This window comes from Rhinopithecus bieti, unplaced genomic scaffold (genome assembly GCF_001698545.2).
Source record: "Rhinopithecus bieti isolate Rb0 unplaced genomic scaffold, ASM169854v2 scaffold_39746, whole genome shotgun sequence".
NCBI lineage: Eukaryota > Metazoa > Chordata > Mammalia > Primates > Cercopithecidae > Rhinopithecus > Rhinopithecus bieti.
In genome coordinates this window covers 2617296-2728809 of record NW_016816960.1, presented here as the reverse complement: position 1 = coordinate 2728809, position 111514 = coordinate 2617296, and the positions used below count along the sequence as shown (strand labels likewise).

General features: G+C 42.9%; 2 protein-coding genes and 1 non-coding gene across 8 annotated transcripts in view; 1 reads left to right on the top strand and 2 right to left on the bottom strand.

The window, feature by feature from the left end:
• The first annotated feature begins 4639 nt into the window (after positions 1-4639).
• Positions 4640-60535, top strand: SACM1L (SAC1 like phosphatidylinositide phosphatase). Of its 4 annotated transcripts, XM_017855739.1 has the most exons (21): positions 5862-6118; positions 6950-6989; positions 18466-18563; positions 20236-20310; positions 22184-22311; positions 25149-25298; positions 28799-28858; positions 29700-29733; positions 34997-35098; positions 37500-37585; positions 38373-38459; positions 38967-39035; positions 46362-46441; positions 47123-47221; positions 50305-50443; positions 52735-52804; positions 52920-52992; positions 53716-53809; positions 53927-54019; positions 54730-54787; positions 58652-60535. In XM_017855739.1, exons 3-21 carry the CDS (start codon positions 18470-18472, stop codon positions 58786-58788), a joined length of 1728 nt encoding a protein of 575 aa, XP_017711228.1. In that variant the 5' UTR covers positions 5862-6118; positions 6950-6989; positions 18466-18469; the 3' UTR covers positions 58789-60535. The 4 variants fall into 4 exon arrangements, with proteins under 4 accessions (XP_017711230.1, XP_017711227.1, XP_017711228.1 ...); XM_017855741.1 differs by lacking the exon at positions 22184-22311 and having other exon boundaries at positions 4640-6118; XM_017855738.1 differs by lacking the exon at positions 6950-6989 and having other exon boundaries at positions 4843-6118.
• On the bottom strand, positions 5619-5691 carry TRNAR-ACG (transfer RNA arginine (anticodon ACG)). Its single transcript has one exon. It is a non-coding gene; the product is annotated as a tRNA-Arg (tRNA).
• A 13073-nt stretch (positions 60536-73608) lies between the features above and the next one.
• The window catches only part of SLC6A20 (solute carrier family 6 member 20), a 39822-nt gene continuing 1916 nt past the window's right edge, over positions 73609-111514 (bottom strand). The window contains exons 2-11 of one of the 3 annotated variants that reach the window (XM_017855770.1): positions 98131-98271; positions 96068-96159; positions 91825-92052; positions 88517-88627; positions 87228-87469; positions 86250-86412; positions 81555-81759; positions 78957-79116; positions 75536-75701; positions 73609-74807 (exon numbers count right to left, since the gene is read on the bottom strand). In XM_017855770.1, the coding sequence (XP_017711259.1) occupies positions 74658-74807; positions 75536-75701; positions 78957-79116; positions 81555-81759; positions 86250-86412; positions 87228-87469; positions 88517-88627; positions 91825-92052; positions 96068-96159; positions 98131-98271 (1658 nt within the window). In that variant the 3' untranslated portion in view covers positions 73609-74657. The remainder of the gene's footprint in view (positions 74808-75535; positions 75702-78956; positions 79117-81554; positions 81760-86249; positions 86413-87227; positions 87470-88516; positions 88628-91824; positions 92053-96067; positions 96160-98130; positions 98272-111514) is intronic. The other 2 variants (XM_017855772.1, XM_017855771.1) reach the window with 2 other exon arrangements.

Here is a 111514-nt window from a genome sequence, read left to right as displayed (position 1 = left end):
ACCACCCCCCTCCCCCACCCCTTTTCTGCATGGCAGGTGAAAAATTGAAAGTATCTCTGATTCATCCCCTCCCACAACCAATCAGACTGGTTGCGGGCCAAGTCTTCATTTGCATAGGAGTATAACTTTGTAACTTCAGCCTCTAATTGGTTGCTTTCCACAACCAGATGTTTGTACAGGGTGGTGTAACTTTGTAACTTCGCTTCAGCCTCTGATTGGCCCCCTCCCACAACCAATCAGACTGATCATGGACCTCTACTTCATTTACATAGGGTGTACAGCAAGGAACCAATGGGAAACCTCTAGGGGGTATTTAAACCCCACAAAATTCTGTCAGCGGCCTCTTGGCTGCTTGGCCTGCGCCCACCCTGTGGCGTGTACTTTTGTTTTTCAATAAATCTTTCGTTGCTTCATTCTTTCCTTGCTTTGTGCGTTTTGTCCATTTCTTTGTTCAAGATGCCAAGAACCTGGACACCCTCCACCCGGTAACAGGAGGAGCATTAGTCAGCCTACCACAGACTCCAACAAACATTTTTTGAGAGGAAATGAAAGAATATTCCTAGGTCATTGGGTGCCTTCAAGAATCCCTGAAAGTGGGGTTTGCATTTTTCCCTGGATTGAAAACAGAAATGCTTCCTACACAAACATGATTGAGACTTTGTACTCTAGGTGTTAAAAAACATTAGAGTAGGTCATACCCTGTGGGTTATGGTCAGAGAGATCTGGTTAGAAGTTCCCAGGTAGGCGACAGCCCTAGATATGTGACACTTCTAGGAGAATCCCTGGCTCCGTGGATATGTCTAGGAGACACTTCTAGGAGAATCCCTGGCTCCGTGGCTCCAGGTGTGTAAGGCAGCCTCAGGGACTGCCACCACTTGGTTACATACATGTCCCTCCAACTAATCCTAGCTCTCAAGGACAGGCAGTTCTGGGCCCTGTGTTGCCCATGAGACTTGGTCCACAGCAAGCCTGTGACGGAGTGAAAGTGAGGGGACGCCCAATTTGAAAACTCAGCAGGAAGCCAGACTCCATGACAGACAAAATGGATCAAAGTGAATTGGCTCTGCTGTTTGGGGAAATACCTGAGGGTTGGTTGTTTCGTGCCAAGAAGATTAACGACACGGACACACGTGGGTAGGTTAAGGAGCAGAAAGTTTAACAGGCAGAAAAAAGAGAACAGCTCCCCCATGCAGAGGGAGGAGGACTCCTAATGGATCTCCCCATTCCTGGCGGGAAGCAGTCTGATACATAGAGGAAGGGTTTGAAGAGGTGGTGCTTGAGTTACATAAAGCCCAAGGGATTGGTTTGACCAGCTGTGCCATTTACATAGCCCTTGGAGAAACTGACCATTCCACCTTGATCTTTTATTATGCAGATGGGGTTTTTTACCTGGCCAGAGCCTTGACACCTGCACACATGGCAACAAACAGAAGAGAGGAGAAATCTTCCATATTGGATGTACCTGGCTTCCAGGTGCATTTATCTATGCAAGCTTCTAGCTTGCTTACTTATGCTTGCAGCTTGACTTTTCAGGCTGCTTTCTGCTAGAAGAAAATGGTTTTGGGGCTGCTTTTATTAAAAGAAAAGCCTTACCAAGGACTCCTGTACCCTCACTATCTGCCTGAATAATTTTTTTAACTTCTATATTAAAAGGTCTATAAGTGGGAGCTGGCCCTAAAAGTAGGTTATAGAGATTATTTGGATGTGCCAACAAGCTTCATCTGCAGCTTGGACTGTCTCCATTGGAAGGCCTCTGGCAGATTTTGTAAAAAGTTATATTTATGTAACAACTTTACTATAGGGAAAATTTGCCTAAAGATAAGAATTTATATTACTCATCATTGGCTGGTTCCTTATCCTGAACATTGGTTTCCTTGGAATCTGATTTTGGCTTGTTTGGCCTTAAAAAACCCCAGAAGAATGGATGTTTCTGCCAGATTATTTTCTGGTTTTCAGTCTCACTATATGTCACAAAGGCTTTGGTTTATGGTTCCCAACTGGTGAAGAAACATCAAACTTTGCTTCTCTTAGTTCCTTCTACATGACAATGGGTGGTGGCTGTTTAGATGGAAGCATTTTTTTCCCCCTAAAGCCTATGAGACAGGCTGCAACTTAAACCCCTATTTTATTAAAGGAGAGGAAATGTCCAAGAGCCCAGAGCTAGTGGGTAAAAGCATCATCAGGACTAGAAATGGGGTCTTCTTGTTGCCAATTAGTAGGGGTGAGGGGTAAGTGGCCTATGTGACTGCCATCCATGCCCAGACAGGGAATTGTCCTTGAACCCACTCATGTGGTGTCTTCTGGGGGTACAGTGAGTCCTCAGGGCAGGACAGCCTTGGGGTCAAGAGCCCAGACTCAGGTGCTATCTCAGGTTTTGTAACTCAATTGCTCAATGACCTTAAGCCAGTTTAGTTCCCTCATCTGTGAAAATGGGGATAACAACTGAATTTACCTCAATAAAGTGTGTCAGGTTTTAAGAGTAATTGATCTTTACGTCATGATAAATGGCAACAAAATAAATGACAAATGGATTAAAGTAAATAGTAAAACCAACATAAGAACAAAACATTAAAAAATCATATAATAGGCCAGGCGCAATGGCTCACGTCTGTAGTCCTAGCACTTTGGGAGGCCGAGGTGGGCGGATCACAAGGTCAGGAGATCGAGTCCATCCTGGCTAACATGGTGAAACCCCATGTCTACTAAAAATACAATAAATTAGCTGGGCGTGGTGGCGAGCGCCTGTAATCCCAGCTACTCGGGAGGCTGAGACAGGAGAATGGCGTGAACCCAGGAGGCGGAGCTTGCAGTGAGCTGAGATCGAGCCACCGCACTCAAGTCTGGACGACAGAGCAAGACTCCATCTCAAAAAAAGAAAAAAAAATCATATAATAGAAGAAACCAAATATTAGTAAATTTGAATGAATATATAAAAGTGAAAATTACTACAAGTTAAAAATACTATATATATATATTATATATTTTTTTTTTTTTTGAGGACAGTCTAGCTTGGTCACCCAGGCTGAAGCTGCAGTGACTTGTGATCTCAGCCAACTGCAGGCCTCACCTCCCAGTCTTAAACATTTCTCCTGCCTCACGGCCTCCTGAGTAGCTTGGGCTGGTTAGGCAACAGCTCCACCATGCCTGGGCTAATTTTTTGTATTTTTAGTACTGAGAGAGGTTCGTCACCATGGCTTGGGCCAAGCTTGGTCTCGACTTCCCTATAACACTCAGTGATCCACCTGCTTGGCCTCCCCAAAGCGCTAGGATTACAGGGCCATGAGCTTATGTGCTCTCTCTTCCTTGTCTTCATAGATTAATATTGTTGATATATTAATGGAATAGCTCTGTTGCGCAAGTGGCTCAAGCCTGGTAATTCCCAAGCACGTTGGACGGCCGAGACGGGTGGGATCTCGAACGGTCAGGAGATCCGAGACCATCCTGGCTAACACCGGTGAACCCCCGTCTCTACTAAAAATACAAAAAAACTAGTCCGGCGAGGTGGGCGGGCGCCTGTAGTCCCAGCTACTCCGGAGGCTGAGGCAGACGAGGGAATGGTGTAAATCCGGGGAGGCGGGAGCTTGCAGTGAGCTTGAGATCCGGCCACTGCACTCCAGCCCGGGCGATCAGAGCAAGACTCCGTCTCAAAAAAAAAAAAGAAGAAAGAAAGAAAGAAAAGAAAAGGTAAATCATAAACTGGAAAAAAGATTGCAATGTACTTAAGAGTTAATACCCTTAATATATTAAGAAAATCAAATTTGTAAGAAAAAACTCAATACATCAAGGGAAAATATATACATTAAGAAGTGCATGTAAAAGGAAGTTCCATATTTCAATTATGAAAATTGCAAATCACGATTAAATTTATAATATCCAGTGTTGGTTAGGATGCATGAAAACAGAGAAACAGGTGCTGTTGATGGAAGTGCATTTTGGTTTAATTTTTTGGAGGGCAGTTAGAAAGTAACAAAAGTCTTAAAAATGTCCATAAAATGGACCTTACAGATGTCCACCTGGTCGTTCCACCTCTAGAAATCTGTAAGACAAAGAAATAATTCAGCCGGGGACGGTGGCTCACGTCTGTAATCCCAGCACTTTGGGAGGCCAAGGTGGGTGGATCGCGAGGTCAGGAGATCGAGACCATCTTGGCTAACACGATGAAACCCCGTATCTACTAAAAATACAAAAAATTAGTTGGCTGTGGTGGCACGTGCCTGTAGTCCCAGCTACTTGGGAGGCTGAGGCAGGAGAATCGCTTGAACCCGGGAGGCAGAGGTTGCAGTAAGCCAAGATCACGCCACTGCACTGCAGCCTAGGTGACAGAGCGAGACTCCGTCTCAAATAATAATAATAATAATAATTCAACACAGGGTCTCATTCTGTTGCTCACACTGGAGTACAGTGGCATGGTCACAGCTCACTGCAGCCTCGACCTCCTGGGCTGAGGTGATCCTCCCACCTCAGCCTCCTGAGTAGCTAGGATTACAGGTGCACACCACCAAACCTGGCTAATTAAAATTTATTTATTTATTTATTTATTAGTGATGAGGTCTCGCTATGTTGCCCAGGCTGGTCTCGAAACTCCTAAGCAGCATCATTTTTTCTAAGTGTTAAACTGGCAATAACCCAAATTCCCAGCATAAGGGTTATGCATAAAATATCTAGCTCTCTGATGAAATATCTTCAAAGAATATTTAATGACCTTAAATCTCAGACAAAAAGGTAAGGGGACAAAATGAAGAACCTATTTCCTTCCACACAACCCCAATTTGGAAAAACACATGTGCAAGTATACCCATGTTAAAAGTATAGAAGAAAAAAAGGCTTTAAGGAAAAAAAAAAAAATAGTCATGATCTAGGGTGGGAATCGCGTTATTATTCCCAATAATTTTATATATTTTAAAAATATATAATTTTGTCAGGGGAAAACGTTATGTTGCGGAAATTAATTGATCGAGTGATAAGTCAATCGACAGTGTCCGATGACTCATATAATCCCACGGTTCGAGTCCCCTTTAGGCCGCAGACGTTTCGAGCCTTCTCGGGTGTCCAAGTAGCGCATCTGTACAATGAGGGGTAATATACTAGATTACCTGAGGTCTTCTTACTGTAAAAACACCCATGTATTAAGGTTTCCCAGTGGAATTTGGGGGCCGGGTTGACTTCGGAGCTGGAGCTCGCAAAGGCCAGGGCTTCTGCAGATTCTGACGCTTTGTAGACCCCCACTACCCCGTGCAGCCGCACTGCAGGTTTTCTTCTCCGCTGGTTAGATCACATCACCATGGGGGCTTCTGCTCCACGGCGAGGAAAGGCCAGAACTGCTGCCTTAAATGCGCTTTTGCGTCATCCAGCCACAGCAATGCCCACTCCAAACTGCTACTTTTCCAGGTGTGTTTGTCTAAATATACCCCATTTACAGACTTCTCAGGTGCATCATTACCAACAGGACGCTCTGCAGTTTGCGAACCACCTCAGACAACTCCAGGTTCCTAGCATAGTTTAAAGGATGACATTGTGAGCAAAGTAGCATCAAAATTTGAGATATTTAACTCTCACATTCTAACCATATACCTTTCCAAGGTCTTGTAATACATGCAAGTGTGGCAAAACGAGCACTGCGAGCCAGCCAGGAGTCGAACCTAGAATCTTCTGATCCGTAGTCAGACGCGTTATCCATTGCGCCACTGGCCCCGAGCTAGTAAAACTTTTTCCGCGAGGGCTGATCACCCTTATGCAGTATGAACAGGCTTCCGGGAACCAGCGATCCATTTTGCCCCGGCGCCACAGCTCCCGCTGCTCCGCCTTTCCCCGAAACGCGCTCCACCAATCCTCAGCGGCTTCGTCATGGCGCTCTTCGTCGCACTCCAACCCGCCGTATCGGCGGCATGTCTCGCGTGCTCTAGCTCGCACACTAATTTGTCCTCTACCGCCTCCCGTTAAGGCCGGCTCTCTTGTGGGGCGGGAAAAGGGGTGGGACGAGGCTGGGCGCTGCGGCCGCCGTGCCAGGGTGACCGGTAGCGCTGTAGCCGAGGTGGCGGCGCGGGGCGGGGCCGGCGGAGAGACAAGGAAGGAGGTGGTTGTGCAGGATGGCGACGGCGGCTTACGAGCAGCTGAAGCTGTGAGTCCCACGGGCCGGAGGGGCGGCGGGCGGGGAGGCAGCTGCGGGCCCCGGCCTCGGGGAGGGCTTCTGAGTCCCGGGCGGCAGATAGGGTGTGGGAGCTCCTAGCACTTACCGGTCTTCCTCATCCGGCGCGGCCTCTCCTAGGCCTTGCCCGAATAGCCATGGACCGGGAACCAGCGACTCGCCGGCCTTTCTCCACCGTGCTCGGCCCCAGCGCCCACAGCTGAAGAGAGAAGCTGCAGACTGGCCTCCAGCGAGCGGGGGTCGGCGTTATGATGCGGCCCTTCAGGGCACGCTTGTCCCCACTTTCTATGGAGAGCTAGAGACTGAATTTATCTGTATGACTTAGCAGAGAAAAAGAGTTTTCTCTTCCTTAACGGACCTAAAACAGCGGTTTAGAGTCTACACACAAATCAACAAACCTTTGTTTTGGTTACAGCCTATCTAGGTACTGAAGCCTGCCTGACCACTTTTCAGTGTGCAGAAAAAATTTAAAGTACAGTCAGTACTCTTAAGGTCCTGAAGGAGTTTACTTTGGTTTAAATTTTAAACATCTCCAGCCAAAAGCAGGTTCTTAAGTCTATGTCGACAGCCAGAGGCTAATCTCGAGAATTCTGACACTGCAAAGTGACTTCTCGGTAAATCCAAGTTCTTGAGTCTTTGATAGAGAGGCTCTGGTTGTTAAGAGTTATAAAATAAGTGCTTTTAAGGGCTTTGGTTTGTCTTGGATTAAAAACAACATGTATTTATTTCCCTTAGTGTTACCCATTAGCATCCACACTTTTCTTGTCTGTGAATAATTGTACTCACTTCATGTTCTACTCCTAGGCTGTTTGAAAATCTGGTGGCCACAGCCTGGGAATATCTGGTAGGAGAAACAAATGTAATTTTTAAGTAGCTTATCTATCCCTATATATAAGCTAAAATATCTTGGCACTTAGGCATAGGTGTCACATTTCCTTTGCAGGGAAATGACCTCAATATGTGGTTTGGGCACCTCTTATGCTCCTCAGACCTCAAGCTCGTAATAACTTTCTGAAAGATTCACTGGAAAGTTAGAGGTGCAAAATTCAGAGAGAGGGGTCATCTATTCCACACTGTGTGTGTTGCAGAAAAGATGATTGCTTTTTCTACAGTCCACCTCCGTGCCATTTCTGTTTACTGTAATGTTCTTTGAAAACCCTAGCTGCACGCTTCCCTCCACATTTTCCTCTCCACCTTTCCGTATTTTCTCCCAGTTCCCCTTTGCAAAGTGCTTACTTTGTCGTTGGTGAAAGAGTTCAAGGAAGTGTCTTCCACTGCTTTTCTGGCCAGGCCACTGTCACATGTGCTCTGCTAGCTAATTAGGTTATTGTCTATCTGATAGGCACTGAAGGGTTTAATGTGATCCTACACCAGGTCTCAAATGTGTTTAAGCAATATGGAGCCATGGCTTGATGCAGCTTAGCGTGGCAAAGATTGAATAGGATGGAGAACTTGAGAATTATGATTGTTTTTCAGCTGCCAGAACACTAAATTTAACCAATTCAGACCTTAAAACAAACCAAAATCCTCTGAATACATAAAAGAGAAAAGAAATTTGTCCCTTAAGTGGTAAGAATGATGTTTTGTATTGATTTTGTGAGAAGTGGAAACTCTTAAATTATTTGGGTGATAAAGTCAAACTGGGGTTATGTGAAACTCATTTTCTGATTTGTCAGTCCTAGCTTTTTTTCCCCCTGAAAAAAAAGTTTTGAGTGTTTCTGTAAATGTGAAGGTATAACTTTTTTGCAACTTTTTCTTTACCAAGGGGTTTATGAGTTAGAATTTCCGTTTCTATTCCTTCCTTTTGACTCTTCCTGCTCTGAGGCTGTGTTGAGGGTTTTAAATGTGGCTCCTGCCCTAAGGAGTATTCTTTTTCGGATGCATTTAAAAGTGAAATTGGTTTCTGTATAAGAATTGGTAGGAGATAGTAGCCATTTTAAAAAATGTGTCTAGAGATGTGTTTTAAGAAACATCCATGCAAAAGAGATAGTTCGATTATTTTATTACAAAAGGATTGCTACAGGATTTATTTAAATGTTGAAATGCTTGTTTTTTTCTTTTGTTTCGTTTTGTTTTTAAAGAGATGGGGTCTCATTCTGTTGCCCAGGCTGGAGTATAGTCGTTTGGTCATAGCTCACTGCAGCCTCTAACTCCTAGTCTCAAGTGAGCCTCCCACCTGAATACTGTAGGCAGTTGCAACACAGTGGTAAAGATTTGTGTATGTATACATACATAAACAAGAAAAGGTACGGTAAATATACAGTATTATAAGCTTATAGGACCACCATCATATATGTGGTCTGTTGTTGACCAAAGCATTGTTACATGGCACATGGCTGTATTTTGTTTTTCCAACCAGTTTACACCTTATCATTTTCTTCTCTAGTCCTCCTCAGAACCTAGCATAGAGCCTTGTGCAGAGCAGCTTCTCAGTGAATCAACTGAGTGAATGAAAGGAACTTTCCAGTATAGACCACGTACTAGCACTTCAAAAAGAACACAGTCTAGGGTAATTTGGAATGTATCCATTTGAAGAAACACAGCTTAAAAGTCATTTCATGTATGTTATTGTCTTCACAGTGTCTCTGTGAGGTCATAGGCTGATATGTATCCTGTCATTGTTGAAAACAGTCTAATAATTGCCCTTGGCCACAAAGTCAGATCATACAGTCAAGCCATGCTAGAGCTAGCCTTGGAATACAGCTGGTCCAGAGTCCAGTGATCTTTCCATTCCATTTTGTTATCCATATCACCTTTTTTTCTCTTATCAGATTGCTCTCGCCTTAGTCCTCAGACATGCCAGGTATTGAAATGAGTCACTTACAACCAAATATAGTTGACATGTCCATATGAATTTCCATATATTTAATGTGGAAAACAGAATATTGATTTGCTCAGAATTTAAAATTCATACTTTTTAAACTTCTAGGCAGTTCTAAATATCTTGTTAGGCTCCATTTTTCTTTTTAAGTCATTTGTATAGGCATGGATAATGTCAGACAGTGATAAATTTGAAATTGCAAAATAATTAGACTGAAAATGTAATTTTTAAGCAGCTTATCTATCCCCATATATAAGCTAAAATACCTTGGCACTTAAGCATAGGTATCACATTTCCTTTGCAGAGAAATGACATCAAATGTGGTTTGGGCACTTCTTATGCTCCTCAGACCTCAAGCTCACTAATAACTCTCTGAAAGGTTCAGTGGAAAGTTGGAGGTGCAAAATTATTGGATACATTTAAAGCGTTTTTTCTTTTTTTTTTTTTTTCTTTTAAAAGGTCATTTGAAACTAGATGTAAGGCAGGGAATCCTTTAGATGCTGCATCAGGCTGCACATGCCTCTGAAGAATACTGTTTCCTCAGGAAATTGCCTTTTTTAAAAGAGTCTCATAACTGTGAGGTCATCAGTCAGGGCAGATACGATCCAACCTTGAAAACAGATGGAACCTAAGCTACCTTGTGATGTAGACACATGTAATCTGTTGAATATAATGAACATTTATATTATTCACAGAACTCTTCCGGTGGAGGGAGGGGTATAGGGCAGCCAAGGTTATTCTCATGAGTTTTAGCACAGATAATATGGGGTTTGTATCCAAAGCATTAGTTGGCTGGGAGTTCAGGCTGGTTCAGGCTTACTTAGGCTAACCTGGCCAGCCTAGATTAGTGCTAGGCTACATCAAATGGCTTGGTATGCTTGTTTGAAGTGCATATTCCAGGGCCCCACGTTAGGCCTACTGAGTGAAAATCTCTGGGGATGAGCCGTGGAAATCTGCAAGTTTAGCTATCCTCGTAGTTTTTATGCACTCTGAAATATTTTAGGGCAGGCCATACATAGCTGAGTTAGGACCAGAAGAACATGCTGGTAGAATAGAATTCTTTGGAAGATACGGGGCTCTGGTAGATAGTGCTGTGGATTAGAACTTCAGATTAGGTGGAATTTGGACCTAGTCCTGTGAAGAAGTCTGGTTGAGAGAATGGGTTTTAGGGTATTCAGGGAATAGGATGTAGGTGGGAACACAGAGTTTTGAGAAAGAAGATAGCATATTAGAATGAGTTTCTAGAAACACCAGCTGGTTTGGAATTGGGTCGTGCCCCTGGGGAATCTGTGATGAACTTGAGCTATAGGAGAGGCAACCAGGGAGGGCTCAGTGAGGAGGTACCCAAAGGGAAGATGAATGGGGGAGGTAGGAGCACCTTCCACCTATGAGTGTAGTATGCACAGGGGATCCTTCTTTACTAAATTCTTTTCTTTTTGCTCACCAAACCTAGTAAAATGTTGTGCCTCTGTCTTTGCAACCAGAGATATATTAAATTTGATCATTAAGACCTTGATTTTAATTCTTTTTTTTTTTTTTTTTTTTTTTGAGATGGAGTCTCGCTCTGCTGCCCAGCCTGGAGGGCAGTGGCACAATCTCGGCTCACCGCAACCTCCGCCTCCCAGGTTCAAGTGATTCTTGTGCCTCAGCCTCCCGAGTAGCTGGGACTACAGGCGTGCACCACCAGGCCCGGCTAATTTTTGTATTGTTAGTAGAGACGGGGTTTCACCATGTTGGCCAGGCTGGTCTTGATCTCCTGACCTCAAGTGATCCACCCGCCTCAGCCTCCCAAAGTGTTGGGATTACAGGCATGAGGCACTGCACCCAGCCAGATTCTTTACATAAGATTTTTGAGGGAATATGTTTTTGCTACAGTTTTATGACATATCACTGTGGTTCCTATGCAAAATAGTGGTTTCATTATTTTTAAAAATTGTGGTAAAATAAAACTTAAAATTTACCCTCTTAACTATTTTTAAGTATACAATTCTGGGCAATAAGCACATTCATGTTGTACAACCACTATCACCATCCATCACCAGAACTCTTTTCATCTTGTAAAAATAAACTCTGTGCCCATTAAACAACTCCCCATTTCTGTATCCTCCCAGCCACAGGCAACCACCATTCTACTTTCTGTCTCTATAAATTTGACTTCTCTAGATGCCTCATAAAGTGGCAGTATTTGTCTTTTTATGACTGGTTTATTTCAGTTAGCATAATGTCCTTAAGCTTCATCCATTTTGTAGCATGTGACAGAATTTCCTTTTTTTTTTTTTTTTTTTTTTTTTGAGACGGAGTCTCGCTCTGTCACCCCGGCTGGAGTACAGTAGTGCAATCTCGGCTCACTGCAACCTCCGCCTCCTGGGTTCAAGCGATTCTCCTGCCTCAGCCTCCCAAGTAGCTGGGATTACAGGTGCGTGCCACCACGCCTAGCTGATGTTTTGTATTTTTAGTCGAGACGGGGTTTCACCACATTAGCCAGGATGGTCTCCATCTCCTGACCTCGTGATCTGCCCACCTTGGCCTCCCAGAGTGTTGGGATTCCAGACCTGAGCCACTGTGCCCAGCCCAGAATTTCCTTTTTAAGGCTGAATAATTTTCCATTATATGTATGTACCACATTTCGTTTGTTCATTTGTTGATACACACATAGTTGGTTTCCACCTTTTTGGCTATTATGAGTAATGCCAGTATGAATGTGAGTATACAAATATCTTTTTGAAACCCTACTTTCAGTTATTTTGAGTATAGACCCGGAAGTGGAATTGTTGGGTCATACGGGAATTCTATTTTTAATTTTTAGTGGGTCACCATACTGTTTTCCCGTAGTAACTGCACCGTTTTACATTCCCACCCACAAAGCACCAGGATTCCAGTTTCTCCACATCCTAGCCAATACTTATTATTTTCTATCCTGGGTTTTCGTTTTTCCTTCTGGATAATAGCCATTTTAATGGGTATGAGGTGGGTAAGTAGTAATATTTTTGAAGTGGGCCAGTTTTACTCATTGATTTGACAACATTTTAAAGAGGTCAGTTGTCTGAAATAAGATGTGAATGTTACATGGGAGATAAATGTTTTCAGACACTAGAAAATCACAATGCCAACACTGAAAGAAAATAGAAATATTTGATGTTAATATTGTAATTAAACATACTGCTTTTCTTAAAATTTAACAAGACTAATTTTTTAAAAACACTCTTAAGAGCTGTTGAATCCCAGGTGACTATAAGATTAAGTGCATTTGTATGAAGTGTAATACCCATACTGCCTTTGTTGAATTTAGCTTTTAGTCCCATTTCCACTTCTGGGATACTCAAAATAATTAAAAGTAAGGTCTCAGAGAGATTTGTATACCCCCATTCATAGCAGCATTATTCACAACAGTCAAAAAGGGGGAATCAACTTAAGTGTTGATTCTTTCTTTTTTTTTTTAATTTCAACACTTTTTGTAGAGATGAGATCTCGCTATGTTGACCAGGTTGGTCTCAAACTCCTGACCTCAAGATCCTCCTGCTTTGTTTTGCTTTTCTTTTCTTTTTCTTTTTTTTTTTTTTAGACAGTGTCTTGCTCTGTTGCGCAGGCTGGAGTGCAGTGATGCGATCTTGGCCCTCAGCAGCTTCTGCCTCCCAGGTTCAAGTGATCCTCCCACCTCGGCCTCCTGAGTAGCTGAGGCCACAGGTGCATGCCACTACACCCGGCTAATTTTTGCATTATTTGTAGAGACGGGATTTTGCCATGTTGCCCAGGCTGGTCTCAAACTCCTGGGCTCAAGCAGTCCTCCTGTCTCAGCCTCCTAAAGTGCTGGGATTATAGGCATGAGCACTGTATCCAACCACTTTTTCTTTTTTATCCCGTGCTTGGACAGTAATCCTTAAAAGCAAAATAACCAACTGAATGAAGGTAGTCAAAATAGAAGCAATTATTATACAAGTATTATGCTATTTTGATATATCTTCTATAGTATGTGTGTTATTAATGGGAACCAGAACTCTGGGTAGATATCGAATCCTTTTGTCTTGACAGATACTTGGTAGGATTCTTGTTCAGTTAGAGTTAATAGTGAATTGGAGGCTATTGACCTCACCAGATAGTTTATATAGGACCAGAACCCTTGTTAGTATACAGTATTACTTTGAACCTTAGAGATCTGTTATTAGCAGTATAGATAATGACCAAATAATCTTGGATCGAATCTTGTTTTCTGAAATCCATTTCATAAAATAAGTAATATGATAGCTTGTTTGGTGAAGATTTAAAGACAAAAATAGCAATAAAACAATACACACCAGCAAAAATTACACTACTGAATGTTTACTTAATTGTTTTGACTGTAAGTGCTAGAGAGTTAAAGTTAATTTCACTGGCTTTTGAAATGAAGCCTAGGAAGCATAAAACATGTAGAATAAAATTTATTACATAAAATAATTATGCTTCAGATCAGTATTAAGATCAATACAAAAGTGGTGGGAAATGAAAGGAGAGGAAGAGAACAGTAAGGGCGTATATGTAGGTGCCTGTGAGTTAGGATGATACCTGCTGTTATGATTAACAGAATTGTGAGTCGTTACTTATAATTGCCATCCCTAGAAATGTTAATTCCCTGGCAGTCACTGTTCACGTTTTCATTGCTACAGTTCTTAAGCCTAGAGATACCACTTTCAGTGACATTATCAGAATAGCCTGATGGCAGCATCAGCAACTTAGATTCCAACAGCATCTCTCAGAGAGAGAAGATCAAGCAAAGGCCTCAGGACTTTTGAGCGAGACATCTCTACCTTGATCCATAATTACTCTTATTTGTATACTTGGTTATAATACATTTTTGGTGGGGGGGATGAAGTCTTGCTCTTGTCCCCCAGGCTGGAGTGCAATGGCACGATCTCCGCTCACTGCAACCTCCACCTCCTAGGTTCAAGCTGTTCTCCTGCCTCAGCCTCCTGAGTAGCAGGGATTACAGGCGCCTGCCACCATGCCTGGCTAATTTTTATATTTTCAGTGGAGATGGGGTTTCACCATGTTGGCCAGGCTGGTCTTGAACGCCTAACCTCATGGAGTCTTGCTGTGTCGCCAGGCTGGAGTGCAGTGGCACGATCTTGGCTCACTGCAACCTCTACCTCCTGGGTTCAAGCAAGCGATTCCCCTGCCTCAACCTCCCAGGTAGCTGGAACTACAGGCGTGCGCCACCACACCCAGCTAATTTTTTTGTTTGTATTTTAGTAGAGACGAGGTTTCACCGTGTTGGCCAGGGTGGTCTCGATTTCCTGACCTTGTGATCCACCCGCCTCGGCCTCTGAAAGTGCTGGGATTAGAGGCGTGAGTCTCCGTGCCGGGCCTATAATACATTTTTTAAAACTTATTTTTATTTCAATCTTATGTATGTGGTTTAAAAATAAGTAGTATACAAAGCTTATAATAACAGAGGCATCTGCTTTTTTAAGCAACTTCTGGTATTTTACTCCATATCTATAAAAATGCTCATATTAGGCTGGGCTGTGGTTTATGTGTAGCTGTTGTTCAAATTAAGCCTCATGGTATATCGTAATTATATTTCTTTATAAAATGTTTTGTTTTTCCTAGAATTAAAAAATGCCTTGCTTCTTTTTATTTGCTTGACTTTTTTTTTGAGACGGAGTCTCACTCTGTCGCCCAGGCTGGGGTGCAATGGCATGATCTTGGCTCACTGTCGCCTCTATCTCCCACATTCAAGCAATTCTCCTGCCTTAGCCTTAGTGGGGATTACAGGCGTGCGCCACCACGCCTGACTAATTTTTATATTTTTGGTAGAGACAGGGTTACACCGTGTCGGCCAGGCTGGTCTCAAACCCCTCACCTCAAATGATCTGCCCACCTCCACCTCCTAAAGCGCTGGGATTACAGGCGTGAGCCACCATGCCCGGCTGAGAAAAACTTTTACTTGCTTACAATGGAGATAGTTTTTTTCTGTGTGTGTGTTTGACTTTTGTGCTCTTATAAACAACTGATTTTATAATAAATACTTTATTGCTGACTGAAATGTGCCTATTAAGTTATACCTCCAAACTTGTATGTGGAAACAAGTGTGACTTTTCAGTTCATTGATTTTTGTCCAAATAATTTTCATTTTAAAGGTCTTACAGGTGAGGAGAGTTTAAATGCATTTATGTAAATACAGGTGGTCAGAGTGTAGGAAGGGTGAGCTATTGAGGGCATGCAATATGCATTTCTCTTTTGACTGTTTATTTAGATGCAAGCTTCGTGGTTTATGCCTAATATAAAAAAGTGGAGGAATTGTATTTCTGAGCTTGGTGAATAATAATCTTTTTATGTTAAAAATAGCATTAGTTGTTGAAGAGGTAACACACCCTTTATCTGGAGAAATAAATTATGGCAACTCTTTCCCCCACAATACAGCTGTGAACTTAAAAGACATAGACCTCTGAGTATTATGAAGAAAATGTATGTAATAAAGCCCATGGACTTTACTCTGGTCAAAACTGTGTCACCTTCCTGAGACCTTTTCTGAAACTTGTTAGTTTGTCCTAGATGTAAAAGTAAAGCAGCCAAATAGGAGCAGTGGTGATGGCTTTGTCAAGACACTAAAGACGATGGAAGTGTAAAAAAAACAGTATTAAAACTCAGTGGTGTGAAACCATTTAGTAAAATATGAATAATGCCTATATTTCATGGAGTCCCCTCTTAGTGCTGAGCATATTATATGAGTTCTATCATCCACCCTCACTTACCAGTTCTATCTCTTTTTATTGTATTTTACTTTTTTGAGGCAGAGTCTCACTCTGTTGCCCAGGCTGGAGTGCAGTGGTGCGATCTCGGCTCACTGCAACCTCTGCCTCCTTGGCTTAAGCGATTCTCATGCCTCAGCCTCCCCAGTAGCTGGGACTACAGGCATGCACCACCACGGCCAGCTAATTTTTGTATTTTTACTAGAGATGAGGTTTCACCATGTTGGCCAAGCTGGTCTCGAACTCCTGACCTTAAATGATCCACCTCCCTGGGCCTCCCAGGTGGTGGGATTACAGGTGTGAGCCACTGCGCCCAGCCTCTATCTCTTTTTAACGAAGAGAAGGCTGAGAATGGCAGCAAGGAATGAAATCCTTTCCTCAAATGAAATTTTAGATACCTTAGTGTTTGGGTCTCGAAGTGACAAAACTTTTAAAAAATTATTTTAAATGGAAAGTCTTTAAATTTTATTAAACCAGGGTTTTCAAAACATTTAGGTTTTTGTTTTTTACTAACCAGGGTCAATTTTGAACACAACAGTGTATCTGTGCCAGCCTACCAAAGGCTGATGTCTTCAAATTCTAGTAATACAGTATGGTGGAAAAAAAAAATTACAGCCTTTAGACTTTTACAAAACTAGTTTGAATCCCAATTCTGTGCCTACCATCAGTCAGTCCCCAAACCAACCACTGAAATTCCTGGCTCAGCTTTCCCTGGAATGTATTCATCACCTGCCGCATAGTCCCTAGTGCTTGCGTAATGCTTAGCACGAGGTAGCCTTTTGGTAAATGTTAATGACTTACACTTGGAATGCAACTTGTGCTTCCATAAAACATCTTCTGTAGATATGGACTGAAATAGTGGATTTAAAAAAAATGGCTTAAGACTACATGTCTGGAAGTTCTTTATATTTCTTTGGTTTTAGGACCTCTCACTTTGTTTTCTTTTTATAGCTTTATTGAAGTTTAGTTGACATACAATAAACTACACACATGGAAAAGGGAAGTGTACAGTTTGATAAATTTTGACATTTTTACACCCTTGGAACCATTGCCAGTGTTACAATAGTGAACGTATCCGTTACCCTGAAACGTTTCCTCATGCTTGTAATCCCTTGCTCTTCTCTCTTCCTGCACAAGTTGAACATATATGTGCCATATGATCCAGCTGTTCCACTTCTAGGGAGTTAACCAAGAGAAATGAACATCTGCCTTAAGACTTTTATACAAGAATGTTCCTAGAACCTTTTCTTTATTCATAGTAACCCAAAACCAAAGTTACCAAATAGCCATCAACAAATGAATGGATCAACAAATTACGATGTATCTGTACAATGGAATGCTATTTCAGTAATAAAAAGGAATGAACTGTTGTACTCAGGTTAAATTGAAGATTGCTGTATTTGAAGCAGATTTACTTTCTTCGTTGTACTGATTTTCCTTCACTTAGCATATCCCCCCAAATGAAGGAAACTAACCTAATATTTAGTTAGTTACAGATGAACCATAGAAGGTTGTAAGTTTTATTTGGATAATTAAGGATTGATTATTTTCAGAGAACTTACAGTAAAAAACAGTCAACAAGAGTTTGTTTTGCTGCAGGACATTTTTCTATAATGTCAAATAGCTTATACACAATTGGTAAATAGAAAATGATGTCCATGATGGTTGTGTGGGTTTGAATGAGATTTTTCATAGGCAAGTGGGAGTAGAATTAAAAAGGAAAAGAAAAAGCCCTCAGGTTGGCTGCTGCACAGATAGAACAGATAGAAATTCTTTTAAGTCTGGTTTGTGAAAAATAAAGATTAGTTTCTGGAAAAAGAAATAGTTCTTGGACTCAGCCTGCCTCCCCAGCCTTGCTCAGCTTCTGAAAAGTTGTATCTTCTCCTGTGCCTACCTTAAAACAACAGTCTCAGTCAGTGGCTTGGAGTTCTACTTCAGTCTGCATCGTTTTAGTGCCTGCAAACTAAAACGCAGTTTTACTTTATTCTGTTAATATTTTGTATATCCTGAGTCCGTCCCTCACCATGCTGAGTTGCTTGCCTAAACTATTTGTTTCTTGAGAAACCACCTGTTGTTTTTGTTAGACTCTAATTACAAAGTTGCATAAATTTTAAGTAGTCTCTCTTAACCGTATTTCTACCTCCTTTATTTTTTATTTTGCAGAATGAGAAGTTTTTTTCAGGAACATATATATGGGTTTCTAAAAAAACACCTGACCTGAATGTTAATTTATTTTTTAAAATTTCCTGGAAATATTTTATTTAAAATGCATTTCTTATTATTTTTAGCTAATACCTCTTGCTTACTACGCATCAAATGTTCAAAGTACTTACCAGAGATTAGCTCATTTAATTCACACGTTGCTGCGTGATGAATCTGGTATTACCGATATTTTACAGAAAGGGAATAAGAGGATCAGAGAGAATGAGTAACTTGCCTGAGGTCAGACTACTGGTAGTCTGGTTCTGTAGGCTCTGTTCCTACTGTGCTACATTGCCTTCTGTACCCTGTTGAATGTAATAAACTAGATTTGATTATGATATTTTTTGTATACATTAAATTGATAGTTTCATAGCAAATCAAAACCTTGTCAGCATCAAATATACAAGTGAGAAGAATTGCGGTGAACTCATAAGGATAGCAAACTTAACAGCTTCATCCATTTAGAAGCTGGGAAAATGATGTCAAATTTATACTCTGTAATTGTTATAATAAGTAGTTTTTTAGAAGTCTTCGTTTCATTTGGTTTAGTTATGTTTTACATTTCTTCTTAGGCATATGACACCTGAAAAATTTTATGTGGAAGCTTGTGATGATGGAGCAGATGACGTACTTACCATTGACCGTGTGTCCACAGAGGTTACCCTTGCAGGTATTTTACAGCCAGATTTAGAAGTTTAGGGAGAAAGATTTCATACATAAATTACAATAGTTAAAAAACATCACTCAGAGGTGCGTCAGTGTGTGGATCTCTTAAGTGCATTCTTACTAAAATTTTTATTCTTGCTACCTCATTTGAATGTAATGGTATACCCATTACTATACATGAAAAGTAATGGCAAAACCGCAGTTACTTTTGCACCAGCCTGTAATTTTGTGCATTAGTTTTATGCTGTCTCCTTTTTTGTGAAAAGGAGAAATGATCTTGAAAATTTTAGGTAGCATTTTACTGTCTGTAAGGATTTAAAAACATAATATTTATTTATTTTTTCCCTTAGCTGTATTTTAACAGGATTGGCTTAGATAGCTAAGTTTCTTTCTAGCTGTAAGATTTAAGATATTTGAGAGTGAAAAGTTGTTTCAGCTTTAAGAGTATGGAATTTTAACAGCTGCTTTTGTTTTTGTTTTGAAAACTTTCATGACTATGAGGAAATTTAATAAATGAAAAATAAAATATCCATCACTGACTAAAACTTGTAGGTGTTCTTAGGCAAATTATGTTTCTAAGTGTTATCTACCTATCCAGTTATACTTTGGTTTTGCTTTTCTGGGATGTGAAAAGCAAACTCTTTTTTTCACTTTTGTGGAATACCCTCACTTCTGAGTAGATAAATACGAAATAATTTTGGTGGCAAATTAATGTACCAAGTGATAACACATTTGGAATTTCATATTTCGTTTGTTGAAAGATTCTAATTCACCTCCAGAGTTCTATATTTTTTTCTTAAAGTATAATATTTGAATAACCGTAGAGTAGGCATTCAGTAAATAGCCTTTGAGTGGGTGAAGCGAAATATGAAAATATATTACGTGAGATAATGGGGTGTAAGAAAAGTATGGCTATAAAATTTGTTTTTTTGATTATGTGGTAATTCTGGTAGGTACTATATAAAGTTTGTCTTTGATCAAATGGAATTAGAGCTCTGTTTTAGTTTGATAATTTGATATTTCCTATTTGGCTGTTGCTTGGTGGCTTGGGATCTCTCAAGATAGCTGATTGGTTTTAACCAGTGTTAGTACACTTCTCCTAAAGTTTAAATTATACTAATCTTTATACCGCATTGATACAACCTAGTGTCTTACAAGAGCTTTAATGTGGGTGTATTTTCAGTTATTCTTGATCTTTCAGTAACATTTTATTTGTAGGTAGAGATTGCAGACCCATTTGCATAGACTGAAAAGCTAAAGGTCATGAATAGTTTGAATGTAAAGATGATGATGCCGAACAGTCATCAGTAAGACACATGATAAAATACTTCCACGCAAAGTCAGTGCTGATGAGGGACTGCCTTGCTGACAGTTTCTTAGCCAGTTTCTTTTCACCATTGGGAATGCAGACCATGGCATTCGTAACGGGACTATTTTTTCTTCCATGAAAAATCCTAACATACGTTCTAGGAGTTATCACAGTTTTATTGCTGTTACACTCCAGTTTACATAACTTACAGCTCTATCAGTAGTGCATTTAAGTTAAGAAATGTTACTTTTCTTAGAACAAATCATGCAAATTGATTTAGTCAAAGTAACTATTGAAATCAAACTAAATTTCTGTTTCTGTTGGTGAGCTTTTGTATGTGATTTTCTTTCTTTCGTTTCTTTTAAAGTCAAGAAAGATGTTCCTCCTTCAGCTGTCACAAGACCAATATTTGGTATACTGGGCACAATCCATCTGGTGGCAGGTAAGAGAAAATAAGCTAAGATGGACAAAGAAGGTAATTAAACCAGGTAGTTAAATTGATAATATTAGAGTGAGTGTACGATGAAGTAATACTTTGTGTCATGCTTTAAGCAGTAAATCTCTTGGTTAAGTATTTGTCATTAATTTTTAAAAGAAATACTCCCCAAATGGTAAAATTTATCAGCATGAGGTTCTGTTATTTAAAAAAAAGTTTTGTATTTCGTTGTGTTTCAGTTAGAGTTGAAATCCTTAACTAGATTGTTTTTGCAAATGGAGTATATAAATAAACTTTTTTTTTTTTGAGATGGAGTTTTACTCTTGTCGCCCAGGCTGGAGTGCAGTGGCACAATCTCGGCTCGCTGCAACCTCCACCTCATGGGTTCAAGCAATTCTCCTGCCTCAGCCTCTTGAGTAGCTGGGATTACAGATGCCTGCCACCACACCCAGCTAGTTTTTTGTATTTTTAGTAGAGACGGTGTTCCAGCATGTTGGTCAGGCTGGTCTTGAACTCCTGACCTCAGGTGATCCACCCGCCTCGGCCTCCCAAGTGTTGGGATACAGGCATGGAGTCATCATGCCAGCCTGTAATCAATTTTTGGAGCCGGGGCGCGGTGGCTCAAGCCTGCTAAGTCCCAGCACTTTGGAGGCCGGAGAACGGGCGATCACTTCGGAAGGTCAAGGTATCGAGACCATCCTGGCCTAATAGGTGGACACCCTGTCTCCTACTTAAATATTACAAAAAAACTGGGGCCCGGGCGGACGGAGGCGGGGCGTCTGTTAGTCCCAGCTGTCTCGGGATGGCTGAGGCAGGGAATTGACCGTAACCGCGCGAGGCGGAGGCTTGCCAGGGAGCTGAGATCCGGCCACTGCACTCCAGCCTGGGTGGCAGAGCAAGACTCCGTCTCAAAAAAAAAAAAAAATTTTAATGCATCAGTGGACCAGGGTATTCTACACCTTCAGTCCTGTACTAATAGGACATAGTGTATGTTAGCAAATGTTCTGAATTGTTAAGAAGGTGATTTTTCTTTAGATTTAATTTCATTGAGCTTGTTTGAAGTTCCTGTTGTTTCAGGCAACATGCTAGATGCTGAGTTATAAAGGATGAAAGTCCATTTTGCCCTGCAGTTCACAGTCTAGTGAGAGAGGCGTGTAAGTAGTAAACTACTGCAGTACAGTGTGACAAGTTCCAGGAGAGACATGTACATGGGAAAACTTTCAGAGAGGGCACTTGTGGGTAGAGTGTTGAACACACCTGAAGAATTAATTCAGTAGGAAAGGGTTACTCTGTTTTATATATTTGTGGGGTGAGGAGGTGGCAAGGTCAGGATTGGTATATTGTGCATGATGTTGTGATGACTCCTTGATTCCTGACCACTCATCCTTGTAATATTGCAGCAGCCAGTTAGCTGTACTGCCCCAGCACATTTCTCTACCATTTAGAGTGACATGAAGGACATAGGAGTGGTGTGGAAGGGACATTGCCCTGTAATGTCAGATCTTGTGACCTGATGCTTTGAACTGCCTGCTAGGAAATGATTAGCAGAGGCCTGTATCCCTTGGGGTTGATGAAAGAGAGAAAAAGAAGTATTTTCTGTCTCTACTTTCCATTTACTAAGACAAATCCTTTGTTTATGAAAAGCTTTTGCTTTTATCTTTTTTGAGAAAAACGTGACCTTTCAGTAAGGATTGTTCTAAATAATATGCTGGCCTTTCTATTCATAAATTGTAAGGTTGCTTTAAAAATGGGCCTTTTATCTGAGTGGCACAACACAGTCTCATTCTACTAGCCTTTAAAGTTAAACAATAAGGACTCCTATTTCTACCTTTATAGTTACTGTTTTTATAATTATGTGTATTTGGCTTGCTTTTTGCAGGTAATTATCTTATAGTCATTACTAAAAAGACAAAAGTAGGTGAATTTTTCAATCATGTAATCTGGAAAGCAACAGATTTTGATGTCCTTTCTTATAAGAAGACAATGTTGCACTTAACTGATATTCAGGTAAGAACTGGAAATTGTTACTAATTGCAGAGCCCAAAGAAGTAGCATAGGCTGAGTAGAGGAGGGTGAGGGTGTTGTGGAATAGATGCTGTAATTATTTTAACAACCTATAGAGTAAGGTCACTCTACCTACTTTTCTACCTAGGCATAATAAATATTTTTTAAATCATTTGTTGCTCTTGTTTGTTTGTTTTTTTAAGATTCTTTTTTTTTTTTTTTTTGAGATGGAGTGTAGCCTAGGCTGGAGTGCAGTGGCGCAATCTCGGCTCACTGCAAGCTCTGCCTCCTGGGTTCATGCCATTCTCCTGCCTCAGCCTCCCAAGTAGCTGGGACTACAGGCGCCCACCGCCACACCTGACTAATTTTTGTGTTTTTAGTAGAGACAGGGTTTCACCTTGTTAGCCAGGATGGTCTCGATATCCTGACCTCGTGATCTGCCCGCCTCGGCCTCCCAAAGTACTGGGATTACAGGCGTGAGCCACCACGCTCGGCTGATTCAATTCTTAAATTATGAAATGTCATATGGAGAGAAAAGGGAAAACAGAAATGCACATGTACTCAACACCAGATTTAACTTCATATCGTCTTTGTAAAGAAATAAATTACAAATACCTTTGAAGTTCTACTCCTCTTAACTCATTCTCTTCTTTCCCAGAGAGGTTTTCTCTATTTTTACCACATGTGAATGTAAGTGTGTATGTGTGTTTATGAAATGTGTATATATTCTTTCAGGCAATTTTCCTTTTGCACTATTCCTGTATGCACAGATTTCAGTAACCATGGTTTAGTTAACACCAATCCCCAAGCAACATGGCTTAAATTTCAGTTACTACAGTTTATTAACTGAAGAATTAACCCACCAAAGATGAAGGTGCAAAAGACAAAAAACAACAACTCTGGAAGAGAAATTGAAATTGAACATAAATGGAGCATAGAAGAAGTAGCTGACCATGGGAATGCTGACACTATCACCATTCAAGGGACTGTAGGTATGCAGCCAGAGGTCCTAGTGCAGGCGAACTGACCGGCATTAATGATGGAGTGGCTGTGACGAAAAGGATGACAGTATCTCAGAGGAAGTGACGCCTGCAACAGACTTCTCATTAAAGGAAACCTTGGAGATATTTCCCAACGTTGAAAGTGCAAAGGATAAAATGTCAGAAGTTGGTTTAGACTTAGGAAGGTGTGTGACAGTTCACCAGGGATAGAAGAGATAGTCTGTATCTTAATTTATATGACAAGAAGAAGGCAAGCACTGTTCAAGTCTCTTGATAAGTTTTTTTACAAAGAAATAAAATATTTTTTATTCTCAGTGTTTCTGATGTTTTACAGTGTGCTAAATATTAGTTTTACAATTTACTCATTTCTTTATACTTATAATAATTTGCTGTATATGTAACTTACAAATTAATGTCTACAACTTATAACTATATAAGTAAATATAACTTACAATAGAGTTTTAATGTTTTGACAAAAAAATTTTAAAGGTCATGAAACAATCATAGTTTTACAGTTGATTGTTAAGATAGCTTAAGATTATTAAGATTAAAATCACATGGTAATTTTTACAGTCCCACTTTACAAAGTAAAGACTGCCTGTATTCATGTTTAAACAGGATCTGTTTTTGCTCATGAATGGCATTGCCCTGTTCTGATTCTTTGACTCTTACTTTTTAAAGTCAACATTGTTTAGAAATATACCTATTGAGAGTGATTGTTTTCTTAATGTAATTTTAGTTATGTGTTTGCTATTTAAAAATTTTACGTTATATTTTACACACAATTTATAAGAATGTTTGTTTCTAGAAGAAAATGTATTAAAACATATAACTTAGGATAAATATTTTAAAAAATAAAATTATAGCACTGCCTAACTAAGTAAAACTACAAGATATGCTTTTTATACTTTAGAATTTCTTTTTTATTATATATATATTGAGAAATATATATCAATATATTCATTCTCTACTGGGCATATTTTAAAAAAATAAAAATGGCTGTATTTATTTAATAGACCAGTCATATTTACTTAGTTTCTTCTTGATTGTTATTCTTTGTTGTCAAGCTGTGTAGCTAATTTTAAAAACATGTCTGAGCACAAATAAAAAATTTTGTATATGTAGATTTGTAACATGTAGATTAACAAGTTAATCATTTAGTAATGGTTAAACGTTACTAAACATTAACAATTGCTTTTTAAAACAAGGATAAAACCAAATGTCAATATTGGTATTCATTGGGAAAGCTAGTTAAAATGGTTTTCCAAGAATAAAGATAAATATTGCTTTTACTGGACTTTTAATCTCTGTTTTAAAGAAAAGAATTCCATTTTACTTCTCATCCATCCCAAAGCAGGGAACGTTTCTTGAGAATGAGGATTATGTTAGTATCTTGCTATGTGCGTTATTGGGCCCCTCATAAATGTATGTGTTTTATTTGTCAAATGAAGATAGCTATGCTAACTTAGCAGGGCTGTTGTGAAGATTAAAGAGAGTCTTAGGAAAATAACCGGCACATAGTAGATCATAACCGAAGGTGATGTTTTGTTAAAACCACTCTTCTGCCCTTTAGAATAAAGTTTGTAAAGGATACAAAGGGGAGAAGTCCTACCTAATCAAGTTACCTAATAGTACCCTACAGTGTTTACTGAGTATCTTCTGTGTGTCAGGAACTGTCCTACATCCCAGGGAAATGGCGAGCCTCCCCTTTACTGGCTCAGTCATTGTGCCAGTAGTCTTTAATGAGACTGGACTTAACAGGATTTAATTTGTATTCTTTTCTCATGCTGACAGATTCCTTTTCAATTATGAGCTGTACTGATTTTTCTTTGTTTACAGTTACAAGATAATAAAACCTTCCTAGCGATGCTAAACCATGTCTTGAATGTGGATGGATTTTACTTTTCAACAACATATGATTTGACCCATACTTTGCAGCGGCTATCCAACACTAGTCCAGAATTCCAAGAAATGAGTCTTTTGGAAAGGGTAAGCTTGATCTTCAGTTATTTTATTTTAGTATTTTAAAACGGACATGTCTCTGTTTCATGCATAAAATTTATATTGATTTTCTCAGTCCTGGCTATATGTTAGAAACATGTATGAGGCTTTGAAAATATACCCTATTTTAAATATACATCACAATCCCAGTGTGAGAGTCCTTGAATCTGTGTATGTATACAGCCAGAATTGAGAACCACTGGTGTAGATATTCAGAAATCTTTGTATAAACACACAAGTGAGTTATTAGAGGAAAATCTTTCAGAATTTGTATTTTGCATAACTATTACTAGGCTACCAAGTGCTAACTCTCACATGTAAAATCTTCAAACTAGCATTGCATTCATTTGTAATTTCTTAACTCTCAACTCTCAGTGTTCGGTAGTGCAGCAGTTACATTAGCAGTGTAATTAGGCTTATAAAATTCATATTCTAATAGTTGATACTTCTTCTGTAGTGATGGTTATTTATAATTTTATAACTAAAATGTAACAAAAGTCACTAAGAATTTGGAAAATGTCCTTTTAAAGGTTTTTTTTATTTTGCTTTTTTTTTTTTCTTTGAGACAGAGTCTCGCTCTGTCACCTAGGCTGGAGTGCAGTGGTACGATCTTAGCTCACTACAACCTCTGCCTCCTGGGATCAAGTGATTCTTGTGTCTCAGCCTCATAAGTAGCTGGAATTACAGGCGTGTACTAACACGCTTGGATAATTTTTAGTGTTTTTAATAGAGATGGGGTTTTGCCATGTTGCCCAGGCTGGTCTCAAACTCCTGGCCGCAAGTGATTCACCCACCTCATCCTCTGAAAGTGCTGGGATTACAGGCGTGAGCCACCGTGCCTGCCCAATCTGCTTTTTTTTTTTTTTTTTTTTTAATATAAATATAGAGTGAATGTATCTTTAAAATTAGGTTTCAAATGATCTCAACTTAAAGTTTCTTTTGTTCAGGAACCTGGATAATTGCTGCCTTAATTTTTTTGACACACCTTAGATGTGTTTAATGAGAAGACAGAATTTAAAAGGTCCTTCCATGTTACCTATTAGGTTGGACATGTGAAATTGTCAGTAATTGCCCATTTTTAATCAATAAAAATGGTTATTTCTTATAGTTCAACCTAAATTAATATTTTAGTTGACTGGCTTTTTTGGGTAAGATTTTACACTCTAATTTAGTAAAATTGTATGTAGCCTTAGATGGAAGTTGAGATGCAGGCTAAGCATTCAAGAAACTTGGCTTTTAACTACAAAGAGACTTGCTTTTAAAAGCAGTTGCTACATTCTCCATTTGTTTGTGAAACATCTCTACAACGTCAGCCATGTACCAGGCACTATACTAGCCCCTGGGGACCCAGAATTAAGCTGTGGACCCTGTCTTATGGGAGCCTACAGACCGCCAGGGAAGTGGTAGTCAAAGAATGGTTGCTATAATGAAGGTATGTACCAAAGTGAGGTGGGATCCTGAAGGAATGAGGGTCTTTGCCTGGGGTTGTCAGCGACAACTTTATAAAGAAAGGTATCTACAGAGGACAGTAACTTTACACAGAAAGATAACTTTTGAGCTGAGACTTGATGAAGATTTGTTTGTCAGGTGACAGTGGGCCAGGGAGGGTTCCAGGCAGAGGTGGTGGTAGAGGCTAAGCTGAAGAAAAAGCCATCTCATCTGTTGGATGAGTTGGGAATTTTTTGTCAGCTAATCAGAAAGTCAGCCAAGGTGGTGGTTCATGCCTATAATCCCAACACTTTAGATGGCCGAGGCAGAAGGATAGTTTGAGTCCAGGAGTTCAGGACCAACCTGGGCAACATAGGGAGACCACATCTCTACAAAAATTTTAAAAATTAAACAGGTGTGGCGGCACACACCTGTAATCCCTGCTAGTCAGGAGGCTGAGGTGGGAGGATTGCTTGAGATAGAGGCCGCGGTGAGCTGTCATCACGCCACTGTACTCCAGCCAAGGCAACAGCGAGACTGTCTTAAAAAAAAAAAGTTAATGTTTTTTTAACTTGGGAATCATAAAAGTGATCAATGGAACATATATACCCTAAATATTTTAACTTAAAACAGAAAGTTTTACATTGGTCAATGTTTTTATGTACGGCCGTAGGATTTTCTTTGTTTTTGGTTCCTTGTTTCTGAATTGTCTTCCCTGTGTAAATTACATCCATAAGGCTTTCCCATTTGGGCCACTTTAAAGACTTTGACACTTACAGAGAAATCTGTATGCAGAATCCTGTACATTTTTACTATGTTCTTTTATATATTTTTAGTTGCCACTCCCACTCTAATTCAACAGCAGTTTTGTTTTAGCAACTTGCCTCTTACCAAGTTATATTCCAAATCATTTAACTTTATAGAAACAGCAGTCTGTTTTTAGTCTTATTTTATTGATTTATAAAATATTTAGTTAAACTATATAAAGAAATAATAAGTATGACTGGCACAGACCACTTGGGAACACACATTTGAATCTCAGGAAGTGCGATTCAGCTGGTTGTGGCCAAGTGCAAAAACCATTCCCTGTGACTTTTAGAGTTGGGGTTGTGGGTGGTTCATTTGGTATGCTTCATAAATAGAATTGATTAATCTACTGAGTAGAGTCAATTATTTTGTTTGTTTTTTCTTTTTTGAGACAAAAGTCTTGCTGTGTCGCCTAGCCTGGAGTGCAGTGGTACAATCTTGGCTCATTGCAGCCTCCACCTCCCAGGTTCAAGCGATTCTTGTGCCTTAGCCTCCCCAAGTAACTGGGACTACAGACATGTGCCAACACATCTGACTAATTTTTGTATTTTTAGTAGAGAAAGGGTTTTGCCATGTTGGCTAGGCCGGTCTCGAACTCCTAAGTCTCAAGTGATTCGCCTGCCTTGGCCTCTCAGAGTGCTAGGATTACAGGCATGAGCCACCACGCCTGTCCCTAAGTAGGGTCCATTAAATATAGATTGTTGAGGGAGCTTCTTCTGTATTTATGAAAGTCAGAGTGGCCAGAGATGAGATCAGAGAGTTAATTAGGGACTGCCAGATCCTAGGACTGATTAGGCCATGCAGAGATTTGGTTCTTTAGATGACAGAGTCGTTGAAGAATTTTGAGCAGATAGGAGACAGGACACGTTAGAGAATTCCTACTGGCAGTATTGTGGAAAAATAGGTGGGGAGGGCTAATGCCTAAACTGGAGGCAAGGGAAGCTGTGTTAGTAGTTAGGCTGGAGTCAGATGTTGGTCAAGGATAGTGGAAGTAGAAATGTAAAAAAGATGGATTTTGAAGAAGATTAGTACTTGAAAATTAAATGAAAGGGAAAGAAATACCCTAAGACTCCTCCCAAGTTTCTGTCTGGCCTGAGACAATGAGACAGGAATGTCCACAGGAGGTACAGATTTGAGGGGGAGATGTATTTTGTTTGAGACCGGTCAAAGAAGAGATTGATTGGTGTCGTTTTCTTTCTGCAGAAAGTAAGCTTGGCAGGAGATATTTTATTAAATTTTAAAACTTCTCTCAGGCAGATCAGCGGTTTGTATGGAATGGTCATCTTCTAAGAGAACTTTCTGCACAGCCAGAGGTAATGTACACTAAATAAAATCTGCTTAATCGTTGCAGTCCAAGCTTTAATTCAGTGCATGTTATAAAGTGACTTCCTAATCACCAAGAATTTTGAGAAACAAATCTAATTTAACTTTGTAACTTACAAACTTGGATCAGGTCTACCCTGGCACATCATTCTAGGTTGAAGAAGCCTAATTATTTTACTCTGATCTTCTATAGAAACCTTAAGTAAAAATACATTGCTTTGTCTAAGAGAGATACAGTAGGTCTTGGTACATGGATAATGAAGAAATGAGGGGCCAGAGCCAAGTTCCCTGGCCAAGGGGAGAGCTCTGTTTTTGTCTTCCTTTGGGGATGAGACTCCCTTCAGTCACCCAGGAGAGACATGCACAGGCACCACCTTCTTCTGTCCTTTGTCTGCACATACGAGGTGTAAACAGGGAGGCCCAGCTAGGGAAACATGATATATTACTGAATCTAGGTAAATAGATGTGTCTAATTACTTTATTTCTTGTCATTTGCTATGCTTTTTTTGGAAAAGTAGTTTGAGCTGCAAACAATTAGCATGGGATATCTTTTCCCTGGAGGAGTGAAGTTGTAGGCAAAGACTGAAAAGGAGGTAAACATTCTGTAACTTCATGTAGCTTTATTAGTGTTCCAAAATCTGTGAATATTCAAGCTCAAATGATTGTAATGCATACTTAATGTTACATTAGAGAAATTTTTTAAAAATTATGTTACCCATAAGTTTACTACCTTGTTATGTTTGTATATTACCTCCCTATGTGTACATATTTTTATATAATGCTCATTTATTTTTGAAGTGTATTTGTTCTAAATATGTATCTTCATTTCAGGTTCATCGGTTTGCCCTTCCAGTGTTACATGGCTGTATCCTTACGTGACATTACTCTTTAGTTTCTAGATGCCTTTATTTAAATTTTATTATAAGGCAGATTTAGAGGTAGTCTCAAATACTCCATAAGGAGAGTATTTCAGAATTAATAGAACTTGCTGTTGATAAGAAAATCAAACTCATTGCCATTTTGGTTTTTTTTTTTTTAGAATGAACTTTTCAGACTATACGACTCTTTCTCTGTTCAAGAGTTCTGGGGCTGGTTGTTTAAAGAGAAGGAATACGTATACTGTATTTTGCCTTTATTTGATGTTATCTTTTATCAGTAAATTACACATAAGTAGTTTGGACCTGGCTGTTGAAAACTTTCCTTAGTACAGAATTTGAAAAGTTAGACTTAGGCCGGGCACGGTGGCTTGCACTTCCAGTCCCAGTTACTCAGGAGGCTGAGGTGGGAGGATGACTGGAGTCCAGGAGTTTGAGGCTGCAGTGAGCTATGATGGCACCACTGCACTCCATCCTGGGTGACAGGGTCAAAAAAAGTGTGACTCAGACACTAGTGTGGGTAATAACTTGGAGAGGAGAATTACCATTAAAAATTTTATTTGTCATTTGAAATAGTGACAGATAAATGAAAATAGGTAGAGTACAAAGAATATTGCCTAGGGGAGAAATCAGAGTACAGATACAAAATGAGTATTGATTATCTAATGGTAGGTTCATTTTAAAAACAAATCTGTATCATAGACATCATAATAAAAATAAAGCAGCCAAGTGCGCTGGCTCTTAAAGGATACATAAGCACAGTATATGCCGACGAGTGCCTATCCAGTTACGTGCCACATACTGACATTTCAGTCAGCGACAGACCACGTATATGGTGGTGGTCCTACAAGATTATAATACCATATTTTTACTGTATCTTTTCTATGTTTAGATATGTTGAGATACACAAATAACATTGTGTTAACAATTGCCTACAGTATTTAGTACAGTAACGTGCTATACAGGTTTGTAGCTAAGGAGCCATGGGCTATATACCATGTAGCCTAGGTGTGCAGTAGGCTGTGCCATCTAGATTTGTGTAAGTACCCTCTATAATGTATAGGATTGTCTGACGATACATTTCTCAGAATGTACCCCTATTAAGTGATGCATGACTGTAATCAGGATTGTGCTCTGCAGAAAATTGGTGATGACATCTTTCTATCAAGCACATGTAAGAAGCTTATCAGTACAAGTCTATTATTTATTTATTCATTATGTTAATATAATTTCACTAAACTTACGCTTGTTATACCTAAAACCCAAAAAGTTATGGAGGAAACATGTTCCAGAGTTACAGGGGAATAAAAATTAGAAAATTTTGGGATAAAAGCTCATTTATTTTTGCTTCCCCAAACCCCCACCCCGAGCTTTCCATGTTGTCCTAAGGACAAAATAAGAATAAATGTGTTTATTCGGCTGAACGCAGTGGCTCACGCCTGTAATCCCAGCTATTTGGGAGGCTGAGGCAGGAGTATCACTTGAACCCAGAAGGCAGAGGTTGCAGTGAGCCGAGATCTCACCACTGCACTCCAGCCTGGGCAACAGAGCAAGATTCTGTCTCAAAAAAAAAAAAAAAGTGTTCTTATTTAGTGCCTTAAATGATTTGGACCAACGATGGTGTTTTTTGTTTTTTGTTTTTTCAAAATGAGATTGTGAATGGACAAACAATATTAAGTGAGGTTATAGAACCTTTTTTTCTAGGCAATTTTAGAAACAGCTTACCCATTTACCTTTAAATTGAAAGCTTTAAATGAGCTTTTCTTTAGTGTGGTTTGTTGACTAGAAGTAAACTCGTGTGTTTCACACACATACAGAGACATTAATAAGTAAAATGACCCCAAGACAGGAACATGACTGGAATAGAGAGTGGACAGAGAGAGGTGGGAGCTGTGTTCAGAGAATTAGGTCAGCCCAAATGACTCGGCCTTATAAGCCGTGGGAAGAACTGTGGCTTTTACTTTAAATGTGGTGGGGCCAGGCATAGTGGCTCATGTCTGTAATCTCAGTGTCTTGGGAGGCTGAAGCAGGAGGATCCTTTGAGGCCAGGAATTCAAGACCAGCCTGGAGAACATAGTGAGACCCTGTCTCTACAAAAAATGTTTAAAAATTAGGCATGGTGGCATGTGCCTGTAGTCCCACCTGCTCAGGAGGCTGATTCAGGAGGATCACTTGACCCCATTTTGAAGCTGCAGTGAGCTATGATCACACCAGTGTACTCTAGCCTGGGTGACAGAGCAAGATCTCTACTCAAAAGATTTTTGAGAAGGGGAAAATTAGTGAAGGTGCATGCTAGAGTGATGTCCAAGAATGTGTGAGGTGGATGGGGTCAGTGCACAGGTAGAGGGCCTGGTGTGGACTGCTCACCTCCCACTGTAGAAGGGAAGCAGATTGGATGTGGATGCTGGTGGGTGTGTAAACGTGATCGGGGCCTGTGGAGGGCTTTTATTTTTACAGCGCCATATAAAGTGACATAATGGGCTGTGAGTGGGATGAGAGAGAAATGTTGCAGGTTGAGGGGAGTATGTGAAATGGCCATCCTGGAGAGAAGGCGTGGATGTCCCTGGGAGTAACTCACTGATGAAAGGCTAGAAGTAAATACATTCACATTTTAAAAGTTAATGCTGATGGGGTTCAGTTTTTATTTTACTCTTGTTCCTTTCATGCTTTCTGAATTCTCTAAAGTGTATATGTTTTTGTCTTACAGTCAGAGGAACATGATTCTTAAAGGAGTCAGTCATATTCTCTGCTAGATTTTAAGAGCAGGCTTATCTGCCCTGCTCGTCTTTGTGCCCTGGCTCAAAATAGATAATTTGGGTGAGTAAGGGAGCAAATACTGCCTTGGAGTCTTCTTTAGTGCTGTGGGCTTCAAAGGAAAGTGAATTGGGAGCTCAAAAGGAGCCCTTATCGAGTCTAATGATACTAGGTAATAGAGATGAGTCATTAGCAACTCACCTCATTGCTGATGTCATTAGGTACCATTTTGAAAATCATTTGGTGTTCTTTTGTGAATTTGCCAGCACTTCTCCAGTGCCTACCCAATACATTCATACCAGGAGGTCTTTCCAGAATGTTCACAGTACCATGTTACAGCAATACCATGAACATCACAAGGGCTTGAAGTTTATAAATAGTGTAGTTTCATTTTTACAAAAAAGCAAGCTGTGTGTTTCTAAGTCGTGGTTGCATGTGATGAAACTAAAAAGATAGGAGAATGGTCTCCATAAAACAGAATAGTTACTTCTAGGTGAGAACACAATTGGATAGAATAGGGAAGGAGCAGATAAATAGATTCACGGTTTTGGTACTGTTTTGAAGTTGGATGGTAGGTTCACAAATATTTTATTATGCTGTTATGCTTTATAATGGATGCATCAAATTATATTAAGAAAAAGTATTACATATAGAAAATACCATAACCAAACCTCAACAAATGTGGAAGGAGAAAAAGTAAGGCCATTGAAACAATAAAACCTTTCTGTCATACCCCCTTGCTCCCCCAGCCACAGTGTGGCAAACATTAAAAAGCAGACAATAAATTAGCCAGACATGGTGGCATGTGCCTGTAGTCCCAGCTACCTGGGAGGCCAAGGCGGGAGGATGGTTTGGGCCCAGGAGTTTGAGGCTGCAGTGAGCCTTGATGGTGCCACTGCACTCCAGCCTGGGTAGCCAGCAAGAGCCTCTCTCTCAAGTAAATAAATGCATAAATAATTTTTTTTTAAAAAAGCGGACAATATCAAATGTTGGTAAAGGTGAGAAGCCAAAGTAGTTCTTGAAACAAGATGGAATTTCCTAATAAGATCAGATGAGGAATATACTCTGTAACCGAGCAGTACTGCTCCTTAGAGCCACTTCTGCTTGTCCTCTACAGAGATGTTTATTGCAACACTGTTTATAATAGTAAAACTGGAAACACCTGGCATGTCCATGGACAGTAGAATGGATAAGTAACTGTAATCTAGTCATGTAGTAGAATATTATATAGCCATAGCAGCACCAAATGAACCTCCTGAATATAATGAGCAAATAAGGAGAACTGAAAGAATACATACAGGTTAATTCCTGTTATGTTAAAAAAAAAAAAAGCCAAAAGCTGTGCAGACTAAACAGGAAGTTGTTTAGTGGCAAGACTAGAAAGACAAGGGAATGATGAGCTGAGTGGATAGTAGTTACTTAGCAGTAAGGGAGCCACACAGAAAGGTGCTTCAAAGATGCTAGTGGGTACAAAGGGGTGTGTGTATGTGTAATTTTTAAAATTATGATCAAATATATTTAATAAACAGTTGGCCTTTTGATCATTTTAGATGTGTAATTCAGTGAGTGGCATTAATTTCATTCACAGTGTTGTGCAACCAGCATCCTGTTTCCATCACTCCAGTAAGAAATTCTTACCCATTTAATATCCACTCCCCATACTAAATGGGTATTTAACTGTTGTAAGTAGTTGCATACATTATATTTTACTGTTTATTATATTTCATAATAAAAACATTTAATGTAAGAGGTATGCCACTTCCAAAGGCCTTTCCAACCCTTTACTCTGGGAACGAAGTGGAGAGATCAGCCTTTAGAATTTCTAGGTATATGACTGTTTATATTACTGAATGGTGTAGGAAGTGTCCTATAGCATATACTATTATTAGTAGTTAAGGGAAATAACTTTATATAAAGAAGGGGGAGATACAGTCTTTCATATTGAGGTTCACCTTTTCTATTTTGAGGATAAGGTAGAGTCAGAATTTCCATTTCTAGGTAACTTTTGTTTAATTCACTTTAATCTGTGAATCTTCATATGCTTACCACCTGTTATGGCTAATTTATAATTATGTGTCATGCATTTCATTTTATTTTCCTTAACTACAGTAGCCTAGACTTCCCTCCCCCGCTTTTTCGTTTCTTATTTGAAAGTTAATCTATTTTAAATTTATGTTTTCCATTCAGAGTAGATTTTCAGTGATGTGGTTTATACTTAATTCTTTAAAAGTAATTGAGGATATCAGGAAAAGGGAAGCATATCATTTAAATAAAAACACCATAGTGAACTTCTTAAACATTGCATTCATGTCATAGGGTTATTAACTTGACAGAGCTTCACAGTTGATTATAGTACTAAAGGCTTGTGAATATTCAGGAAGATTTGCATACTCTCATTTTTTCTCTTAAAGACCATTATTAGGGTAGATGCATTCAAACAATCTAGAAACAATGCTTATGATTTCTATTATATGTTGTATTTTTCTTAATGTAGTTAAGTTATTACCATGCATTCATGTTCTATTAATGGAAAATACTTTGATTGGATTCTCATCTCGAGGAGGAGCTGTTTCAGAGCTGGTGTGCGCTATTATGTAAGAGGTGAGATTAATTTTGTCAGCATGGATCATATCTGTAATTAATATTTTGTCTTACAGTAACATGAATGTAACCTTTTGTATTTTATTTGTTTTCATTATCATTTGATAGCCTTGCTAAGTATTTATCTCCTACTTCATTATAATAATTAGGTAGGTCTTCCGTGTTTCAGCTACTGTAATTATATTGCAAATGTTAATGTTATACTTGTAGGCTGCTGCTTACTGCTTGAAGAGGAACTGATCATGTTGTTTGCTGGATATCTGAAAGCACAGCTGAACTCAGTGTAGTTTTCAGTAACCTAACCTAGAAAGTATTTTCTTGTATTGCTTTTAGGTTTTTTTGCATGCATGAAGCTAGTCATTTGCTTTATGCCTTCAACTTTGTGAACATTTACATTTTGAGCATTTATTTTCCAGACTTTGTACTAGCAACATGCTTATTTCGCTGAACTAAACTTTAAAAATCTGTATTAAAGCTTACTGTCATTATGAAAAGGAGTTTCTCCAATCTTTCTATTTTTTTTTAACCAGAATATATCAGCATATTTTATGGCTGTAAGCCATTAAATAAATTGTAGCTTGGGGCCAGAAAGTTGTAGAGATTATTTGCTTAATATCTCTCGTAGCAGAGGAAGAATAACATTGAGTGTGTGACCTGGCCAAGATCACAAACCAAATTAGAGTTAGCAACTCTCTTGTAACTAGATTTTCTTGGATGGAAACATAGTTTTTGATTAAATTTTTTGAACAGGTAGTGCATTTACATATTTCAAATATCAAAAAGTATTTTTTTAATGCGATAAAAAATATCTCCCATTTCTGACCTCATCTGCTCGGTTCTTACCCCCTTACCAGCTAATCAGATGTTAGTTTCTTATTTATCCTTCCGGATAATTTTTTTGCTAATACAGGTATGTGCCCTTCTCTTCCTCCTTTTCTTAGACAGTGATAATATTCTATGCATATTTTTCTGTACCTTGGTTCCTTTTTTTCTTAATATGTCTTGCGAATCTTTTCATAAAGATCTTTCTTTCATACACAGAAACACACATACTATCTCTCACTCTGACTCTCACTTTTAAAAATAACTGGATGTTGTTCCTTAGTGGGAATTATGAAAGGAAGCAAGGATAGCCTGTGCCTCTGACAAGTAATCTCATAAAGTATTGAGGAGTCATGTCATTGCTGATTTGGCTCAATAATTTTGGCCCCTTCTGGTGATATGGTAACAAAAACAGTGATACTTCGCATATACCTCCAAATGTTATATGTGAGAAATATGTGAGATAGAAAGGATGTTAGGAAATATTTGGCACAGTTAAAAATCCATTGATTTCTTTCTGATAATTTGGTAATTTGAGTCGGGACTAGCTTGAAAGTTGCATTTGCTTAGCAAGCTTTTCCTTGTAAAATAGATTATGTAAACAAATTTTAAAGGAATGCTTCAGATATTTGAAAGAACTAAACAGCATCAAGAATCCACTTTGCTTTTTGAACTAGGTTTTGTGAGCATATTTATGGAATTACAGAGGATCACATACAGTTTTTGTGTTTTCATTTTCATAATTAAAATCAGTATAAGCATCTGCTGGAGACCATTTGCACTGTTATAACAAAATATTTTAAAATGGCCTATATTCACCAGGTGTGGTGGCTCATGCCTGTAATTCCAGCACTTAGGGAGGGTGAGGTGGGCGGATCACCTGACGTTGGGAGTTCGAGACCAGCCTGACCAACATGTAGAAACCCCATCTCTACTAAAAATACAAAAATTAGTGGGGCGTGCTGGCGCATGCCTGTAATCCCAGCCACTTGAGAGGCTAAGGCAGAAGAATTGCTTGAACCCGGGAGGCAGAGGTTGTGGTGAGCTGAGATCGCGCCATTGCACTCCAGCCTGGGCAACGAGTGAAACTCCGTCTCAAAAAATAAATAAATAAAAATAAAATGACCTGTATTTACGTTGAGTATTGTGTTGTTACTAAGTATAATCACCTAAATTGATAGTGTTACCTTTCAAACTAGTATTTTTCAAATTAGGATCTATGGACATTTTCTCAGGGATCCTTGAGAATTTTTTTTTTTCTTTAAAAGATGTCTGAAGTTTGAGAAACACTATTTTAGAGGAATTTTGCGTGTAGGAACAATCAGTGTATTTAAGAGCAACCAACTTCATCTGTTTATTAATAGGTTTTTATACTCCTCTTTAAGCCTGTTTAAAGTGAGCGAGCTTCTGTTAGTTTTCTGATCATGTATAATGAGTTTGTTTGAATTGTATTTTCATAATGACTTTTCCACTAATTTGAACTGACTTAGTTCTCTCCAAGTTAACCTGAATTAGTGGGTTTCTGAAGTGTTTCTTTACGTAATCAGTATAGTTAATTCTTATTTTTTTTTCTACTTAGGAATTGATTCTGAAGGCCATGCAGCTAACTTTGTAGAAACAGAACAAATTGTGCACTACAATGGGAGCAAAGCTTCATTTGTACAGGCAAGTTGTTAGTCTGTTAGGCAGTCAGTGAATTGGCCTTTTCTGCTTGGATTATCATTTTCTGTCATGTTGAAATTTCCCTCTTTTCCCTTCTCCTCCGTTCTTATGTAATATTTTTATCTACAGTGCAGAAAAAGTTCACCCCAAGAAAGGAAAGTCCATTAATCTGGCACTAACCTACTGACATTTCCTGCCCTTAAATTAAATCCCTGGAGGAGAGGGTAAGCTAGGAGGTGCAAGGAGAGTTATGGAAATGGAGCCATCTGTCTGTTGAACCATTTACATGTATTCAGGGCAGTGATGATAGGACAAGCTGATGGCTTATGATTGACTTTACCTGCCACTGTGAGATGTCTCTTCTGTTGCCTTATGGAGTTGTGGACCACTTGCTGCTCTAGAGCGTTAGTGTCCAAATGTATTCATATGTTGATAAACATATCCATTTGAAAATGAATAAAGCAATTTTCTAATTTTTTCATAATGCCAAATTATATAACAGATGTAACCTGTTAATTTTTACTCATAGATAAATGTAGAATTTCGGGAAATAAAGAACTATCTACTACACAAATGCCGTGTATATAAAACTAGAAGGAGAAAAAGTTCTAAATGTTTTTTCATAAAATATGAACTTTAGGAGAGATACACATGGATTTTTAAAATAGTTGGTAGGTTGTATTACTTTTTTCCCTTGCATGTTCATTAATTTATATACCGCTGACAATAAGTAAGGTGAGAAAAACAAATATGTTTGTGTTTGTTTTCACATTTCTCTCTTTTCTTTTAGACTCGAGGGTCAATACCTGTTTTCTGGTCCCAAAGACCAAACCTCAAGTACAAACCACTGCCACAAATCAGCAAAGTAGCAAATCACGTGTGTATGCCTTTTTGTTGGCTAAAAATAGAAGCTTAATAGCATTATAATTTGCATGTAAAGAATGTGTTTACTCCCCTAAATCAGCATTCAACATCTTTGAGGCTCTTCTTGGTTCTAGTACATGGTAAACCCCTAAACCAAAAGTTGTGTAGGTGGCATGTTAGAAATATAGAAGAACAAACTATGATTGAATGGCGTGGCAAGTAAGGATTTAAGAGATCTCAGTAAGATTTGTAAATTTATGCTTTTTAGAGTACTTAATATATTCCTCTGAGGTTGTACTCAGAATTAAAGTGGTAGTGTTGCAGCTCAGAGTAAAATAGCTTATGATTACTAGATGACATTTAGAATATCTAGAAGACATAGTTCACACCCTGACATCATTCTTTTGAATATAGAAATAAGACATTTAAGGAGGTCCTTTTAAAATATTATAAATATTTAAATTGTATTTATAAATTACATAATGTACTCCAGTAAAATATGTAACTCTTTTCCCTCTAGATGGATGGTTTCCAAAGGCATTTTGATTCCCAAGTAATTATTTATGGAAAACAAGTTATAATCAATCTGGTATGTTTCTTATGTTTCTTGGGTTGGGGGCGGAGGAAACCTTAACTTTTTCTTGACAGAAAATTTACTATTTTAACCATTTTTAAGTATACAGTTAAGTGGCATTAAGTAGTTCGTAATGTACAACCATCATCACTGTTCATTTCCACAACATTTCATCATACCAGACAGAAACTCTATCCATTAAATAATTAACTTCCTGTTACCTCCCTCCCCGCGGCCCCTGGTAATTCTATTTTACTTTCTGTCTCTCTGAATTTGTCTATTCTGAGTACCCCTATGTAAGTGGAATAATGCAATATTTGTCTTTTTTTAATGTTTTTAAGGTTCATCCATCTTGTAGCATGTATAGAATTTCATTCTTTTTTTAAGACTGAAGAATATTCCATTGTGTGTGTGTGTGTGTGTGTATAAACATTGGTGGTGTACAAGGATCTGTTTGATCGAGTCCCTGTTTTCAGTTCTTTTAGGCTTTTACTTAGAAGTAGAATTGCTGGATCATATGGTGATTCTATGTTTGACTCTTTGAGGAACCACCGTACTGTTTGCCATAGCGGCTGCACCATTTTGTATTCCCACCAGCAATATACCAGTTCCAGTTTCTTCATATCCTTGCTGACAATTGTTGTTTTCTGTTTTGTGTGTGTGTGTGTGTGTGTGTGTGTGTGTATAAGTTTTTAATTATAGCCATCCTGATGGGTGTGGAGTGGTGTCTCGCGGTGTTGAGTTGATTTACGTTTTTCTAATGATTTGTGTGATTTTGAGCATCTTTTCATGTGCTGATTGGCCATTTGTGTATCTTCTTTGGAGAAATGTCTACGTAAATCCTTTGGCTCTTTTTTAATCAGGTCGTTTTTGTTTCAGTTGTAGTCATTCTTAATGAAGTCTGGATATTTATCTCTTAGCAGACAGGTGCTTTACAAATATTTTCTCCCGCTCTTTAGGTTGATTTTTTACTGTCTTGACAATGTCCTTGGGATACAAATTGTTTAAGTCCAGCTTATCTAGTTTTTCTTTTGTTGCCTCTGCTCTTGGTGTCAAATTCAAGAAATTGTCACCAAATCCAGTAACATAAAGTTACTCCTGTATTTTCTTCTTAAGAGTCTTTATAGTTTTAGATCTTACAGGCCTTTGGTCTGTTTTGAGTTAATATTTGTTTTGTCTATGTGTGTCTGTGTATTACTTCTTATCACTGCACATGAGTTAATTTTTGTATATAGTGTAGGGGTAAGGGTCCAACTTCATTCTTTTGCATATGGATATCCAGTTTTCCCAGCACCATTTATAAAAGACTGTTCTTTTCCTTTGAATAGTCTGTCACCCTAATAAAAAAATCAGTTGAACACATATGTAAGGTCTTATCTTGAGGCTCTGTTCTAGTCCATTGGTCTCTGTGTCTGTCCTTAGGATGGGATAACACTATTTTGGTTACTACAGCTTTGTGTAATAAGTTTTAAAATTAGGAAATGTGATAATTCCAACTTCCTTCTCCTTTTTCAAGATAATTTTGGCTACTTGAGATCCCTTGAGATTGCTTATGAATTTTAGGCTTGGTTTTTCTATTTCTGCAAACAATGGCATTGAGATTTTAGTAGCAATTACATTGAATTGACAGATTGATCACTTTGAATAGTACTGTTTTCTTAGTAATATTGTTTGTCAGTCCAGCAATGCAGATGTCTTGTCATTTATTTATGTTTTAAAAAATTTCTTTCAGCAATATTTTGCAGTTTTCAGTGTACATGCATTTCACGTCCTTGTTTAAATTTATTTTTGAGTATTTATGCCTGAATGGTGCTTTTGTTTGTTTGTTTTGCTATTGTAAATGAAATTGTTTTGTAGTTTCCTTTTGGATATTTCATTGTTAGTATATAGAAATGCAACGGATTATTGTGTCTTGATTTTTGTATGCTGCAACTTTGTTGAATTTATAATCTCCAATAGCTATTTTGCAGAATTTTTAGGGTTTTCTGTATATAAAATCCTGTCACCTGTGAACAGAGATAATTTTATGCTTCCTTTCCAATTTGGATGCCTTTTATTTATTTTTTTTCTTGCATAATTGCTGTCACTAGAACTACTAATACTATGTTGAACAGAAATTGTGAAAGCAAGTATCCTTGCCTTATTCCTTTTCTTAGGAGAAAAGCTTTTGGTCTTTCATCGTTAAATATGATATTAGCTGTGGGTTTTTCACATAATGGCCTTTATGTTGAGGAACTTTTCTTCTTTTTCTAAGTTATCCAGTTGAATGTTTTTATCAAGAAGGGGTGTTGAATTTTGTCAGATACTTTTCTGTATCAATCGAGATGCTTGTTTGTTTTTTTCCCTTCATTCTATGAATGTGGTGTATTACACTGATTGATTTTCGTATATTGAACCAGCCTTACGTTGTGGGAATAAATCCCTTTGGTCATGGTATATACTTTTTAAATATGCTGCAGAATTTGGTGTGCTAGTGTTTGGTTGGGGGATTTTTACATTAATATTCATAAAGGATATTGGCCTGTAGTTTTCTTTTCTTGTAATATCTTTGTCTAGTTTTGATATCAGGATAATCTTATCTTTACAGAATAAGTTAGAAAGTGTTCTCTCTTCTTCATCTTTTTGTTAGAGTTTGAGGAAGACTGGTGTTAATTCTTTAAATTTTAGTAGAATTCACTGGTGAGTTCACTAGTAAAGCCATCTAGTCCAGGTTTTTCTTTGTTAGGAGACTTTTTTTTTTCTGTTTGTTTTCATTACTGATTCGATCTCCTTACTATGTATTGGTCTATTTAGGTTTTCTATTTTTTTCATGATTCAGTTTTGGCAGATTATGTGTCTAGGAATTTGCCAATCTGGGTTTTCCTACTTGTTGGCATACAGTTGTTCATAGTATTCTCTTAAATCCTTTTTATTTCTCAGAAATTGGTAGTAATGTTCACTGTCACTCCTGATTTTAGTAATTTGAGTCTTTTGTTTCGTTTTGGTCATTCTAGCTAAGAGTTTGTGAATTTTATTGATCTTTTCAAAGTTCAACTTTTAGTTTTATTGACTTTATTGTTTTTATATTTTCTATTTTATTTATCTCTAATTTTTATTACTTCCTCTGGTAGCTTTGGGTTTAGTTTGCTATTCTTTTTCTTGTTCCTTAAAGTGTAAAATTAGGTTATTGCTTTGAGGTTTTCTTTTTTAATGTATGCATCTACAGCGAGAAATTTTCCTCAGCACTGCTTTTGCTTTATTTCATACATTTGGTGTATTGTATTTTTGTTTTCATTTGTCTCAGGTATTTTCTAATTTCTCTTTCTGGGATTTTGTCTTTGAACCAGTGGTTCAGTATGTTGTTAGTTTTTCACGTTTGTGAAATTTCTAGTTTTCCTTCTATTCTTGATTTTTAGCTTTCTGTTGTGATCAGAATATATACTTAATGTGATTTGGATTTTTAAAAATGTGTTAAAACTTGTTTTGTGGCCTAGAGTATAGTTTGTCTTAGAGAATATTTCATGTGTACTTGTAAAAAATGTGTATTCTGCTGTTATTGGGTAGAGTAATATGTATGTGTCTGTTGGGTCTGATTGGCTTATGATGGTGTTTAAATTCTCTATTTTATTCTGTATTTGCTTATTCGTCTCTGTCTCATTGTTCTATTGTTGAAAGTAGGGTATTGAAGTTTCCTTTTTTTTTGGAGACAGTCTCTGTCTGTTGCCTAGGCTAGAGTACAGTGGCGCGATCTCGGCTCACGGCAAGTTCCACCTCCCGGGTTCATGCCATTCTCCTGCCTCAGCCTCCTGAGTAACTGGGACTACAGGCACCCACCACCACGCCCAGCTAATTTTTTGTATTTTCAGTAGACACAGGGCTTCACTATTTAGCCAGGATGGTCTCAATCTCCTGACCTCGTGATCTACCCGCCTCGGCCTCCCAGAGTGCTGGGATTACAGGCGTGAGCCACCGCGCCCGGCCCCTACTATTGTTATATAATTTTGTGTTTCTCCCTTCAGTTCTGTCAGTGTGCTTAGTTATATCTTCAGGCTGTCATGGTTTGTTGCATATGTGTTTATAATTGTTGTATCTTCTTGGAAAATTGACCATTTAATCAGTAAACAATGTTCTTTTTTTGTCTTTTGTAACAGTATTTCATTTAAAGAGTGTATCTTGTCTGATACTAGTGTAGTTATTCCAGCTCTTTTTTGATTACTATTTGCATAAAATATGTTTTTTCATCCTTTCTCTTTCAACCTGTATATATCTTTAGTTCTAAAATAAATCTCTTAGAGACAGCATGTAGTTAGATCATATTTTTTTTCCATTTTGCTGGTCTACTTATTTTTATTGGAGAGTTAATCCATTTACATTTAAAGTAATTACTGATAAGGATTTACTTCTGCTCTTTTGTTGTTTTCTGTGTGTCTTTTAGCTTTTCGTTCCTCATTTCCTCCATTACTGTCTCTTACTGTGCTTAGTTGATTTTTTTGGTAGTGATATATTTTGATTACTTTCTCATTTTCATTTGTGTATATTCTATAGCTGTTTTCTTTGTGGTTACCGTGAGGATTACATATAATATCCTAATGTTATAAGTATCTGATTTGAATTGATACCAGAAGCATACAAAAGCTGTACTCCTGTAAAGCCTTCTTGCTTCCTTTTTATGTTAACATTTCAAATTGCATCTTTATATATTGTGTTTCAGTAGCATAATTATTTTTATGCAACTGACTCTTATTTGTGTATGTATTTATTTTTTAGAGGAAAGATCTTGCTCTGTTGCCTAGGCTTACATGCAGTGGCACGATCATAGCTCTGTGTAATCTTGAACTCCTGGGCTGAAGGAATCCTCACACTTCAGCTTCCTCAGCAGCTAGGACTACAGGCGCATACCACCATGCTTGACTAATTTTTTTGTGTTTTTATAGAGATGGGGGTCTCACTATATTGCCCAGGCTGGTCTTGAACTTCTGACTTCAAGCCATCCTCTTGCCTCAGCCTACCAAAGCGCTAGGATTACAGATGTGAGCCACCATTCTGGACTGCATTTGACTTTTAAATCCTGTAGAAATAAGAAGTGAAGTTACAGACCAGGATTTCAATAATACTGGCTTTTATATTTGCCCTTGTCTTTACCTTTTTGGATTTTTTTTTTTTTTTTTAGATGAAGTCCCATTCTGTCACCCAGGCACAATCTTGGCCCACTGCAACCTCAGCCTCATGGGTTCAAGCGATTCTCTTGCCTCAGCCTCCCGAGTAGCTGGGATTACAGGTGTGTGCCACCACACCCAGCTAATTTTTTTTATTTTTGGTAGAGACGAGGTTTCACCATGTTGGCCAGGCTGGTCCCAAACTCCTGACCTCAAGTGATTTGCCCTCCTCAGCCTCCAAAGTGCTGAGATTATAGGCATGAGCTACTACGTCCAGCCCGTTGGAAATTTTTATATCTCTCTGTGGCTGCAAGTTACTGTGTAGCATACTTTCATTTCAACCTGAAGGACTCCCTTTAGCATTTCTTATAGATTGGGTTTAATGATAATAAACTACCTCAGGTTTTGTTTATCTATGAATGTCTTGATTTTTCCTTCATTTTTAAAGGATGTTTTGCCAGATACAGAATTCTTGGTTGACAGTTTTTCTTCTTCCAGCATTTAAAATATATGATCCCACTATCTTCCAGCCTCCAAGATTTCTGATGAGAAATTGGCGGATAATCCCGTTGAGAATCTCTCGTGTGTGATGAGTCTCTTCTCTCTTTCTGCTTTTCAGGATTCTGTTTTTGTCTTTCAACTATGTGATTATAATGTTTTTGGTGTGGGTCTCCTTAGAGTTCAGAGCTTTGGTTTGTAGATTCATATGTTTCATCACATTTGGGAAGGTTTTGGCTATTTTTTTTTTCTTTAAATCTCTCTCCTCCTTTCTCTCTCTCTTCCTGGAATTCCCATAGTGCTAAATATTTTATTTCACTTTTTGTGCTCTTTTGCTGCAGAATTATTTTTTGGCTTCTTATAATAATTTTTCTATCTTTGTTGATATCCTCATTTTGTTTGTGTATTGTTTTCCTGATTTATTTTAGTTCTTTGTCTGTGTTTCCCCTTAGCTCTTTGTTTTTAAGACAGTTGCTTTAAAGTATTTGTCTAATAAGTCTAGTCTAATAAGTCTAGTCTAATAAGTCTAGTCTTTGTCTAATAAGCCAAGTCCTGTCTTGGCTTCCACAGGAACAATTTCTGTCAATTTCTTATGTTCCATTGAGTGAGCCATTGTTTTCTGTTTATTTGTGTACCTGTGATTTTTTTTTTAATTGTATGTTTGATTATTATGATATCATAACTCTGGAAGTCAGAGTCTCCTTTTCCCCTAGGGTTTGCTGGGGGCTTTTTGTTTTATTTGATTGTCAAAGACTCTACTAATCCTTTTTTTTTTTTTTTGAGACTTTTCAGAACTATTTTGCCAAAACTGTTTCTTATTATGTATGTTCACTGAGGTCTGTTCCTTTTGCTTATATTCAGCTGTTTTGACAAGTTTCATTGAATTCCAAGAACTGAAATAGACAGACAAAAAAGGAAAGCAAAAATGAGAGAACAACCCTGTCCCCCATTCTTTGTAGACTTGTTGTATGCTGGGACAGTCCTTTACTCACCAGGCTTGCTGTGAGCCTAGGGATCAGTCTGTGGTGAAGGTTTAAGGTCTTCTCAGGACTCTTCTGAGCATGCATCTTGCCTGGTTATGTGGGTGGCCTTCAAAACTCCTTCATGTACATGGCTGCTTTTGAAAGTCCTAATTTCCCAAAGAATATCACCCAGCTTCTTCTCCAGTCTTTAAATGGTCTATTGTATGTTTCTATCCAGGATATTTTGCCTCAGGCATCCATTGATTTATATTCCTCTTGTAGCTTTTACAAGCAGTGGTCACCATTTTTACTGCCGGTGTTCAGAGATATGTGGGACAGAGACGAGTTAGTCCTTCATGTTAGAACAGATGTCCACAATTATTTGCAGATAAGGACTGGTCTGCCTCCCCTAGTTTGATGAGGGGAAGTAAGAACCAGGTTATTCCCATATAAGACTAAGATTGTCACCACTCTGGGGAGGGGCTGGGTCAAGGACAAGTTAAATGCCACAAAACTTTCCCACCATTTTGAAAGTGACTTTTTCTTTATTGGGTGCTTGGGTGGGTTACTATAAAACCTTTGATCTTTTTTTAGAGCTCCTACAAAGTTGGCTCAGACAGCTTCTGGGATTTTTTTATGTTTCTGTGGGAGAATGAGAGCTTAGAGCTTCCTAGTTTGTCCTTTTTCTGATGTCACTGTCTCCTTTGAAATTAACTGAAAACTATGGTGTTTGAAATTTTTTACAGATTAACCAGAAGGGCTCAGAGAAGCCACTTGAGCAGACATTTGCAACAATGGTGTCTTCTTTGGGAAGTGGAATGATGAGGTACCTCACTAGAAATCTGTTGCAGGTCTTTTCAGATCAGATGTGCACTTACATATGTGCATGATTACATAGAGCTCACTAGACATGTATTTCAGCTTGCATTTTTTTCAATAGTAGATCGGAGCATGATATTTTGTTGGCTTGAAATTTCTGTAGCATAATTTATGTTGCAGAATAACTTCTTTTCAGTCGAGTTTTGAGTTTAGTCTCTGATTCAAATTCCCTCATTGAGGCTTTGTGCCCCAGAGAGTTTCCATAGGTCATACTTTACCACTAGAATTGTCTTGAGGAATTTGGACTAGGCCTCTTTGCAGGGCATACCTGATTGCTGTACTTGAGCTTACTTCACTAAGCATTTGTTGTGTTTCTCTACTCCTTGCTGAGGGCCCCCAGAAGAACATGTAAGGATAGACATATGCATGTATTTGTATTTTCATGTATACATATATATATATATCTGCTTATATATATATTTTCCTCTGATAGGTGTGAGCATGAGAAGGGGTATGTGTGTGCATGTAGTGTATGTATAGCGATAAACCCAGAGTGAAGGAGGTTCTAGTGTTCCCAAGAAATATGTATGCACTGATATAAAGGGGAAAATCAGCTTATGAAGGTATTATTAATAGAAGGAAAATGAATGATCTCTGGTCGGTTTCTGAATATCTTTTCTTTTGGTAGATACATTGCCTTTGACTTCCATAAGGAATGTAAAAATATGAGATGGGATCGACTAAGTATTTTATTGGATCAGGTAGCAGAAATGCAAGATGAATTAAGGTAAGCTATATTATTTCCTTAAGGAGGCAGAGAGAAGAGGTATATATATCAGTCATATTTTATTATGCATTATCCAGCAGACTTATAAATATAGTTCACTGGATTGTCATTGCTTATCTATACTGTTTTATTATTTTTAATTTCTTTACTGGAAAGATGAGACTTGGTGACTTCAAAATATTTTAAATTCTTAAAATGACCCAAGGCCAGGTATCTTCATATATTTGTAAATTATCTACCACACATTTACAAATTTTTATATAATTGAACTTGGTTTACTAATATCTTATATTGTTGTTTCCGCTAGACATTCTATCACAAGTATTTTGTTGTTAACCTGTACAGTGTCTGTAATGATAGTGTTTAATGGCTTTTCTGTATTGTTTTGTCATAACGTAGTTCTAAAGAAGTGCTTTTCTTCACCCTGAGCACCTGGTTTATTTCCTTTCCTCTTTCTATCATGAAAGATTGTAGTGCCATGAATCTTTACACGTATTTTACATCTGTTAAATTTTTTTATTTCTTTAAAAAATTCTTCAGAGTAGGATTAACGGATCGAAAGTCCGAATGTCTTTGCAGTACTATATTATCATATTGGTTCAGGTTTACCATACTCGGTGTGCATCAGTCTTTACTGATTTTAAAGCCAGAAGAAGGAATCTGTAAACCATACTGTCATTTTCTTCTGCCTGTGTATGATAGTTGTAAACCTGGCAACCCAAATACACTTTTTAATTTGTTACACAATAATATAGTAAAACCTCTTTGATAGATATTTGCTTAGTTTTCAAAAATGTCTTTTTATATACATTAGGTAATCAACTACAGTTATTTAAATCTGCTTTTTTTGTGAGGTTTTGTCACGAACACAGAAGGGAAATTGACCTACTGTTGTTGGGCCATTAGAGAAAACATTGGCTGGGCCCGGCATGTTGTTGGAGGAGGTAGTTCCTTGGGTTCACCCATTAACTGCTGCCATGCAAGAGTGTAAGAAAGAAGGAGGGTTGACTCCAGAGTTTGTGTTCGTTGCCGTTCACCGTGGTCCACAGGGAGAGCAGAGCTTTCACTGGTGACTTTCAGATGATCTCTTGAGACTTTTTTCTAGGGGTTTTTGGGGTAGTGGAAAGAATCTGGGCTTTGGGGTCCAACACACCTTGATTTGAGTGTAAGTTTTTCTCTTAGTAATAATATGACCCAGGGCCACTTAGTTATCTTCAGGCTTCGGTTTCTTCATTTGTAGAGATGATAACTTATTGTACAGTTTAAGCAATAATATTTATAACATATCTGGGATTTTATAAGTATTAATGGGGTACAAACACACATATACACCCTTGCACACATATGTATGTACACCAACTCTAAACGAAACTTACCAATTCTGCATGATCCATATGTAGATTTTTCATCCTAACACATTCTTCCAGGCTCTTGTTCCTGAGGTCATGATTTGTATTTAGCCCTTGATGAATCTGTTGCATTTTCTTCCTCCTCTTGGATTTTGGAAAATAATTTCAGTAGTTAATATTATCTAGTATTCATTGTATGCTGTGTTCCATACACTGTGCTAAGTACTTTATATACATTATGTGTTATCTCATTCAAACCTTAGAGAAGCCTAATGGTGGTGCTGCTGTTAACCTCCATTTTGTGGATGAATAAGCTTACTGTTTAAAGTTCTACAATTAGTAAGTTGCATATGATGCTAAGGTTAGCAAACAGATTGTTTGCTTCCTGAATCCATATTCTTAACCAGCACACTGTGTGTTGTCAGATTTTTGAATTCATAGAATTATCAAGGAGCTTGTTAAAGAAAACATGGGAACTGGTAACTGTGGTTGGTTGCAGTACAGGGATTTGGGTGTTTAAGGGGAGAAAGGGAAACTGATTTTTCAAATAATACCCAATTATACTTTATAAATCCTGTACTATTTGCATGTATCACCTATTTAAGAATTTTTTTTTTTTTGGCCGGGGGCTATGGCTCTCGCCTGTAATCCCAGCACTTTGGGAACCCGAGGCAGATGGATCACCTGAGGTCAGGAGTTCAAGACCAGCCTGGCCAACATGGTGAAACCCCATCTGTACTAAAAATATAAAAATTAGCCAGGCATGGTGGTGAGTGCCTGTAATCACATCTACTCAGGAGGCCGAGGCAGGAGAATCACTTGAACCGGGAAGGCAGAGGTTGGAGTGAGCTGAGATCATGTTGCGCAGTCCTGGGCAACAGAGGGAGATTGCCATCTCAAAAAAAAAAAAAAAAAAAAAAAAAAGAATTTTGAAAGTGTTAAAAACAATTTTTTTTTTTTTTTTAATTTAGATACAGAATATCACTCTGTCACCCAGGCTGGAGTGCAGTGGTATGATCATAGTTCACTGCAGCCTTTAACCCTTGGGCTCAAGTGATCCTCCCACTTTAGCCTTCTGACTGTATAAAGGTATGCATCACCATGCCTGGCTAAGTTTTTGTTCTTTTAGCGGCAGGGACTCGTTATGTTGGCCAGGCTGGTCTTGAACTCCTAAGCTCAAGTAATCCTTCCACTTCAGCCTCCCAAGTAGCTGGGATTACAGGCGTGCGCCACCATGCCCAGCTAAAAGTATTTTTAATGCAAAATATTCAATCCTTGCCTCAGAGATTCTGATTCAGTTGATCTCAAGGCCAGGAATCTTTTTTCACAAGCAACCCAGAGGATTCTAAAGATAGTATATGAATCATAAAACCCTGATATCCAGGGATATAGTTGGAATAATTATGTTAGAGGAAACCATCATCTGGCTTTGGGAAACATGATCAATTTGCACAACCACCTTTTTAATACTCTTAACTCTACCTTTTCACATCTTTGGGGTGAGATAATCTCTAATCTTCAGCCATTTTTTGGATGGGGGACTGTTTTGCCTCAGCCATTTAGACTTCTTTTTGGTCTAGGATAATCACATATGCCTGACCACACATTCCTATCTGACCTTTTAATTTACAGTTTTCAATAACGTCACTGAAATGAGACCCATGTTGTAAGAGTTAACTCCTTAGTAAATCTGACCTACTTTGGTATGAGAGTGTTTATACAAATATGTTTTAGTTATTTTCTAGTGGACTCTGCTGGCCAGGTGGTGGCAAACCAGGAAGGCGTGTTCCGAAGCAATTGCATGGATTGTCTAGATAGAACCAATGTGATCCAGAGTTTGTTAGCTCGTCGTTCGCTTCAGGCCCAACTTCAGGTGCGAATGCTTTTTTTTTTTTTTTAATTGAAAACAACACAGCAGAAAATTAAACATCTTCTTTAAAACCCAGTAACATAAAATATTCACATTGCCCCACCCTAACTCAGCTCTTTTATTTTGTGTCTTGCCCATGAATGTCACATTTTCCATAACTATGGTCAGTCTATATATGCACAGTTTTCACTTTTGCCATTTTCCCTTAGCATTTATGTAATCACAGTTTCTGATGGTTGTGTTGTTGTGCTGTAATTTACTAAGCCATTCAGATCACTACATTTTTAGTTTATAAATAACACTGTAGAGAATGCGTCTATATACGTTATTATTAACTTGAATTATTTCCTTCATGTTAATTCCTAGAAGTAGAATTACTGGGTTAAAGAGAATATGTATATTATTTTCCAAGAGAGTCGTTCCAGTTTACACTGACACCAACAATGAATAAGTAAATCCATTTCATTGAACTCTTTCCAGCATTTGATATTTTAATTTTAATTTTTTTTGTTTTTCCTTGAGACAGGGTCTGGCTCTGTTGCCCAGGCTAGAGTGCAGTGGCACAATCTCGGCTTGCTGCAACCTCTGCCTCCTGGGCTCAAACCATCCTACCAACTCAGCCTCCCACAAAGCTGGGACTACAGGCGTGTGTCACCACGCTTGGCTAATTTTTGTATTTTTTGTAGAGACAGAGTTTCACCATGTTGCCTAAGTTGGTCTCAAACCCCTGGGCTCAAGCCGTCTACCTGCCTCAGCTCCCAGAGTGCTGGGATTATAGGCTTGAGCCACTGTGTCTAGCCTCTTTTTTTTCTATTTCATTAGTACAAAAGTAGCACCTCAAGATTGTTTCTATTTATCTCTCTCTTATTACTAGCAAGGAATATTGACTCCAAAGTAAAAAGTTTCTGACACAGCTTTGCTTTATCACTAGACTATGCTGATGAGAAAAATAGTTTTTTTCTTCTGTGTATATTTGGAATGAAAAAGACGTAGAGCCCCAATTTCTAAATCACATTGGCATTTGTTGTGAGGAGCAGACAAAATGCATACCACATGGTTTCCTGTTCAGGGAATTAGTAAGCATTCAGCTTTAGTTCTGACAATTGTATGATACCGAGAAAGAAATTATGGAGGTAAAATACCTCCTTCAGAATGAATGGTTCTTGAATCTTGAAGTCGCACCTGCCAGAGCAGTGCTGTCCCTGTTGGAATAGTCTGTAGTTTGTATTGTGCTATGTCCTTTTCTGTTGGAAGGTCTTCTGAGTGTAGTTTTTAGTAGAAACAATATTAGGAATGGTTTGGTTCCATGGCTGATTAACCAAAACTTACTTGACTAGGTTCTGCAATCCATATTTTACAATTTTACATGCTATATATAGTATTATGAAACTTAACCAACCTTCAGAGAGTGGGGGCAGGAGCCTCTCCAGCAGCTTTGCCTGCTAGTGTAGGGGCTGTCTACTTGTGCCTCTCCACGTCCGCCAGTGAAGGCAGAGTTCTTACCCAGCTAAAGGTCACCAAGGTGGCTCCTGTGCTGTGTCTGAGGGTGGGAATAACTCCTTTTGAGGTGGAGATGAGGTGTCATCTGAGGTAAGCAATGAAGATGGTGGTTCTGAGAGGTGATGGTCTGAGACAAGGTAGGGACCCCTCATCTGTGGTTCGTGGTCTCCAAAGGGAGTCCATAGAAGGGATTCAGGGGGCCCAGCAACCCCGGGATATTCTTTGTGAAGATCTGTGTGTGTGTGTGTGTGTGTGTGTGTGTCTGTGTCTGTGTGTGTGTCTGTGTATTTTTGGGGTGGTAGATTAGGTGGCATTCATCAGATTCTCAAAGGTCCCTGGGACAGAGGGTAAGGTTGGGGTGACTCAGGGGTGAAGAAGTTGAAGGATGATGCATATGAGGGGATCTCAAGGGGTAGAGGCAGTGGAAGATTGGGGGTGAGAGGGAGGGAGGAAGTAGCGGCTGGAATCCTACAGCCGCTTTCACTCTCCCTCCTGACACTCTCAATCCTACAGCCGCTCTCACTCTCCCTCCCGACACTCTGTATATGGTCCTGCTGCTGTCCCTCAAGGGAGTGCGGGGGCTGCAAGGCAAAGGTGCCCTCAGGAGAGGCTTTGCAGTCTGCCCTGGGCAGGAGAGGCTGCTGCAAGCTGGGGCTCCCTGTAGACAACAGACACTTCTGGCTTGCATCCAGCAACCAGGAACCATGAGATACAATTTGGGGACTGCTTTTTCTTCCTAAATCATGTCTGCTAAAATCGATTACACATAAATCTGGGTGTGGTTTTTATTCCAGAGACTAGGAGTTTTGCATGTGGGACAAAAGCTTGAAGAACAAGATGAATTTGAGAAGATTTACAAAAATGGTAGGTCATTTCTTTAATATAGACAAAGTTGCTCAAATTTTGAAATAATTTAATATTCTGGATTTAGAACTTTGTCATTTTAATCATTATCAGCTGTTTTCACTTTTTTCTACAGCCTGGGCTGACAACGCAAATGCCTGTGCCAAGCAATATGCGGGAACTGGTGCCTTGAAGACTGACTTTACCAGGCAAGCCGTGCTTTTAAAATAGCATTCCACATCAGTAGTTCACAGTCCTGGTGCTTTTAAAAATCACCCGGGCAGCTCTCAGACAACAGCAGCAACAGCAGCAAATCTCCAGCATCCAGGCTTCACTTGAGACCTGTGGAGTCAGGATTTCTGGGAGATGAGGCCCAGGTTCTGGTGTGTTCTTAGCCACCCCGGGAGATTCTGATGCTTGGGGAGGGGTGAGAGCCACCGCTCCACAGTGCTTCTCAGACCTTACTGTGTACCTGAAGCACCAGTCTTGAGAGGTGCCTCTAAAAAGCACCCAGGTGATGCTGATGCTGCTTTCAAAGACCACACTGAGTAATGAGGAATTAGAACATTTTGGATGTATTATGCATGCAGTGGCTCTTTTTCTGCTGTGTGGATTCTCTGGGAGCAGAATAAGATTTCTAGTCTCTGCTTTGCTGTGTCCTACCACTTAACCTGGGCTATGTATTTCTCTTCATATTTCTTGTCTTTGCAGCTGGAATTAGTGTGTTTCTTTGTGCCTCCTTTGGTAATATTTTAGAAAGAAAATAGGTATTTCTTGGACCTACAAGTGATTTCTTTTGTGAAGTATCTATATCTTCAGCGATAGTTTTTTAAATCTGTCACTCATTTCTATACCTTATGCTTATTGGCCATAAAACAGTGTGAGAATTCAGTGTACAAGCTTGTAACTTAAAATTTAACCTCTTTAACCAGAACTGGAAAGAGAACTCATTTGGGACTTATAATGGATGGCTGGAACTCAATGATACGATACTATAAGAACAACTTTTCCGATGGATTTAGACAAGTAAGTTTGTATTTGATGCTTTCCTGGCATTAGGCGGTTGTATCTTTGCATCGTTCATCACTAATGTTATCTCACACTGAGTTTGGTGAGTTACTAATTTCTTCCTTTCTGTTCTAGGATTCCATAGACTTATTTCTTGGAAACTATTCAGTGGATGAATTAGAATCTCATAGTCCTTTAAGTGTTCCAAGGGATTGGAAATTCCTGGCTGTAAGAAACCATTTTGTATTTTTCAAGTTTTTAAAAGCATTGTGTCTGAAGGTGTAGATGGTTTCAGTCTCCTTAATTTAAAACGTTATATGTTGTTTATATTTCATTACATGAAATATAAATACTTAAGTTTTCCAAAGAGGTCAGGCTGAGGAGTACAGTAACTGTGGAGCATTTGTTTTCTTTTCCTCAGAGTGTCTCACCCATCCTTTTCGTGTGATGTCACAGAAGCAAAGGGAAAGTGGAAGGTTTCTCATTTCAGGAAAACTTCAGTTCTTTTACATTGAGGGAATTGCCAGAGACAAACTTGTTACATGGAGGGCAAAGTTTATTTTTGATGCTTCTCTCCTTTTTGACTTGTCTGTTCACCAGACTCTGCAAGAGCCCCTCTGGATTTTCTTTCCAGTGGGTCAAGTGCCCTGGAATGGAAGGGAGACCTCGTGTTCTAGGTCCTCATCTGGGCATCCTCCTTCCATTTAGCACTCTTTGGCTTGGAGCAAAAGCATGCTTCTTCCGAGCTTACCACTTTCCCCATCTAAAGTCCAGGGCAGTTGTGATTGAACCCATAAATAATAATGTTTTATTGACAAAAGATACTGTGTGTATTAGTTGACAGATGAGTTTTTTCTTTTCCCAAGCAATGCATGCACAACTGATTTTGCAGCCATTGATTAGCATTCTTAAATGATTATCTCTGTTGTCTTTTCCAGTTGCCTATTATCATGGTTGTTGCCTTTTCAATGTGCATTATCTGTTTGCTGATGGCTGGTAAGTCAGCTCCACACATTCTTCCATTTGTTTCTTAGTTAGAATGTTGACCTTTCTTTTACAACATCTTAAGTTTTTGAGTTCACTGAACACTTGATGTTTCCCTATTAAATTTAATGGGTAAAGTGGAGTAGATGAAATTAGTCATTAGATGTGACAGGAAGAAAAATAACATACCTAGTAGTTTGATGGTTTTTTTTAAACCTCAGATTTTAAAACATGTTTTCTTATTACTGTGAACCAGTAAGTGTCTGACACAGGTCTCAGTCAGTTCAGAGGCTTAAATTGCCAAGGTTGAGAACCTGCCCAGGAAAAAGAGACACAAGCTACGGTAGGATCAGTATCAGTATCTTGTGCTTTTTCCAAAGAGGGTTTTGAGGACTTCAGTATTAAATGGTGAAACGGTGTATAGGAGGGGAAGGAGGAATGGAAACAAGGGGAGGGTAGGTAGTGAGATAAGTGGTCACATTCTTGTGAGGCTTTGATTAGCACTCACTGAATCCACATTACATGTGAAAGGAGGGGGTAGAGGAACAGTCAATTATGCATTCATCTCCCGCTCAGTAAATCTGCATTTTATGTAAGAGAAAGTAAACATAGAGTAGAGGGAGAAGTCAAATCTGCATTTGTTTTGGGGTGAGTGGAGGGATGATTTTCTAGTCTTTGTCCCTTACCTGTGAAAATAAACTGTTAATTTACAATGTCAGGGTGAGGGAGATTCGACCAGACTGTCTTTTAGGGTAAAGAGTTTGGGGCCCACATGGAATTTGCTTGTGACAGTTTGTGAGGGTGGCCATCTGGGAGGATATGTGGCCCACTATCTTCGCAGCTGTCTACTTAGGAACAAAAGAAGGGTAGTTTTGTGAGACTCAGTTCCCAAGTTTAACTTTTCTCTTTGGCATAGCAAATTTGGAGTCCTGAGATTTTATTTTCCTTTCACATTACCAAAGTAATACATAGTAATTATAGAAAACACATGTAGGCAGAAAAGGAGAAAATATTATTTATCAACATACCTTTGAGAGAGAAGCTCACCACTCTTAACATTTTGATGTTTTAATATTTATAAGTGTCTGATTTTTTTCAAAAGTGAGATATGTATTTTCATTATCTGCTTTTTTTCACTGAGCAGTATGTTTTCCCATGTTCTTAATTGCTAATGGCTGCAAAGTATTCCATTTATAGAATGTATAGTCTAACCAACTCAAATGTTAATGGATTAAGGTATTACTTATCATTAAATTTTAATAGGTTGAGAGTAAAATTGCCTAAGAACCTGAGTGGAAAAGGTCTTTACTAGTTTTCTTTTTTCTCCTAATATTTTGCTATGTTACTGAGTTAATAAAGCATTTAAGATTAAAGTGAGAAGAATGTATTCTTTATTCTCCTTTGAGTAATATCCTGTATTTTGGAGGTTTAAGTCTGAGACTTGGTGTATTGTACCTTGGAGGTGCAATCCTAGTCACTCTGAAAGAAAAGGCACCTTTCCAGCCTTCATCCTCTATCCTGAATTCATTGAGCCAACGTCTTCTTGCCTGTCTGAATTCCACCATCCTCAGGGCACCATTCATATGCTCCCCTCTCACAGAGTGTCTCTCCCACATGGAAGTCTTCACCTTCTATCTGAATTTCCACAGCACTCCTGGTCCTCTCTCCCAGCACTTTCCTCTTTTAACCTCATTAATACATAGGGAGTTATTTTTCAGAGGTAGTATACCTCTTTGGTGTACCTGACATACCCAGTGTGTATTTGTTTTTGGATGGTAATGATTTGCATACTTGTTTGTCTTTTTCACTGGATCAGCAACTTTTTGAGAGTCTGTGTCTTACTCATTGCGTTATCTCCTTTGTCCAGGATGTAGTAAACCCTCAGTAAATGTTTGCTGAATTAAGGACTCCTACTCCACCACCACCACTAATTCTGTCACCTTTTTGATAGGGAGGCTCAGTTACCTGTTCATCTCGGTATTCCCCTCAGTGCTCAGCCCTGTAGACAGTTGTGATGTAGTTTTGACTAAATGCTGAAATGTTGAGTAGGGGGAAAGAGCCATCTTACTATTATTATAGTTAGCAAAATTTTTCTGTAAAGAGCAGGTAGTCAATATTTTGTCCTTATGGATAGTGTGTGGTCTCTGCTGCACATTCTTTGTTTTGTGTTTATAACCATTTAAAATGTAAAACCATTCTTACCTTACAATACAAAAACAGGTTGAGACACAGGCATTGCCTGGGATGTGACTGCGGGTTTTGGGGCAGGAAGGAAGAGGCAGCATGTGCAAGTTCCTCAGCGGCCATCCCTGCTCTCATTTCCTCTCTAGATCCTCTGCCTTCTTTCCTGAAAACACTGCCCAGTGGATGCCATTTTTGGGGAGCCACTGTACTGTTAAATTAGTTAATTTTGTTGTTCTGACTATACCCACATTTACCTAAAGAACCTCTGGAGAGGCAGGAAAGTCAAGACCAAGGGCTCTGCCTGAATAAAACGGATGATTCCTTTAGGGTGTGTCCAGCAGAGTGGCCAATAAGGAACTGCCCTTCTTTTTTTGTCCAAGAAGAATTTTAAAACTCAGAGCCATGAAAATTAGCAATTATGCAAATTCGAGTATATTTTGCATAACAAGAGATTGGATGCTGTGGATGGTAACATCTCATGTCAGTTAATTGTTATAAGGAACTTTGTGACATTTGGGTGTGGTGATACCTGATTTCTAGCTCCTGCTGTGGTTTTCAAAGAGAATAGAAAACAAATGTAGCATGATCTCTGAGGGCTTGTTAGGAAAGAGTCTGGAGACTGGCTTCTTCCCTGGTGTGCTCTCTCACTGGCCGTTATTCCCTGTATGTGTTTCTCCGTCTGCAGATGAGGCCAGTACTGTTGCAGAGAGAGAAGCTATTCTCTAGGTTCAGCTATTCAAGGAGTAAAACAAAGTAGATCTTTGCCCGTTGGCCTGCTGCTAACCTTTATGAACTTCAGACTTTGGAAAATGCATATCAGCAGAGTTGGGCTAAATATGTCATTCAAATATGTTATTGGCTGGGTGCTGTGATGTGTGCCTGTGGTCCCAGCTACTCAGGAGGCTGAAACAGGAGGATCAGTTGAGCCCAGGAGTTCTGGTCTGTAGTGTGCTATGCTGATCGGATGTCCGCACTAAGTTCAGCATCAGTATGGTGACCTCTTTGAGCAGGAGATCACCAGGTGGCTTAAGGAATGGTGAACCAGTACAGGTCGGAAACAGCAGGACAAAACTTTTGTGCTGATCGGTAGTGGAATCGTGCTTGTGAATAGCCACTGCACTGTAGCCCGGGCAACACAGCAAGACCCCGTCTCTAAAGCAAATGTTACTGACTTTTGTTTTATATATTTATGTATGTGTAACTTCAGAAAAGTTTTGGATAACTTATGTTTGGTATTCATAACTTATGAATATTCTATTAAAATTTTTTGTGCAGGTATTTTGATAATAGCTCATATCTGTTACAGAACTATGAATTAAACAATAGTTTTTTGTATTATTAAAATATGCTAAAAGTGATTATTATTTGTATAATATATGAAATCGTTTAGTCCAGTGGTTCTCAAAGTGTAGCCTCTGGATCGGTAGCATCAGCATCACCTGGGAACTAGGAACTTGCTCGAATGCAGATTCTTGGGGCCCAACAGTTGATGCTTTATCAAGCCCTGCAGAAGATTCTGGTACTAGCCAGGGTTTGAGAACCACCGGTTTAAACCTTAATTAAGAGGTTCTTATATTTTTGCTGTGAATGTGCTAGTAAACTTTAATGTTGCCAAAATGTGCTAAACAGCTGAAAACTGGGTCTGATACCAACAAATGGCTTATTTAGCTTTTTGTTTCTTAATATCAACAGGTGACACTTGGACAGAAACACTGGCCTATGTGCTCTTCTGGGGAGTTGCAAGCATTGGAACATTTTTTATCATTCTTTACAATGGCAAAGATTTTGTTGATGCTCCCAGACTGGTCCAGAAAGAAAAGATAGACTGAATTTGTATTTGTGGAAAGCGGCTTGGCTTGGAAGATTCCATTGTGCAGAACTGGAATCTTTACTGACCCGCTTTCCACATCAGCCCAAGGTCTTTTTAATGCCTTTATCCAAAAGCACATATTGTGCTCTGTGCAGGATGATGACAGAATTGATCTGATGTTACTGCCTTGATGGTCTCTTTGCTATTGGGACAGTTAGATTTGTAATGTGAAGCTGTTCTGTAATTAAAATATAACCTGAAGTCAGCTTGCAGAATGGAAGCTGAATCTGTTCATTGGATTCTATTGATTGTCAGTTTAATCAGCTGTTGCAGAATAAGTAATATATTTTAAAAACCTAGCTCCTTTCATTATTTAAAACAGTAAAATTATTTTTGTAGCTCAGTTTCATTATTGTCCTTGTAGAAGCAGTCACTGTTAGCAAGCATACTTTTCCACACATCTTTGGACTTTGCTTAAAAGTTCAGTAATAAGCTAACTGTGTTTATAAAATGTAAGTCTCTTACAGACATCAAGTAGTTTGATGAGACAGTCTGTGACTTCATGATAGGAAAGAGGAGGGGATGTGGTCTGGGGTTCTGTTAAAGTCTCTGGTGGGCTGCCTCATGACTTTAATCAGCTTGAGCTGCCAGTGCACCAGCAGTTTAGATGTGATGAGAGAATTCAGATATACTTTATCTTTTTAAAAAAGTGTAAATAAAATCAAAGAATGTAAAGTCTATCTCTTATGCTAGAGGTCCAAAGCCGCCTCTGTTTTAAAGATTGCCCCAGTGTGGAAGATGCCCATGACTGGTCAGCTACTTCCTCCTGTACATTTTGGTTTCTTTGAGGGTCAGTCATTGAGACATGCAGGCCTCTGAGAGGGTCTTGTTCTAGATTTCATATTGCACTTGGGGGGCACCAGCTGCTTTTCCACGCATGGTACTCTTGATGCTTTTCACTCTGTCAAGGATTTTGTTGGCTGTCAATAAATGTGTCTAAAACTTAGTGCTTCCAGGTAGTTATAGTTCTCCAAATCAAGGACCAACTTAAACATTAATTTATGTGCAAAAACAAACCTGAAAAATATGCTTCGGAAACTGTGCATAGTTCTAATTGTAAGTCAGATTGTATATTCAAATTGTAATTAAGAGATTTAAATATTAGAACAGTATGTAAGGTAGTATAATTACCACTATTTTAAAACAATTCAATTAAACACTGCTACAATATTTCAGTGTTGTGCTTGAAAATATGTACAGTTTTTTTCCAATATTAATACCTTACGTTGTCCTTAAATATTTCTAAAAGCGCCTTTATTTCAGCATTACCTTTTTTTCATCATTATCTTTTGTAAAACATTGATACAAGTTGTTACTTTTAGAAACTCTAAAGAAAATAATAGCTGGAAAACCCTTTGTAGCTTAAAATCAGTCATTAAACTCACAATAGGGTAAGTAAATATAGCCACCTGTTAACATGTAAATAAGCATAATGTGTTCCAAAGATGGAATATTGAAACTTAGTTCCTGTCTGCTGTAAAATATTATTTAAATGCTGCTGGGCATTTCACTTAAAGAACTTAATGTCAACAACTACAACAAAGACCAAATCTGAGCTGCTAATGTGGCTGCTTTGTAGGGAATGGACTAATATCAGTGTGTTAGATCTTAAGGTATCAGTATTTCAGAATCCTGCGATGATTTTATTTCTAAATTCATGTACTGTATGTCCATAAGTGAAAATAAAATGTCATATTCTTTTCTAACTACTGTTGGTATCATTCATGTACTTTGAAAGTGATGTTTTTCTTTTGATCTTAGAGTATTAAAAATCATGCAGAGTGATACGGTTTGGCTCTGTGTCCCCACCCACCCAAATCTCATCTCAAATTGTACCTGGTGGGAAGTAGCTGGATCATGGGGATGGTTTCCCCCATGCCATTCTCATCAGTTCTCACGAGGTCTGACGGTTTAAAAGTGTTTGGCATTTACCCCCTCGCTCGCTCGCTCGCTCTCCTGCCACCATGTAAGACATGCTTTGCTTCCCCTTCACCTTCTGCCATGATGGTAAGTTTTATGAGGCCTCCCCAGCCATGCAGAACTGTGAGTCAAACCTCTTTTCTTTATATGTTACCGGTCTCAGGTAGTTCTTTTACAGCAGTGTGAAAACAAACTAATACACAAAGCAATGCATGATCATCATAGAAAAATTAGAGTAAGCAAGAAAATCAGTAGCTTCTGCAATCTTGCTTTCCAGTTATGATCACTTAAGAAATTTTGTATCTCCTTATGGTTATTTTTTTTAGTTACAGGGAAACCCAGGGAAATACTTAGTAAAGTGTAATGTCTATAAAAGGTGTCCCCACCTTCAAATTGTAATGTTTTTCAAAATGCTATGAATCCCAGCTGATGTGGGAAAATATTGCTTATTAGAAAATGACACCTCTACAGGAAGCTGTCACCATGAGGGAAATAGTGATGTGAACACATTGGTACCTAGTGATGGCAGCAGTGGGCTGTCTGGAGTGGCTGCTGCCATTGTGCCGGCCTTGGCAGGGAGATATGAGTGGTGACGGCAGGAGTGGCTGCAGGGGCAGCAGTAGTGATGGTGAGACCCCTGTGCCCTGTGTCCCTGCGGCAGCCGACTGCGCCGCCCCCACCCCTGTATGGCTGAGTGGGTCCTGCCTCCAGGCCCGGAGCCACCACTGCTCTGGACCCTGATCCACGTTACCACCACTGTTGCTTGCTGTTGCCGGGATGGTGTGGGGAGGAGGTGGACAGTCCCCGGAGCCTGCCGCAGGGATCCCCCTGGAACCTGTCTGCCTAGGGGCTGCCGCAGTGGGCCAGGCTGAGTTGCCTGCCGATGGGGGAGCAGCGTAATTGTGCATGGAGGAGCAGGCAGAAAGGGGTCACAGGCAGAGCTGGGCCTGGGGTGGTGCCACGCTTGCACATGAGGCACGGGGACCAGGCCTGGGGCACGGAGCTGGGTCTGTCCTTCGGGGGCCTGGAGTGGGAAGTGGGAGCGGTGCTTACTTTGGGGACCCAGCCAGTGGCATGGCCACTGCACCCTCCCTGCTGACTGGTGCTGGATTCCTGCGCCTTGGGAGGAGGCTCTGCGCAGGACTTCCCAGGGCCAGATCCCCAGGGTCTGCCCCACAGCGGGGTGACCTCCGAGCCTGATGCTCCCTAGGACCAGGACCAGGGCCTGCAGGCTGCTGCTGGAGGCACCCCTGCTGGGCAGGGCTGTGAGCCAGGCAAGGGGGAGCACCAGGCCACCTCTGAGCACTGGGACCACGGGAAGAACTTGTGGTGACGTCACTTCTGCTTCAGATGCCAGCATGGGCCCAGCAAGGAACCGGAACCCCCACCCCAGTCTGCAAGGAGGCGTGGCCAGAGCTGCCTGCACATTCCATGGAGCAGGTGGGAGACTCGCCTTCCCAGGCACAGGACCTGGGGGTGTCTGCACTCTGCATCCTCAGGAGCCAGATCTCAGAGTGGGGTTGGGGCTGAAGCCGGGCATTGTCACAGCTCAGCAGAGTGTGTGCACACTTGGGGCAGCACTGAAACACCAGCCCCTGCCACGTCGACCCCTCTGGACTTTGGGCACCAACAAGCACTGGTGGAGGGGAGGAGAAACCGAAGGGGAGGTTAAGGGTGTCTTGGTGCTGACCTGCAGGTGCCCCTTGGTGCAAGCAGTCTGGGCACCATGGATGGCTGCAGGAGGCAGACAGGCTCCTGGGCAGAAGGGAGCGCGTCCCTGGTGAGGCCCCACCTTCAGGCCAATGACAGCCTGGAGGCTGGGGACTGGGCTGCCAGTTCCGTGGACCTGACTGGAATGGGCACTTGTGCCTTTTCTGGTCCCACCTATGGCTGCCCATGGGACAATTGGCATGCAATTTCTCCCTTCTGGGGCCCATAAAGGCCCAGGGCTCAGCCAAAACAGAGCAGAGACAACGGGACAACCAGCTGCAGGGAAGAGCTACCCTCTCTGCTGATAGCTGAACACCTGTTGGGATGACCTGCCTGGAGAGAGGAGCTACCCTCTCTGCTAGGAGCTGAACACTCGTCGGAACACCCTGGCTGCAGAAAGGAGCTACTCCCTGCAGGTCTCCTCTGAGCTGTTCTATCACTTGATAAAGCTCCTCTTTGTCTTGCTCATCCACACTTGTGCACATACTTCATTATTCCTGGCCACAGGACAAGAACTCAGGACCCGCCAAATGGTGAGGCTAAAAGAGCTATAACACGGCCCAGTGCGGTGGCTCATGCCTGTAATCCCAGCACTTTGGGAGGCCAAGGCGGGCAGATCACAAGGTCAGGAGATCTAGACCATCCTGACTAACATGGTGAAACCCCATCTCTACGAAAAATACAAAAAATTAGCCAGGCGTGGTGGCAGGCGCCTGCAGTCCCAGCTACTCGGGAGGCTGAGGCAGGAGAATGGCGTGAACCCGGGAGGCGGAGCTTGCAGTGAGCAGAGACCATGCCACTGCACTCCAGCCTGGGTGACAGACCGAGACTCCGTCGCATTAAAAAAAAAGCTGTAACACAAACAGGGCTAAGACGCCCCTTGCTCACCACATTGCACGCAAAGAGAAGGAGAGATCTGCAGCCCTTCGAGGAATCCAGACCTGGGAGTTCAGTGAGTCAGGGCTGTGACTACCTCTTTGGGGCCCTGCAGTTCCTAGCATCTCCAGACTTCTGGGCACCACTGTCTTGGGCACTGGCAGCCGTGGAAGCTGTTTGCAGTGCATACCTGGTCCAGCTGCAGCCTTGCAGAGAGCCCGCACCCATGCCAGCACTTGGAGCTGCCCGCTCCTCTGCAGCAGCTGGTGTGTCTAACTGGCAGTGGTTGGACCCCACGCTTACACACCCCTTGCTGCTCCATACCTGACTTGCCTTTGGCAGGCATGGGATCCAGGCCAGTAGTGTGAGCCGAGCTCAGCCAGGCAGGCTGAGTGGGTGGAATGAGCCCAGCAGGCTTGAACAAAACTCGGGCAAAGGCACCACTGACCACAGAGGTTTCCAGCCAGAAAACCAACACCCCAAAGATCCTGTAACATTAGGAGGACCCTCATTCATGTGGGAAGTGAGATGAAATTCCTTGGAAATGGCTTGCCCTTATGCCCATGTGCTCGTTCTCGTTCTCTCTCTCTCCAGCTGAAATTTGGAGCACTTTTGGAGTAATGTGGGTTCTCTGTATTAACAGTTGTTTTCTGACAGTGGATCAGAAAATATATATATATGTATATATATCTTGAGGATAAATTATATAAATATATATATATATCTGGATAAATTAAATATTTAAAATATTATCTTCCCATAATTCATTTTTCCAGTTTCCTAGTGAAATAATTTCAAAATGTGATCATTAATTTGAGAATTAATGAGGTGTCCTTGTGCTCCCAACCAGGGACTGCAAGGGATGTGAGATGCGTTCCAGCTCTGAATGACCTCAGTGCATCTATCACTGCATAACAAATTACTCCAAAACTTACTGGCTTAAAGCAACCCATATTTATTCGTATTTATCATCTCACAGTTCCTGTAGGTCAGGAATTTGGGCATGATTTAGCTCTGTGTCCCATTTCAGGGTCTCCCACAGGCGCCAGTCAAGGTTCAGCTGGAGCAGGATCCACTTTAAAGATCACTCTCGTTGTTGGCAGGTATATTAGTTTGTTTTCACGCTGCTGATAAAGACATACACAAGACTGAGGAATTTACAAAAGAAAGAAGTTTAATTGGACTTAACAGTTCCAAGTGGCTGGGGAAGGCTCACAGTCATGGCGGAAGGCAAGGAGGAGCAAGTCACATCTTACGTGGATGGTGGCAGGCAAAAAAATGAGAGAATGAGGAAGACTCAAAAATGGAAACCTCAGATAAAACCATCAGATCTCGGGAGACTTATTCACTACCACTAGAACAGTATGTGGGAAACCACTCCCATGATTAAATTCTCTCCCACTGGGTCCCACCCACAACAGGGAATTCAAGATGAGATTTGGGTGAGGACACAGCCAAATCATATCAGCAAGATTCAGTTCCTTGTGGGCTGCTGGACTGGTCCGCTTGCTGGCTGTTAGCTGAAAACCTCAATTCCTTGCCACGTGGGCCTGTTCAACATGGCAACTTGGTTCATCAAGTCAGCAAGGGAGAGTCTGCTAGCAAGGAGGAAGTCACAGTGTCTTTTTTCTTCTTTCTTTCTTTCTTTTTTTTTTTTTTTTTTGAGACGAAGTCTCGCTCTGTTGCCAAGGCTGGAGTACAATGACGTGATCTCAGCTCACTGCAACCTCCTCCTCCCAGCTTCAAGCGATTCTCCTGCCTCAGCCTCCTGAGTAGCTGGCGCCTGCCACCGTGCCTGGCTAATTTTTGTATTTTTAGGAGAGACGGGGTTTCACCATGTTGGCCAGGCTGGTCTCGAACTCCTGACCTCAGGTGATCTGCCCACCTCGGCCTCCCAAAGTGCTGGCATTACAGGCGTGAGCCACCACACCTGGCCAACAGTGTCTTTTATAACTTAATCTGGAAATTGTTATCCCATTACTTTTACTGTATTCTATGCACTAGAAGTCACTAGGTCCAGCTCATTCAAGAGGAGGAAAATAACACGAGCGCATGAATACCAGGTGGCAATCTTTGGGGGCCATCTTAGAAGTCTGCTGACCATAGTAAGGAGAGAATACAAAGGTGAAGTGCAGAGCTATTGCTGGAGGGAGTCAGGTGGCTTCCTGGAGGAGCTGGGGCTTATGCTAGGACCTAGGTGTTCTGGTTATCTAATGCTGTGTAGCAAATTAGCCCCAGAAAGAAAGAGCAGGAGGGAAGAATGGAGGAGGGAGAGGAGGGATATAGACACAGGAGGTATACCATGAACACCCTATCCAGGGCAGCTAGTTGAGTTCCCCAGAGCCAGGGCACAACTCTGCTATTATCCTTAACTCCTGGCTATGTTTCCTTCTTTGGAAGAAGTGTTGGGAAAGGCACCTAGCTTGTAAGAATTCAATATTCCACCTCAATCTAAAGCTTTGCTGTTTTCCTCTGTATGCTTTTGGGCATCTGGAGCATGGTTGGGGAGAACAGAACTTGCACCTTGGAAACCCGTGCTCTCCTTCCCACTGCCATCCCTATATCTTCCCAGAGATGACCACTAGCCTTGCATTTCTTCCTAGTTTAGCACATAGTATGTATCACTAGATACGTAATATCTATATAATGTATATGTAATATCTGTATTGTTTAGTTTTGCTTGTTTTTGAAGTGTCTAGAAATGGCATCATTCCACATGCATGATACAGCTGGCCTTGGAATTCGGCATTGTTGTAAGATTCATCTACACTGATGGTTATAGCTTGAGTCCAACCTGTTGTTGTCTGCCTTGTTTATTTGTTTATTTGTTTATTTGTTTGAGACAGGATCTCTCTCTGTCACCCAGGCTAGAGTGCAGTGGTGCAATAGCTCACTGTAACTTCTGCCTCCCGGATTCAAGCAATTCTCCTGCCTCAGCCTCCCAAGTAGCTGGGATTATAGGCATGCGACACCATGCCCAGCTAATTTTTGTATTTAAGTGATTCACGTGCCTCAGCCTCCCAAAGTGCTGGGATTACAGGCGTGAGCCACTCTGCCTGGCCAACTGTTGTTTACTTTGAATGACTATATTACAATATATATATTCATTTGGATCTATTTATGATGGTCATAAATCATTTTTTGTCTAGTCTAATATTGATGAATATTCTGGTTGTTTTTGGTTGTTTGTTTTTGTACTAAGTACTGCTGTGAACATTGTATATGTCTCCAGCTCACACCAGAAATTATTTCTCTATGCTCCATGCCCAGTGGTAGAATTATAAGCCTGAAATATATAAGGTAACATGAAATTCTCTTCTAAATTGCTTGGGCCATTCATATTGCTCCCAGTTCCACATTATCATCAATGCTTGGCACTGTCAGACTTCCTAACTTTCTAATCCAGTAGGTATAAAAATCGTATCTCAATTTTGGCATTTCTCAGATCACTAATGAGATTGAGCATCTTTTCATAGTTTTGACATTCTTTATATTTTAGAAAATAATTATTTGTTAGTTATATATACTATAAATATCTTCTCTGTTTTTAACTTATGTTTTCATTTTCTTATGACTTTTGATGAACGAAGTGCAAAAATGGTGTTGAATTGACCAGTGTTTTCCTAGCACATTTTGTGCTTATGTAAGACAATATGATGTCATCTGACAGAGTCCAGCGTTCTTTTTCCTCTAGAGTTAGCCAGTTGCTGAGAATGTTGTTGAATCTCGTCCCTCCTGGTCTGCAGTGCCACCCTATCGTCTCTCAAGTCTGCTCTACTTGTGGGTGTTGGGGCTTTCTATTCTCATCTATTTGCCGGTATGTTTTCACTGCTGAGAACGCATCTTGCAGGATGGTGCTGTCGCTGCCGTGAGCTCTGGGTTCCTCAGTCTGTTAGGCAGAGAGCTTGATGTCATGCATTTTCCTGACCTGCAGTACAGTTTTGGAGTAATGTGGGTTCTCTGTGTTAACACTTGTTTTCTGACAGTGGATCTGTGGTGAGAACTGTTTGCAAACCCTGGATTACACAGAGTTATCTAACCTGCAGGACTTGTCAGAGGTTTGAAAAGTGACTTTCCTGGAGGAGGTATCTACCGTGCAGTAGCACCCAAACTTTGTAGCCTGTGGAATCTTTTGTTCCTAGAGCATCTCATAGGACCAGCCTTAATGGGATTCATTTTGTGAAAGGCCAGCATGGAGGTGACTACTCTGGCCTTGAAGCTGAAAAACATGGGCTATAGTCTATTTGGACCTCACTTGAGTATTGAATCTGATGGCACCTTGATGATAAATTTTAAAATTCTTATCCAGGTGGCAGTTCCCTAAGATCCATGCACACACACATGCACATCTGCAGTCACCTGCTGAGAGATCCGGGTAAGTCTACGAGTGGGGAGTCTTCCTTGATGTCCAGCTCTCATCCTTTCCTGCCTCTGCCCTTGTTCCTCCGGGCTGGACATCCATGTAGAGGCTCCAAGATGTGATCTCACTGGGGGGACCAATTAGTAAGGGGCTGTGACATGTTTAAGTAAATTCCCTGGTCCCAGGTGAAGGAGTTAGATGGTCTGTTTGTTCCTAACACTTGCCTTGATAGATTATTCTGAACATGAATTTGCTTTTTGTTTTTGTTTAGCCAAAAGTCCAGGTGTTCATCTTTCTCCACTCACCATTTTCAGTGATGCATGCCTATTGCCCTTTTTTCTAGTTGTGCAAACCTAAAGTATCATTCACTAAAATATTGTTAACATTTTATGTCCTAAATCAAGCTCCTATTAGAGTTGGGTTCAAATATAGACTGACATTAGGAAAAGTAGAAAGTATAAGTGGTAAGTCATGTTTAGCAGAATTTAGGATGTTCTCTCTGAGCTTCTGGGACCACACTCTCCTGGGTTTTGTTTTTGTTTTTTGTTTTGAGACAGGGTCTTGCTCTGTCACCCAGGCTGGAGTGCAGTGGTACAACCTCTGCTTCCCAGGCTCAAGTGACTCTCTCACCTCAGCCTCCCGAATAGCTGGGACTCCAGGCATGCATCACCAGGCTTGGCTAATTTTTGTATTCTTTGTAGAGACAAGGTTTTGCCATGTTGCCCAGGCTGGTCTCGAATTCCTGGGCTCAAGCAATCCGCTGGCCTGGGCCTCCCAGTGTTGGGATGACAGGCGTGAGCCACCACACCTGGCTGCTCCATTCCCTGTTGATCCCTCCTCTCTACTTTACAATGCTGTGAGTCAGGAATTCAGCCATAGCTTGGCTGGGTGATTCTTCTGTTCCAGATGGCACTGATGGAGGTCACTCAGTGGCATTCATTTGACAGATGGGCTGGTCTGTCTGGCCCAAGCTAGTCTGGTGCCCAGATGTGGCTGGAAGGTGGACTGAGCTGGTCCTGTGAGCTGGAGTACAGCAGCGTAGGGTGGTGGGCCTTCATTCATGGCAACTTGGGGCTACCCAAGTGAATGTTCCGGCAAACCAGGTCGAAGCTGCATGGCCACATGATCTAGCCTTGAATGTCAAATGGTGTCCCTTCTATCATATTCTTTTGGTTGAAGCAGTCACAAGCCCACCTAAATACACGGACCCTATCCCTCCATGGGAGAGGTGGAAAAGCACATGTGGCCATGTCTGAAAACATGTTGGAGTTCCTGTAGGCCTTGGTCGCAGGACCTCTTAATGTGTACTCACCCTGGATGACCTCATTTAGACCTGTGACTTTAAATAACATCTCTCCACTGTGACTCCCGAATTTATATCTCCAGCCCAGACATAACCCAATCTCCAGATTCTTATATTCAACAGGTTACTGGATATTTCCACCTGATTCACAGACATCTCAAACCTCACATGGTCAAACCACTCCTGAGTTTTACTCTGTAGGCCAGCTCTGTTCCCCACTTTCCTCATCTCTGGAAATGGCATCAGTATCCACCCAGCAGGTGAAGCTCTTTAGTCCCCTTTCCCTTAGCTGGGCATCCAACCCAGCAGCAAGACTTGGCAACTTTCCCTCCAAAGTATAGCTCAAGCTTGCCTATTTTTCTCCATATCCATTCCCACGTCCATGCTGCCATCATCTTCCATGGGTTTACTACAGTAGCTTCTGGAGTGATTTTCCAGCCTCCCCTTATGCCCCGCTCCTATCCATCCTCCGTGGCAACAGTGATCTTTCAAATATAAATCAGATCTTGCCAGACCCCACAGTGAACCTTCAGTGGCATTCTATTTCTCTTCAAGGAAAATGAAGCTCCTTGCTGTGGCCTGCAAGGCCTTATGTGATCTGGCCCCTGCTCACTCCTCCAAGCTCACTTCCCATCACTCACTTTCCCATTCCAACCACAGGCCTCCTCTCTGCTCTTTCCCTCCTCAGGGCCTTTGCACCTGCTGTCACCTCTCCTGGACAGACCTTCTAGGAATTTTAATGACTCATTCATTCTTCAAATTTCAGTTCACAAAGCTCCTCAACCGCTTAAAGTACTGTCCTGTTAACGCCACCACATCGGGCCATTTATTTGCTTCTTAGACATGACCACGGTCTATAATCATATCATCTATTTGTTATGCATCATTGTCTCTCTCCTTTTCCAGAATGTAAGTGCCATAAAGGCCAGCGACTGTGTCTATCTTGTTCAGATTGCCCCGGCGCATACCAAGGGACTGGTTTGTAATATACTAGTTGGGTGATCTCAAAAAAGCCTGATCCACCCACTCTGCAGGAGGGTGAATTAATAGAAAAGTGATCCACATGTAAGAGACTGGTCAGGAAATTCAGGTTAAGAATTTCCTATTTGTAGATGCACTTTTTGCCTTGCAAAGGGATGTGTAAATCTGTTATTTTTTTCTTCCCCTGACTGATATAGGGCAGAAAATTGGCTTATTTAATTCTTTACCCCAGCTTTTCTACCTATAAAGTGGCATAAGTTAATTTTTCCATGCAAAGTAACTCATACAAAAATCAAATACAATAGTCTACACACTCCTCCCCCTCAGGCGAGGCTCTGAGGTCACATTCAAACCTAATGTGGTTCTGTACGGCCCTGGCCAAAAAGAGACGCTGAGATGGGCAAGACTGCCCGGGATACTCTCAAAAGGAGTGGCAAGATTCTGCAGCAATTCCAAGGGGCTCACATTCTGTTTTAAATCTGAACAATTAGAAATATTTTTCTAACTTTTCTTGTGGACTCTCTCATCTTCCCATGATAGACTTCATCCATTGCATTGGTGCGGTCTCACGGGTTACATGAGGAGGTTACGCGGAAAAGCGTGGCGGAAAAAAAATTTGGATGGATTTTCCCCCTCTTATTTTCCATTTTTTCAAAATTAGCTTGTGTTTCTACATGAGGAAAATCTTGTGTTGAGAGGTCTTAAACTGTATCCAGTAAGTGACAAAAGCAAACCCAAAACCAAAAAACTGTAGATACACTTGCTTAGAGTTTTATTCACTGTGACAATTGCTAAAAAACAAATATTTCCCTACTCAATTTCTTGGAGCTAAATCAAGGTTTACTATGTTTCCAGTAAAAACAGAAAACTTTCCAGAGTCCATGATCTGGCCATCGCGCCATGGCGACTACTAAGGGCACAGGGATGGAATGTCCTTTTTTCTCTCCAGCTTATTGGAGGGTGGATGGACAAATGTCGACATGGCCACTTTTGTGCAGTACCTAGGAAATGGCTAAGAACACTTTTTGAGACAGGATTGATTACTGGCTCAAGAGGATTCTTGAGAAATATTCTGCTCTTCATGAAATTCACAGAAACGAGACATTTTCATCTGGAACACATTTTTCTATAACAGTGGTGCTTCATCTGTTTGAGTTCCATGAGCAGAAACTATTCTGTAGAAGTAGCTCTTCCATATAATTGGAAATGCTCAAAAATGCTTTTTTTAAAATTTATTTATTTATTTTTTTTGTTTTTGTTTTGAGATGGAGTCTCGCTCTGTCACCCAGGCTGGAGTGCGGTGGCGCGATCTTGGCTCACTGCAAGCTCCACCTCCTGGGTTCATGCCATTCTCCTGCCTCAGTCTCCCAAGTAGCTGGGACTACAGGCGCCCGCCACCACGCCCGGCTAATTTTTTGTATTTTTACTACAGACTTTTGTATTTTTACTGACAAGGTTTCACCATGTTAGCCAGGATAGTCTGGATCTCCTGACCTCGTGATCCGCCCGCCTTGGCCTCCCAAAGTGCTGGGATTACAGGCATGAGCCACTGCGCCCAGCCCAAAAATGCCTTCAAATTTTTAAGTCATTTTATAAAACGAAAATATTCCTCAATGTACCACCCATATTCTTTCTTTTTTAAAGGGGTCCTCTCGATTTGGCTGCACATTGCAATCACCTAGGGAGTTCTGGGGGCTATTGAGGCCCAGGTCTTGCTTCCAGAAGGTCTGATGGGTGGCCCCAGGGTGTGGTGTGGGCATCTGGAGTTTTAAATGCTCCAGTGGTTGGAATGGGCTGCAAGGTGGGGACACTGAGTAAGGTCGTGGTATAGGACATTCATCTTTTCATTCCCGAGGCTACCTGGTGTTCAAGGCTTACACACCCCGACTGATGGCTGATCCCAGGTGGCCCCGAGTTGTAAGACAGTGACCGTGAGTGGGGGTCGAGAGGAGGGCCAGACCCTCCAGGATTCAGAGCAGACTCGGTGCTGTGTTTGCCATTGAGTGTGCGCACTCTTCAAGCCTTGACAGCAGGTTTTTTTTTTTGACATAAAAGAACCACCTGATAAGAAGATTGAATCCATGGGGTACGTGCTGGCTCATACATTTGAAAGTCAAGTGATCTTTTGATAACTGGACAATCAGGTGAAGCTAGCAGTATTGATGCGACGGTTGCTGAAGACAGTAGAAGACCTTTCTAAAGCCTATTTTGCTATAAGAGAATTTTACAGCATAAAATAAAAGACATTTCTGGCCAATGTCCCAGGTGAGTGAGTGTTTGTGTCTTCAAAGATGTCTGTGCAAATATATCCACAGAGACTCTCCAGAATTCCATAATCTCAAGGAAGCGCTGGACGTTAGAGCAGAAAGGGACCCACTCACTTTAGGGGTTACCTTGACCTACTTTATTGCAGTTAAAAAAAGAAATTCTCAGGGTGGACTTGAAGGGGGCCAGCCCCTCTACACCTGTGGGTATTTCTCATCAGGTGGGACGAGAGACGGAGAAAAGAAATAAGACACAGAGACAAAGCATAGAGAAAGAACAGTGGGCCCAGGGGACCGAAGCTCAGCATACAGAGGACCCACAATAGCGCCGGCCTCTGAGTTCCCTCAGTATTTATTGATCATTATTTTTACTATCTTCATGAGAGGAGTGTAGCAGGGCAACAGGTGAGGAAATGGTCAGCAGGGAAATATGTGAGCAAAGGAATCTGTATCATGAATAAGTCCAAGGAAAGGTTCTGTGCCTGGATGTGCACATAGGCTAGATTTATGTTTCTCTTTACCCAAACATCTCAGTGTAGCAAAGAGTAACAGAGCAGTATTGCCACCAGCATAGCTCGCCTCCAGCCACAGGGTGGTTTTCTCCTGTCTCAGAATAGAACGAATGGAAATGGTCAGCTTTACACCGAGACATTCCATTCCCAGGGACAAGCAGGAGACAGAAGCCTTCCTCTTATCTCAACCGCGAAGAGGCCTCCCTCTTTCGCTACTCCTCCTCAGCCTCAGCACAGAACCTTTACGCGTGTCAGGCTGGGGAATGGTCAGGTCTTTCTCTTCCCATGAGGCCATATCTCAGGCTGTCTCAGTGGGGGAAACCTTGAACAATACCCAGGCTTTCTTGGGCAGAGGTCCCTGCGGCTTTCCGCAGTGCACTGTGTCCCTGGTTAATCGAGAATGGAGAATGGCGATGACTTTTACCAAGCATACTGTCTGTGAATATATTGCTAACAAGGCACATCCTGCACAGCCCTAAATCCATTAAACTTTGATTCCATACAGCACATGTTTCTGTGAGCACAGGGTTGGGGCTAAAGTTACAGGTTAACAGCATCTCAAAGCAGAAACAATTTTTCTTAGTACAGATCAAAATGGAGTTTCTTATGTCCTCCTTTTCTACATAGACACAGTAACAGTCTGATCTCTCTTTTCCCCACAGGGACTAATGTGATATCATAGATATGGTGTGTCTTCAGCTACAAGATGCTCTGTTTGAATTATATACATTTCAGAAAACTTATGTACAGATGAATCATTTAAAATGAATTGTAAGTGGTATTGTGGTCTTGCTAGAGTTGGCCACGATGTCCAAATGTAATATTAAGCCTATGGGAAGGTCAGATCCACTTCTCTTTTTTTGAGTCAGAGTCTTGCTCTGTCACCCAGACTAGAGTGCAGTGGCATGATCTCAGCCCACTGCAACCGCCACCTCCTAGGTTCAAATGATTCTCTTGCCTCAGCAGCTGGAGTAGCTAGGATTACAGGCCTGTGCCACCACTCCCAGCTAATTTTTTTTTTTGTATTTTTAGTAGAAACGGGGTTTCGCCATGTTGGCCAGGCTGGCCTCGAACTCCTGACCTCAAGTGATCCACCTGCCTTGACTCCCAAGGTGCTGGGATTACAGGCTTGAGCCACCATGCCCAGCTGAGATCCACTTTCATCCTCACAGTGGCTCCTGACTCCTTTTCCAATGCACCAAGACACCACGGAGGGATGTCTGCGCAGACTTCTAATGTGGTTTGGGGTTGCAAACTGTCGTTGGGGCAATTTTTTGTAGAAAGGTCTGGTCCTGGACCCACTGTCAGAGAACTTAGAGAAAGGTTCCATTTGGGGGTCCCAAACAAAGATCTTCTTTCTTTATAACCTGTCATCCTAAGATTTAAAGGGTGGAAGGGGAACACAGAAATTGCATATTCACTACAACTCAAAAAAGAAGATAATTAATTTTGCACCAGTGACAAATATGTCATCTTAGGCACTTCGAAACTCCTTAAATGGATCTAAAAATATTTGTCCTCTAATATTTTGGTGTCTCTTCAGCCAAAAACAAAAATTGCTTAAATTTGGTCCCATAAGAATTATAGTGATATTTCAGTTCGCAATGTGCCCTAATTCTAGGACTTTCCTGGAATGAAGGACCACCGTTATCTTTGAGACTGGCTTTCATAGCCCGCCCCCTTCGATGATGAGGAGGCAGGTGACGGGGAGGAAGGGCGGTCTCCGGAGGGTGTGTATTCTCCTAAGGGAGTCTTCTTCGTGCACACCTTCCTCATCTTGTTTAGACACTCAGGAAGTTGACGGGCTGAGCACTTCTGGCTTAAGCATTTGAAAAAGCAGCAGAGGAGTTTCCACCTGTAAATAGTATCTGTAAAACTGTGAGCGGCTGGGAAGCCCACATCTCAGGCCACGGAGGCCACGTCTCCCCTCTTGAGGTGATGCAGAACAAAAGTCCCCAGGGCCACCAGGGGGATGCACATGGTGGAGGAGGCGACAAGCAGCCCGATGACAGCCAGTGCATAGGCTGGGTAATCTTTGGTCACAAGCTGGCCCTGAAAGGAGAGACTGAGTGTCAGCAGAGAGCACCTGCTGAGAGCACTGCCCCTGGGCCTCAGGGCCGCCACCCGTGATGGGGAGGCAGTGTGACATGGGCAGAAAGCATGTGGGGCCGGTATCCTTACTCCTGGGGCCACCAGCTCTGCAATTCACTAGCACATGTGCCAGGAGCCTAACCGCCCTCACCTTTTCTTCCATAAACTAGGAATAATAGTAAGTACTGGAACCAGTGGGTGTAGAGCTATTGTTTGGAGCTACCCATAATGAATAACCATGGTAATAATCAAGCACCTTACGTCTAAGGTAACATTCAGGGCACCTAAAATGTAGGGGACTACTCTTAGCCCGGAATGGAACTTTCCACGAAGGTAGCAATGTTCTCCATGAGTGCTGTCTGCTGTGGTGGGCATGGAGGGCGGCGCTGCTCAGGAGGCAGGAGCTGGCGCCTTTGCAGCGGGAGTTTTTCTCAGCGTCCAGGGGACAGGTCGACGGGGAAGCACTGGAGCAGTGCCTTCCTCTCGCTCCACTGAAGCATATACCTAAAAACTCAAAGCCCAGCTCCTCTGTCCTGGGCTATTTCTAAAATGCCTCAGTGATATTTCCATGTCGTGACAAATAACCTACCCACACTATGGAAATAGTTCCCCGGTGTCAGAAAATGAATGACCCATGCTTTTGGGTGACCATGGGGGCCCAGCGCCAGCCCTACAGAGACAGCAGATACCTGGGAGGCATCCCAGGCTTGGTACTTCAGGGTCCCCGTGAGGATGTAGTCACTCAGGTAGAAGACAAAGAGGCTGACAATCAGTAGTGGGCTTACGCCAGCCCACATCACCTTCCAGTACCAGCTCACAGCTCGGCCGGTCATGGCCTTAAGGTCACTCTCAAATCTATTTGGAAAACAGGGAGAAAAAGTCTGGATTATCCAGGCTGCGGAGGTGAGGGTCTCCAGCTTACCCGTCCCTATTCACAAAGGAACATTCTGTTCTAGGTGGTAACTGATGTCTGAGTTTGGCCACTGGACTCCTCTATGACACCTTGTTGAGAGAGCAGTGCTGTGGTGGGGAGGGGAGAAGGGCTGAGACTGCCCAGGAAGGGTGGCGGAGCAAGCACCCTGTGGATAGTGGGCATCAGAAGATGACTTCCTAGTGCCAGCCTTCAGATGAAGGTTGCTGGCATAGCCCAGAGGGCAGCTTCCAGGAATGGTGAGCACAGGCAGCAGGGGAGGGACATGTGTTGGGCTGGTCATCAATGACAGGGGCTTCTTGGGCAGCTTTGCCCACCCCCCAACCCAGCCCGCTGCTGTCAATCAGTGACTCCCTTTCCCAGTAGAAACACCACGGAGCAGAATCACTTGGTCCTCTGAAACCAGAGCAGGTTTTCTGGGACAGAAGAAGAGCCGACCTCAGACTGAAGGCCTTCCTGTAGCCCTGGCCTGTTGGAGCTGGTCTAGAGCGGCCAGGGCAGTGAGGCCCAAAGGCGTTGCCCACAGCCACCATCACCATCTCCATCATGCCTGTAGCTCTCTCTTTTCCCTCGTCTTTACTTTTTTTTTTTTTTTTTTTTTTTTTTTTTTTTTTTTTTTTGTTTTGTTTGGTTTTTTTTTTTTGAGACGGAGTCTCACTCTGTCGCCGGCGCTGGAGAGCAGTGGCCGGATCTCAGCTCACTGCAAGCTCCGCCTCCCGGGTTTACGCCATTCTCCTGCCTCAGCCTCCCGAGTAGCTGGGACTACAGGCGCCCGCCACCTCGCCCGGCTAGTTTTTTGTATTTTTTAGTAGAGACGGGGTTTCACCGTGTTAGCCAGGATGGTCTCGATCTCCTGACCTTGTGATCCGCCCGTCTCGGCCTCCCAAAGTGCTGGGATTACAGGCTTGAGCCACCGCGCCCGGCCCCTCGTCTTTACTTTTAAACCTACATTTAGCAGCAACACAACAGCAGCCAGTTTCTCATAGACTTGACAGGCTAAGGACACGTATTTTTGAGTACACACACACAGTATAAAAAGTATCTTTGGCACTTTGGGAGATGTTGGCCCAACGAAACTCCCCATTTCACACAGGACGAACCAAGGCCCAGGGTTGCGATGCCATCTGCCTTAGGGCTTGGTAAAGACCAGGCCCAGAACCTGGGTTGGCCTCCTGCCTCCGGCCCAGAGCCTTTAAACCTGCTCTGTACAGCGGGAGAGGCAGCCTTGGCAGGAGGGGCTGGGGTGGTGTGGGTGTGACGTCACTGGCTGCAGCCACAGCCCCTCCCTCCCTGGGACCTGCTGCATGTCCTGGGTGTCCATGCAAGGCTGTGCGGAGACCACCACCTGCCCTTTGCTGCCGCTGACATGGTGGGACTCTAGGCTGTAGGCCATGAAGGCTCATGTATGTGATGTGGAAATCTGGGGCTTTCAAAAATCGGACAGGTGAAAAAGTGTGGGGTCCTCTTGTACCCTTCACACCCCGATTACCCCCCGCTTTCCTGGATGGAGAAAGTTGGGGAGAGCTGGCTGCAGAAAAGCCCCAGGACACTGTCGCTGGGTGGTCACTAGATGGCGGTGTCCCCTGAGCAAGCCGAAGCACTCCCCACCTACCACTTACAGTCAGTCCACCTACAACATCTCCAAGGCACGTTTGTTTCCGCCTCTGTCTCCCTTCGCCAGCCCCTTTTTGATGGACTTGTGCCCCTCACCCATCCAGTGACCTCCAGTGGGCCCTAGGTTCTGTTCCTCTCTCCCAACCTTCTCTTTTTATCCTGAAACACTCACCCTCTCAGTGACCAATCTCTTTCTCCCTCTAGACTGGCATTTCCTAGGTGACCAGGGATTTTCCCAGTTTTAGCACTGAAAGTTCCACGTCCCAGAAAACCCCTCAATCCTGGGGAAACAGGGAGAGTTGGTCCCCCTAACGCTAGTGTCCTCGAAATGTTAGTAGCTAAGGGTGGGAGTGGGGTGAGAGGAGGGTGAAAAGGCATTCCTTGACCAAGTAAGTCTGGAAATGCTGCAATTCTAACCCTCTCTTTGGGATCCATAACTGTCTTTAAGACTCTGAGAAATCCTACGGGAAAGACATCGATTTGGCTTTGTTTAACTTATGTCCTGAAACGAATGGACCATGGGAGTTTCCTCAGCATGGCACAGGACCCTGGCCTTTGCAGGGACATAGCAGGGAATGCTGCTTCAGGGATGCCTGCCTTCCAGAGTGTTGTCAATGTCTCCCTCCCCACCCCGAACCAGCATGGAGGATCAAAAAGACTGGGGAAGAGGGCAGAAAACAACGTGGCACAGCCTCCTTGCCCAAACCAGTGCCCACTCAAGCAGCGCTGCCCAAACTGTGACGTGCCTCAGGCCCCCTGGACATAGCGTGAAGAGGTAGGATCTGATTCAGCAGGACGGGGTGGGTCCGAGCTTCTGCAGTCCCAACGAGCGCCTTGTTGCTGCTGCTCCCGCTCTAGGGACCACACTTGGGGTAGCAAAGCTCTCTAGGCCAGTGATTCGCAAAGCGTGGGTGCCAGACTCACCTGGGAACCTGCTAGAAATGTGAATTCTTGGCCCTCCCCAGTCCTGCCTGATCAGAACCTTGGGTGTGAGTCCCGCAGCTGTGTTTGACCAGCCCAAGGGACTCTGAGGCACACTCCAGTTTGAAGGCTGCTCTAGACCGGTGGCTCTTGCCCCAGCTGCACATTCCATCACCTGGGGAGAATTAAAACATTCCAGTCCTGTGCTGTGCACTGGGATTGAGAACCTCACTGACTAAATTTTCAATCTGCCAAATTTTCTAAGGTCTAAGTTACCAACTGCACTTTGGTCAGGGTTCTGGGAAAATACTGATGTTGGCCAATGATCAGAGCATCCAGTGCCTGGAGGCACAATTCCCTGCCCCAGTAAGCTGTGGGGGTCCAGCAGGGTCAACCCTAAAACATCCTGTGATACAAAGCAAAAGTACAGGGAATAGAGAGAAAGACATTCACTGAAGCAAACTGAGCGTGGAATGGGGCAGAGCATTAGCTGAGATCTGTGGACAAAGAACAAACATTGAGTAACGCTGCCAAGCTTAAGGAAGAGGTGAAGATGTGTATCAAGAAACAGCTGTTTTCCTTGAGGGGTGTGGCCTCTGTGGCTGTGTTTTCCCTGTGCAACTAGGGGTCCTGGGCCTCCTCACCTCCTCAACCCGTACACGTAGCACACGGCAATCGTCTCCACCAGCACGATGAGCAGCAGGGACAGTGTGGCCGCGTAGTCGTTGAATATATCAAACCAGTAGTTCCCAGCCTCCATGGTGAACACCATGCCGATGGCACAGTTGACAAGGCACACCAGACCTGGGGGCCACAAGACCAGCTGCTCACCTGCCCGAAACCCCCCACTACTGCTCACCAGTTCTCTAAGGGACAGCGGGGCCACTGGCCCTCAGGGGACCTTGGCTGATTGGTTCATCCACATGGGTTGAAAGAGCTGTCATGGGTTGGACTCTCTGAAGGTGTGTGCCATGTGTGTGGGGCAGGGCGCACAATGGTGTCCCAAAGCTTGTCAGCAGGAGTCACTGATGTTGACTCACTGAGCTACCCTGCAGGGGAGGCAGAGCTTCAAGCTCAATGAACAAGCAGACGTGGTGGGCACTGCCATTCCAGGATCCCGCCCAGGCTATGGGTCTGCAACGATAACCCTCTCTGTTTATCCCAACAACTCAGCCCTGGAGCTTATGAGAAAAGAATCAGGGGAGGAGGCTTGAATATGGGGTGGCCCCATAAGGACTTCCTAGAGAGGACTTGCATCCACCAAGAAGGGGGTGGGGTGGGGAAGAGACACATGTCCACCAAGATCCTCCCACGTGCCAGGCACTTGCAATGCGTTGGACCCTTGGGCCTCTGAGGCAGATGTCCGGAGCCCCCTTTCACTGGTGGGAAGGCAAGGCTCAGAGATGTCCAAGGCTCCCCCGACATCCCATAGCACGTCAGTGGCAGAGTGAGGATTCAGACCCAGGCCCTTTAGCCTCCAGAACCTGGGCCTTCATCCCAGGCTCCTCCAGTTGCCTCCCCTAGGGGCCCCATGTGTGTCTGAGTCTAGAGCCCACACCTGCCCTTTCCACTACCACACCGTACACTGCTAGCTACCGAGCCCTCCTGCCATCCTGACAGGGACACACAAGGAGAAAGGGACCATGTGCTGGCCAAGGGCTACAGGCACACCTAATGTTGGCTACAGAGACCAGGTCCGAGGAGGGGGACTAAGTGCTGCTGGACTCTGAAGAGGTGGGGGCAACTACAACTGGAGTGGTTGGGGCTTGAAGGAGATGGCCTGGGAGCTGGGATTGATTCATCCTGCATGTGGAGGAATGGTGTCTTCAGAGGCAGAGGTGTAGGCCACAGGGTCCTCAAGGCACTCTGGTTGCAGATGGGCCAGGGAATGAAACCATGAGAGATGTAATTGGCAAAGCCAGCTCATTTCCTAAGAACTGAAATGTCCATCAACAGCAGAATGGATAAAGAAACTGGTATGTGATCTTACAATGGATTATTATATAGGCAGAAAAAGGGACAGACGATCGCTGCTCACAACATGAGTGGATCTCACAGGTAGATTCTGAGTGAAGAAAATAGGTGCAGAGTATGTACAACAGGACTTCGTTCATATGAAATTCAAGAACAGGAAGGCTAGGCGCAATGACTCATGCCTGTAATCCCAGTACTTTGGGAGGCCAAGGCAGGTAGATCACTTGAGGTCAGGAGTTTGAGACCAGCCTGGCCAACACAGTGAAACCGTGTCTCTACTAAAAATACGAAAATTAGCCAGGCATCATGGTGTGCACCTGTAATCCCAGCTATTCAGGAGGCTGAGGCACGAGAACAGTTTGAGCCTGGGAGGCGGAGGTTGCAGTGAGCCAAGATCGCACTATTGCACTCCAGCCTGGGTGACAGAGTGAGACTCTTTAAAAAAAAAAAAAATAGGAAAAAAAACCCCTAAAACGTAGAAGTCAGAATAGAGGAGAACTCCAGGGGTGCATACTTCCTGGGAAGGGGCGTGTGAAGGAACTGTCTAGGGTGTGGAAAATGTTCTGTATCTTGACCTAGGTGGTGGTTCCTCGAGTGGATACATATGTAAAATCCACTGAGTTTGTACTTAAGAACTGTATACTTTATAATGGTCATACTTCAGGCTGGGTGTGGTGGCTCATGCCTGTAACCCCAGCACTTTGGGAGGCTGAGATGGGCGAATCACCTGAGGTCAGGAGTTCAAGACCAGCTTGGCCAACATGGTGAAACCCCGTCTCTACTAAAAACACAAAAATTAGCCAGGCGTCATGGCGTGCACCTGTAATCCCAGCTACTCAGGAGGGTGAGGCATGAGAATCACTTGAACCCGGGAAATGGAGGTTGCAGTGAGCCAAAATCACGCAACTGCACTCTAGCCTAGGTGACAGAGTGAGACTCTGTCTGAAATATATATAATATACCTCAATGAAAACAAACAAAAACAACAGCAAGTTCTCTCCTAGCCTGGAGAACTTCGAATGTCAGGCTGGGGAGTTGGGTCGGGGTGGCCACTTCACTTCCCTGTGATGTGGAGAATGGAACGCACAGGATGAATCATGTGGCCCAGGTCCTGGGTTGTGAGAAGACATGGCAGGACCATGGTGAGGTGGCTGCAGCCCCCTGCAGCCACCTGAACCAGCCCACGACCCCTGAGGGAACTCTCCCCTGCTCATCCCCATGCCCTGGCCCTCCTGATCCCCGCCCCCTCCGCTGGCTGGCCTGCTGACCTGAGATGGCCTCCTTGGGCAGGTGGCTGGAGATGATCTTGCTGTCTGTCAGAGGGGTGAGGATGGCCGCTGTGTTTCCTAGCATGCTCCCAATGCCCAGCATCAGCAGCATGAAGAAGTAGAGCACCGACCACAGCTGGGACACCTCCATGTTTTTAATGGCCTCCGTGTAGACGATGAATGCTAGGCCAGTGCCCTGGACTGCCTGCCCAGGGTGAGAAGACACCAGTTACATGCATGAGGCACTTACAGTCTTATTCACGCATTCAGTGCTAAGCAACATGGAGGACTTTGGAAGTGGCCATGAGAAGCCACATTGTGAGGTTGGAGCTTCCATCTGCAGACCATTCCCTTACACTCAGCTGGGCCAAAAAGAAATGGGAGCTTCTGGGAGCTCATATATGCAAAGCACGTGAGAACTTGCAGCCAGCCTGCAACACTGAGTTCCCCTTTTCTGCCCCAACTTATGTAAATTCTGGATGAAAAATAATAAAACAATGCATAATTTCTGCTTCTAATGTGATGACTGACTAGGTGTCCTGAAACTTCTGTGGCTGGGACCTGGGGAGGGAGGGCGGGGCCAGGGCAGCAGGAAGCAGAACTGTGGAGAGCCAGCTTGGTCAGCAGGCAACCAGGAGAGCCAGGTGCTCAGCGGTCAGGTCCCTGTGTTGGTAATGCTGTTGCGGAGATGTCAAACTATGGAAATTGAGGCTGGAACTCCTGCTTAAAGACAATCCCCCAAGGGGCTCAAAAGGGATAATAAGTTGTGCATACTCCCTGGCTACCCACAGAAGCAGCAAAAACAAGCCCTCCCTGGGTAGAAGCCCCCCGATTTAGACACACAGGTTTCCCAGAGATTAAGCAAAGTGCTCATAAACAGGGATTTACAAACCCACAAGGAGAGAAGTCACTGTGAGTGAAGAACTAGCAAGAATAAGAAATAAGATTTAGAACAACCCTCCCCGAGGGTGGCAGATGTTGGATTGTCAGATTCAGAATTGCTATGGACTGAACCGTGTCCACCTGAAATTTGTATGTTGAAACCCTAGCTCCCAATGTGACTGTATCTGGAGATAGGGTCTTTAGGAGGTAATTAAGGTTAAATGGAGTTATAATATTGGAGCCCTAATCTGACCAGACTGTGGTCTTATAGCAAGAGGAAGAGACAGAGAGGACTCTCTATTGTGTGAGGACACAGTGAGAAGATAAGTATTCATGAACCAGGAAACAGGCCTTCATCAGAAACCAAACCCTGCTGGACCTTGATCTTGGAATTCTCAGCCTCCAGGACTGTGAGACATAAATTCCTGTTGCTTGCTGGGCACAGTGGCTCATGCCTATAATCCTAGCACTTCGGGAGGCTTAGGTGGGAGGATCACTTGAGCTCAGGAGTTTGAGATCAGCTTGGGCAACATAGCAAGACCTCGTCTCTACTAAAAGTAAATAAAAGAAAATAAATTTATGTCGTTTAAGCCACCCAGACTATGATACTTTGTTATGGCAGGCTGCATTGACTAATACAAGAACACAGGTCAATTCTATAGCATACCAGCTGCTCAGGGGCATACTGAAAATAGGTGGCTTTATGTGCTAACAACAAGGGAGTGACCACTTGTAGAGGATTTAAAAACAATAGTAAAAATCTACAAAAGTTGATATACTTTTATTATTATCATGAGCCAGCAATTCTAAACAGTGTTAAAATACTGCTCTCCTTCTCTTGCCTATGGCCACCACTGAAACAGTTATGTATGAAATGTTTAAAGAAACAAAGAATAACATTACAAAGATAAACATGTATCAAGAAACTATTGGGATGGACAAATAAATTGGAAAAAACAATAGCATCTATATAAAAAATATAGTTATTGAATTAAAAGGTTCAGTTGACAATTAAATACCAGATTAGATGCAGCTGAAAAGAGAGTTAGTGAACTGAAAGATATATGCAGGAATGACTCAATAAAACATAAAAGGATAAGAAGATGGGAAAAATAAAAGAAACGTTAAGAAACCTGTAGGAGAGGATGAAAAAGTCACATCTAATGAAGTTCCAAAAGGAGAAAAATGAGAGAATCAGAGACAATGGTTATGAGATAATAGGTATGAATTTTCCAAAACTGATAAGAAACATGGACCCACAGATTCAGGAAGCCCAACCTCACCTAGGCCTAGAGTGGATAAATAAAAATATATTCATGCCATGTCTAGATTGCAGAGGCCAAAGACAAAGAGACGATTATGAGAAAGAGAAAAAACTGCTTGCTTACAAAGAATGAAAGAAAATTTCAACAGCAACAATGGAAGCCTGAATCACATAGCAAACATCTTCAAAGCGTTGAGAGAAAATAACTTTTAACCTGGAATTTTCTACTCTGAGGAAAAATGTCTTTAAAAGATAGATGCCAATTACAGAATAAAATTTAAGAAAACTGCTCTAAATGAAAGTATTTTAAGGAAAAACCTTTGGAGACACTGGGATGCAAGAAAGAATGGTGAACAAATAAAATGGCAAACATGTAGGTAAATACAAGAGCTGTATAAAATAATAATAACGTCATGTCCAATGTATGGGGTTAAAGAGACAGAACTAGAAAACAATCATTTAAAACGGGAGCGATAAAATGAAAGTATTCTAAAGTCCTTTTGAATTTTGGGAAGGAGGTCAAGATGCTGTTTAACTTTAGACTTTATGAAGTTAAATATGAAAGGAAAATTTCAAGAAGAAATCAAGCAGCCAAATTCCAAACAGCAGGGAATAAAGTGGAATGAGGAAAGAAAAGAAAGAAAGAAAGAAAAAAAAGAACAAAGCAACAGGAAAAACGAAGTCTAGATAAATCAATAACCAACCATGTAATTCTTGGCTGTACAGCCAAGCTCAAAAGTAGTGAGGAAAACTCCCAGGTGCCAAAACCATAAAGTAAAGTTGAAGTGAAAGCACTGAACAGGTGCTGAAGCCGAAGGACCTCGTGGGTCACCTGAACAGGACCTAGGCCTTGAAGGCTGGGGTTTGGGGGCTGGGGTCTGATGCCTGCCCGGGGAAGCAGGCTCATGCCACAGGCCAGTGCAAGCATGGAGCTAGGGCTGAACAAGCAGGAGAAAAAAGCATTGCCTAACCCATGAAATGACCTACAGTGGTTGCACCCATGAATCAAAGTGCCAAACAAACCCAACCCAACCAACCAACCACCCCCAAAATACCAACCTCCAAAGTAGCTTACTGGCAACCAGAGCCACAGGCCCTCCCTACTCCCTACCCTTGAAAAGCATTACCTAGGAACACTCTCTAGAAATAATCTCTAGAAGTGTTTACTTTAAATATAAGAATTAGACAAATATGCCTACTATCATTTCTTCTACTCCCATGTGCTAGAAATCCTAGTGAATACAATAAGAACAAGGGAATGAGATATAAGCATTGAAAAGAAAAAAGCAAAATGCAGTCTGCAGGCCATAGGGCAGTTTAACATAGAAAACTGAAGCAAGTCTATAGCTAAATGTGAGAATTAATAAGAGAATTCATCAAGATTGCTGGATACAAGGTCAACATATAAAATTTTTAGCTTCCTTTTGCAACAAAAACAAACAATGACAGAATGAGGGGAAGAGACACCATTCACAATACAATAAAACAGTAAGGTAATAGAAATCTAATGAAAGATGTGCCAAGATGTTCATAGAGAAAGTTAGCTGAAGAATATTTTAAAAGACCTGAGTGAATGAGAGAAAGTATGTTCCTGAGTCAAATGTCACAACTCAAAAGATATTAAGTCTCCCTAAATTACACTATAAAATCAATGCAAGTCTAGTAAAAATTCCCTAGAAGATTTTTTTCCAATGAAACTTATCAAACTGATCCTCAAACTAATGTGAAAAAATAAAGCTCCCAGCACAGCAGAGATAATTCTGTAAAATATAAAGATGACTTTCAGTAGCAAAAATTTAAAAAAACCCTCCAAATGTCTATTATACTGCAATGGATAAATAAATTGCAGTATACTTGTGTGATGGAATAAAATGCAGCATTTAAATGAACAATGAGGTTCCGCATGTATTATTATGGACAGATCTCAAAATTAAAATGCTGAATGAGAGAAGTATCTTTCCAGACCATTTATGCCCATTTAAAAACTGCCGACATAGGAGTGCAAAAGACTTGTTGAAAAAAGAAAAAATAAAATAAAAACTGCCAACAAAACAATGATATTATTTAAGAATACATAGATGGGTATAAAAATGTAAAATATAAAATATAAAAATGAAGGTTCTTGCCTCTGGTGAGTAGGGAAAACAAAGGGGACTTTTTAACTTCATCTTTGAAACATTCTTTCCCTTTATATAAAAAAAAATCTGAACTCAAAATGACAAAATGTTTATAATGGATCTTTCTGAGTGGTATATGTATGGGTGTTTGTTATATTATTCTCTCTACTTTCCTGTATTTTAAAAGCTTAGAAACACAAAAGAAAAAGAACAGACAGAGAGGTCCCTCAGGAAGTTTACTGTAACTAGCATTCTCGAGCAGCCCTCAGGAGAGTGGTGGTAAAGCCTCTTCTCCTTGGAGTTGCAGGAAAAGTTATTCAGGATCTTTCTTCATTTTTATGGACCTCACCTAGCTCCCAAGTCAGCAGCTCACCAAGGTCCCCATGAGTGTGTGGAGAGAAGACAGTCCCCAACCTTGCCTGGGCACGTTACCGTGTCTAGCTCCGACTCCAAGCTGCAGTTTTTGATGTGCGGGAACACCTCGCTGTATTTGCTTGGGTAGGCAGATGCCAGGTAGCCCTTCACCTGCTCCAGGTTGCTGGCCGTTAAAAAGCCATCTTCAAGGTCAAAAGTGTTGGTCAGCAGCAGACTCACCCTGCAGAGCAGACCATTGGATCGACCTTCACTGATCAGAAAGGCAGCTGTCACCAAAGCCTCCCGTCAGCCTCTTCTTTTCTGATTAGGTGAGGAAAGGGAACCTGTTGCTTGGTGATCTTTTAAAGGGCGGAGTAATTTTGAATGGTACTGAAGAAGCCTCAGATATGAACAATGATGACAACAGGCACCAAACTCACACAGCTAGGCTATTTTAACCTCTGGACCAACATAGACCAGCAGAAGTTTCCATGCTGATGAAAATGTTCTCTATCTGGGCTGTCCAATTTGGCACTCACTGGCCACATATGGCAACTGAGTACTTGATGGTGGACACTGAGCAACTGATTGAAAGTAACATGGGAATATGAATTAAGTTGCATTGATTTAAATGTAAATTTGTAAACAGCCACTTGTGACTGGTAATTACCCAACTGGACAGCATACCTCCTGGATGATGTCCTTGTATTTTGGGCAAGGGGCCACAGAAAGTGTATCCTGCAATCTCTGTGGCTTAGTTAGAGGCTTCTTGGTTACTTTTGAGGTGGGGGAGATGGGGTAGAAGAAACAAAGTTTGATTGTCGTATGTCCTATTACACTAAGTGCTCGCAACACATTAACGTGCCCTCATCCCTGCCAGGCAGATGTTGACATGCCCCAGGCCCCCCAGCAACTGGTGGTGGTGTAAGGAGTCCGAATGTGAGCCCTGGATTGAGGACTCCAAAACTGGTACACTTTGCCCCAGCCCTTGCCCAGGCGCCCCTTCAGCTCAGAGCTCAGGGAGGCCTGGGACTCGGTGGGACAGCCCGAGCTTACTTCTTCAAGCAGTTTTCATAATTGAAGGTGGCCTTGAAGCCATAGATGGAGAAGGTGACGATGCTGGCAAATATGGAGGTGAAGCTGTTGATGAGGGACACGATGATGGCGTGCTTCTGGCAGTTGCTGGACGGCTCATTGTAGCTGGCGAAGGCGATCAGGCTGCCAAAGCCCAGGCCGAGTGAGAAGAAGATCTGGGTGGCTGCATTGATCCAGGCCTTGGGGTTGGCCAGCTGTTCCATCTGGAAGGCCAACAGGGACAGGGCTGATGAGCCCTGGGTGGGATTCCAAACACTTAGACCCTCAACAGGAGAGTGGCCAAGAGAGGGAAAGGAGCTCGCCTACAGCACGCAGCCATCAGGGGCACCCCTGGGACTGGAGACCAGCTCTTCTGGCCCCATCCACTCCCTGGCAGATGAAACACACAGTTCAAGCTGCACACCTCCCATGGCTAAGGTGCTGTGGAGAATACAGGTGCTATGTGGAGGATATAAGGTGCCACGTATCTTCTACAGCACTTCAGTCATAGGAGGTGTGTGCAGCGATGCTCACCACTATACATCAGCGCAGAGGTGTGCAATGGAATACTGCAGGGTAAAATAGTTAAAACACACACGGAGCCCTGATTCACGGGCAGATACTGCACAGGTCTGGGCACTCAGAGATGGAGGTGGTGTGGCCTGGCAGGGGAGGTCTAGGTGTGGGTTGACTCTCGGCACTGACATCGGGGCGTTTGGAATGGGGAAGGAGGAGGATGACACAGTCATTTTATTTCCAGGGGCTAGATTTGCTAAATGAAGAACTTGCCCCACCTCAAAGGTAAGAGGGCACCCTCCATGGATGGACCCTGGGTGTGGGGTGCATGAAGAGTGGGTGGGTTGGGAAGAGACAGTAGGAGACCCTGTAAGGAAATGGGTGCGGGGAACCATATGAGCCCACAAACAAGGTGACCAGAGCAGTGCTCATGGTAAAACGCTTGGTCCACAGTCTGAAAGGGGCTTGAGGGGAGGTGGTGGTGGCGGTGCAGGAGTTGGGGGGACAGTGAGGATGAAAAGGAGAGGCTGAAAGACTTAATGCTCCAGAATTAACAGGGAGTGGGGACGACCTGGCTGAGGAGGTGATCCAGCAACTGCAGGTACTCCACACTCCCACCACACCCTGGTGGGCTCACATCAGCTTCCCTGGGTATAGCGTTGGCCCACTCTCCATCTGTCCCTCTTCCCACCCATCCTGGAAGGTGGCAGGATGAGTGAGGGGCGCCCTTAGGGCCCTTCCGCTTCAGCCCGTACCTTGGGAGTGAACATGTACATGAGGCCGTTGGTGGCTCCATGGAGCGTGAGGCCCCTGATGAGGTAGATGATGAGCACGCAGTAGGGCAGTGACGCCGTGAAATACACCACCTGCGGGCATCAGAGGGCAGAGTCGGCCTCCCGGAGCGGTGGGGTCCACAGGACAGACCCACGCCCCGCGGAACGCCGCCACAGCTGGGGTATTCAGGCTGCACTGCCCAGCTGCTGACAGCTGGGAAAAGGCATGGAGATTCTGGGTCACACACAGGCTGTGGGTTAGGGCTGGAGAAATGGGTTGGTGGGATGTGGTCGCTCACAGTTGTGACCAGCAAGACATTTCTTATTCAGTAGAGAAAAGGCAAACAGGTACCAAGCCTCTGCCTTCCACCCTCCCTTCAACCTGACCTTATTCCGGAAAGGATTTGAGGTCACCCACAAAAACACATCAGTCACATTAACATTTCAAAATTGCTAGATAAAGAAATCAGCCTGAAAAAAATATATGGGCAATCCAGTAATGAGCCCACAGGAAAAAGCAACCCATAGAATCTGTGCATGAGTCTCTACCCAGTTTCTGAGCCAGATTCAGCTCCGAGCTTCCTGGTGGCCTACACACAAAGCAGGAACACAATTAAAAGGAAACAAAAATCTGCAGCTTGGAGAAGGACAGATTTCCCCGGGATTGGGGCCTGAGAGCATATTGGTCATGAGTGCTCATGCAGGAAAGCAGCGACGTGTAGAGTAGAGGACAATGTCTCCGTAATAAACACAATAGGAAATTCAGATCTGATTTTTATGGCAACCCTCCAAAAAGGGTTTACTTCCTTAGGCTTTAACATTACAGCTGAATGGACATTTTTGTCAACCAGATCTTCTTTCTCCACCAACATGCATGGTAAGTTCAATGATGTTTTGTTCATATATTCGGTGTTCATGGTAGCGTTAGTAGTCACCTCTCATGCTCTGGGTGATTCTAACTATTACAAAGCCATAGAATACAGACCTTCAAGTGCATGTGTGCCTATCCAGGAATGGAATTTTTTCTGTAAATCAACTCATATGTGTACCAGAGTCTCATTTGTAAAGCAAATAAATATTTTGCTAGATTGTCTTTTGTGTAAGAGTTCCCTTAAAGTTTGAGTCTCTCTGTGAGAAATATGGCTGGTGGCTCATGTTCAGGTGGACTTGAATTACACTTGACCCTCCCTTCCCACTGAGGTGTGGTGTCATCTTCTTATCCATTTCCAAGGCCACCAGAGTGGCACTCTGTGCCCTGTCACCCAGAGGACAGCAGGTGGAATGCGGGGTGTGTTTTTTATCACTGCTTCTTAGCTGAGGTTGTTGTAACTTGAGAAGAGTAATAAATCCACCCAAGATTATAAGAAAAGAAACCAGATAAGAGATGAGATGAAAAGACAGAGCACTCACTCGTGACCAACATCCATCACAATGGGCACTAAGCAGACCCTTAGGGCCAGCCCTGGGAATTTCCCTCCTTCTCCCGAGATGAGCAAGTTTCCCGGAGGCTCATGGAGTCCCTACCAAGGTGGCTCACTTCTCCCCAAGTGGGCAGAATTGCTGGACATGTGATCCAGCCTAACCTATTGGAAGAAACTAATTCTGACCACTCTGCAGAGACTCTGGCAGAAAACAAAGGCAATTCCAACAGAGGATGCCAGGAAATGGCACATGGTCTGTGACAAGATTAGTTCCCTTTACATAGAGCTGTTGGGGTATTTTGCCATGGAGAAGGGTATGGCTGAAGCAGAGGAAATAGACGATAAGAATAAATAAGTTTTTATGGCATGACAGGTCTCATGTAACACATTTCTAAGTGATCAGGAAAAGTAATGGTCTCTAATCTCTATATCTGCAGATGTTACCCTCTGATCTTTTGGATCATGATCATAATAACCTGGCAAAGATAAATTACAAAAACATTTTTTATGAGCATGACAGTATGGCCAGGCTCTACGATGGGACTGAGTGAGCTGCTGCAGGTTCTAAGCTCTCTCGGGGGAAGAGCACCTGTGCTCACTCATCCCTCTCCTCAGCCATGGCACAGGGGGCTCTGGGGGCTAAGAGGCTGGCCATCAGGGGGTCTTAGAAACCAAAATAAAATGTCTTGCCAGGCATGATACTGGAGTTGTCCCATGGGCCCTGGAATACCATGGGTAGCTCTGGTCTAATGCCTCAAGAAATACATGGGGGGTGGGATGCGGCTGGAGGAGGCAACTCAGGTAGTCAGAGGGTGAGGACAGGTGGGCTCTTAGGACTCTCAGCAGGTGACAGTTGGAGTTGATGACATCATTAAGGCATAGAGAGAGCTATGTGGCTACCAAACCAAGGCAATGGGAAGTCTTGGGGTGAGGCTGGGCTTTGCCCTCACTAGCTGTGCCCCTGGGCAGGTTAATTTACCTCTCTAAGCCTCAGGTGAGTGGGATCATGAAATCTACCTTGAGGGGCTGTTGCCAGAATGAGACAATGTGGGTGCCCAACCCATGTTGGGTCTACGGTGAGAAGTGACAGTGAATGAGACAGGGCGTGCTAGGGTCTGGGACATCTGCTGAAACTTCAGACAGGTGGCGGGTGATGGGAACACTGAAAGCAGATCTTCCACATGGAGCAGACTAGAGCTGCAGGAACATGTCAGCCCCAGTGAAAGTGTGAGCCTTGGGATGCACCAAGAAAGGACTATGGAGATCAAGCCTGACAGCTATGGAGGGTGATTGGAAGCAGCTTAGAACAAAGGGTTGGTCTCAAACTCAGCTGAACACTAAAATCACTTGGCAAGCTTCTAAAATCCCCCCACCCACTCCATTGCTCAGGGCACATCCCAAACTGGTTACTTCAGAACTTTGGGGGCAGGGCTAAGGCATGAGAGTTTTGAAAGTGCTCCAGAAAATATCAATGTGTAGCTGAGTTGGAGAGCCAGTGGCTAGGGTGTCTTGAGGACACATACAGTCTTAAAGAAAAGCAAACTCACTGTCTGGTTGCCTGGGTGGTATGGATTTTGGGCTGACTGGTACAGAAAAACTTCTTTTTTTTTCTTTTTTTCTTTGTAAGGAAGTCCTTGTTTTGAGATTTAGGGTTGCAACTTTAACCACCTCTGGCTGTCTCTATAGTCATCTAGTAGGTGACTTGTCCCAGCAATACCATCTGTGCCCTCTGCCCTAACATAGCTGCTGCCTCTCCACTGCAGAGGGCACTCCCTTGGCATTGCTCAGGGTTGGAGACAGATGCAGCTGCCCCTCGGCGCACCCTCCCACCCACCAGGAGCACCGGGCATCTGTGCCTCGCTGTCCCACCTTGCCAGTGGACTCGGTGCCACGCAGGATGCACAGGTACACCACCAGCCAGGCCAGGAGGAGACACAGCGCCGGCTCCCACTGCACACCCCCGTTCTCCTGGAGGGACGGCGAGATATTGAGGGTTTTCCTGTACCAGAAGTACTGTGTGGAGGACGCCTTCTCGCACTCCTCATCGTAGCCTGTGTGGTTACCATTCAGTGGGCAGACAGACCACGGCAAGGGATCCTGTGGGACCAAAGCGAGTGTTATCCAGAGAGGTGAAGGCTGAGGACAAAGGCTGTGGCAAGGGTGAGGGAGGTGACCCTGAGCGGAGACTCTTGAAAGAGAAGGGTGCTGGTCCCAGAAGGGCAGGTGGCTGGAGTCCCTGAAGGCAGACCGGGAGTTGGAGAGTTTGTCAGGGGGCATGGGTGAGGCAGGAAGGGGTTGGAGGAGGGGGCTCTGTTCTTGTTGCAATTCTTCAGGTGCTCCCTGAGGGCTACTGAACTCCGTGGTGGGTCCCAGAGACTGAATAGTGAATGGACCACGGCCAGGCCAGCTATGATGATGGGACTCCGACCCACGGCCTGTGTACAGTCAGCTCAGGCACTCAAACCACACTCTCTGCAACACTGGCCCAGATTGCTTAAGACTTGGTCAATGACTGAGAGAGTCCCTATTTTTTGACCAACTCAGAACCAACTAGATAAAGTGACAGAGAGCCCAGTTCAGAGTAGCTTAAGCAGATGACAATCTTACTGGCTCCACCCTGCAAAGTCCAGGAGTCTAACTGCTTCAGGTATACCTTGACTCTAGCTCAAAGAAGTCACTAGCACCAGGTTCTCTCAGGCTCAGACAGGCAAGACAGCTGTGGGGCCTGAACCTCATCTCCTGCTAGCTTCCAAACCCAGTGTACGTTGCAGGAAATGCCATTCACCACCAGCACTTAGTGAGCACGGAACCTGAGACTTATGCATCTCAGGACTTGCTAGGGACTTGCGGAAATCAACAAAGACCACCCAAGTGAGAACAAGCAGAGGCTCTTTCCTTAGGGCTTGCTACAGCAAGGGAAGTAGCAGCATCGCTTGCATTTGGCAGGGACTCCAAGGCAGGCAGGGATTGGGAAAGCTTGTTAGTAATGAAAGAGAAGGCTCCAGGTGTGCCCCCATAGGAGGCTGTGGGCATGTCACTTATGAACAAAGGAGCCTCAATGGTGCATGCATCGTGACCATGACCCAAGGCCAAGTGGTAAACGGTGGTGCTGAGATGGGAGGCAGGGGAGGAAAAATGACTTCTGACTTGCAGGGTAGGAGATCCCAGCCCTGCTCTTTGAGGACCAGCCCCACATTGATCAGTTTTGCACATATCTGGGTTCTGCAAGTCCAGATTTAATTAGACAAAATGCATCATTAATGGAAGCAAGTCTGACCACCCCACTGGGCTCAATCCCGTATTTCACAGGAAAAGAACCAAGGCCCAGGGGTATCACCTGATGGGTCATGGCTACTGTGCCAGTAGGCAGCTGGAGCCCAGGTCTGCATACCCAGACAGTGCTCGAGACTGTGCTGGTGAGGACCTCCATGCCCACCCCTGCCATACCTCCCCAGGGCCACCCTAGCCTATTGGAATGTGTGAGCTGGTTTCTTGCTTTGACCTATATCGTGTTCAAAGCTGGCCACCAACAGTCCTTCCCCTCTGCATGTGCACATTTCTCCCATCCAGAAGTGGCATCTCTTGCCTCACCCTGTGAGCCTGGGCTGGCCTCCGATGCACGCTGACCGACTGAATATGGTGAAGAGATGCTGTGTGAGTGACTTCCCAGCCCAGGCCTTCAGAGCCCTGTAGCTAGCCTCTCACCCTCTTGGAGACCAGCTGTGGGACATCCAGGCTAGCTTCCTGAATGATGCGGATGCAAGGAGAGGGAGGCCCGTGGAGGGAACTGAGGTGCCTGGTGGTAGCCAGCACCAAGTCCCAGGCAGGTGAGAGGGGTCCTAGTAGACCTGAAGCCCAGTCGAGCTGCCCTGGCTGACATCCCCTTGGGCCATTTACAGCCTGTGTGGGACTGACCTGAGTCTGTACACTGGACCACCTGCTGATGCCAGCCCAGGCCTGCTTCCCAGGCTTGGCTACACAACTAAGTCACCCAGGGGTGATACCCAGGCTGCACCCTCAGTGACTCTGATTTCATCTGTTTAGGGTAGGGCCTGGTCATTGGATTTTTCACACCTCCCCACCCCGCACCCAGCAACTTCATCTCCCCAGTGTGCAGCCAGGGTGAAGAAGGTTTAGAGTATAGGAGAACTTGTTAAATGGGCCAGTTCCCAGTCTGACCTCCCTCACCCACCTCTGAACTAGCAGGTGAGGACAAGGATCCCCGCATTTGCATGCATAACAGCCCAGGTGCTCCTGCTGAGAAGGGCTGGACCCAAGGCTGGAAAGCCTGGCCAGGGAGTGAGTAGACAGGAGCACAGACTCTGGGACCAGGTGCCTGAGTCCAACCCCACCAGCTATGAGCTACTCGGCTCCCCTCTGCTCGGGTGCTCAGTGCGCTCAGCCTTGCGGGGTGGCTGTGATGATTACATGAGTGAACACTTCTAAAGTGCTGGGACCTGTGTCTGACCCAGAGCACATATAAGTGAATGTCTGCAGCTACTATTCCTCTCTTTATTAAAGGACCATGGAGGAGGGCTTCAAAGTAGAGGGACTAAGGGATAAGTCCACAGACCTATGAAGGATGCAATGAATGAACACTTAAGTGATTTTCAGGAATTGCTGGCCCTCATTCTTCTGACTATTAGAAAAAGGAGCCCCTTTCTTGAGGCACTTTATTTTTGCTTTCGGGGGATGAGTAAATTATTCTGATTTTGTTAGGACAAGACACATTGCTTCTGCTTTTGGAAACTTGTCTTAATGAGTACACAAATCTAACATGTTTACAATGTGTATGGCAAGCCCTTAGTTGGGGGGTACCATTGTGCAGTGCACAACCTGCCCAACCATACATGGCAGCCCTGCAGAGAGGATAGGAAACAGTCACCAGGCAATAGAGTGAGAAGAGTTGCTCCGTTTCCACCGAGAAGGCTGGGGAGAGGCAGAGTTGTGGCCAGTGTTCATGAAACTCTAGGTTGAACCAGGGAAAGAAGGAGGAACTGCAACTAAGCTCAGGGCACATCTTTCTTGCTAGAGATATGTGCAATGGGGCAAGCTTGGTGGAGCTCATTGGGAAGCCAGAGTGGGGTATGCCAAATCAGGATTATTAAAGTCATTCACCCAAGCATTCCTCATGCCCCCACAGAGTCAAGGCTGTGCCCAAGCATCCCAGAGGCAAACCCAGTTCAGTCCATAGTCCATGCCAGCCCTGTCTTGCTTGTGGACCTAGGGGACAGGCATGTCCCATGAAGGCCTGGCTCAGGGGCAAAGGGTAAGGCATTGGCCTGATTAGCTCCTGCCTCCTCCTCTGTTCCCATCTGGGAAGAAGCCAAGGTGAAGATGGTTCCTGGAAGCAGGTGGAGGCAGTGGAGGATGGGGTTCCTGAGAGTGGAGCGGCAGGAGCCAGTTAACAGAAATGAGCATGAGCAGTGGAGAGGAAAATTCCTCTTGTCCTGGATATAATACCAGCTGTCTGTGTGGAATTGGAGTTCTTGCTTCTCTACAATTTCCAGCCCCTTCCACGTTTTCTACGGAGTGTTAGCTGCAGTTATCATCAGAAATGTGTGGTTTAAAATGGCCCTACTGTGTTACAGGGTGACAATGGTCTTTCTAGGAGAACTTGGAGGTCTGCAGGGAAAAGGAGAGGCTCAGGCTGGAGTCAGAAACCTGGAAGCACAAGTGACCCCGTGGAAAGTGGGAGAAGGGGATGGGGAGGAGGACAGACATTGCTGTCTTGCTGGATTGAGGGAATCCCTCCCCATCAGTCCTCTCCGCAGATTTCCTCCTAGGCACACTGTGCAGTAGTTATTGTTTGTTGGGGGGGGTGTCACATCCATCAGAGAGAATCCACCGAAGGCCATGGACCTGCTCTCCAAGAACATACACACTCACACCGGTGGACTCTTGCTTACAGCGTAAGGGGCCCGTGGAGCCCGGATTCAGAAGCCCTCCATGTGGTTTGGGGTGCATGGCTTCCCCTCCACCTCACACCACCCACTGGCTCCCCGCCCCGAGGCTGCTCACCTTGCCCCACACCCCCTCCCCTGAGTGGGTGGCCCTGCTTTTCTCTCCCTTTCTCGCTCCCACTCCTGTTCTGGCACGGGCCGTGGCTCACCTGGAAGGAGTGGAAGAGGTACCAGAAGGCCCAGGCGTTGATGACGTTGTAGTACATGGAGAGGAAGAAGGAGACCACCACGCTGGCGACCCCTGCAAGGAAGCAGAGGGCTACGCTGAGGGCTGAGGATGGCCCTTCCCCCTCTGCCAGGCCCAGCGTGTGCTCCCAGGATGTGCCTGTGGTGAGGCCTCCCTCCACCAGGTTTGTGTGGTGAGCATTAAGCGAGACCAGGCACCTGTAAGCACTTCATAAGGGTGATTTCTTTTTCTCCAACCTCCCTCCTCACCTTCTGGGACAGAAGGCTGATGACATGTTTTTGAGATCTAACTGCCAGGCACTGTGTTAAGTAAGTACTTTACGTGCCTTTGGTCCTTACGACGGTATTATCTTCATATCACAGAGGAGAAAACTGAGGCCTGGAGCCTGCCCAAGACTACCCAGCTGGTAAGTGGCAGAAATGGGTTCACAACGTCATGCTGTGAGAAGTACTGTCGCTGTGAAGTGCCACCTTGTGCCAGATGTACGGTTACACTCCCTCCTTGGCTCACCAGTGGTTGAGTCACCTGGTGGCCAGGAGAGGAGGGATGGGGAGGGGGCTGCCTGTAATTTGGTCAGGTCTGCACAAAACCCAGGGTGGGTCCTGAGAGCAGAGAGAAGGGTGGCAGCCAGCAGGGCTCTGGGGCTGGCCCACACCAACCCTTGAGAACCAGAATTGCCTCCTCTCCCCAAGCCCAAGTGCTGGAACACTCAGTAGTAGAAACTGGCCATGGTGCACATATTTACCCCCACAGGCATCGGCATATGCTATAAACCAGGGCTTCCCCTCCCCACTCCCACTCCACTCTGAGAGCTGGTTGTTAAATATCCACCAGCATCCCCTGGTTGGCACAAATATCTGGTATCTTTCTTATGATGCAGAAGACGCCTCTGAGAAGTCCTCTGTGATTGCTTATTCAGGCAGATTGTAAAACCACACACTTCTGTGTTAAAAATTAATAGCCTAGCGAAACCGTGTCTCTACTAAAAATACAAAAAATTAGCCGAGCATGGTGGCAGGCATCTGTAATCCCAGCTACTCAGGAGGTTGAGGCAGGAGAATCGCTTGAACCCGGGAGGTGGAGGTTGCAGTGAGCCGAGATTGTGCCATTGCAATCCAGCCTGGGCAATAAGAGTGAAACTCCGCCTCAAAAAAAAAAAAAAAAAAAAAAAAAAAAGTAATAGCCATTCAAGACAAGGAGGCAGTCTGGGGTTGGAGATGATTTGTGAGAACACTGGGCACATTTCTTCTGCATCTGCGACCAGGTCATGTATACGCTTCCATCCTCTTTGCTCCTGAAATGTCACTCTGCTTTCCTGCCTGCCTTCCTTTCTGGGGCAGGAGGGGTGAGCATCACATGCCATGGCTGCTTCTGGTCAGGGTTCCTTCTGCATGCAGAGGCAGCCCTGGGTCATAAGCGATGTGCAGGGCAGGTGGAGGTTGTCCTGGAAGTACCTGGGACTCTGGCTCAAGGTCACTCAGGAGAGGCATGAGATGAAACAGCCCCCTCCTGCTGTCCGTGTGGGCCTCTGCCTCCCCACCCCAGAGACATTAATGGCACTCTGCAACACCTCAGCGGTGTAAAGAAGGTTAAATGAACTCATGCACATATATCCTATAGGCTGGCTCCCAGCAAGTAGCAGGTGCTTACTAAAAGAGAGAGCTGTTATTTAACAGGGAGCAGTTGGGTGAGTTTCCAGAATGATTGTTAGCTAGGACTTGGAGTTACAGCTGTTTCCCTTTTACAGGTGACCAAGCTGAGGTCCAGAGAAGAGAAGCAGGGTGGCATCTGTTCCCCAAGGGGCATGCATCCTCCCTGTTTCACTGCCCTGTGGGTAGGAAATCAGCTCCTCTCAGCCCACATTCTACGACATCCCCACCAGGCCACTTGTTCACTCCAGGCAAGGGCTCTCTCTTGGGCCTTGTGCTCACCCTTTGATCCAACAGCTTTGCTGATGGGATCCCACCCACACTCCCATGCTGCCCAGGTCTCTGGGTGGGAGAGGACTGGAGGGGCCCCACGTACCGACACCGCTGAGGTACGGGCTGATGGTCCTCCAGGCACCGATGCTGCCCTGCCGCATGCGCTGCCCCACAGCTAGTTCCAGGTACAAGAGTGGCATTCCCTCCACGATAAGCATGATGATGTAGGGGACCAGGAAACTACCTGTAGATGTCCAGAGCTGAGAGCCAGGCCACCACCAAAGGGCTTTTCTCCACCACCACTCAATCTCTGTGCAAACATCCTTCCATCCTCCTGTCTTTCCACTTGTCCATGCATTCTCCTACCTTTTCATCATCCATCCTCCTCTTTCTACTCATCCTTCATCCTTCTTTCATTCTACATTTTCATCCATCCTTCTTGCTGCCATTCCTCTCACCTATCTGTCTACCATTAATTCATCAACTTGCCTTCCATCCATCCTTCCATCCAGCCATCCATTCATCCATCCATTCTTCCATCTATCTTTCCATCCTTCCATCTATCCACCCTACATCCATCCATCCTTCCTTCCTTCCATCCATCTATATTTCCATCCTTCCATTCATCCATCTGTATTTCCATCTTTCCATCCATCCATCTATCCATCCGTCCATTCATCATTCATCCATTCTTTTATCATCCATCCATTCAGCCACTCTCCATCCACCTGTTCGTCTGTCCATCCATTCATCCAGCCATTCTTCCATCTATCTTTCCATCTTTCCTTCAATCAACGCTACATCCATCCATCCTTACTTCCTTCCATCCATCTGTATTTCCATCTTTCCATCCATCCATCTATCCATCCATCTATCCATCCATCCATCCATCCATCCATCCATCCAGCCATCCATTCATCCATCCATTCTTCCATCTATCTTTCCATCCTTCCATCTATCCACCCTACATCCATCCATCCTTCCTTCCTTCCATCCATCTATATTTCCATCCTTCCATGCATCCTTCCATCCTTCCATCCATCCTTTCATCTTTTTATCTTCCTACTCAGCCACCTGTCTGTTCGTCCATCCACCCGTGGATGACATGCAGCCATGTCAGTTATTAAACTCTTTAAATTCATTCTCCCCAGGAGGCAAACTGCCACTGTCCCAAGCTGCTTGAGTGCCATTCTTAATGCCTCCCCTGTCCCAGCCCTTCTGCCAAACCCCACATTCCATCTTCCATTTCAGCAACTAATAGTCGATCAGAGCCAAGACAATTGTGTTGTTAAATATGTCAAACATCATGCCTGGATCCATGCATTCAGCTGTCCACCTCTATGCACTTCCTTTGGGCTTTGTGCACAGCCCTGATGCTGCTCCACATGAGGTAGTGTATGAAACAGACACTTACTAAGCACTTACTTTGGACCAGGCCCTGGCTGGTGTGGAATGGGAGAGTAGCAACCATGCTCCCTGCCCTTGAGGTTCCCTGATGTTGGTGATGGTGAGGAGCCAGGGAGTGTGAATTTTGTCAGGGTGAGCTTAACAAAATGTCCAGTGGGAAAAGAGGGCAGGATTTCTGATCAAATAAAACCCAGACACTACAACTGCAAAGATTAAGGGCTGATTACAAAGCAAACTGGATCCTCAGTTGTTAAGGTAAACAACAAAATAACTATGCTTACATGAACATCTAATATTTACCAAAAAGTCTCCATTGTACACATGTACCGTCCTGTAACCCACTCTTCTCACCCTATGGCATTCCCCATCACTCTCCCAATCACAGACCTTTGCATCACCCCTTAAAGAGCTGCATGATATTCTGCTCTGAAAATCAGCCCAGACCGCATTTAATCAATTGTTAGACACTCGGGCTGTTTCCAGCTTTCTGCCATACTAAACAAAGCCTGGTCCACTTGTTTGTGTATTTCCTTGGGATACAAATCCCAGAAGTGGAATGGCTGGGGCAAAGACCAGGCAGAGCCCCCATGGCCACACCACAGAAAGAAAGGCACGAGCCACCTGCACGGGTGAATGAGCGCTCACACCACCAGGCTTGGAGTTCCCAGCTTTGTTTTGCTCATGTGGGGGCCTAGAACAAATCCTGCCCTCTCATGTCCAGACACTGCTATAACTCCTCCAGGCCAGGCTCCCTTCCTTCCCTTCAGAACCTTGTTTCAGCACCTTGTGAGTTTCCTCTCAATATCAAAGGAGTCCAAGAGGTCATTAGCTCTCAATCATGAAATATCTGACAATAAAGATTGGGCTCACACACTGAGGCTTTGAAGCCACATTCAAACCCTCAGTGGTTATAAGATAATCCTGTTTTCACGCAGGGTGTTAAACAGTAACTGCGTAAGGCCTGACAAGGTCCGGGGACAACTGTCTGTTTGACAGGGTCTGACTGCCCAGGACCCATGGGTAGGGTGGAAATCTAAAACCTGATGCCAGGTGGGAACATGAGGGCTGTTTGGCCCTAGGCATCAATCATTTCTATCACTCCTGCCCCAACCATTCAAATAAACACATAATCCAGGTGAATTTGCTCTGCAATAAATTTTTCAAGAAATGATGCTAGAACAACCAAACATCCATATGCAGAAAAATGAAACTCAACCTGTATCTAAAATTTTATACCAAACAAATCTCAGAATGGATTACAGAACTATATGTACAACTAAAAGCTATAAAACTTATAAAAGAATACAGGAGAACATTTTTATGAGCTTCAGTTAAGCAAATATTTCTTAAATACAATGTTAAAAGCACTATCTATGGAAGAAAAGATTGATAAATTGAATTTCATTACTTCTTTGTGAAAGACACTATTAAGAGAATAAAAACACAAACTATAGACTGGAAGAAAATACTTGCACCTTGAGAAAAACTTTGTATCGAGAATATATAAAGGATTCTCAAAACTCAATAAGAAAAGAACCCTTTCAAAAAATGTAAAAAAAAAAAGTGTGAATAGGCATTTCACCAAAGAATACCTGTCTTAGTCTGTGCTGCTATAACAGAATACCAGAGACTGGATAATTTATAAAGAACAGAAATTTATTGGCTCATGGTTCTGGAGGCTGGGAAGTCCAAGAGCATGGTGCTAGCATCCGGGCAGGGCCTTTTACTGCATCATCCCATGGCAGGAGGCGGGAGGGCAAGAGGGAGCAAGAGGGAGCAAGAGGGAGCAAGAGGGAGCAAGAGGGAGCAAGAGGGGGCTGAACTCTCTTTTATAACAAACCCACTCTCTCAATAATGAAAGCACTCCTGAGATAATGATATCAATCCATTCACGAGGCCAGAGTCCTCATGACCTAATCACCTCTTAACGGTTCCACCTCTCAACCCTATTGCATTGGAGATTGAGTTTTCAACACATAAGCTTTGGAGGACATATTCAAACCATAGTAGGATGATTCCATTTATATGACATTCTGGAAAAGGCAAAACTACAGGGTCAGAAAACAGGTCTGTGGTGGACAGGAATAGGGGAGTAGGAAGGGGCATGATTTTGGTGGTAGTTGTGATGGCTAATACTGACTGTCAAATTGATTGGATTGAGGGATGCAAAGTATTGATCCTGGGTGTGTCTGTGAGGGTGTTGCCAAAGGACATTAACATTTGAGTCAGTGAGCTGGGGAAGGTGGACCCACCCTTAATCTGGTGGACACAATCTAATCAGCTGACAGTGAATGTAAAGCAGGCAGAAAAAAGTGAAAAGGTGAGCCTGGCCTAGCCTCCCAGCCTACATCTTTCTCCTGTGCTGGATGCTTCCTGCTGCTGAACATCAGACTCCAAGTTCTTCAGTTTTGAGACTTAGATGGGCTCTCCTTGCTCCTCAGCTTGCAGACAGCCTATTGCGGGACCTTGTGATCGTGTAAGTTAATACTTAATAAACTCCCCTTTATCTCTCTCTCTCTCTTTCCCCCTCCCCCGCATCTCTCTTTCCCCCCTATTAGTTCTGTCCCTCTAGGGCACCCTAATACAGTAGTAATACAACTACATGCCTTAAAGGCATGTGTGGAGATTAAATACAGCCACACATTCTTCAGCGCTCCTCTCCTGAAGAGGTGGAGTCTATTCCCCACCCTGTGAGGCTGGGCTGGCCTTTGGGCTTGCTTTGTCCAATAGAATGTGGTATCCATATGGGTACCAGAGCCCAGGCCTCAGGATGTCTTGCAGCTTCACCTTCCTCCTCTTGGAGTGTGCCTGAGACAGCCACATAAAGATGCCGGTCCAGGCTCCAGAGGACGAGAGGCCATGAGGACAACTGAGGGAGCCCAGCCAGCTCAGCACCCACTACCAGGTGTGTGAGGGACCTTCTGGCTGCATGAGCAAGGCCAGACACAAACAGTAAAGGAACAGATCAGGTGCCCACAGAACTGTGAGAAATGATTAATTATTGTTGCTTTAAGTCACTAATTTTTTTTTCTTTTTACCTCTCAGTATTTTCAATATGTATTTCCAAAAGCAAGAACATTCTCTTATATAATCCCAGTGCAATGAGTAAAATTAGGGAATTAACACCAACATCAAATTATTATTTTATCGGCAGCCTTTTTGCAACTTTCCTGACCGTCCCACTGATGTCCTCCAGGCATCCAGGCTCCAGGTCACAAGCACACAAGGCCTCTAGTTCTCAGGTTTCTTTAGTCTCCTTTAATCTGGGATAGCTCCTTAGACATTTTTTGCCTTTCTTTGTCTTTCATGACCTTTCACGATGCTTTAGAGGAGCACTGGCCAGTTACTTTGTGGAATGTCCCTCATTTGGAGTTTTGGCAGAAACACTAAAGTGATCCTGTGTCCTTGTCCAGAGGCACAAGATGTCAATGTGTTCCATTCATGGTGATGTAGACTTTGCTCGCTTGGTTGAGGTGGTATCTGTTGGATCTCTCTGCTGAGAGTTACTATTCTCCCCTTAGAAATGATTATCTTCTTGAATATATTCTGAGCCTCAGTAACTATCCTATTTCTCATACTTTTGCCCAGTAGTTTTGGCATCCAGTGAAGATTCTTGCCCAAAACAATTATTGCTGCATTGGTTGCCAGATGGCAATTTCCTAATTCCATCATTCCTTCTAAGTCCTGGAGTTTTTGAGTGGTTTGTTATGAATAAATAGGTAACTGAGGCACACATTGAGCCCTGTGGTAATGTCTCTGCCACTGTGAGTCCACCATACCCCAGATGAGTGGGACGCTTACAGTCACAGAATTATTGGAAGACATAGACTCAGCTCAGCCTGGGGAATCCTTACTCATCACCACCTCCCTGGCACCCACTGTCACATCTCCACTGCACCGCCCTCCAGGCAGGTCTTTGTGATTCCACCCTCCAGTCCCCTCCCTGCAGTTTGTTCTCAGATCGTGACACACCTGCCCTTTCCATCCCTAACCTCTCACCCAGTCAAACCTTCCTTGGTTCCTCCTTCCACCTGGAATCAAACCCACACTCCCTCCCTTGATCTCTGAGGCTAGGGGAACAGGGCTCCCACCTTCCCCTCCCTGCCACTGGCCTCTCTCCATCCACTGCAGTTACACTGGCCCTCCTGCTGGTCTGGCCTCAGCACCTTGGTTCTTGCTGTTCCTCCTGCCCAGGATGCTTTCTCTCTTCTTTCAGTGCTCCACCCAGACTTGGCTTCCCCAGAGTCGCCTTCTCTGCGCGCCCTTGCTAGAACAGCCTTCTTGCCCTCTTGAACTCCTTACCCTGCTTGATTCACCTTCCGAACAGTTCCCCATGTGCATAATGCTATAATTTTCTTTGTTTACTTGAGATCTGTCTCTCTACTAGCAAGGAAGCTCTCCTCTTGTTCCCTGCTCTGCTCAGAACATCACTGGACAGAGAGCCAGAGTCCAGTGAATATTTATTGAATGCAGGAAAGAATCCTTAGGGTCTCACTGGATCTTCCAGATGCATCACTTCCTCCAGGAGCCAACAGATCACCCAAAACTAAGACCTATCCTCTTGTCTTGCAAGCTCCTGTTGTTGAGGCACCTGCCGCTACACTGAATGTCTACTGCTCTGTCCACACCTCCAACACCTAAACAGTCAGCTCCTTGAGGGTAGAGATGGGATCTGCATGGCTTATAGTTGATCTCTAGCTCCTAATGAAGGACCTGGCACAGAGTAGGTGCTCAGTAAATTCTTGTTGAGTAACTAGCTCTACCATGGTGGATAGAGTAATGCTTGGGCTTGCTGTCCATGTGTCTTCTCTTCTTGTAATCTCCACCTCTTTATCCTGTTCTTCTGACCTGTGGAATCATTTTGAGATAGGGTCTTGCTCTGTTGCCCAGGCTGGAGTGCAGTAGTGCAATCACGGCTCACTGCAGTCTCAACCTCCCAGGCTCAGGCAATCCTCCTGCCTCAGCCCTCACGAGTAGCTGGGACCAAAAGCATGTATCACTGTGCCTGACTAATTTTCAATTTTTTGTAGAGATGGGGTCTCACTATGTTGCCTAAGCTGAAATTACAGGATGAACCACTGCACCTGGCCCTGCCATATATGATTTCTTGCTTGGGGAGATCCATACTGGCTCTTGGTAAACCCTGTTTCCAAAAAAAAAAAAAAAAAAAAAAAAAAGAGAGGAAAAAAAAGAAAAAAAAAAAGAAAAAGAAAGCTATCCTAAAGCTCAGAAGAAAAGGATAAAAAAACAAAAAGGATAAAGAGATGGAGATTACAAGAAGAGAAGAGACATGGGCAGCAAACCCAAGCACTACTCTATCTCTATTAAGGATTACTCAATTCCAGCAGTTGTGTCTGCAGAAAGAACACTGAGTTAAATTAAATATGAAAACATATTTAATACGTAGACATATAGCCTGTGATCTTTCAGAAATTATAAGATTCACATACCATATTAATTTATATAATATTCTAGGTATCCATGATACCTAATAACTAATAACAAATAAAATTGGCTGCAGAGTTCTCCTTCACAGAAATGAAAATCTGAAAACAACAGAAAAGCATCTATAGATTTTTGAGTAAAAAACATTGTAGCCAATTCATGTGGCTACAAAGGATGGATGTTCTCAGACATGCTCAGAAAGCGAACCACCTATTTACCATTCCTGAAAAACTTAAGTGCTCACAAAATGCATCCAACCAGTGTTGGATCAAAATAAGGAACTCAAATATAGGGTTGTGTTATAATAGAACTAACTACTGGTAAATAAATCAACAAAACAGCATCAAGTCTGAAAATAATACTGTTAATATCATTGTAAAGTTATACAAATGGAAAATGTAATTTCTGAATGAGAAGAAATAAAATATAAATAGTAAAATAATCATCATAATGTGTCTGAAATCCCAGATTATATCAACAAAAGTTGTTAAGTGGAATGGGGGTGAGGAAAGAAGCAAGAAGTACAAGTGTGCTAAAATTTTTTTCTTTCATAGGGTGATATCAATAGATGACATTTCATTCTTGACACTGATAACCAGAGAAAATAAGTATACTTTCCCCCCCAGATTTAAATTAACTACTAATAGAAAAAATAGGAATTATACCTTCTAAATCACTTGAGGAAAAAAAGTGAAGAATATATACTTCATATTGTAAAAGATCAAAACAAAATCCAACAATAACAACTAACAAAAAGGAAAAGTAAGGCAGTACAAAATGTGATGAAAAATAACAGCAAACATAACCTGATAATAAATATAAATGGATCAAACTTCTCCACTAAAACATGAGGATCACTGGATTATAATAGCATAAAATTTTACATAACTTAAAGTTCCACAACTAGAGAACGGTTAAGTAAGTTATGTTACCTCTGTAAACGGAATATTATGGAGCTATTTAAGTTTATATTTTCAAAAAATATTACATGATTTTGGGAAGAATTAAAATAAGTTAATTTTGAAAAGCAAAATACCAAGTCACATATAAAAATATGGTTCTAATTTTTTACAGCAAAAATGTTAACAGTCATTACCTCTGGGTGGTGGAATTTCTGGAAATTTTGTATTTTATTATTTGTATATTTCTGCATTTTACAGAAATTTTTTCTAACTTTTATATTTTTAGTGGAGGTGGGGTCTCACCACATTGCCCAGGCTGATCTTGAACTCCTGAGCTCAAGCGATCCTCCTGCCTTGGCCTCCCAAAGTGCTGGGATTACAGGCATGAGCCACCACACCCAGCCATTTTACACAGTTTCTACCATGAGCCCTCATTACATTTATAACCCCCAAACTCACACCATATGTTATTCTACAGCATGTTGTTGCTCATTTTTCTAATTATCATAGCCAGTACATTGTCTATTTGCTAAATCTAAGAATCTCACTAGAAGAGACATTCCTTTCTGTATGAAATATATCCCTGCAAGCCCTCACATCATACTCTGTCTCCTTTGAGGGCCACAGAGATGCCAGCCCGAGTTGGTACCTTCCATGGGAAAGCTTACTCAGGTGTCCAAACTCTTTCTCCCCTCCACTTACATACCTTTGTTTTCCAAAAACAACAACGACAACAAAAAACAAAAAACACAGCAGGGATTTTTTTTTAACCTTTTTTTTCTTTCTGGGGCATGTGTGTGCTTGTGCATGTATGTGCATATACACACATGTTTAATGTAAGGAACACTGAGCACAAGCCCCCAGGGGGTACTGAAGCTGCTGGTCTGGGGGTTCCACTTTGGGAACCACTGCTCTATTCTGTGAGACTCTCCACCCCAGCGCCTTCCTTTTCCTCATTCACTCGCCTCCATCTTGGTCTTCCCCCAAAAAGTTTCCCATTTGGAGTCAAACCCAGTCAACTTTTTGAAAACCAGAAACAAAGGCACAGGTGAGAAAAATGAAAGCCATCTTTACTCTTCCTGACCCTCACTGGTTTAAAACTTCTAGAATTCCTCTCCCATCTGTTCTCTGCTCTCCTTGCCCTCCCCTCGGGCAGCATCACCACTTCACCGGCTACCCAGTGCGTCCCTGGCATCCATGCTGGCAATCTCTGTAAACCACAGCTCTGACTGTGCCTTTTCCTTGCTAAAATCTGGCTTTGCTGTCAGAGCTAAGCTCCACCTTCTTAGCCTGTTATTTGGGGCCCTTAGGGACATGCTGACTTCTTTTTCATCTCCAGCTTCCTCTCCTGCCATTGCCCTAGTCCCCGCCTCACTTCTCACAGCCACATGAGGTTTCTGGCCATTCACCTCAAATGTGCGCTCTTGTGTGCCTTTTGTATACACTTTCTTCTGCCTGGAATGTTTTCACCCCTAATTCTACATGATGAGCTTTGACTCCTCTTTCACAGCTGCTACTAAATGTTGCCATTGCCAGAAGGCTTTCTAGATCCTCTTCAGCAGTTAGTCCTTCTTGAGTTATTTCAGCGAAGCCTCTGAACGGTGCTTTGTTAAAGTTCTTCCTGCTTGGTCCACCCCCAAACCTTGCACCCCATAATCACCATATTTGTAAACTCTCCCGACAGCATAGTCCCTGACTTGCAGAAGATACTCAGTGAATATCTATTGAATGACTTAAATTAAGTGCCTAGAAGGTTTATATTAGGTATTGTTTGTAAGATAGTGATTCTCAACCTGAGTTGCACAGTAGAGCTCCCTGGGGAGCATAAAAACTCCTGTTCAGGTCACACCTGAGACCAATCCAATCAGGATTTCTGGGGGTGGGACAGAGGCATCAGTATTTTTTAAAGCTATGGGCTGATTCCAACACGCAGACAAATAGAGGCTTCTCTACCAGTAGGCAGACTCTATGTTCCTGACTGGTCACTCTTCCTCCCCACCATGTGGGAGGGAGACATGTCAGACCCCACAATGCATCAGGTACAGGAAGGATGGTGTATCAGTCTGTTCTCACACTGCTGTAAAGAAATACCTCAAACTGGGTAATTTATAAAGGACAGAAGTTTAACTGGCTCACAGTTCCACAGGCTGTACAGGAAGCATGGCTGGGGAGGCATCAGGAAACTTACATTTATGGAAGAAGGTGAAGGGGAAGCAGGCACATCTTATATGGCTGGAGCAGGAGGAAGTGAGAGAGTAGGAAGCTGCTACATACTTTTAAATAACCAGATCTCACTGATAACTCACTATCACGAGAACACCACCAAAGGGGAAATTCACTGCATGGGAGGTGATCCAATCACCTTCCACCAGACCCCACCTCCAACACTGGGGATTACAATTTAACATGAGATTTGGGTGGGGACCCAACTTATATCATATGGATTTAGCCCAGGGATCAAAGGAAGGCTTTGTTGAAGAAGTCATCTTAAATTTAGGGAGGGGGTTTCCTGGAGAGGATGAAGAGCACACTGGGAAGATGCCAAACATTTTGGGGTATATTCAGGGAAGGTCGGAGGCGGAGAGGAGGTTGGACCAGAAGGGACAAGGGATCCTTGCAGGTGGACATCGCACAGGCTCCTAGCCAGGCCCTCCTCCAGTGTCAAGGTGTGGCATGGGTGAGTGTCACAGAAGAACCACAGGAAGAAGTACCCTGAGCCACAGCAATTCTTATTTGGGGGTCCTAGAAAGGCCTGGACACCTGAGGAGCCCTGTCCTGCCTGTAGCAGATGAGTGCAGGGTGCTGGGGAGACAGTCTTGCCTTATCACAGAAATGGCTTGAGCCCCAGCTACTTCTCCAGAAGTGCTGTTCTCTCTGACTTGTTTCCTATCTGTAAAGGCGGGTGACAGGACCACTGTGGGCATGTTGTGAAGACCACACCGAATTCCTTCAGAAAATGCTTCACATTACGCCTGGCATAGGCCAGGAGCCCAACAGGACAGATGTTACCAGGATTGAGTCTGGAAACCTTGGGGGAGCAGCAGGGGTCCCTGATCATGGTATTTCCCAACTACTGGGGGTCCCCACCCACTTTAAAAGTAAACAGCTGCAGCACTGTTCCCTGATCCATGCATGGACTGACCCCGTGTGAATCAGTCCCAGGCTGGGTGCTGGCCTGAAGAGCTGTGGCCACCACAGCACCTGGCTCCAGACTGGCTCACAAGAGCCAATTGGCCCCACCTCTCCCCAACCCCACACTCGGGGACGATACGTTGGCAGTCTGCAACTGGCCATGGTGGGAGGATTTACATCAAGGTAACCTGCAAATTCTTGGAATTGGGTCCTGCTGTTCCACCAAGAGCCAGTTGTTAAACATTTACTGGCACCCCACTGCTGGGCCAGGGGCCACATAAGCAACCCTGACCCTTCCCTGAAGTGTGGTCCATGGACCAAGCCTTAGCCTTGCTAGGGAGCTTTCTAGAAATGAAGAACCCTGTCCTCCCCTACAGGCATCTGGATCAGAATCCCTGGGAGTGTGGTCTAGCAACCTGCAGTTTATGAAGATCCTCAGGTAGGCTACAGTTTGACATGCAATGCTCTAAGCAATTTGGGGTAAGCCGTACAGGTGGCTGAAAGAGCTGGTTTCCTGTCCCAGAGAGCAGGAGCTTTGCAGGGATGTGGAGCATTCCAGTCTGAGAGTGTCATTGTCCTACTGCATAGTCACGTGTCCTCTGATTTCCCCCTCAATATTGCAGAGAGAAAATTTAAGAGAAAAAAAATCCGTATTTCCACCAGCCACACAACTGTTCTCATCTCTCCATGTTTCTTTCATGCACATGTTTATATAATATAAATAGTGTAGTATTTGCTTTTTACACCTTATCACACACACACTTGCATCCCCGATTTCTTCCGGAACAACTACTCTCTTAGATTTTGACATGGTTGCCCAAGACCTGCTGACTTTTTCAAAAAGAGATTTTGTGAAGTTCTTTGAGTTGCCTTTTATTTATTTATTTTTTTCTAGAGCAGGCAGCCAGGGCTGTACAGAGATGATTGGTACCTGGAATGTAATCTTCAGAATTAACATTCCTCATGCTGGGCCTGGCCTGGGGAGCAGGAAGGAAACAAGCCTCTCCAGTCACGGGCAGAGTCCCATGGAGAGGGGCACAGATCCCTAATCCGTCTTATTCTGGGAAGTATTTTGGCACAGCCTGGCTCTGTGGTTTATAAACAAATTCTTTGTTTGCTGGGGGTATCTGCAGTTCCACTTACAAGGAAGTTATATACCCCTCTGCAGCCTTTCATAATGTGGCTGATTTTTACCTTCCGGTAAGGGCTGTAAAGTGCCTGGGTTTGGGGCTACACAAATCACTTCTTAAAGGTGACTTTACTGTGCAGTGAAAGGCTTGGGAGAGCCTCTAGCATCCTCTAGCATCATTTATTCTGTGGCTTTTCCTAATACTTTGCTCATTCACTCAACAAATATTTATTGGATGGCTCCTGTGACTCCGTCACATCACAGAGGTTGGGCTGGAGGGAGACAGAGAAACTGGAGAACAATGTTGCAGTCCTTCTGACCAAGTGTTTATTTGGCCTGTGAGGCAGTGAGGAGAGTCAGAGAGCGTAACAGAGAGAAGGCAACATTTGGCCCGGCCTGGAGGGAATGGTGGGAGTTCGCCCAGCAACAACAGCAGGTGAAGGAAATATCTTGTGTAAAGGGTTGAGGCACAGAAGGAGGTGCTCATGGAAGTGTTCGGAAGGCAGGGGGAAGTTTGAAGCTGTGTGGCAGGAAATGAGGTGGAAATATTGGACAAATGGTCAAGTTAGGTGGTCAAGTGCCTACTGTGCCAGGTGGACTGTTTGGTCTTTATTCTGTAGACACGTGGCTGAGAGAGTGCCATCCACCAGACCCACACCCTCCTTTTGTCTGTGCACCCACTAATCCATGCATACACCCAGCCAACAATCCATCCTCCGCCCGACTTCCACTCATTTATCTAGCCACCCATCCAGCCGAAGCATCCCCTGCACAAGGCACAGGATTTCTTCTTGTTTCTTTTTCTTGGAACCTGAGGGTCTTGTGGTTTCCCTAGCAACCCCTTGATACATATTCAACTCCAGAACTGTCAGCCCCACATGCATCCCTCTGCAGACTATTTTCAGGTGACGGTGGTATTATAAACAAGGAATTAAGTAGTCATGTGACAGTGAGGCTCACCTGGACTGACGACTGGGAAACATGTACCCAGGATAAAGGTATCATGGGTAGGTCTACTGAGCACAGAATGATGTGGAAATCTCATTCTGACAAATCATTCTTTTTAAGACTCATTTATAAAGCTGTTAGAGCACATGGCAATGCTGTTAGAGCATATGGCAACATACGCCCTTCATATCATTATGGTGTATTTATGCACTTCAAATTTAAAAAAAGGAATCCAGAAATTAAGAATGCACTATTTAAAAAACTCTATGAATTAACCTTTTGTTGATTTGGGGTGAGGGGAGGAGGGAGCAGTGTTTAGCTCTTGGTCTTCTCAAATGGGTTCATTTTTGTAAATACTTTGGTCTAACATCTTTCATGATTTTTTATGGTGAAAAAAACATGCTGATTATGGAAGTTCTAATACACAAACGCGCGCACACACACACACGCACACACACGCACACACACGCACACACACACACACACACACGCACACGCACACACACGCACACACACACACACAC

What these genes read in the sequence shown, in the direction of transcription:
- SACM1L (XM_017855738.1), top strand. Translation starts at nt 6,087, where the DNA reads ATGGCGACGGCGGCTTACGAGCAGCTGAAGCT. An exon ending in AAATGAGTCTTTTGGAAAGG is followed by an intron (nt 25,299 to 28,798) that starts GTAAGCTTGATC and finishes AACTTCTCTCAG; the next exon opens with GCAGATCAGCGGTTTGTATG. An exon ending in TTGAAGACTGACTTTACCAG is followed by an intron (nt 52,993 to 53,715) that starts GCAAGCCGTGCT and finishes CTCTTTAACCAG; the next exon opens with AACTGGAAAGAGAACTCATT.